Source organism: Erpetoichthys calabaricus, chromosome 17 (assembly GCF_900747795.2).
Source record: "Erpetoichthys calabaricus chromosome 17, fErpCal1.3, whole genome shotgun sequence".
In the NCBI taxonomy this organism is placed as follows: Eukaryota; Metazoa; Chordata; class Cladistia; order Polypteriformes; family Polypteridae; genus Erpetoichthys; species Erpetoichthys calabaricus.
In genome coordinates this window covers 7,913,020-8,026,809 of record NC_041410.2, presented here as the reverse complement: position 1 = coordinate 8,026,809, position 113,790 = coordinate 7,913,020, and the positions used below count along the sequence as shown (strand labels likewise).

At 43.5% G+C, this 113,790-nt stretch overlaps 4 protein-coding genes and 1 long non-coding RNA gene across 10 annotated transcripts in view; 1 reads left to right on the top strand and 4 right to left on the bottom strand.

Moving 5' to 3' along the window:
• Positions 1 to 10,849: 10,849 nt before the first annotated feature.
• LOC114667504 (ATP-dependent RNA helicase DDX39A) lies at positions 10,850 to 47,651 on the bottom strand. Its single transcript, XM_028822813.2, has 10 exons — positions 47,564 to 47,651; positions 30,127 to 30,335; positions 23,289 to 23,416; positions 21,930 to 22,206; positions 21,599 to 21,717; positions 21,191 to 21,322; positions 20,965 to 21,074; positions 20,622 to 20,766; positions 13,795 to 13,942; positions 10,850 to 11,030 (listed from the first exon to the last, which is right to left on the bottom strand). Exons 2-10 carry the CDS (start codon positions 30,332 to 30,334, stop codon positions 11,014 to 11,016), a joined length of 1,284 nt encoding a protein of 427 aa, XP_028678646.1. The 5' UTR covers position 30,335; positions 47,564 to 47,651; the 3' UTR covers positions 10,850 to 11,013.
• Positions 47,652 to 58,480: 10,829 nt separating this feature from the next.
• Positions 58,481 to 64,296, bottom strand: LOC114667586 (uncharacterized). The gene is made up of 4 exons (XM_028822946.2): positions 64,120 to 64,296; positions 63,418 to 63,487; positions 60,791 to 61,685; positions 58,481 to 58,675 (listed from the first exon to the last, which is right to left on the bottom strand). The coding sequence occupies exons 2-3, from the start codon at positions 63,478 to 63,480 to the stop codon at positions 61,044 to 61,046; spliced, it is 705 nt and encodes a 234-aa protein (XP_028678779.2). The 5' UTR covers positions 63,481 to 63,487; positions 64,120 to 64,296; the 3' UTR covers positions 58,481 to 58,675; positions 60,791 to 61,043.
• Positions 64,297 to 67,358: 3,062 nt separating this feature from the next.
• On the bottom strand, positions 67,359 to 72,982 carry LOC127526159 (uncharacterized). Of its 2 annotated transcripts, none has more exons than XR_007933782.1 (3): positions 72,620 to 72,982; positions 71,962 to 72,178; positions 67,359 to 67,489 (listed from the first exon to the last, which is right to left on the bottom strand). It is a non-coding gene; the product is annotated as an uncharacterized LOC127526159 (long non-coding RNA). The 2 variants fall into 2 exon arrangements; XR_007933783.1 differs by having other exon boundaries at positions 67,486 to 67,632; positions 72,095 to 72,178; positions 72,620 to 72,942.
• Positions 72,983 to 73,421: 439 nt separating this feature from the next.
• LOC114668209 (volume-regulated anion channel subunit LRRC8D-like) lies at positions 73,422 to 89,034 on the bottom strand. 4 transcript variants are annotated; one of them, XM_051920682.1, is made up of 6 exons: positions 88,876 to 89,034; positions 85,852 to 86,714; positions 79,894 to 80,144; positions 76,549 to 78,900; positions 75,673 to 75,753; positions 73,422 to 75,018 (listed from the first exon to the last, which is right to left on the bottom strand). In XM_051920682.1, the coding sequence occupies exons 2-4, from the start codon at positions 86,710 to 86,712 to the stop codon at positions 77,499 to 77,501; spliced, it is 2,514 nt and encodes an 837-aa protein (XP_051776642.1). In that variant the 5' UTR covers positions 86,713 to 86,714; positions 88,876 to 89,034; the 3' UTR covers positions 73,422 to 75,018; positions 75,673 to 75,753; positions 76,549 to 77,498. The 4 variants fall into 4 exon arrangements, with proteins under 4 accessions (XP_051776642.1, XP_051776644.1, XP_051776641.1 ...); XM_051920684.1 differs by having other exon boundaries at positions 73,422 to 74,746; XM_051920681.1 differs by having other exon boundaries at positions 73,422 to 75,753.
• Positions 89,035 to 112,229: 23,195 nt separating this feature from the next.
• Positions 112,230 to 113,790, top strand: part of evi5l (ecotropic viral integration site 5 like) — a 213,768-nt gene continuing 212,207 nt past the window's right edge. For both annotated transcript variants that reach the window (XM_051920679.1, XM_051920678.1), the window contains exon 1: positions 112,230 to 112,516. The gene's annotated coding sequence lies outside the window, so the exon portion shown is untranslated. The remainder of the gene's footprint in view (positions 112,517 to 113,790) is intronic.

Sequence of the window (113,790 nt, the reverse complement as noted above, 5' to 3'; positions counted from 1 at the left end):
AAATTGTGTTTCTGTCGTTGGAGTGCAGCCACTTGGAAGGAATCAGAATGATGCCAACTTTCTGAAGGGGTTTCAATTATGTTAAAGACTGTAATTGAGTGTGATCTGAAGACCCCCCTCCAAAGCTCGACACCATTTACTGTGTTTCCTACAATCTGTGCCAAGTCCACTCTTAACCAGACTTCACATGGTGAACTTCTTCTAAATTAACGGCTGGCGCCAGGACCTCCGATTTTCAGCGCAGGACTGAGAAGGGCCAGCAGCTTCTCCTCAACCTTCCTCATAAGTCACCGAGAGGAGGAACGTCCTGCGTGTGTTTGTGTGTCCCCGAGTTTGCCTTTCCTGTACTTTCCGTTTCCAGCCCATTCAACATGGAGATGACCACATTTAACAATTTGAAAGGAACTTGTTGTACAGAATTGTACCGATTTGGTTTTTCGGCCTCACTTCGTGCGAACTGTGCAACACAGCCGCAGAGACCTTAAATAACTCGGCACATCCTCATTAAAATGACATGGGTCAGCTTTCTTTAAGGCTTTTACTGGACGTACCTCGTTGTAAACTGAAATATATACAACAGAAACATACAGGTATTTACAGGGACAATAAATAATGATTTACGAAGTAATACATAGCAGACAGTAAAGCTTTAAAAGACACTTATAAGGCGAGTGATTTCCATGGTCGGATCGAGACAAAGGCAGGCGCATGGACAGAGGTCCAAATTACTGCATACCACAACTAGCCAGACCCAGGGGTTTATATACCTTAAAGATACACTTCGGATGTGACCAAAACAAAAATTATCAGGAGGACTTGAGGATGTGCAGGCCACATCAACGCACCAACACCCCTAATGAGATAGAAGGGGGTCACGACACTTTCCAAAAAAAAAAAAAAATGGGGATTGGTAGTTTTGGCGTGCGTTTAAACATTAAATTGATGTACATAGTTTGAAATTAAAAATATCCGATGCAACTCTTTGCCGTTTATGATGGACTTTTGCCTCATGAAGTAAATCCCGGCCTTTGTTGTGAACACCCTGAATTAGGGCGGCATACGCCATTCTATGCGTTCATTTTTCTGGAGCTGAATTTGCACAAAACGCTTCAGTTTTAAGACAGACGAGTTTGCAGATTCTCCAAAGTTTTTCAATGGGGGGGGCGCATTTACAATTTCAAACCTCTGCACAGTGCAAACCGTTCCAGACACCTCAATGAGCTAAATCTCTAAACATTCTTCATTGAAGAACAAGTGTGCCAGCAAAATTGGGTTCATGTGGACAGACAGACAGATGGGGCTATTGCAGTAGGTGCTGCTCACTTTAGCTGTGAGACACACCAAACGAGACCCAGCTGAGGACAATGACCAGGGTGCTTCAGGACAGAGTGGTCTTAGGAGGACAGATTGAAAGGGTTGAACCTTTTCAGGTTAAACATGAGGACCTCCCCTGATTGACGGGTTCAGAATTATGAAGAGACAGTCCAGTGGATCCAGACGATTACTTTAAAATGAGTTCAACAAGAACACGGGAACGGTGGTTAGAAATTCAAGGCCAGACTTTCCATAATTGTAATTTCAGGTTTTCCTCACATAACGATCCACAGAAACTGTTAAAAGTTACACAATACAAAAGTATTGTGGTGGAATGGTAGGAACTTAGACCTTCAGATCTCGACTTGATGTTATTTTGGAGAATTTCCTGCTGGGCTGAATGGCCTCGTTCTCATCACAACTTGTAGCAGCACCTCGTGATTTAAGAACTTCAAATCCCGGCAGACCCTACATTTGATTTGATTGGACGTCCGAGACCAGCGCAAGGGCTGCTGGGGACAAGATTGGCCAACGGGAACTTTGAAAAAGGAAGGCCGGCTAGTCAGGTGTGTTTCTCGTGTCCGAGTTCACGCATCAGTCTTGTCAGCATATTGTCACCATCCTGGATCATCGTACCTGTATGGATAAAGTGAGTGAGCAAGAAGGGAGTCCGATTTATCGTTGCGGTTCGTCGGAGGGTTCGTGCCCAAATCTCACCACATCAGGAATACCAGTAGGACTGTTTATACATCACTTGCAGAAAGCTGTTCCTGGATTGTCATATTTTTCCTCTTTCATTCCCCATCATCTGTTGCCTCTGCATTTGGTCGGAGTTATCTATGGACTTTGTCGTTAGCGTTTATCGTTAGGTACTTTTTGGAGTAGTTGAATCGTCTTATTTTGAGATCACTGATCGGTTTCAGAGAGGGAGATATTAAACAAAAACATTCAGTTTGATTATCGGTTAAACCTTTTTGCTTCCGTGTCTGTGTGTGTGAGGGGGATGAGTCGGGCCGAATCTGGGTGCATTTCTGGGGTCCCCACCGAAAAAAACAAACAAGACACTGTCCTTGCACCAGTATGAATCTTAACAGCACAACGCTCGCTGCAAAACATTTCTAAAGTCAAAATGTCTTCCATCTGTGACCGGTTTTCCCCCCAATTTCTTGGGCTCGGTAGACAGATCACCTATAGGCTGTGAACACATTTAACATGTCCGCCAAATCTACCTCGAGTCTAACAAAATAAAAGGGCAGTCAGGGTTTCAAGTTAAATCTTTATTTTTGCCTTTTCTGTCCATTTAAGAGGTGAGTTTGCATCTTGACGATCAGGTGGTTAGTGGCAGGCAACAAACATGTAGGTGATACTAAATCAAACCAAACGCCATGTCACATTACGGGACTCCAACCCCCCCCCCCCGCGAGGGATTTTCAAGTGTAGCCTTCAATTAAAACCCGCTCAGTGACAGCACCCAGCCGTGACCCTCAGTCGTGCGGCTCAACATCTCCAGCGACTCACTCCTCAAAATAGGTTTGATTTTGGTTTTACTGGTAGTGGTGGTTCTGTGCGCACGACAGAGGACCACCAATGAATAGTCATCTGGCAGGGCAGTACATAGAGTGCAGGAAAAGGAAAAAGGAAGACGGGTGGTTAGGGCTTCACAAAAAGAAGTTGGTCTCTCTCGTGGCTTGTGTCCCACAACAGAAGGTGGGTCTGGGGAAAGGGACCAGTTCAATCTATTGGACATCACAAAAGGATGCAAGAACCACTGTACTAGAAGATTGGCACACTGTTGCTAAATTTGACATGCCTAGCGATTTTCAGTTGAGTAAATTAACATGGGCTGGCAAGGAGACACAGTCAGGTCTAAGTAAGTATTTGGACAGTGACACAATTTTCATAATTTTGGCTCGGTGCGCCACCACAATGGATTTGAAAGAAAGCAAATCAAGTTGTGATTGTAATGTAGACTTTCACTTTTAAATCAAGCGGTTTAACAACAACACTATATGAGCCACTTGGGAATGGCAGCCATTTTTATATAAGGACCCCTATTTTCAGGGGCTCAAAAGTATTTAGACAAACTAACAATCATTTTCAATATTTAGTTTCCAGTCAATGACTGCCTGAAGTTTGAACCTATGACCTTCTCCAAGTGTTGGGTTTCTACCCTACTGATAGCTTTGCCAGGCCTTTACTGTTGCGGTCTTCAGGTGCTACTTGTTCGCTGGGCTTTGTCTTCAGAAAGTGAACTGCATATCCAGTTGGGTGGAGTTCAGTTTGATTGACTTAGTCATTGAAGAATAGTCCATTACTTTGCATTGTAAAGCACTTAATTTGCAGTCCCAGTATGTTTTTGGCGCATTGTCTATCTGTACTGTGAAGTGTCGTCCTATAAGTTTTGTAGCATTTGTCCGAATCTGAGCAGACAGTATGGCCGCCCTGTGCACTTCAGAATTCATCCTGCTACTTCTGTCAGCAGTCACATCATCAAACACCAGTGACCGACCCCCATTGGCAGCCATGCATGATCAGGCCAGAACATGGTCTCCAGCATGTTTCAGAGATGATGTGGTATTCATCGGATCAAGTGCAGTTTCTTCTCTTCTCCTTCCAACATTCTGGTAATACATTGATCTCAGTTTCGTTTGTCCAGAGAAAATTGTTCCAAAAACTGGACAGACTTTGAAAAATGTTTTCTGTCAAAGTCTTATGTGCCCTTTTGCTTGAGGCATATCAGTGGTTTGCATCTTGTGGTAAACCCCTCTGTCTTTACTTTCACGAAGTCTCCCCTTGATTGTAGACTTTGTCAATGATAGGTCTACCTCCTGGAGACTGGTCTTGGTTTGGTTCTTCTCCAAGGACAGAATTCTGCAGTCATCCAGCACAGTTGTCTTTTGTCATTTTCCAGGCCTTCTGTTGTCGCTGCGCTCACCAGGGTGTTCCTTCTTTTTAAGAATCTACCAAATGGTTGAGTTGACCACCTCTGGTGTTTCTGCTATCACTCTAAAGGATTTTTCTGTTTCTTCTGCCTAATGATAGGCAGTTTTTTTCAACTTGCATGGACACTCTTTGGACCTCATATTGAGAGTTCACAGTGACAGCTTTGCAAATGCAAAATTCAACATTTGGAATCAATGGCAGACTTTCTACCTGCTTCACAGTTAATGAAATAACGAGGGTCCTGCTCACACCTGGCTATGGAACAGTTTATAAGTCAAATGTCCAGATTGTTTTGAGACCCTGGATGTGGGGTTTGGGGGTGGGCTCATAAAAATGGCTGTCAGTTCTAAACGGCTCATATAATATATTTTTGGTATATATATTTTAGCTGTGTTTACCCAAAATTACCAAAGTTCTGCAGCTTCCGTCTTCTTCATGGGATTCTGGCAAAAGCTTGATGCATTGAAATGATTCCACAGACAAAATATCTTCATTTTTAAAAGCTTCAGTAAAAATTCAAAGTAAAGCAGTTCACACAAAAATAGAGGAAAAAAAACTGATATAGCAAAAAAGGTTCATGTTTAAGAAAAAGTTTGGTTTAAAATTTATGTATTTTGTTTCATTCTTTAAGTTTGATTATACAGCTGAACCATTTGTAAACATTCAGATAACTATGCTTATCCAAATATACGTTCCTGCTAGCTATGGGACCTACAACTGACTCCATTACCCCTCTGTATTACTAATTAGAGCAGGAAAGGTCTACCTCTCAACTTACAGGGGGAAAAAAGACTACACCATATTCTAATAGCTATTCTTCTATAGTAGTCAAACAAACAACAAATTATCTTTAAGCATTTAACTTTCTAAGATTGGCTCTTACAAACTCCTTGAATTAAAGCTGGAAGTTTACACTTCCATCACATAATTGCTTTATTTCAAATCTTTTGTGGCGACGTACAGAGTCAAAATTATGAAAACGGTGTCACTGTCCAAGTGCAGTTAGCAAGTCTGACAAACTTTACGATTAGAAGTTGCACATTTGGACGTCGGCTTAAGGCCAGCAGTGTTACTCAAGGGAAGGAGGCCGCCTTTCCCATCACCATCAAACATTCAAGTTGATTACAATCTGGAGATAAGAATACAAATCCAAATTAAGACTTGTAACAACTTACCATCCAAGCTGGCATGGATATATGGCACCACACCCCGGCCCGGTCTTTGAGGTTTGAAACTTTAATGAGGAGGAAAAGGCAAACTTTATTATAGGGGTGTGGAGCAGAGTTATAAATTAGAACACTTGGAAGGGCACACATCGAGAAAGACTCTCACACTCACACGTCACTTGAGAAACCGAGCTGCGATGTACCACAACACTGAATTGATGTTTTCCCCAAAGACTAAAAACACAAAGATCAGTAACTAAACTGCATTAAGATACATTACTAGGAGTGTCAAATCTTACCCCATAATCACTGGGTCTTCAGGACCCTTTTGCCAATTTTAAATATTGAGACGCCAATCCTCCAGTTTCCCTTTCAGTTCCCATACAGATTCATCCATTTACAATTTTAAAATCGATCTGGTTGTTAATACAGTCGAACCCCGAAATTTGTGGGGGTTAAGTTCCTAGAGCACCTGCGAATTGTGAAAAACCACGAATTTTGGATGTGGTCAAAAAAAAAAAAAAAAAGACTTTATAGTTTAAACCCTAAATATGCCCTAAAACACTTTAATTTCATTTCAAACTCAGCTCATTACCCTAAAAAAATAAAATAAACCTGTATACTGTACATCTCCTGCAGTGCTAGAATTTAAATACTGATGTTACTGCTATATGTACTGTAACCCATGCAAGCACTTTTTTTGGGATGCACCGTAGTTTTCTTTGGTATAAGTAGGGTAAATACAGTAATTTAATAACACAGTAAAATGTGTACTCACCAAAAATGATCGATACTGAAGATGATGAATTAGCTGTGCAGTACGATGAAGGTATGTAATGAAGACAATGACTGCACAGCAAAGCAGAGGATTTGCAGCTCCTCGGGTGGCGCCTCTTCATGCATCGTCGTATTCTGACAGGTCTTCTGGCGGGATTTCGTGCTGACTTTTCTCGATAGGTTTGAGGAACATTGATGGGAAGTTGCGGTCGTTTCTTCATGGTGGCGAGGAGGGTTTTATATGTTTGAATGGCAGCATCGATGCCATTATTAACTTCAAGAGCCCGACCCATATAGGGATCCCCATGCTTGGGTTCATTGCCAGAAAGCCTTAGAAGGTGCAGGGCGTGTGGGCAGCATCTTAGGGCTTTTAGAAGAACAAAACGAAAAACACGAGAACCCTCTGCGAAACACTTGAGATAGCTACATGCGGTAAACTTATGCGGGAATGCTGGGCTGTATCTGCCGGAGATACGTCACAAGGCAGCAGCCAATAAGCAGCAAGGAGAAATCAACACTCTCGGATTGGCTACTTTCAAACGTCCCGCCTCAGAGTACAGGGGTACAGTATTTCACCATTCCAAGCTGCGTTTTCCTCTACAGTTGCTTTGTGTTCTCTACAGTACAAAAAAAAAAAAAAAAAAAGTATACAGTATATTTTATATGGAAATTTAACTAAATTTAAATTAGTTACAAAATTAGTAAATTATATTGTTCTTAATTTAGCATTACAACGCATGAAAAGTTATATACTGCCATGAAAAAAAAGCCATAAAAAATTGTGGAGGATATTTGCAGTTTCTGCGAACAATGTTAGGTTCCAAGGAAAAATCCGCAAACGCTGAACCGCAACTTTGCAGGGGTCGACTGAATATCTGATGTTAGTATATCAATGTTAGTCTAGTAGTTTTGTTAGTATATTTTTTACTTGATTATATTTTGTTATAACTTTTGGTCTTATATAAATACATTTTACTTATATGTATGTGTGCCACATTCTTTAATCCTCTTGCATAAGTGCACCTGGTCTGCCATATGACCAGCAAAGGTAACCAGAGTGGTTTCATTGGGCAAGTCAGAGGCTACAGAATGACAAACACAGGAGGAAGCTTGTAAAGACAACCCGAGTTGGTGGCCAAAATCAAAATCCACGCAAGCACAAAGACTAAGACCACCCGTGAGCCACCTGCTAGACGACGATCAGGTTGGATGGTTTTGGCAATACTTTTGTACTCTGTCCACATCCATAACCTGCCCAAAACAGATTTGTTGGTCCCCCTCACAGCTCATGGAGAAAGTGTGATCTGCCTCCTGAAGAGTCACTGTCCCCTGTAGACCAGAATGCCTTTGCTACGTCAGTGTCAAACAAAGCAAACGTGGAAGCAGATGAAGTGTTGCTTACTCCATGAAGATCTTCTAAAATGGTTTGGACACGTTTGTTGGCACCCCTAGAAAAGATCCTATAGAAATGGACTGAAGCAATTTCTCAAAACTAGCCATTTTCTTTTATTCATATCACACACGTGTCTCCAACCTTGCAATCAGTCATTCAACTGATTTAAAAGGGGAACGTCATCAGTATGCTGTTTGAGGTCATCATGTGTCCCACACTAAACATGGACCAGATAAAGCAAAGGAGGAGAGTCTGAGGAAAATCGGACAACCATGTTAAAGGTAAAAGCTAGAAGCGCATCTCCAAAGCAGCAGTGAAGACAAATGCAAAAAGTAAATTCAAAAAAAGGTCCATGGGAATGCAACCAACCACACTGGAGACAGCTAGTTGCAAGGGGGAGAGACAGGGGGTGGGGAAGACCCCAGATTGGACAGAAGGATAGTGAGAAAAGGCAAAGAGCAGAGCTGAATTCCAAGATCAAGGTCCATCTATGTCCAATCACACCATCCATAGCTTTGTGAGTGACAGCGGGCTCAATGAAGATAACCCAGGGGGACTCTAAAAGCCAAACAGGAACTTGCAAAAATGTGTATATTGACAAGCCACAATGCTTCTGGGAGAATGTCCTTTGGACACGCAAGAGAAAACTGGAGTTTTCTGGCAAGTCACAGCAACTCTACATTCACAGGACCAAAACTTTCAAAGAAACCATACCTACCGTGCAATATGGAGGAAACTCAGTTAGGTTTTGGGGCTGCTTAACTGACTGGCATGGGGTGCCTAGAGTCTGTGCAGGGAACAATCGACATTCTGGAGTGAAGCAGCATAAAGATCCATCTCAGTCACAGATCCTCCAACAGGATAAAGGAGGCAAAACAGTTAAAAATCACTCAAGAATGGCTAAGAACAAAACTGTGGACCATTCTGAAGTGGCCTTCTGTAAGCCCTGATTTGAATCACACTGGACATCTATAGAAAGAACTGAAACAGTTTGGAGAAGACCCGCATCAAACCGGACACGGCTGGAGCAGTTGGCTCAGGCCAAGTGGGCCACCCAACCTGTGGACAAGTGCAGACATCCCATAGACCCCACCAGGAATCTCGCGTGCAGCGATTGTGTCTAAACTGTGTGTGACCCCAAGCTTAAGGGTCCCTTCATGTGTTTTTTTTGTCCATGCCTTGTGTTATGTGAAATATTCTGTTGAATCAAAGCTCTAAAACACAGGTGTCGAACTCCTGGAGGGCCGCAGTGGCTGCAGGTTTTCATTCTAACCATCATCTTCATTAATGACCAGTTTTTGCTACCAATTAACTTCTTTTGCCTTAATTTTAATTAACTTGACTTCGGTCACTTTGTTGTTTCTTTTTCCTTAAATAGCAGCCAAATAATAGAGAGACACAAAACAAGCCGCCACATGACCAGCTCACCTGTGTCCATCACACAATATCTGAAAATAAAGAAATGTCTCATTAAGGTTGATCTCTCAGGTCACCAAAACATTTTGACGGTGTTCTTAGAAAAAACAATTTTGGAAATGTCTGCTATGGCACAATGAGAGCAGCAACAAGCCATAGAATTGAATAACGAGTTTAATTAACAGTAAGAATCGGCTTCTCATTAAGAGACTGGTTGGAGTGAAATTGGTTGACATTTGAAATCCCAGTTTAGCTGGTCATCTGTTGGCTCGTTTCACATCTCATTTCTGTTTGGCTGCCATTTAATGAAGAAAGGAATCAATTCAGGAGGTCTGAATCCTTAAAAACAAGACTATTAAAATGAAGGGAAAAGGAGTTAATTACCACTGATCACTGGTTAGGAAAAGGGGTTCGAAAGAAAACCTGCAGCCAATGTGGCCCTCCAGGCCTGCTCTAAAAGCAAAATCTGACTTTTTATATATACACACACACACACACACACACACACACACACAAAATAAACACAAATGGGTGCCATTTTTTTTTTTGTCAGTTTAAAGTCATTTCAGAGACAAATGAGGGGGGTGTTATTTTTCGTGGCATACCACCAACAAATTTGTCCACACATGTAGGCCTAAGTGTGTTCCTCCCTCCTGCCTGGTTGTATGAGATTACAGAATGTAAGAGGAACGACAGCACCCGACAGTATGGTAAGGGTATGAGATTTGAGGCATTCCTTTAAAATGTCTACACAATGGAAGCAGACCACGGTCACTGTGGGATCTTACCACTACAAAAACGCAAGAGTGACACAAGTTTGTTATATTACAACATGTTAACCTGTAGATACCATTTAAATGAAGAGCAAAATCTCAAAATGTCCTCACATGAAAAAACATTTCATGGGGTGTACATACCATTTCTCATTGACACTATAGCACCAGCTAATTTTCCTATTAGAATTGCTCACCTTCTCTATGCTGCATGTTTAAATACCTTAAGTCAGAATTTGATTTAAAAGAGACCTTTGAATAAAGCCTACTATCAAACAAATTTGATTCCCTTGGTTTCTAATCAAAAAGGCCGCTCTTTCCAGGCAAGATCAAGGCAGTCACTCAGGATAAAGTGAATACTGGGGACTTCCAGCTGTCAGATGCACCTTTGATCTCCTGCTATACTGGTAAACACACACATGAAGGATGAAAACAGACCCAGAACAAACACACAAAAAGGGCCTTAAGTCACCAAAACCCCACCACTTCTTTAAAATGAGCGGCAGGATATCTGCCGTAGTTAATATGCAGAGTGTAATTTGGCACAAACTCCAGTGAAATTAAATTTACAAGAAACAAAAAAGGTATAAAAATATCTCGAAAAACAAACTTTCATCACATCTTAATGAATTCCACATTGATGTTAAAACAATATAATAAACATTTTCCCATTTGCTTGCATTCTGAGCGATGTTGGGTTTAATTTACAAGATCACAGAATTTCTGTTCTTCCCACTGTAAAGCCCTCAACTTCAGCCTTGAAAACCACATCAAGTGGCCAACTTATTTTAAAAGCTGGCTGACTCAGGCTTCTGTGCAGTTTCCACTTTGGTACCAACAGCTGTAGCACACAAGCAACGTTTATGTAAGAGTAAATCATAATGTGAAAAAAAGAAACGTACATGTCAAAAAAAAAAAAAACCACACACACCATCAAGCCTCTGCAACAAGTGGACATTTAAAAAGCATTTTTCCATTCAAGAAACCACACACTTAAAGTCACTTCATCTCCCAATAAACTGTAGTTACTCAACAAGGTTCTCCAAAAGAAAAAATCCACACAAGGATACATTTGTATAAAAGGTTTAATTCCTCAAAATTTCCACATTTGATAAACAAAAATACAAACATTTGAAAGGTGGACATTTAAAAAAAGTTTTAAAAGTTTGGGGTAGAGGGAAACAAAATCCAACAGAAGTTCATGGAGCTGGAAGGTTCAATGGTATGGCTTTCATCGACTCTGCTCAACTGTTGAGAAAAGAGGAAAGAGAAGACACATCAGTTGCCAGTCTCACTTAAATCCATTACAAAATGGTTCAAGCCAACACATCTAAAGCTTTGCAGCACCACAAATGAGAAATTTCTTTGAAGCCCTACAGGTCTTTTGGGAAAGAAAGAAATGCCAGATCCTAACTGAGCAAAAAAAGCTCATTCAAGACTGACTTCTATACTGTAACAGAACAGCGGTGATCAAGTATTTTGCCCGTCTTTAGTTGTACAGAGCAGGCCCTCAATAAAACAGTGATATAATGCATATCCTGACAGCATCAGTCCATGACAAAGCAAAGCACACTTAGGAGGCGGCATAGAGATGAATCCGTTGGATGTGGGGATTCCATAATAAAACCCCAAACAATAGTGACAGATACACACACACACACACACTCTAGAAGTTGTGACAAACCTCTCCCCTGCTTTTTGTGCAATGCATAATATACGGGCAAGTCACAGTCTGTATAACTATCATTGAGCAAAATTAAAGGCAAATCATGCAAATGTGGGAAACTAATATTTTGGAATTACAAAACAAAAAAGGTCTACTGCTTTTAATTAAAAAAAAAAAAAAAAGCCTATTGCACCATCTAGTGGTGGAGATAAATTTCTGCAGACTTGTCAGACTAACCGATGAGGAAGAACATTTCAAAATAGGTACACAAACTACCAAACATTTTAGAGAACCTAATCTTTAAGGAAATGTACTGTTTAATGTCTTAATGTTTCATGAAACCAAGGCCTATGCCTTGTAAAAAAAAAAAAAAAAAAAGGTAAATGGCAAATTAAAATAAGTGAAGGATTCATTAAGTGTACAAAACTATTCAAATTTTTGCTTCAAAATATCAACACAAGCCAAACTAGTAACCCTATTGATTCAGAATGTCAGTCCTCCTGTGCAGGTCATCAACTCAGCCTCCAGGAAAAGAACCCGAGACCATCACACTTCCTCCTTCATGTTTGACAGTTGGTGTCACACTGGGAGGGACCATCCTGTCATAAACACCCTGTGTGATGAACCAAAGATTTCAAATTTGGATTCATCGGTCCATAAGACTTTCTTCCAGTCTTCAGTAGTGCACAGCTGGTATTGTAAGACCCTATTTAATCCTTTTAATGAATGGCTTTCTTCATGCCACTCACCCTGATAAACCTGCAGAACAAAAAGACACCTCTGTACAAGCAGAGACTTGCTTTTGTTGACCTGCATTGTTAAGCTGCGCTTGAAGCCGTTATGCTGCGAGGTGCCGATCATGCAAACTGGTGACCCTCAGAAACTCGCCTTCCGATTGGCTTGTGACCGAGTCTGCCAGATCTCAACACATCAGAGGTTTATTGCAGTTTACAATTGCCTGAATTGTGTACAACAGTGTACAGTTTCTCTGAATGAAAGGCCTACATGTTCAAAGGGTAATAATGCACTGACACATTTCATTTGTTATTTGCCACTTTCTTGCCATCACCACTAGAATATTGTCCAAGTAGTACTTCAGATGCTGTGGTAAGTCTGTTACAACTCTACTTAAACCTTCAGTCTGGGTTAAACAAATCAACAGAAGTTGGGACACCTGTGCAAACGGTTTCAAATTGCTAGGCTTCATTTACTTTATTTGCTACAGAATATTTGCAAGTTGTAACCTATTACTTGTTCCCTGAAGTAGGCTCATTTGTACTATTCCAAAAATGTCTTTTTAGTTTTTGTTTACCTAAAACTTTAAAACTCTGGCAAGTTGGCTACTTACATTTTTCCCATTTTAGGTCATGCATTGAATTTCAAATGATTAAATCGGAGATGTTCTAAAACTTTGAACCAGTAGTATGTGAAATATTCTTGGGATTGAAACACACTAAAGCTACGAGTGAAGAGGAAATCAAATGGATGGTGTTAAAACGGTCTGCTTAAGTGGTGTTTTTATCATATTAACACGTTGACTGCTACAAGGCAAAGGGTAAATTTGCTCCCAACTCTAATTGTTTAATAAAGCGTTCCTTTAATATACTAATTAAATGAAGTGTTACTCAATAATCAAAAAATTCTCTTTATAAAAAGGTAAAACACACAGAACTATGTTACCGTGTAGCTGGCACTTCAAACAGAAAACTCCTCATGCAAGCCAACCCGTTAGTTATACGTCTGGGTCTAATACAGTAAGTTAGATCTAACACAAGTCATTGTAACTGAACGTCAGTGGCGAGAGGATTATTCAGATTGCTGAGGTTTTACAACTAGTACATTTTTCTCAAAAACATATCCAAAACATGGCCATTAAGACAAAAGTGAAATATTCTGTTCTGTGACACCACACTTATTTTCATTCCCCTATTTACGTTACCCACAAATATTCTTGTACATGGCACTGTAGCCCTGAAGATCGTGTCCTTGATAACTCAAAAGGTAGCATCCATCCATTAATCCTCTACTACAGGTTAACTTGTAATTAGCACTCAATGTATTAAGTTGTCCTACGTCAATATTTTAAAAACTGAAAAATGGAGCTCATTTTTTTGGTCTGTAATGAAACCTGCCACAGATCAGCAATATCACAAGGCCTCGGGAGCTCGTCTCCATTTCAAGTTTGACTAGTGGAAAGAAACCGGTCCAGCTGCTAGTAATTACTAAGGTATACTGCTTCAGGCCTCTTCAATACCATTAATAAAAGCAGCCTTCAAGTGTTCTGTTGTAGTAACCATAATACCCTGCACCAACTATGACCCCAGCTCTACTCCCCACAGCACTCACTATATGACGAGATGTCGATTTCCTCTGGGAGTTCTGCCACGTTGACCTCAAAGCGATCTTGCACATCATTCAGAATTTTGGCATCTGTCTCATCGGATACAAATGTTACAGCCAGACCTTTAGTTCCAAAACGGCCCGCTCTGGCTACCTGGAGGGGAATAAAAATTTAAAAACCATGAGACCTCTAAAATCAGAAATCAAACACCAAAAAATTAAACCATTCAACTCTGAACAGAGGTCATGCAACTTGTGAAAAATTATCTTCCCAGTTATTTTAAATACAGAGGACATTACTGCCCCCCCACCCCAAACTCCCAGTTCTCAGATTTTTGCTACAAGTAAAATTTGTTGTATTTTATAAATCTCTACCTCGACATCCAATCATCTCTTGTATCCCAGCTATGCCATACAGAATAATTCAGGTGTTTAAGTTATCCTACAAACATCAGTGCACAGGTGAGGAATCAAACACGGGATTGAGGTTAGTTCAAAACAAACCACACATTCACACGCCAACCAAGTTTAGAAAGCTGAACTTACTGTAGACATACATGCAGACTTGTCACTCAGTAGGGCCCATGTGTCAATTTTTGAGATGTATGCAATGGTAAATGAGACATCACACTCCCTTTGTTACTCTAACCACCAAACGGAGCAAACGTTAAGGTTAGCTTTTAAAATAGGGACAGGCATGGGCAGGCAAGTTATTCTGTATCTTTGGAAGTAGCTACACCTTGGGAAGGAACCAAGTAAAGGGGACATTCCCAGGTTGAATTTGGCTCCAGATGTGCCAAACGGCTTTCTTTCCACACCACAAGGCAGAATCTTTAAAATAAGGTTTTTAGTAAATCTTAGATGTAAAGAGAATACAGTAATCCCTCACCTATCGCAGGGGTTACATTCCAGAGACCCCCGCGATAGGTGAAAATCCGCGAAGTAGCGACCTATATTTATTTTATTATTTATACATATTTTAAGGCTTTATAAACCCTTCCCACACTCTTATAAACCTTTCTCACTCTCTTGTTAACCTTTCCCACTCTCTTATAAACACTTCCTATGCTCTTAAACACTTTCTACATTCTTAAACACCTCAGACTAACACTGCACACTGCACGCAGCGATCAGACGTCAATGTGTCTGCACTCGCTTTGTGAAGGGGGGCAGCTGAACTCATGCTGAGCAGAAATGGACTTTGTGCTGCTTCTGCCAAAATGCCTGCTTGTCGCTCTGCGCGAGGAGTGTGTGTGTGGGTGTGTGAGAGCTGAACTCACCTTCGCTCAAACCCCACCTCCCTGGAAGCGCAGTACGCTCCTGCCACTTCGCATTGTCAAGGGTGTGGGGAGCTGAATGAACGCTAAGGAGAAGTGAACTTTGTGCTGGCTTTGTGCTGCTTGTCGCTCTGCGTGTCAATAATTTAAAAGCCTGTACATCACCAATTTTCCTGTCTCACTGTCTTGTCTTGCGTGAAGTTAAAATGTTTTATAATAGTGAGATGTTACTCATATCCTTAGCCCGACATCCACATATCATATGTGTTAAAGTGTGTTTTATAAGTTTACATGTGTTTAAAGCATGTGGGATGGGTATTTTAAGGCTTAAACTATAAAAATATTTATATGGTCTTTCTATATCGCGGATTTTCTCCTGTTGCTGATGGGTCTGGAACATAACTTCCGCGATAGGCGGGCAATCACTTGTATTTAAAAGCCCGCAAAGTCGTGAATCCGCGAAAAGTGAACCGCGAAGTAGCGAGGGATTACTGTACTGGGCACCTAGACAAACTGTACCATAAGGGACGGATCTGCACTCATGGGGTCTAAAGAGCCACAGATTTTCACTTCAACCAGTTTCTTCATTTGTTCCCATTTATTTGCTGCTAAAGCAGTAATTGTAGTTAACTGGCTTGTTACCATTCAGAAACCTTAATAGCCAGTTTCAGTTTTAACCCCTTAACCGCCCTCTGCCGGATATATCCGGCACCGTTGTTTTATTGCTAACGCCATACTGCCGGAATTATCCGGCACATTTGCCTGTGGTTATATGAATGCCTGGCAAGTAGTATAACTGACGGTTTGGCGTGGGTATTATTACTACGTTGTATTTCGACAAGTCTGTGGTTGTTTTGGCCGGTCATGTGACGTGATTCGCATGTAACAGCTGTGAATATGGCGAAACGTAAACTGACTTCAAGTGAGGATTTGCAGGCGATTTTGGACAGTTCTGATCATGATTGTAGCAGTTCTGAAGAAGATTTTAGCGACAGTGATGAGCAGCAACGTGCGCTGCATGATACTGTGAATGAAGACGCATCGGATGATGGCGCTGAGTGGGTGTATCCCCAGCATCTCAGCTGGGCTGCTGCCCGTGGTGAACTACCTTTTCTGCATTCATTTGAGGGAACGTGTGGCTTTATTGTTGATGTAAACAATTACACTGCTGAGCAGTTTTATGAGCTGTTTGTGTCACCTGATTTGATCAGACATTTTGTTCATCAGACAAATCTGTATGCAGCACAGTTTATTGAGAAAAATCCCAATTTACCTCCACATTCCCGTGATCGTGCTTGGTTTGACACTGATGAAAACGAAATGAAAAAATTCATTGGGATTTTGATGTTGATGGGAATAATCAGAAAACCAGATATTGAGATGTACTGGTCTACAGATCCTATGTATGCAACACCTATTTTTGCAGCTGTCATGACACGTAACCGATTCTCTTTGCTGCTGAAATTCTTTCATTTGAATGACAACAGAAATGAGCCAGATAAGAAAGATCCAAACCGCGACCACTTGTTCAAGCTACGTCCTTTGATTGATCATTTATTTGAAGCATTTCAGTTGCCCTACATGCCAGGACCGTCAGTTGCAGTTGATGAGAGTTTATTGTCGTGGAAGGGCCGCTTACAGTTTCGACAGTATCTACCATTGAAAAGGGCACGGTTTGGTATCAAGATGTTTTGCTTAGCTGAGAATTCAGGTTACATTTATAGATTTCGTGTATACACTGGCAAAGAGGATCCTATGAGTAGTATTTCAGCAGTGTGGCCAGATGAATGTAAGGACTTTGGACTTTCAGAAAAACGCTGTCATGTCTGTTCAAAGAAGGGTCAGCGTAGAGACGTCAAGACCTTCTGCTCAAAGTGTCCCAGCAATCCAGGACTTTGTGCAGTTCCCTGCTTTGGCCTGTGGCACAGCAAACTCAAATACTGGGAATGAAACTATGATTGACTGAACTACTTTTGACTTTTGAATTACTTTTGATTGTTCCGTTTTTGTAGTTGACAATAAATCCAGAAGCCTGAGAAAAGGTACATTTTGTGCTTTATTATGTGTTTACCCATTTCTAGAACTTGCACAACATTTAGTGGTCAATACTGCTTGAATAAATGTAAAAAATGTAAAAAAAATGTAAAAAAGTAAAAAAACGAAAATTGTTCAGATTTCACCTGGCGTGGGGAATATTTAGGGAGTTGGCGGTTAAAGGGTTAAACAGCTGCATTTAAATTTTACTGGTCTCTGGTTTTATTATCCAGCCAGTAGTTAACAAAATGCAAAAATCACCACCAGCTCTCCAAGCTAACTTGTTTCCATTTACAATGGTGTATATGCCTCGTGAATTAATCAGTCCTTCATATTTTTTTTTAAGACTAGGGGGCTTCACCCCCTGCTCGCTTCTCTCACCAACCCCGCCCCGGCCAGGCACTTCGCTTCTCTGCCACTCGCGTATGGGATTTCACTTTCACCAAACAACAAATCTTAATTCTCGCGAATGGCGGATACGCCTCTTCGTTGGAAAGAAACACTACCTTTTCCAATGGTAACATGAATTAGACGATCTACAAGTCTCCAACTTAAAGTTTAAATCCGAACAATATATTTGATCTCTTTTTGCTGTTCTGTTATTTCACAGAGTAATAATTTCCGTTTGTTTGCGCTAATACAATATTTTTTGAGACTTTCGAATTTTAGTACTTTCATTATCTAACCTGTTCTGTATGTGTATCAAGTCAACGTTTGTCATTTCAATTATAAAACGTCGTAAAGAATTCAAAGTAGTTTATCTGTTCTGAAAAGGGAGAAAAAACAAATTGTGCACACACACTTAGAAAACTCTACAATGTAATTAAAATTAATCTTAGACAAGTAAAAACACTAAGAAGCCATATAGTTTAATACCAAGTTTCATGATCAGCAAGGACTGTCTAATTAGGAAACTGGCTGGACTGAAAACCAGCAGCCATTGCATCGCTCCAGGACCGTGAGCAAGGATTCCTGCAGTAAGGCTTTAGCTTTTTTTCCCTTTTAAATATATAAAAAACAGGTATGCTGCATTCACACAACTTGGTACAATGGTGGACTTTACAAATCCCAACTTATTCAGTCTAGGGGTAACACAAGGGGCAGGAAGCACATAAAGACAGCCAATCAACTTTCACTTTTCTTTGACAACAAGCCATAACCTCAAGTACATTACCATGGATAAAGGAAGTTGCTGTGGGAAACGGCATGCTGGTAACGTGCAGTTTAGAGTCCCACAGCTGTGGAACTCATGTAGTTTGTACCATGGGTGTGAGAAGGTAAAAGAAAAAGTTAGGTTGGGCATTAAGATTAAAATAAAAAATCTCAATGCAATACATAAGGCACATGATGGATAACTAGTTTTGCAGGAAATTTCAGTATTGAAAAAAGTGGCTTATAGGATCAAGGAGGGGAGCGGCAGCTGCTCCAGTCAAGTTTCTTAAAGCTGAGTTCATGTGTACTCAAATATAAATGAATGTATTAGAGTCTGTTAGATGTATACATACACGTACCAGGAGAGATTTGAAGAGCTCTATGATTACAAAATTCATTGTTCAAAACACAGCATTATTTCCAGAGTCTCCAGGTTGGGTTTATGGGGCAATGGAGAGATGAAAAATCAAATAGTTAAAAATGACACAGCCAGTACTGCTATTTAGGGTCCTAGGTCAAAATTGCTACTAGAGCACACTGTGTCAAGTAGTTTGGGCATTAATCAGTATGACTGTGCCCCATCATGTAATGGTGCCAATTCTAATTTTGTTCTTGCTGTGTGCTTGAAGCTTTTAAGATAATTTGCACCCATTGTGAACTAGAACTTTAATATGCTTGTCAAATGAAGGAATGCAAATGTATATATCCATCCTTATCAGAAGTTAGATGCAATGAGAACTTTAGGAACAATAAGCATCAAGGTTGGTTTACTGTGGATTAGAATTTTCATACAACTAGAAGACATCATTTCATCATGCCCCCCCCCACCACCCCAAAAAAATCTGCCAACACACACACCACTCGTTATATTTTTTTCACTAAAATGATGCAATGATGCAAAAAGCTTAAAATCTATATGGAGTCATTGTTCACATTGTGGTACTCTCGCAGTTTAAATCTGACAAAATGCAAGTGCTCCTCTGGCAACACAGACACACTTATATTCCATCACTAACTTAATTTGCAAACAATACAGTAATCCCTCCTCCATCGCGGGGGTTGCGTTCCAGAGCCACCCGCGAAGTAGGAAAATCCGCGAAGTAGAAACCATATGTTTATATGGTTATTTTTAGAATGTCATGCTTGGGTCACAGATTTGCGCAGAAACACAGGAGGTTGTAGAGAGACAGGAACGTTATTCAAACACTGCAAACAAACATTTGTCTCTTTTTCAAAAGTTTAAACTGTGCTCCATGACAAGACAGAGATGACAGTTCTGTCTCACAATTAAAAGAATGCAAACATATCTTCCTTTTCAAAGGAGTGCAAAGCAAGCAGTCAAAAAAAAAATCAATACGGCTTTTAAGTATGCGAAGCACCGCCGGTACAAAGCTGTTGAAGGCGGCAGCTCACACCCCCTCTGTCAGGAGCAGGAAGAGAGAGAGAGAGAGAGAGAGAGAGAGATAGCGAGAGACAGATAAAAAAAATCAATACGTGCCCTTTGAGCTTTTAAGTATGCGAAGCTCCGTGCAGCCTGTCCTTCAGGAAGCAGCTGCACACAGCCCCCCTGCTCACACCCCCCTACGGCAGCGCAAGAGAGAGAGAGAGAGAGAGAGAGAGAGAGAAAGTAAGCTGGATAGCTTTTCAGCCATCTGCCAATAGCGTCCCTTGTATGAAATCAACTGGGCAAACCAACTGAGGAAGCATGTACCAGAAATTAAAAGACCTATTGTCCGCAGAAACCCGCGAAGCAGCGAAAAATCCGCGATATATATTTAAATATGCTTACATATAAAATCCGCGATGGAGTGAAGCCGCGAAAGGCGAAGCGCGATATAGCGAGGGATCACTGTATTCCATTTTACAGAGTCAGGAGGGAAATAACACATTCCTACCACCTAGAGCACACTGCCTCCATTGCTACTGGAGAAAGCCATCAATAAAAGTAATACTGGTAAAGGAAGAAACCATTGTTAACTGGAGAACATTCTTCAAGTAAATGGTAAAGCTGATGCCCTACTCCAAACACTCCCCTGTACTGTGTACTTATTTACAAACATTTTACATATAAAACTACAGGGCGAGTCAAAATCGTGTTAACATTTGAATGGCGGAAACAATTTACTTACAAAATATACTTATGTGCAAAATGATTTACTGGAATGTCTCAAACCTGTTCGCCATCATGTTCAACACGTGTGCCATATGTGGCACAAACAGTCCACAAAAATTGTATAAAAGTTTATACATAGCAGTACCATCAGTGTTAACATAATTTTGACTCGCTCTGTCTTTGGTTTTCTACAGTGGTTCTTGCCCCACAAAATAAACCCCAAATGATAAATGTAGCCCAACTTTGAGATTACTCACTCTGTGCAGGTAAGTATCTGAATCTTCTGGCATGTCATAGTTAAACACTATGTTAACCCGTTCAATGTCCATTCCTCTGCCAAACAGGTTAGTTGCAACCAGGATCCGCCTCTGGAAATCCTTGAACTGCTGGTACCGTGACAGCCTGCCAGACAGACAAAGGCCCCAGTGACCATTCAGCCTCGATCAAGAAGTAACCACCACATCATGCAGACTAAAAACAGAATGATGTGGAAAAACAATTCCTTTCCTTATCCTGACAATTCTATGTGAGCCAGCATGACGACAGCTGAAATCATTTACAAGGAGTGAAAACAGCAGGTAGTGTCACACATCAGCTTACCGGTCTTCCTGAGTCATGCCTCTGTGAATTGCAATTGCTGGGAAATTCTGCTCTACCAGCAGCTGTGAAAGGGCGACACAACGCTGGACTGACTTCACAAAGATGACTACCTGGAATTACAGCAAAAACAACAGGGTGGAATGGAAGAACACTAAAATATTTCATGTAGCAACATTTAAAAAATGGCAGAAGTTAGAAGGAAAAAAAGTAAAGCTGATCAACCAACCTGATTAAATTCCAGCACATCAAGCAAATCAAACAACTTTCTGTTTTTTTCACTATCCTTTAGCTTGCAATAGTACTGCTGAAGGCCATGCAAGGTCAACTTTGTTTCATCATCAACGAAAACTTCCATGGGCTGCAAGAAAACAAAAACTTTACTTTCAACTGGGCCAGTCTACACTACCATGGAGAAGTAGTAAATGGCAAAGCCTACTGATAAAGGTCAGAATGGAAACATTATCTCCAAAACCAATATAAAACTGATGCAAGCAGTGTTACATAAAATGGTATTAAAAGAAAATATCAAACTTTAAGACTAAACAAACATTTCAGTTAAGGGCTGGTAAATACTGAAGTGAATGACAGTGGCCTGCTGAAACTCTTTCCGCATCCATCCATGCGCAATACTTACATCCTGCATAAACTTGCGACAGACGGGCCGAATGTCTTTGCTAAGTGTGGCACTGAACATCATGCATTGCTTCTCATGGGGAGTCAGCCGGAAGATGTCCTGCACATCTCTGCGCATGTCTAAAGAATCAAAATGAAAAAAGATCTCATGGAACGAACTAGAAATGCTTGTTAATACATTTAGGCAAGTTGGACTGTTTAGATTGGATTTCTTATGCAACATTTCAAGTATGAAAAATAAACAGGAGAAAACATTTCCACACACAAACTACCAAAGCAATGAAACATGGAGACTACTTTTAATAAATAAGACAGGCCGGAATAAGCCTCACCAAGTTGCTCCAGCATCTTGTCACACTCATCCAAGATAAAGTGCTTGACGTTCTTCAGGCTGAGCGTTTTATTGCGAATCAGAGCCAAGATACGGCCAGGAGTGCCCACCACAATATGAGGGCAATTCTTCTTTAGCAAATCCTCATCTTTTTTGATCGCCAGCCCTCCAAAAAATACTGCTACTTTCACAGTGGGCATATATTTGGAGAAACGCTCATATTCCTTACTAATCTGAAAAGCCAGTTCTCGCGTGTGACACATCACCAACACAGACACCTACAAAACAAAAAGTACATGTCCTATTTACCATAAACAAAGTTTACACAAATTTGTTTTCAGAAAAACTCAAAAAATTAAATACAGAAATTTAATTCAAAGTTAAATTCCTTTCACACAAATAAGCAGGTCTGATAAGTCCAACATCATTGCAATGGATTTAGTATAGACAATAAGCGGATCTTGCAGTAGCAGTGACCAGGTAAACACAAACAGTACAGGCAAGGTGTAGCTTTAATACACACACGGATGGGGTGGAGAGGTCTATTAATGGAATAGAAATGTCAACATGATGATCAGCATCCACAGCAGGCCTTACAATGGACCACTGGTGCCTTACCCAAATATAGTCGCTTCCTGCTGGCAGGATGGGCTTTGTTCTTTCAAAAGCTAATTGGATTAATCAAGTTTGTGAATGCCATGATAGTCGATTTTTAAATATATCTTAATATATTAAGGCACCACCTGAAAGTATGTTAAGTCAGCATGCAGTTTCAGAGTACTGAATTTTAGAACCAGTTCCAAATTGTGGTATGTACAGTACATGCGCAGTGAAGGTTCACCTTAAAAATGGTACCAGGCCTGAGAGTCCGATTATTGTAAAATACTAACTGGAATTAGAGGTGAACCGGATGCCATAAACACACATCTAATGACCTAAAAATGAATTTCAGAGTCTATGCTGGCCTCCAAACAATAAGCACTTCATTTTTCTGTTATGTTCATTGACCAGTCAAACTTATTTATAAAAAAAAAAAAAAAAAAAAAAAAAGTGTATTACATACTGTAAAACAATTTGTGAACAGAAGGAAACGGCATACACCACTATCTAAAAACAGAGGTAACAATCTCAGTTCATTTTATAAAATTTAAAAAGCACAAACAGGTTTTCCAGTTTAGATAGAGGCCACACAACTAACAACTATTCTGTGCAATTGCAGAAGGAACTGGCTAATAAATATAACCCCAAAGGAGCTTATTGTTTTAATTGGATCACAAGAGTTTAATGGTATTCTAAAATATAATTAAATATGCATAATGAGATTGTAATCAGTGCTAAAGCTTCACACACACACACTTACCTGACCATCAACCGGTTCAATCTGTTGCAGAGTAGCCAACACAAACACGGCAGTCTTCCCCATACCAGATTTTGCTTGGCACAAAATATCCATGCCAAGAATTGCCTGAGGAATGCACTCGTGTTGAACTAAGAAAGAAAAAAAAAAAAAAAAGGAGGCAGAAAAACAAGGTGATTTAATATGAACAGAAAGATGATAGATACAATTTAAAAAAAAAACTTTTTTTAGCGAACATTATCAAGGTAGTTAAAAAGCAAAGCCATGTTCAGAGGTGATATAACCTATAAAAATTACCCAGAATTTTCTTTACCACTTCAGTGCCAATAATGAAAACGGACATCAGAACCTTAAAAAACACAAGCTGCATAACAGCCTGTGCACACACATTCAACCTGTAGTGAGAGGGAACTATAAATCCAAAGAATAAAAGGGCAATAGGGTGAGGGGGTGCCTTGCGGGTGCTAACAAGACCCTGGGGCAGTGCCTTAATATCAAGGGTTCATCAACTAGTTTCTCAAGGGCCAGATGACCAAATGTTAAATGTTGGTAAGGCCAACCATAATTCTTGGCTCTCGGCATTCACATGTGAATGCGATGCACACCAATTATAATTCTGTGTATCACAGGGTGTTTGACATTAATATTGAATATTATTGACATTTAAAATCAATATGAATTAAAAAAAAAAAAAAAAAAAAAAAAATTCCATGGAATGCCACTTAAATGAACAATTGTCTGGACTGTCAGTCCCTTGACATATTACTTTGTAGCATTTGACATAAAAATCAAATTTGTTAAATATTTTTAATCCATATGAAGCGAGAGCAATTCGTAAACACCGATGTCGGTAGGCATCTGTGGGGTTCTAGCGAGTGCTCATTTTTATTGCATTCATATAAGAAAAGCTTGACTCACATTTATACATCTAGCCAGTGGCTCCATCCTGGGGACTGTGGTATAGCAGGTCCACAGCTCTCAGCAATGGCCAGTTTAAAATAAATAAATCACTGCACTCGTGGCTTAGTGAGGGGGTGTGGTGGTTGAATGGCTGAAGCAGTTCTCAGGGCGATTTGGGCGTTTCCCACCTAAGTGCACAGGTAAGGGACCCCCGCATCCGTGATTGTTCCTGGGGCTGCTAATTTGCTGGAGCTGCCATGCACTCTCGATGTACAGAAGCGCGAGTCGGCTAAATGAACGGAAAAAAATGAAATGAAATGAACGGAAAGAAAAAGAAAGAAAGGTTCCTGGAGAGCACAAAGCTGGGGAGAGAGAGCGCGAGCACCGGTGCAAGACAGCAAGCGAGTGCAGGCTCTCATGCAGCTGTACGGGAAGCCTGGGTGTTGGGCCGACACCCGGGAGTTGTAGTGGTCGCTCCCGCTGAGTGATCATGTAGTGGGAGTGACCAGTGAAGTAGGACGACTGGCAGCGTAAGGCCGGGAAAGCAGCAGGAGTCGGGAGGCTTGGTGGGTGAAGTCCTTGATGTGAGCGTCCTGGTCATCAAGGATACCAAGTCTCGGGCCTGGGATGAGTGTGTGACTGAACCCAGAATCGGGAGGCCTCCAGACCGGTCGAGAGGAGTGAAGGTCAGTTGCAGAGAGCACGCATCTCGCCTGCTGCAGGGCCCAAACGGGTGAAGTAGGAGAGACGCTAGGATAAAAAACACCGGGCACTGAATTGTATTTTAAAGGACTGCTTCCGTCGTTGTTTTAACCTCGTTTTTAGGGATTGTTTTTAACCTCTACTTTTCACTTCAGTCTTCAGTAAATCCAATAAAACCAGTTTTTAAGACAATGCACTGGATTAATTTGAACACCTTGGTTTTGTTGATTGTTTTAATAAAAGCACTTTTTCACCATCCCCTTGCTATGTTGCTGCCTCACTGCTTAGCTCATCGGTAGCATTACCGACGGTGACTGGTTCAAGGGCTCCCGAACAGCAGATGGGAGCATGGAGTTGAACCTGCATCGTCACAGTGACCCCCCCCCCCCCCGTGGCTGCGGGTTTTTGTTCCAACCAAATTCACAATCTGGTAATACTCAATAACACCTCATTTTATTTAATTAGATGGTCAGTTAAACTCTTATTCTGCATTCAGAGAAAAAACTAAGGTTTTTACATATATATATATATATATATATATATATATATATATATATATTTCAATTTTTTCCTAAAGCTATAAATGCTTACCTATTTTGTGGTTTTCCTATTTTCTCCTTTTCCTGTGTAGTTTGCGCCCTTCATTTAACCCTAATAGCGACAATTTACCAGCACAACAGACACTCTGGATGATGAAAGCAACGACTTCAGTGTCAGACCTGCTACACTCTACAACCAATTTTTTTTATTTTTATTTGAAAAGTCTTGCTTTCTGTGCCAGGTACCTACTGGGTATGCACAAATATAGTTTTGGTTTTACTACATCACATTAGGAACTCTGAGAAATAGACATTTATACGTTTACTGACAATAAAGTATTTAGTCACGTTTATGTTTCACATAAGCTATTAAATACAACAGAAAAGTGTTTTGCTCCCGATTTTCTTTTGTATCCAATGTCTGGTGCATCAGGTTGAAGTGTCCAACAGTAGTCAGCAAGCATTGATGGATTCCAGTTGCCCTGGTATCGTCTCTCCATCGTAGCAATGTCCTGGTGAAACCTTTCACCGTGCTCATCACTGACAGCACCAAGATTTGCGGGGAAGAAGTGTGAGTGGAGGAAATGAATCTTGAGCGACATGTTGCACTTCATTGTCTTGTATGCTTTGAGAAGCATGGCTGCCAGCTGAATGGAGTTTGGGGCTCTAACTGCCCAGAAAATTGTCGTCAATATCTTCTGAAGACTTTCCAGGCACTTTCTTCTGGCCCAACTAACAGAGCTTCAAACCACTTGTTACTCATAACATGTCTGATCTGGGGGCCAACAAAAATGGCATCTTTTGATCTTGGCGTCAGTTATTCTTGGGAACATTTGTCTTAAATAACGAAAACCTTCGCCAGTCTTGTTCAGTGCTTTCACGAAATTCTTCACGAGTCCCAATTTTATGTGATGAGGACGCAAAAATATCTTTGCCGGGTCGACAAGTGATTTGTGTATCACATTTTTCTGTCCTGGAACTAACTTTTTATGGAGTGGCCAGTTCTGTCAAGAATAGTAGTAATCCCTTCATGTGAACTGCTACATCATAGAGTGCCTTCCCACCCACATTAGCAATCTGGTCACTGCTCAACAAAATTCGGTTCATTGGATCAACATAAATAGCAGCTAACAAGATTTGATTATCCAGTAAGAGACGCTCTCTTTTCTTCATTGAAGATGCGATGCCATCAGCTATTAACCCTCCACTTTTGTTCAAAGAATCCATTCCAAGAAAAATTTACCAGGTGTTAAATAAATCTTCATATTGCAACCTCTTGGCGACAGTAAAGGGGCAAGAAAGTAGACTTTTCCAATTTTTACTTATGCCCACTGACTTTCAGTTAAAACATTTTCACTGTCCAGTTCAAGAAAGTCTTTTAGTTCAAGCAAACGCTTTACCATCAAATAAGTGCTTCCCCAGCGTGTCTGATCCAAAAACGGCTCCTTTTCCTGCACATCTTTTCAAAATGGCATCTGTTTTAGGAGCCCTGGCTGCAACAGTTTCTTGCCTCAATTTGCCAATTAAAGTAGCTGCATGACGATCTTTCAATCCATCTCTTATTGCAAATTGCAGAGTATGAACAGTACAATGCATATGTTAAATAGTAGTAAGCTTAGCTGCTTCTTCAGCAATGTTATCCAAAATTTTGTTTTTACTTTCTCCAATACTTGCAGAACTGTCTTCCTCTAATATCTGTGTCACTTTATCTACTTTATTAATTTTCTCAATTGTGATTAACATATTAGAAGCATTATCTGTCACAATACATAGAATCTGTTCCTTTTTAATTTCAAAATCTTCTAGAACAGGTGGTGTGCAAAGTTATGCTAAAGTTCAACCCTGGGTGGGAGCATGGAACCCCTGAACACACATCAGGCCACAGCACACACCTACATCATGACACTTGTTTACACTCAAATGAAACTTGTTAAACACATTATATCTGAAATAAAATGAACACTTTTTGCAATGTACCATAATCCAGATTACAATATGCGAATGTCAGGTTGTTTAATAGCTCAGCTGAACTTCACACTAGTAGTAACACCACCACACTGGGCTTTACTCTTACATCAGAGAAGTAATTAATTATGACAATTTAAATTTATTAAGAGTTGGTACATTTTTCGCTGACTCCAGGTACCCAAAATTGTCTCCGAATCCACAGCCCTGCTTGTGCGATTAGTTAACAGCAAGAGACATTACATTGGCCTTTTCAATCTCTAAAATGATTGAGAACATCACTTGCTAGTACTTCCATCTCTTCTCATTGTTGTTGTATCAGACTTTTTTTTCCCAGAATGGATGAAGTTGGGGTGCCCCTTACTTTGTCGTCTGTCACAACCTCCTCTATAGCAGCTAATAACCATTCACTGACTCTGGGATTGCGAGAGAATGCATTATTCTCCCCAACCCCCTGAGAAGATCTGCTACACGGAGGAAGGCTGATGAAGCCTTTTCTTGCTCAGAACATGATACTTTATTAATCCCCAAGGGGAAATTCACATATTATCAAAGTTCATCTGCTTTAATGGCTCATTACCAGACATTGCACTTTATGTCTATGAACATCCGAGCCTGCTGGAAAATGTGTGTCAACGTTTGAGTGCTTTGTACTTCTCAGATTGTATTCTTTCATGACAGCAACAGACTTGATGCAGAGTAGACATACTGGTTTTGTTAAAACAAGTACAAATAGATATTGTTCAGTCCAATTATTAAACTGCCTATGTTCACTGTCAACTCATCACTTTAAAATGGAGAGAGACATTTGCTAGCTGAAAAACAGGAGTAGTGGAATCTTGGCCCCCAGCAAAGCTTCGAGGCGCACACTTCAGAGGCATCTAATCCTGGTGTGACAGCAAGGGGTGAGGCAAGGAGAACAAGCCATTTTCTATTCCGGGGATATGAATTTTGTACATTGGTGCTCAAAAACAAGTTGATCTCTAGTGATAAATGCATTTTAATGAGCCAGATCAATTATTAAAAATACACACACACACACAGCACATCACCTGGTCATGGCCCACCAGTTGAAAAACCTTACTTTACAATTGAGCAAAAGTTCAAGCAAGGAAAGGCTTCCAAAGACCGTTGTGAGAATTTTAGAAAAGGGTGTGCACAATTATATAAAATAAATGAACAAATTCAGAAATAAGTGGGAATACGTCTTAGGATCAATCAGTTACCAAAATAATGAGCTTGGTGGTAGATTCCATGGCTTTAACATCAAAACCCACTGGTATACAAATAAAAGGTAAGTCAGTAAGTCTTAATAAGCAATTGTATTAAAACACACCCTGCTCTACAACACAAGACATGAAACAGTCCACTTAACAAGCAATACTCCCATCAACACGGTATAATCCCAAATCTGCAGGAGTGCAATGGCACCATAACCCATTATGAAGAATCATGGATTGCCAGATCTAAAACTCTGGCATAGAGTTCTGTCAAAGGAGTAAACGGTGGAAGGTGAGCACACCTTAAATAGGGCACTACCAGTCTCCTCCACACTGAAAGAACACCAAGCCCTTCTCTGACTTATCCTGATGGCAGACAAGATAAACAACTATAAGCAGATGGTATACAGCAGCTCACAAAGATTACCAGAATATTCAAATATAGACATTCACATAAAATGAACACCCAAAGATTTAAATCTTCATGTCAACTTTCATTGGCCTAGAGAACAATCCTCAACATGTAATGCAGATTACTCATTTTAAATTTTTTGTAACTAATTTTTTTTTTTTACCAAAAACAAAACATTGAGATAAGCCACAGTTAAAACAATCCTCATGCCATTTAAAGCAAGAAATTTACCTGAAACTGTCAGTCAGTTAAACATGGGAATTGCAAACATGCTTGGTGCCAGGGTCCGAACGTCTACTACTCCAAAGGAACGGACTCTAAATGGGACATCAGCCCATCTCCTCTCTTTTACTCACTCACAAGAACAGGTCATCTTAAAAAGATGAATGTGCATTTTATCTATTCCAAATGTACACAACATTCAAATTCCACCTGCTGAGCTCCACATGACCACTCTCACTGCTACATTGCCCAATTTCACTTCAGTTAAAGTTCATGCATTATGTTTGTGGCAACTGTGATGCTGTTTATGTAGAGCACAGCAATTTAACAGCTCTCCAAAGCAGAACCAGTAAATTCCCAGAACTGCTCCTTGGTACTCACGAGACCTTAACTTAGATGACATGTATAACCCACTAGGTGCAGAGATCTAAACAGGAATGACAGAAATAAAGGCCAAAGTGAGAATGGGATGGCATATTAACGTAGAATTTAGCTATACTGCCCCATAGCTCCGAAGTACTGCATTCAAAACCAAAGTTAGACATTCCACGTGGTGTTTGCAAATTCCCCTATCGTTTGCTTGTGCTTGGAAAGTGTGGGTACTTACCACACAGTCCAAACAAGGATGGGTTAAGCTTACTTACAACTGTAAAATTAGCTAATTAGTCATAACAAGTCGGCACACTTTGTGATGGACTTGTGCCTAATGCAAGGTTGGTTTCTGTCTTGTTCTTCACATTAAGAAGCCTATCCAAGTACCACTGTACTAGAATAAATAGGATTAAAAAAAAAAAAAATAGATGAATGAAAGGTCAGGTCTGCTTTACAGAGCTCAAGTGAAAGAAGAAAATTCTAACAAAAAAATAAAAAGTTGTTTTTACCTTCTGATGGATGCTCAAAGCCACAGTCAACTATGGCTCTGAGCAACTCTGGTTTGAGCAGGAAGTCTCTGAAGCCGGAACTATGGATGGACACATAGGAACCTTTGACATCCTTTTTACCAGCAGGCTGTACAGTCTCTGGAGCAGTCTGGGGCTCCTCGTCTTCCTCATAGTCTAGCAGCTCATTCTCAACATCATTTTCTGCCATCCTGCAGGAACCAAAAAAGTACAAAAGGTCAGGCTACCTACTTCTACAGAAAGTCATATCAACTGTGTAAAACTAGGCAAGCAGATAATCCTAACCACCAAAATCAGATGTGCTAGATGGATATAGTTAAGCACATGAAAAATAAGGAAGGTACAAACACCTTAACCAACTGCACCTACTTTACATCAGGATGTACAGTTTGATGGGTAATATGTAGACATTGAATTTGACCGAATGTGTGAATACTTTTACATAAGCACTATTCATAGTCAACCTCCTGATCTCCACAAACATTTATTCCAATGATAACAGTAACTTGGGTGAATTAGTGGTAACTACCTACCACAGCAGGATAGCAGGAAGAGAACAGAACGAGGTAAGTAACACTTTTCAAAAACTAGGTTTCAATAGTATGACGCCACCAGTGCCATACAGAAGGTCCAAAAATACATCCGGTCAGGGAGCAGCAACTCGTACAGCATGTTGCCTTACCCACCAAATGACAAAACAGCTCGGTATCCTGGTTGGCAACCCCAGTCCCACCCTCTGGAAATGAGGCTCCATCTGCTGCAGCCAGGTGTCATGTGGGCATCCCTTTGGCTTGGTCCAGCAACTCGGATCCTCAACAATGAGGATCCTGCAAACCGGATCACTCTCAGGGGAATCGCACCACATGGCCATAGTGCCGTAACTGACACTCCTTCACACTACAGGTAATGCGCCTCATTGGGGACTCTGAGCAACACAAAGTCAAACCAGTGGTACCCAAGGACTCTCCAACGAAACAGTACTGAAAGAGTCCAGTCTTCGTCTCAGGTCACCAGATAGCATCCATGTCTTGCAATCACATAGCAAGACAGGAAGCACCAGGACTCTAAAGACTTGGACCTTCGTCCTTTGGCATAGATATCGGGAGCTCCACACACCCCTTTCCAGCAACCTCATGACCAAACCCATGATCTCCCAATCCATCTAATGACTTCATAGGAAGAGTCACCAGAGGCAGGTCTCTCAGTGACATTCATGTCTCATGCTAGACTTAATCAAGTACTCCTTCATGGCACCCCCTTACACAAACAGACTGCTCATTTCATAGGGAGAAGGGCTAAGCAGCTAAAAACTCCAATTCCAACTTAATGTTGTGATGCACTTTGGAATGTTCCAGCAAGTTACATTGTTAGAACTCAGGCAGTCACATAGCAACATTTTGGGATTAGTAACAGACATCCTGCTGAAGAGTCTGAAGCAAATGCACAAATGAACATTCCTGCATTACAATGGAAAAAGGGAGGTTGGATAGAACAGTGCAGAAAGAACCAAGTTAAAAGTAACATGTTCTTATTTCTTAACTTTGTATTAGGATACATTTGTCCAATGACAGGAGACCAATCAGTCCATTAAGCTTGTTTGAACAGCTATGTTGTCACAATATCTCATGCAGATACATTTTTTTTTTTTTTAAATAAAATAAGTAGTTTGCTCATGATTTGCTAAAACACACAAAACACCACACACTCCCCGGCTTCAGTACAGAATTCAATCCCCCTACTTAAGAGCTCCGCTGGATCAATTTTCATCAGTCTTGAAGGAGTTTGAAGACCTTGATTAGGTCTTTATTGCTCTTCTCTGCACAGCTTCTAGTGTGGCTACATCCCTTTTGCAGAACTGCACAGTTAAAAAAAAACCAAACAGTACCTTGTTATGGCCTTTAGCATTACCTCCAATAAATAGGATTTGTGGTCTTCCATATTTAAGGCCAAACAATTACTACTCATGCAAGGTTGTAACCCTTTCAATTTCAAAAAAGGATGGATAATCACTAATTGTTTGCAACCCCCACCACAACTGTGGTGTTCCGGGTCACTGCCCCCCGGCCAAAGTATGCTGCCACCACCAGAAATGATGGGAAGATGGAAGTATGTGAATTTCGCCTTGGGATTAACAAAGTATCTATCTACACAGGAGTATTCTGTTAATAGTGACACATTCAAGGACTGCAGAATGCCCTGGGGTGCCTGGGTAGTCTTTTGGCATTGAAATACCACAGGTTTCATTTACTTCAACATCAAACCCAATGGAGCTTTGATTTTCGTGGCCATCTGACCATAGTTTGTACCGTATATACTCTGTTTAAGATCACCCGCAGATAAGTCTGGGCTTGATTATACCGTATAATTTCCAGTATTTTATAATGTTGGTCGTACAAGTTGAATGCGGAAAACTCACGCTATTGGTCCAAGAGATTATGATATGCTAACGCCCACCTGAGAGGGTAACCACGGAGCACACGGCCCTTTTTTTTTTACCTCTATGTATTGTGCCTACGTGACCACACAGTAATACCCGCACTATTCCGAAGCGACGATTGTACCGTTTTGTGTATCTCACACCCTCATAAACCTTTATCGTAACAACACCCCTTATCTAAGATGGAGCATTCGAGCAGAAGAAAATAGGAAGCTGGTTTTAAATTAAAAGTCATTGAAATGGAGAAAAACTGGTAACTATGCTGCTGCAACACCTTACCTACGATTGAACATTCAATCAGAAGAAAATATGAAGCTGGTTAAGTCATTGAAGTGGCAAAGGAAATTAGTAATTGTGCTGCTGCAACAAAATTCAATGTGTCTGAGAAACTGGTGCATGATTGGAGGAGGCAAGAAGATGGTAAAAAAATGTGTCGTATTTTTTGAACAGGCATATAAGTCAGGGTCTGATTTTATGATCGATTTTTTGGGTTTCAAGACCCAACTTATATGCAAGTGTATACAGTAATTAAGCTGGACATCAAGACTTCATTGATATACACCACAGTTAAGCTTTTAACTCTCTACTGGAGCTATTTTTAGCTGTTAATACTGTAAAGCACTTTGAGCTACATTCATTCATGAAAATGTGCTGATAAAGACAAGACAAAATGTGACAGTCCAGTTGGTAAAGCTGAATGCCATCTGCATACATGCGAGACAGATTAACTGTACCCGAAAAGGCAATAAAGTAAAAAGAGAAAGGTTACAAACTTCAGTATATAATGGGGGCACAATTAGCACACTTTTGAACATTAACCAAAAAGTAAGCCTTGCATGAGAAGCAGATAATAGTCTGCCAATTTTCAATACTCTATCATGGAGGTATAGTCAGAGTTGCCCACTGTGTTTAACTATCAGAAACACTGCAACATTTCATCTACTGGAATATTACAACGTCACTAGCAACACGTAAGAGCATTTCTAATTCTTTCAGGCTGTGACACAGATCTGATTTTAAGTGCACAATGTAACTTTCCAGAGCATATTTAGGCCATATTCATGTGTGATACTAGACCCCATAGAGACATATGAAGCATGTCACCTTCAAGTCTGACCACCTGACCCTCTATTGGCAGATTTAAAACACGCAAGGGATTCTTGGGGAGGCATTAACAGAAGTTGTCAGACAATCCATTCTGAAAATTGTCAAACCACTAACTTTGCATCAACGTCCTCCACATCTCACCCCACTAGTCCTTGTTCCTCTCTCTTTTGGCTGCAGGTTTCTACGGACAGATGCGTCAGTAAACACCACGCCAAAATCTGAAATGTGAAGCACTGCAGCAACCAGTGGACTGCTTGGGTTCATGGTGGTCAAAGTGATCGGTCTGAAAAACGTGCTAATAATTTTGCACGTATGTGGTATCACATTCAGGATCGAGAGCCTTACAACCTCGTTTAAAGTTATGCATCATTTGTACAATACAAAACAAATGGGTTTAGGCAAAATTCAAAATGGGGTCATTTTTGGCTGCAGTGTGAACAAAGCCATAATGTATCATTTTTATCTATCAATGATAAACATTGGGGCCTCAAGAAAATTAAAAACACCTAGTAAACTGACTAAATAGCATGTCTAATTTTATAAAACAGAGGAAATCTGATGCAATTTAAGCAATGTGTTTCCATAATATGCAAGCACAAACTAATACCAAATCGGTTACTGGACTCAAAGGTATGGCACGACAGTAAGCACTGCGGTCTGTTGAATCCAGCGCTCTGGAAATCTCATGCCTAGTGGTGGTCCAGATGGACTATGCTCCACATCTGCAAAGGCTTTCCTTCTACAGCCCAAAATTGTGCACATTATGCTGACTGGCAATTCCAATTTGGGCCCCTTGTGATTTTGAGGATGTGCATGAATGGGCCCATGATGGTCTAATGCCCTTTCCAGTGCCAACTCCAGCGGCATAAAAGGTATCAGGCATACAAAGGCACCAGCTATCTACAATACTAACCTGGATTAAGTGGGTTAGAGAATATTGGGGCCCAAAATACATTGAAGGTGCTACAAAGATACTCAACCAAGGATTAGGACCAATAGCCATGAACCACTGCATTAAGAAGATTTCCTCATGTACCCGGGCATTAAAGGGACCATCACTGCCAGGAACTTTGTAGGGACCCAATTTGTGCAATGCATGAATAATTTTCAGTGTATGAAACACATTGGGCAGTGCCATAAAGTGTACGAGTGTTCATCCCAAATGAAATTCCTCATCTTCCTTTGATCAGTAAGCTTAAGTTTTAATTAAATACACACACAAATAAATAAGGCACAAATCACAAGGGTTGGGGGGAGCATTATGTAGTTCACAGACAGACATGACATTTCACTTTGCTCCCTCTACATTAGACTGCAATTAAATTCTTTAAGTGAAAAGTCTTTCGAAGCAGAATATTCAAATGTGTTCATCTTTGAGTAAGAAGCAAAGAGTGCACCTGTCAAAGAAACAACAGCAAAACAAAAAGGATTCGCAAGTACAATGTAAATCGAACTGGTGACTAAGGCTGGAAAATACTTATGACTTTGCATGTGTGTAATTTAGCGCAGACACGTGTGAAAAACAAATTGCAATTCAGGCAGAGGGCACATGCACAATACAGATCAGAGGGTGATGGAAGCAAAATAAGAGGCACAAATCAGGCAGTGTCACAAAGAGATAATCAAGTGCACTGCACACATGCGTAGCACAGACTGGGTAGTGACTGGGATAATCCTGCAGAAAAGGTCCATTTGCTAATATGCTATGCACAGGTGGCAATGTAGAGATATCCGGTGGTATCCTCTTTAATAAAATCCCTGTGTGCGTCCAGGTGTCCGTGTGTGTGATTTCTGGTGAAGTGCGCATGCGCGGGGCACGGTGCGATGCGCGAGATTACTGTCAAGAGAAAGTTACAAGCATTTTACAGAAATACAAACCAATATTACTGCGAGGGGAAATTAAAGGTACACAATACAGTGACTCATTACTGCCACATACAAGCCAGTATTACTGTCAGAGGAGATTAAAGGCATATTACTGACGCGCACGCCTGTATTACTGCCAGAGAAAATTAAAGGTATATTACAGACGTACAAACCAGCGGATGTACAAGACAGTATTACTGTCACAGAAAAATAAACACAAAATACACGGCGGCAGCCCACAAAAAACGGTCAGCTCAGCAAGTAAACAACAAAAGAAGGCTGAAAAAGAAAAATACGACCAACAAAAAGAATGAGGTCAAAGTCCCTTGCCATTTAATATAGACTGTTCCTACTAATGTTTATGCACTACTGTTCTAGCGCCCATTATTGTAACGGGCTAAATGACTAGTTCTTAATATTGCTCTAAATCATAAGAATTTGTCAAGCTTGCATTCAATCACCACTAACAGTCTTCTTTCAGTTGCTCCCGTTAGGGTTGCCACAGTGAATCTTCTTGATCTTTCTGACCTCATCATCTTGCTCTGTTACCCCCATCACCTGCATGTCCTCTCTCACCACATCCATAAACCTTCGCTTAGGCCTTCCTCTTTTCCTCTTCCCTGGCAGCTCCATCCTTAGTAACTTTCTCCCAATATGCTCAGCATCTCTCCTCTGCACATGTCCAAACCAATGCAATCTCACCTCTCGGACTTTGTCTCCCAACCTGAGCTGACCCTCTAATGTCCTCATTTCTAATCCTATACATCCTCGTCTCACCCAGTGCAAATCTTAGCATCTTTAACTGCTACCTCCAGCTCGGTCTCCTGATTTCTGGTCAGTGCCACCATCTTCCAACCCATACAACACAGCAAGAGTGAAAGTGAAGGTGTACAGCACGGTAGGGACACCAGCCGATACCCGTCTGTCACAAATCACTCCCGACACTCTTCTCTACCCACTCCACCCTGCCTGTACTCTTTCACAATCCCCATTACTCTGTACTGTTGATCCCAAGTATTTAAACTCATCCACCTTTGCCAACTCTACTCCCAGTAAAAGATTTAAATCTCAATTACAATGTTTAATCAACAGCACCCCGCTTCCATTTTTTTGCAATACTAGGGGGCTCCGTCTCCTGCTCGCTTTGCTCACCCACCCCAGGTTTCTTTAATCCGATATACAATTTAAAGAGATTGTTATTTTCATGGCATGGGAATTGTTATATATACATTATTTTCACTTTTACTTTAAAACTTTATCAAAAATATTTGGAATTAACTTTTCTTAAAATTAAAATTCAATGCAATCTTGGCGTTTGGACTTGTATGTTGCGTTGTCACAATGTAACTGCCTGTGAGTGAATATCGTTTCTCTCTCTAATGAAACGACTTTTTCGAATGTTTGTCCACGCTCTCTTCTTCGCTTAGTCATGGACATGTCATCTAGAATGTGTAAAATTTATAAGAGCACAGGAAGTGTCTCTGCCAAAAGCATTCACATGGCGGAGGTTAGAGGACCGTGGACTTGTTTGAAAATGGTTGTTAAGTACGGCATGACTTGAAAGACTCATGTTAAAAGTCTCCGTCTTACAGGACTTCATACCTTGCCAATGTTTTTGGAATCTTAATTCTCACTCGCATCACGAATTAGACAATCTACAAGTCTCGGACTTAAGTTTAAATCCGAACAATATATTTCAATCTCTTTTTGCTGTTCCATTATTTCACCGAGTAATAATTTTCATTTGTTTTGCGCTAATGCGATCTTTACTATCCTTTGAGACTTTTGAATTTTCATACTTCCATTATCTCTAACCTGCTCTGCATGTGTACCATGTCTCGTCTTGCAGGATGTGCAAGTATCTCTCCATGATTTTTCTTTTTATAATAAAGAGATTAATGGAATCACATTAACTCTTTTAGGGCGGATGTCGACTTTTGTCGACAGGAGGGGTTGAAGGCGAATGTCGACAAAAGTCGACATCCAGGGATAAAGGGCGACAATCAGCTGTTAATGGCGACAAATCTCACTGTCACGTCACAGGCATTCCCTCTGTGCTTGGAGGAATGCTAGACTCGTTGACTCGGCAAATAAACATTGCGTGTGCGTGAGTTGCGAAATGTAAACAATGGCAAGATGGCACCGACATGTGAAAAGGCAGCGAAGCAAGTGCAGAAAAGAAAACACTTGGCAGACGTTGTTTTGCGCATTACCGCGGAGTCGGACTCTTGATTTTTCAGAATCGGACTTTATTGGCAGTGATCAGGAGATCGAGCAAGAGAGTTAGAAGCAGGCATCAGCTGATCAGACACCAGCCGATGCCGCGCGAGCGGATCTGCTGCCAGTTGAGTGCCTTCGCGCAGCCGATGCATGTACGGCAAGGTTCGCATGGGATAAATACACATACATTGATCCGTTGAGAGCCGATATGGCTACCGGAGTTTACAAGACGGCATGGCTTGCTTTTGGACACGACAGATCACCAGCTACTGTACTTCAGGCTGCTCTCTCCTGATGCTGCTTTTCAGCTACTGTCAGACGAGACAAACAGGTAGGCAGAGATTTTTTTTTGAATCGCGGGCTGCCTTTGCATCGCATTCTCGTTATTCAAAGTGGAAACCCACAACGAAAGACGAGATGAAGCGCGCTGTGGCATTACAAATAGAGATGGGACAGAACTGGTGAGATAACTTCAGGGAGCATTGGTCCAAACGTGTTTTGTCCCCGGGTGGCTTAGGTACGTGCTGCTGCAAAGTTTTATTCACTTCTGTAATAAACAGAAGCAAATCCCATGGGGTGAGCCAGGCTATAATGCCATACATAAAGTTCATAAAGTTTCAGAAGATGAAGAGGTGACAATACGGTTTTCATGCAGGCAGAAAACTTGGTGGCAGTGGCATGGCACGATGGCAAATGGGTGACTTGTCTCTCTACAGTACACACTAACAATATATGTGAGAAAATGCAGCAACAGACAATTGAAAAATAGGCATCAAAACAACACAGAGAATTCAGGCTCATACAACATGCAAGACAGTAACATTTGTCAAAAGTAAATATTGTTGATTTGATATGTTAAACAATTGTTTTGTGTTCTTTTTTTAAAAAATGTTAGTTTTTGGAAAAATATTCAGCCCTGAGAGAAAAGAAACAAAAAAAAAAATTAGCCCTAAAAGAGTTAAACAAACCACTACTTCTTTAACAGGCCATGGCATTGCTTCAACAGGAAAACAAAGTTAATACTCACCCTGCTTATCTTGTCCATTCAAATCAGAAATGTAAGCTGAATTTTAACCTAAATTTGAAAATGTTAAAACAAACATATCTGCAGCTTTAAATACTCAAGCCTCAAAATAGTGCTACAAGCAACTGCCCTAAATTCCAAGCATGCTCAGCAGCCTTTACAAATTTTGCTGAAGTCGGCTTCATTCCCGATTTGAATGATGGTTTTCATTTTGCAAAAATGCCCAATTATTTAGTCACACCTCTTTATACAAACTCACTCACTTTACACAGTTACATTTTTGAGAAGTGCAAGAAGATATCATGCTTTCACATCACTACCCAAGACCAGTTTTTTTGCAGATTAAAACTGCATCCTGAATAATTGATTAAATTAGTACAAAGGGAGAGAGAGGCAAGTGGACTATTAAGACATTATGCTAAGTTACAGATTAAGTTAACTTCCATAATTAAATTACAAAGGTAACTCAAATTATCCACACTGCGTGCAATATTAAGACAGTGCTGCCAACAGAGGTTTTACCAGTGCTTTCCATACGAGGTTCCCATCTCCCCAGCCACTGCTGTGTTACGTCAGATCATTTTTGTAACTGTGGCGCGAGAAACAATGGCTGCCCCACTAACGATTTGCACGAAAGAGCAGCAACGTGCAGCGGATTCGTTTTTTTGTGGTCCGAGGGTGTGCCAAGTGCCGATACAAGACTGCACAGTATGGAGAAAGTGTTCTGTCGTGAAGAAGTGTGCATGAATGGATAGAGAAGTTCAAGGAAGACCACACGTGTCAGCCATCAAGAAGGAGCCGGACACCCGTCCAAGAGCGATGGCATCAAGTGTGCACGTGAAACGATCCTGCTGAATAGATGAGTGACAGTAGATGATGTGGCAAATGAGCAGCCATGGCTCTGCCTATGCAATAAACCACGGCAGACTTGGGTTTCGAAACTAGTGCTACGAGAACGAAGAGGTGCAGAGTGGTGCATTTGTGACTCACAGCTCAGCCTAAAACATTGTTTAATGAAGGAATACGAAAGTTTGTCGACAGATGGACAAAGCATATTGAAAAGCAGGGAGATCGTCAAAAAATAAATGCTTTTGTCTTTTCTGAAAGTTGATTAAAATAAATTCTACAGCCAGAGTGCGGATCACTTTTGACTCACCCTTGTTTATTTAAACATTAGGATCACAGCCATCAACCCTCAAGTTTGAGCCTAAAGCTAAGCACTGCGTGTTTGGAGCTTGCATGCTTTCAGGTTGCTTGGGGGTAACTCCAATTATCCTCCTAATGTACGGGGCCATGCAGGTTAAGTAACACACCAGTACAAATTACCACCTTGAAATGTTACTCTGTTCAAGGTTGGTTTCCACTTGATGGTAACCTTAACGCCCCCAAACAGTGTTTGACATACCTCTGCTAAACAATTAGCTGGATGAAACTACTTAATGATAGTCTGTCAGAGAGATGATGGGCAGCATTGTTTATATTTGCGCTCCGTTTTTGAGTTTTCATCTTCGCGTTCACAACCTGATTGTATCACGGAGAAGAGCACTCTCAAAAGAAGGTAGTCTCGGAGCCCAGATGGAAGTGCAGAAAAATCTATTATTACACAGCAAATGTAACAGAGACTTGACCATGGTGCAAGTGCATGGGTTTTAGATCAGAGGTTCTCGGTGTCGGTCCTGGGGGCCCACTGTGGCTGCAGGTTTTTGTTCCAACCAGCTTCTATTTTTAATTGGACTCCTGGGCTAATTAAGTGAACTGTTATTTGTCAAATTCTGTGTTTTGGAAAAATGTAGAAATTAGAAAACTAAGTTTGGTATATTAAAAATGTACCAAGCAGGTATATTTTGTATTGTGTTTTCTTTTTAACAATATTTTCATCTTGATTTTCATTCTGTTTTTGCGGGAGTGTTCTAATTGTTTAATTAATTCATTATTTTCTAATTAGTGGTCCTAAGGCTGAAGTAGTTGCAGCCTTGTTGTTTGCCTGGCTGTCTGCTCCGCTGGTTGTCATTATTAGGATACAATGAAGGGAGGCAAACTGCAAGCAAAGAAAGGGCAAAATAGAATGAAACAACAAAAGGTTGTTAAGCATTTAAACCTCTAGCAAAAGCAGAAATATTCGTAATGTCTTATAAATGTAAAACATGCTGCAGTGCTTTCTTAATGAAGAAAGAGTGAAGAGGAAAAAAAAATGCTAATTAACTGAGCTCAGTGTTATCAGATGTTGTCACTGATTAGGAATCTGGTTGGAACAAAAACCTGAAGCCACAGTGGGCCCCCAGGACCGACATTGAGAACCCCTGGTTTAGATTACATCTCTGCTCCTTCTAGTTATTCACACCATTAACCAAGGTCCATCTCTTCAATGAAGCTGGTCATCTTTATTTCACTGCCGTGCCGGATTTTCCATCATTTTATCAAAACTAATTCATTTGAACACTTAAGTCAGGAAGACCCATATATGGAATACAGGCCACTCGAAATGGATGTTACCCATCTCTCAAGGTCCAAATCTTAAGCAGCTGCATTGCTAAAACAATGACCTGCTTATATCCACCCCCTACCCCTGTGCACACTCGTCCTTGACTTTCATAACATAATAAAATATTGGTGATTGAGCCAGCAAGAGAAAAAAGGAGGGCCAGGCCTCTGTATGCTAAAAAGCAAGTTTAGCTTTAAAGCCATCTTTTCATTATGCTTAGTAACAAGGTGTAGCGTGCGGCCAGGACACCTCCACGCTGCTGGGAGGACCGGGGGAGAGCAAGCAGGGCCAGAGCGTTCCCTCCCACAGGACGCTGAGCCCTTATAGGCAGTTCTTCCGCCACACCCAGAAGTGCTGCCGGAAACGAGTAATCAAGCACCTGGAGCACTTCCAGGTGCCTTATAAAAAGGAGCCAGCAGCCACTACTCAGGGAACGACGAAGCTTGACCCGAGGAGTAAAGGAAGGGATTAATTATTTGTGCATTGTGCTGTGCCTTTTACTATGTTATACTTTGGGTAGGGAATGGCGTTTCCCACAAGGAAAAAAGAAAAATAAACGTGGTGTGCCTTGAATTTGTGTCCCACGCCAGCCTGGTGGGCCACACTAGGGTTTATTAACACAAACTGTAATGCTTATTCAATACAAAAATTAAAAATAACCATATCAGCCAGTCAAGAGACTGTCCCATGATGGAGCCTTGCCGTTTTAATCATCTACCTGATTTAGCTGGCCTTCCCTTGATGTGATGTTACAAGCCAATGACTATGTCCATTCAGGGCTCACACACTTGAAGCACTGCTTCGGTGGTTTGATTTGCTGCTTACAGACAGCATGGTTGTCACCCCTAGTTAACACATCGTTGTTATATTTATGGATCCCTTATCCTTTGGTATGCATATGTGGCAATTAGTTGTCCAGCAGTGCAATAAATTACAAGTTTTGATAGGAAAAGCAAAATTACTCTATACAAGTGTGCATCATTTGTTCAATTCCAAACCGGCAACCTGAGGAAGTTTCTGCAGAATGTCCCTCAGCCCAGTATACGTGATAATTGGTTTATTACAGTAATCCCTCGCTATATCGCGCTTCGCCTTTCGCGGCTTCACTCCATCGCGGATTTTATATGTAAGCATATTTAAATATATATTGCGGATTTTTCGCTGCTTCGCGGGTTTCTGCGGACAATGGGTCTTTTAATTTCTGGTACATGCTTCCTCAGTTGGTTTGCCCAGTTGATTTCATACAAGGGACGCTATTGGCAGATGGCTGAGAAGCTACCCAGCTTACTTTTCTCTTTCTCTCTCTTGCACTGACTTTCTCTGATCCTGACGTAGGGGGATTGAGCAGGGGGGCTGTTCGCACACCTAGACAATACGGACGCTCGTCTAAAAATGCTGAAAGATTATCTTCACGTTGCTATCTTTTGTGCAGCTGCTTCCTGAAATGACATGCTGCACGGTGCTTCACATACTTAAAAGCTCAAAGGGCACGTATTGATTTTTGATTGAAAAACAAACTGTCTCTGTCTGTCTGCTCCTGACGAGGGGGTGTGAGCTGCCGCCTTCAACAGCTTTGTGCTGCGGTGCTTCGCATACTTAAAAGCCAAACAGGCCTATTGATTTGTTTGCTTTTCTCTCTCTCTCTCTCTGTGACAGTCACTGCTCCTGACACGCACTCCTTTGAAGAGGAAGATATGTTTGCATTCTTTTAATCGTGAGACGGAACTGTCATCTGTCTTGTCATGGAGCACAGTTTAAACTTTTGAAAAAGAGACAAATGTTTGTTTGCAGTGTTTGAATAAAGTTCCTGGTCTCTCTACAACCTCCTGTGTTTCTGGCGCAAATCTGTGACCCAAGCATGACAATATAAAAATTAACCATATAAACATATGGTTTCTACTTCGCGGATTTTCTTATTTCGCGGGTGGCTCTGGAACGCAACCCCCGCGATGGAGGAGGGATTACTGTAATGGCTAACTTACTATACCTGTCAAAAGACAGGTAACAGAATAAAAAATGAGCATATCTTGCCCTACATGCATCTCGGTGGCATGCGAGATTGTCTCTCCCTCTTTTCTCAAGTGGGTTTCCATAAAAGCCCTCTTCTCAAAGGGTCATTTTATTTGGAGGCAACTTTCTCACCTCCCGTTTCGGTTTTTATTATACTTGGCATCTCTGAAGGCGACTCTTACAGCATGCCCTCATATACACACCTTTCATTGCGTCACCAAATCCAAACTGACCAATCAGATCAAAAGAGGGACTGGACACAGAGACCTTAGTATTTTTATTATTGTGTAGTAGATGGGTGCGATTCGTCAATCTTTGTTTAGCTGTCAGCTTGGCAGCACAGTGGCTAAGTAGTTAATGAAGTTTAGTCACACATCTGCAGAGACTTAAGGACAATCCCAGGACTTGACACCATGCCAAGAGATTATACAAAGTTAAGGGATCTGGCCCACAGCTCTTAGTGATCCAGTACTTAAAGGTAGAAAATGGTGGCTAAAAATCATAAGAACGTTAATGTAACAAAAGTCTATTGGCACCAATAATAAATGGATGGCTAACATCAGGCAGAATAATAGAGTAAATGGGAAGAAAGTAAGATTACACACAGAAAAAAATTTGCGTTAACCCTCGGGAGCATGCACATTTGTTTCTTTAAAGACTTTTTTTGCCTTAAATTTAAGAATGATCCCCTTTTTTTTGGGAAAGCATGTGCAAATATTAACATACTTCAGCAAAACCATGCAAATAATCTTCAGCCACCTGTCATTAATCACTTCAAGTTTTCTAAATAGCTCTAAAATTACATTTGTAAACTGCAATGCATACTTTCACTTAAAACTACGAAAGCAAGTTTCACCTATAATTTTCAGAAACAGCATCAATCAAAGGTGTGACCAACATTAACTGTCAGAAAACGGAGATCCATAACACGAGTTTTCAGTTAGCTGCGAGTTCATGCGCATTTCTTTCTCTCCAAGGACTCTCAAAAGGCTTGCAGTAAGATGGACAACAAACTCTAAACTGGCCCCATAAGAGCATATGCCGACAGTTACAAACTGGCACCCCATCCAGGGTGGGTTCCTGCCTTGTGCCCAATGCTACCAGAATGAACCAGATTAGACAAAATATAATGAAAACAACAGAAATATGTAGTTCCAAGATGCGTAAGGCAGTGGCAATCTTAAAATACCTGTAGCGACAATGATCCCGGAGGGAAATCCATTTTCTGCACTTTACTTACACTAACAGCTATAAGCAGAGTACAGTCAGTGAGCAGCATTCAGGGAACAATTAAGAGCTCTAAAGATATTCCCTCTATATGCCTTTTCTAGAAAAGCAGCCATCGAAAAAATAAATAAAGTGGCATTCTTAAATATTTTTATTTTTGAAAACCTATATGAATGTCTTAAGGTTCATTTTTAAAACAAGACAAGTGTAATTCGGGTGTGGGTGTGAAAAATGTCAAGATTTTCAATTTTTATGCCACATCATCCATCCCTACAAGTAATTCAGGTACCATAACTCCTCTATCAATCAGCATTATGCACAGCAGGGTCTCTGGAGCCTTACTGAGGAAGCGTATAGCAAAAGACAAGAAAAATCCCTCCACAGTGTACCAATCCATCACAGGACGAACAAACATGGGCAAATTTAGCATTGCCAAGCCACCTAATCTACGGAAGACCATTCTTTCCAAAATGAACCACAATCCAGCGTGTTAACTACATTACAATGCAACACATATGCAAGGGTTGCATTTCATTTCGGCACGGTTTAGTAATGTCAGTTATTTAAAAAAAAAAAAAAAAAATTTATCAATTTGCTTCTCACTGGAGCACTGGACTTTTGTGCCAGTTAAAAATGCAATACAGAAGCAGACTACATTTTAATTCACGTCTATTGATCACAAGTCAAAGAAAAACAAATGCATTTTACTAAAAAAAGGTTACTCTGTGGTATTGTACTGGATTTGTCTTTGAAATAACATCATCAAAACTGGATGTAATCAAATGCTCAACCCAGTACCTAAAAATTGATACTCTTCCATGCTGAAATAAAAGGGAGGAAAATAAATAAAAATCTGGTCATCACGTGGAGTATATATAAAAAAAAAACAAAAAAAAAACAAGCGCTACCAAAGCTTTGCCATACTAAAATATTTCACTGTATTCAGTACTTGGTTAAATCTGAACCTACACCTCCAATTTAAATGCACTGCTTAATTATAAAAAGAAAATCTCTTTACACAACTTATTCAGTGAAATCTAAAATATACTTTTCACGGTTTCATTCATCAGTCCACAGCAACAGGGATTGTGCTTGCCACCAGAACGCCAATGTCTAGAAGTGGAAAGCCTCTCTCTCATCTTAACTGTTGCCATGCAGTCTACGAACATTAAAGTAAAATGTGGAATTGTTTCATGTTGCATTTTAATCTGGCACGAAAATTGCTTTCTGTAGAGAAAAGCAATTGATCAATCGGTTGATGTACTTTTAATACAAGTGGCGCAATAAAATCTTACCAAAATAAAATGCACTACTTGCATATGAATATCATGTGAATGTGGTTAATACAGTGGATCACATTTAAATTTGGTCACGAATAATCTTCCATACCAGTAGTTTCAGCTCTGGACTTCGCCACCCCATCTGAATAGCAATTAGTGTCAAAACCGATTGGCACCGCTGAGGGGTTTCTCACAAGTTGTACCTGGATACCCTTTTTTTTTTTTGAATCAAGAGTGCCAGGTGGGCGACTCTCAGAGATCAGAGGCTTAAACCCCAATGACGTCACCGACTCATATTTACCTGCAAGTCTTGACTGTGGGAGGAAACCCACCAGTACACAAAAGGAAAAATTGTTTTAGTGTTGGATTCATTTTAAATACAAATATGCATTATTCAATCTTGACTTTTTATATAAAAGTAAATCAAAGGAAAAAATACTGACGGAGTTAAAGCATTCAGTTACTGCAGCTCATCCAAGAGGATCATACCACGAATTTCACGCCGTTTAAAAGTTAACTTCAATAAAACACTGAAGCGTTCTTTTTGAAATGTTACCATGCAACACCCATTAACGGCACCAGCAAGAGGGGAGTATTTTTCTTTTTACGGTGCTGACGAGCCGGTCTTGATTAAACCACTTCCACGTCTCCATGGCGCACGTGGATTACACACTGAAGTTGCCCGAGGGCGAGGCGCGCACACACCGGCCACTTTGTTTTGGACGAAAGTCGCCATTTTCAAAATGGCTCCGCTTCCAATCCAGTACTTTTTGCGCGATCGTCAGTCAGTACGACTAAGGGATCGTTTGGTACACCGCTTGAGGCGTTCGCTTAATAAACGTGGCACTCTTTTATGTCTTAGTATTAAAATGAAATCACTACCGGGCAGGATGGGCCAACGGACAACAGAACTGCATCCGGGTCAGAAGGCGCAATTCCAACCCACTCCCCTCTACCCCCCCGCCTCCATCGGACGGCGAGCGTCAAGAGAGCGGCAGGCGACGGCGGGGCCGTCTCGGCGCGGTCTAAACAAAAGGCCGTGGGAAGGTTTGTAGAGCTCGAGGACGACGCCACGAGGAGGACGGATTAGAACGGCCCGTGTTTTTTTTTTTCCCCAAAGCAATTCGACTGTTTCAAACTCCCACTCCTGTGCGAAATGTCAGAATTAAAACAATACCACTTGTTTTTTGCGCATTTCTTTAAAAAAAGGGTCTACAAGTCTTGTCGTGACTAAACCGCAGTAGGCCGCTCCGCAGATGTACGACAGACTGCTTTGTTTCAAGGCGCACTTCGTGTATGCATGCGATAACCAAAGATGTGAGCGTTCACCCGGGGACCGGGGATACTAAAAATCGAGTGTAAATAATAACGTTTAAGAGATAAAAACTCGGAAATGAAGTCAACTTACCGATAAAAAATATGAAATAACGGAAGCGACAACGCACCGGTGATGTATTACTGAATACAGCAGACTTATTTTGTAGTGACACATCAAACTCTAGAGTTATTTCTCTTGAAAACATAAATCGACACTTAATTGAAACATGTCTAACCAGTTTTTTTTTATAAAACCAAAAGCAACAGAATCTGTTTTGATCACTCAAAACACGACTTTTATAACACTAAAAACTTCATATAATGGAAAAAATATTACTTGTCAAAATCACGTCGATAACGACGTATAAAAGTATTACCTTAATTTTTAATAAACCAAATTATCAAACCCAAATAAACAAAAAAAAAATCAAAGACAACCATTCCCTCACCTTACAAGTGACTTCCTCCGGCTCAGAGACTTTTCTCTGCTGAAGTTCACATGGTACCTGGCTTTTTTTTTTTTATAAACCCTTCCGGTACCGCCCATTTTTTCCGGCTACGATCACTTTTTATTGGTCAAATGCTAAAACACAGGAAAACCCTGTTTTAATTTTTAATTGGTTGAAATTTTTATCAATCACGAAAAGCCTTCACTCCTATTGGTTGTTGTTCTAGTCAGTTATTGTAATTCCACCCTTTTCGATAAAGTACACATTTATTTGAGAATTCGTCGTGTTTTTAGCCACCGTTTGTCTTTCTGATAAAACGTAATCGCTTCGAAAAAGAAGGATCAACAGAACGCTTTTCTGTACACATATTCTTGAGTACTTTATGTATCGTTTCTGGTGCTGTACTAGTACGTGGAAGCTGAATTAGACACATACATTTATTGTGAATTAATTTGTAGTTATGTTTCATTACTGTTCGAAAAATGCTCAATGTGTCGCGTCTTACGAACCGGTGAACATAAATATTACATTTTTCTAACCTTTTTTTAGAGCAGAATGCCGAAACATGTAATCTGAGAAGCATAACATGGATTTTGTTTTATAACGAGAATAACGTACGTCCGGAAAAGGTACAGTATGTGATGTTTGCATTGAGACCGAATATGAAAAAGTAGACAGAGAATCAGAAAGGACTAAGCTTTGGCATTTAGAGAAGGCATTTGACTGAGAGAGGAAAGAACTGGAGAAGTACGTAAGGCAGCGTCTCCCAACATTGGAGTCGCCAGTTATATGATTGGAGTCACGAGAAAAATATATTTAAAAAATGACATTACAGATTACATCTTGCCTAATGAAGCGGCTTGAGTTGCCTCGAAAGCTTGCATATTGTAATCTTTTTTAGTTCGCCAATTTAAGGTGTCATTTTATTTGATTTATCACTACAAAAAAAAAATGAAAAAGACATTAAAGAATGTATTGAATAGAAACGAATGTCAAGATTTCAAACAGCTGGGGTCGCGAAAAAGCTCGAATGGGGACACGAACCAAAAAAAAAGCTTGGGAACCTCTGATGTAAGGATTTGTATGAGGGGCTGTAGGAATAATAAATAGGTAGGTTTGACGTTAAGGTTGGGTTACATCAACGATCATCATTAAGTCCACGTCTTTTCATTCTAGCTATGGCTGTTATTCACAGGGGAGTCATAGATCAAGCAAGCCCCATGGGTCATGTTATTTGTAGATGGCATTGTTCAGCGTGGCACCACTAAGAATGGAAAAGAACCGGGCACCAGCTCCCCCGTAACCTTGTTCAGGTACAAGCAGGGTAGAAAGACAGATGGATCACGGGTGGATGGAAACTGGAACAGTAAAGAAGAACTATGAAAAACAGACACTTTGAGATTTGTAGGAAAAAAAGACAGAATATCTAAGATGTAAGAGGTGAGAACAAGATAGAGAAGATAACCTCCAGGGAGAAAGGCTTAAAAAGGTGGAAAAGTTCAAATATCTTGGATCAACCATAACAGAGGATGGAGAGCTAGATCAAGAAATAACCCATAGATGCAATCAGGTTGGAAAAAAATGGAGGAGTGTTATTATGACTGAAAGAATCAGACCAGCACCGTTGTATGGATTAGTTAAAAAGGTTCATGAAAGGAAACTGGATGTGGCGATGGATGTGTGGAAAAACGTAAAGCTTGATAAGATCTGGAATGAGAGAATCAGAGGGGCAGTTCACGTTAGGGAAATCTCAAAGGAAGGAAGGTTGAAGTGGTAGGGGCATTTGATGTGAAGAGTGACAAACAATGAATCGTGGATATGGAGAAGAAGGGGACCACCAAGGAGAAAGTGGATGGCCTGTGTGATGGGGGATCTACAGGACCGTCTTAACAGCATCATAGGCCCCCCGGGCAAAGGAGAGCACCCATGGGGGGGGGGGGGGGCTGTTTTGATAGCAAAACAGAAACATACATAAGCATCAGAAAAAAACATGGGCCTCTATGCTTCTGGTGCCCCCGGGCAACTGCCCAGCGTGCCCATGTGTTAAGACAGCGCTGGGCATCCAAGGGAGAAAGGGGGTATCGGGAAAGGATGTGTACCACAGGTGAGAGTGCAGGAGGGGGGTCCAATATGGCCACCCCACATGAAAGTGGGAAAAGCTTTAGAAGGAGAAGAACGAGGATAACGAAAGTGTCAGAGGCACACGAGGCTCTAATGCCATTCCTATGCATACAATGACATGCTCAATTAGAGAATATCAACCACAATGTCCAAATAAAAAGAAAGTCAAATCGCTTTGAATTTGAATTGCTTTTGCCAGGGCTAAAAGTGGCACCAAGAAGTCAGTAATGCCAGTCTTACCCTGTGTTAGCCCAAGGCAGTCTTATGGGTTTCCTTCTGAGGATGCCAGTTTCTGTGTAAGTCACGGATCCCAGATGATTCCATTATGGGTCCCTCTCTGTCCAAAATGATGTTCAGAGGCTGCCAGTATGAATGTTTAACTCACTCTGACCCTTCCCTTAAAGAGTGGTCCCCCCTTTCTCCTATGCTGCTGTCCAGCCACCTCTCCATTGGCATTCCCTTGCCAGGCTGGTACTGTATATACTTCCAGCATTTACAAAGCAGTACTGTGCCATCTGGACTGCAAAGTTTTGTTTCCAGAGCTGTGCTGCTCCAGTTTATTGCTTACACGCCGGTGTTGCTGTCTCTCAGCTTCAGGATTCTGGGTTCCCAAAGGACCCCAATGATTCTCTGGGGTGGGGGGTTTCTGTATGTTCTGCCCATATCTGTGCAGGTTTAGCTCGGGCACATCTCTCGTCTGCCAAAGACATGAGAGCCAGCTGGTGATTTGGAGTGGTACGTCAATTCGGGGAGAAGGAAATGAATCTTGAGGGTGGTCTTTGGGTAAGAACTAAAGGGCTGCGTCCCTCTTCATTAATGTCTACATTACATAGGCCCCCAGGTACTGCGGCCATCTTGAGGGACATCCCAATGCAGAGGGTTCATCACACGGCATCTGTGGAGGGACCCGAGGTGGGATTTATTCCGAGGTGCCTATTCGGTGTTCACCGCTCTGGAGAAGGGATGTTACTGTACGTTTATAGCGTGGCGCACGCAGCGCCAGTCCCAGTGAAGATCACACCAGGTAATTGAATCTTCTGGGAGAGGAGACAGCATTTAGAGGTGTAAACATTTGCCTGCTTACAGAGTTGTTATTGTTGTTAGCGTCTTGGCTATTTTAGTATATCGAATTTAAAAATACTCTTCACGTTTTATAAGCTAATTTTTGTGCTGTGCTGTGGCACCCAATGACACCCCCGTTTCCCCTTTTCATGACTTTATTTCACCTTCCGTTCGTTCTGTAAAGTGTCTCAGTATGCAGGGATGAAGGGGCTTGGAGTAAGAAGAAATGGTGGGTTACAGCCAAGAAGAAATAGAAAAGAGGGGGAATAAACTGGAATCGGAAAATACGAGACACTTAATGCCGCTGCTGCTGTCTTAGACCCCTCTGAGTCCTGGGTTCAACCCCTGGCCCAACTCTCTGTGTCCATGTGGAGTTTCTCCATTTCCAGCTACCACCCACCCAGTGACCCCTTCACTTTCTGCACACTTTATTGTGTTGCAGATTTAATTTTCAATGGAGATAAATGTGCCATCTGTACCCATCAATCTACCCTCGACAGCCCATAATGACAAAAAAGAAAATAAATAAAAACGGAAATCTCTCATTCCTACAAGTATTCAGACCCTTAATTCAGGACTCTTTGTAGAAGCCTCTTTGGCAGCAAATCCAGCCTCGAGACTCTACAAGCTTTGCGCACCTGATTTTTGGCCGTTTCATTCCAGTCTTCCTGGTAGATCTTTCTTTTGGATTGGATAGGGAGCATCGGTAAACCACCATCTTCAGGTCTCTCCATGGATGTTCTACGAGGTGTGAACACTAGAGGGCACTGTCACTCCTCTAACCCAATGGGCAGACACTGATAACACGAGTTAAAAGCACCAAAAATTTGTGTATTTGTTTAAAATTCTTCACAGTGCTCTCCAGTCACCACAGTCACTGGCAATAAAGCACCACAAATGTCTCCTTTTCTTTTCCTCTTTCTTTCTCCGCACCTCCCAGCAAGCGTTGCCCACCTCCTCCCGAAACTCTGGAACCCTGGCTGGGTTCGCGGTGGCCATTTATATACTGTCCAACCCGGAAGTGCTTCGGCTCTTCTGCCCACATGGCCTGCCAGCACTTCCGGGTCAGGTAGATAATGTACGTCTCCCGGTTCATCCACAGCAGCCCCTGATGGCACCCACAGAACCCAACAGGGCTGAGATACAGAACCCCAAGTCCCATGATGCCCTGTAGGAATCCAGGGCACCACTGTAAAATTTGTATATTTGAAGGGGGGTCCCAAATATACTGCTCAACAAAATTAAAGGAATACTTTTTAATCCGAGTATAGCATCAAGTCAATGACACTTGTGGGCTATTGATCTGGTCAGTGAAGTAGCAGAGGGGCTTGTTCATCAGTTTCAGCTGCTTTGGCGCACTAGAGGGGCAACACTGAGACGACCCCTAAAACAGGAATGAATGGTTTAACAAGTGGAGGGAGGCCACTGACATTTTTCCCTCCTCATCTGTTTTGTCACTCGTGTTGCATTTGGGTATGCTCAGTGTCACTACTGGTGGCATGAGGCCATACCTGGACCCTACAGGGATGGCACAGCAATACCACATGCCATTGCCAGAAAGTTTGCTGTGTCTCCCAGCACAGTCTCAAGGCATGGAGGAGATTCCACGAGATTGGCAGTCCCTCTATGAGAGCTGGACAGGGGGCCCCTCGTAGAAGGTCCTTATCTCATCAGTAGGACCCACCGATATCTGCTGCTTTGAGCAACGAGGAACAGGATGAGCACTGGCAGGGCCTACAAAATGACCTCCAGCAGGCACGCCGGCCACTGGTGTGAATGTCTCTGAGCACACAATCTGAAACAGACTTCATGAGGGTGGCCTGAGGGCCCGACATCTTCTAGTGGGCACCGTGGAGCTCGATTGGCATTTGCCGTAGAATACCAGAATTGGCAGGTCCACCACTGGCGGGCGCCCTGTGCTTTTCACAGATGAGAGAGCAGGTTCACCCTGAGCACATGTGACAGACATGAAAGAGTCTGAAGAAGCCGTAGAGAATGTTCTGCTGCCTGTAACTTTGTTCTGCATGACCAGTTTGGTGGGGGGGGGGGGGGGGGGGGGGGGGGGGGGGGGGGGTCAGTGATGGTCTAGGGAGGCATATCCATGGGGGGGACGCACAGACCTCTACAGGCTAGACAACAGTAGGCACATTGACTGGCATTAAGTATTGGGATGAAATCCTTGGACCCATTGTCGGAGCCTATGCTGGTTCCTCCTGGTGCACGACAATGCCCGGCCTCATGTGTCTGCGAGAGGATGAAGGAATTGATACCATTGACTGAACCCATGCTCACTCCCCTGACCTCAATCCAATAGAACACCTCTGGGTGGGACATTATGTTTCGGTCCATCCGACGCCTCAGCCTGTCCAGGAGCTCAGTGACGCCCTGGTCCAGATCTGGGAGGAGATCCCCCAGGACATCCATCCATCATTTCATTAGGAGCATTGGGGGGGGTGGGGGGGAGGGTGGGCATACAAAATACTGAGTACCATTTGGAGTTGCTGCAATAACATTTCAGCCAATTGGACTCACCCACCTGCCTGCCTGCCTGCCTGCCACTATATCATTTGTTCCCTTTGTCTTTAACTTCAGCCCACTCTCTGTCGGTTGATCATTTTCATTTCCATCCTTTCGTTCCTAACACATCACCATACAGTGCATCTGGAAAGTATTCACAGCACATCACTTTTTCCACATTTTGTTATCTTACAGCCTTATTCCAAAATGGATTAAATTCATTTTTTTCCTCAGAATTCTACACACAACACCCCATAATGACAACGTGAAAAAAGTTTACTTGAGGTTTTTGCAAATTTATTAAAAATAAAAAAACGGACAAAGCACATGTCCATAAGTATTCACAGCCTTTGCCATGAAGCTCAGAATTGAGCTCAGGTTCATCCTGTTTCCCCTGATCATCCTTGAGATGTTTCTGCAGCTTCATTGGAGTCCACCTGTGGTAAATTCAGTCGACTGGACCTGATTTGGAAAGGCACACACCTGTCTATAGAAGGTCCCACAGTTGACAGTTCATGTCAGAGCACAAACCAAGCATGAAGTCAAAGGAATCGTCTGTAGACCTCCAAGACAGGATTGTCTCGAGGCACAAATCTGGGGAAGGTTACAGAAACATTTCTGCTGCTTTGAAGGTCCCAATGAGCACAGTGGCCTCCATCATCCGTAAGTGGAAGAAAGTTCAAAACCACCAGGATTCTCCCTAGAGCTGGCCGGCCATCTAAACTGAGCGATCAGGGGAGAAGGGCCTTAGTCAGGGAGGTGACCAAGAACCCGATGGTCACTCTGTCAGAGCTCCAGAGGGTCCTCTGTGGAGAGAGGAGAACCTTCCAGAAGGACAACCATCTCTGCAGCAATCCACCAATCAGGCCTGTATGGTTAGAGTGGCCAGACGGAAGCCACTCCTTAGTAAAAGGTACATGGCAGCCCACCTGGAGTTTGCCAAAAGGCACCTGAAGGACTCTCAGACCATGAGAAAGAAAATTCTCTGGTCTGATGAGACAAAGATTGAACTCTTTGGTGTGAATGCCAGGCGTCACATTTGGGGCAAACCAGGCACCGCTCATCACCAGGCCAATACCATCCCTACAGTGAAGCATGGTGGTGGCAGCATCATGCTGTGGGGATGGGAGACTAGTCAGGATAAAGGGAAAGATGACTGCAGCAATGTACAGAGACATCCAGGATGAAAACCTGCTCCAGAGCGCTCTTGACATCAGACTGGGGCGACGGTTCATCTTTCAGCAGGACAACGACCCTAAGCACACAGCCAAGATATCAAAGGAGTGGCTTCAGGACAACTCTGTGAATGTCCTTGAGTGGCCCAGCCACAGCCCAGACTTGAATCCGATTGAACATCTCTGGAGAGATCTTAAAATGGCTGTGCATCCAACCTGATGGAGCTTGAGAGGTGCTGCAAAGAGGAATGGGCGAAACTGGCCAAGGATAGGTGTGCCAAGCTTGTGGCATCATATTCAACAAGACTTGAGGCTGGAATTGCTGCCAAAGGTGCATCGACAAAGTATTGAGCAAAGGCTGTGAATACTTATGGACATGGGATCTCTCAGTTTTTTTATTTTTAATAAATTTGCAAAAACCTCAAGTAAATTTTTTTCACGTTGTCATTATGGGGTGTTGTGTGTAGAATTCTGAGGGAAAAAATGAATTTCATCCATTTTGGAATAAGGCTGTAAGATAACAAAATGTGGAGAAAGTGATGCGCTGGGAATACTTTCCGGATGCACTGTATGTCCATAGCAGTAGAGACAGCCAGCATGAGATCTGATGTGGTTTCAGTGTACTTTTGGCAGTATAGTGTACTATCGAGAATAACACCTAAGCTCTTAACCTGGGATGAAGAAGTAATTGGAGCCTTATCAATAGTCAATGAAATCTGATCACATTTGTCGAAAACACATTCAGCTCCTACCAGAAGAACCTCTTGTTTTATCCATCCATTATCCAATCCCACTATATCCTAACACAGGGTCACGGGGGTCTGCTGGAGCAAAGGCAGGAACAAATCCCTGGCAGGGTGCCAGCCCACTGCAGGGCGCACACACCAAGCACAATTTAGGAGCGCCAATGCACCTAACCTGCATGTCTTTGGATTGTGGGAGGAAACTCACACAGACACGGGGAGAACATGCAAACTCCACACAGGGAGGACCCGAACCCAGGTCTTCTTACTGCGAGGCAGCAGCGCTACCCCACTGCGCCACCGTGCCACCCTTCTCAGGCAGTAGTAAAACCCAAATACACGCACAGGCTCGGAGAATTTGCAGTGGTGCTGTGAAATCCTCTCCAATAACGGCAGTTTTTAGTAGAAATGGGGGGGAGATACAGTAATATTTACGTAGAATTTAACTGGCAGTGGTCTACCGGACTAATGTGAGGGGGCACAAAGACAGACATCTAGTAATAGCAACACTAGACGTCTGTTGGGAACACTGCAGCAATAAGATATTCAGCTTTGGATGGCTGGGGAAACAAATGGGTAAGAAATCTCGGATGTGTAAATACGAGCTCGCTCCCAGTGTGCCTTTATCGGCGATCCACCCTGGGTTTTTCGCATTTGCCGAATGTGGATATGAGTACCCAGGAGGAAACGAAAAGAAAAACGAAATGTGCTTCAGTTCTAAGTTGTAAGTCAGTATGTACAAAGGCGGTATTCTTGGATGTGCACATAATTTTTACAGATGGGTCCATAGATCCAGTGACTGGTGATGCAGTGGTGTCAGTATACGCTCTCTTGTTTCAAATGAACAAAAATCAGTAGAGGTCTCCCCTCGACTTTCTCATATACTCAGATATGGGGATGAAAATTTGAGGAGTAAACCGCAAGACAAGGATTAGATTTTCATATTATGTACATTAAAGAACCATCAACAACAAATCAAATCATATTAATATTGAACAATTATTATAAAGGGCGGCACGGTGGCGCAGTGGGTAGCGCATGCGGGTTAGGCGCATAGGCGATTCTAAATTGTCCCTAGTGTGTGTGGGTGTGTGTGCCCTGTGGTGGGCTGGCGCCCTGCCCGAGGTTTGTTTCCTGCCTTGCGCCCTGTGTTGGCTGGGATTGGCTCCAGCAGACCCCCGTGACCCTGTAGTTAGGATATAGCGGGTTGGATAATGGATGGATGGATGGGAATTATTATAAAAGTAAAGTTGAATAAATCGGACTCTGCAGGTGCATGAATAAAAAAGTATCACTTCCAGTTAGTGGAAATTGATAGAAATCGACGTCTTGTACCTAATACTTGTAGGCAAAATGTGGTTGACCGAAGTGAAAGCGTACTCAAGTTATCGTGTTCACACACACACAGACATAATTTCAAAAATGGTCTTTTCTGACTCAGGGATGTCTAAAACATCGAGATTCATCAAAATCTCTGAATGATTCCAATACTTTCCCTACACTTTGTATACGAGAAAGTAACAAGGAAAAGACTGACAAATCATGCATTAGTTATGGACCACCAGGGGGTGCACAGCTCCCCAAACACCCGACACCACAGACACCAGGACACAAGTTCAGCACAACACACGCTTATTCAGCTGTGGGAAACGCTTTTGCCTCGTTTCCCACCTATACAGCACAGTACCGCAAGCCGTCCAATCACAGTTCACTGCACGCAGCAGTTTCGGTCTCTTCTTTGCCTCCACTCCTCTTCCAACAAGCTTTGTCTTCCTTCCTCCTGGAGAAGTGGTGGCTGTCTCCTTTTATAGGGTACCCAGAAGTGCTCCAGGTGTGCGGGTGATCTCCTTCCGGCAGCACTTCCGGGTGTAGGCGCAAGGGCTGTGCAGGCTCTGCAGCACCTCCTAGTGGCACCCGCAGAACCCAACAGGGCTGTAAGCAAACTGCAGATCCCAGCATGCCCTGTGGGGGCTACCCAGGGGTAGTGGGGGTTGCCCTCTATTCTCCTGGAGGAAATAAAGCACTGATGACACTCTCTCCCCCAGCCCATCCATTATACAGGCGTCTCTAGGAAAAGAAAATCCAAGCACATCACCCCAGTTCTGATGTCACTACACTGGTTACCGGTGCCATTAAGAATTGACTTTAAAATCCTGCTGATGGTTTACAAAGGCTTCAATCATCTGCTCCATCTTATATCTCAGAATGCCGGTCACCTTACCCTCCAAATCGTAACCTTAGGTCTTCAAATGAGGGTCTGCTTAGAATTCCAAGAGCAAAACTTAAAAAAAGTGGTGAGGCGGACGGCCTTCTGCTGTTATGCACCTAAAATCTGAAATAGCTGACTGATCGAAATTTGTCAGGCTAATACGGTGGAGCACCTCAAAAAAACCGCTAAAAACACATTATTTTAATATGGCCTTCTCACAGCTTCATTTTAGTGTAACCCTGATATTCTATATACGCATTTGTTATTTTCATATCTATTATATAGTGCCTTTCCTATCTATCAGTTATATAGTGCCTTTCACATCTATCTATCTATCTATCTATCATATAGTGCCTTTCACATCTATCTATCTATCTATCTATCTGTTATATAGTGCCTTTCATATCTATCTATCTATCTATCTATCAGATAGATAGATATGAAAGGCACTATATAACAATCTATCTATCTATCTATCTATCTATCTATCTATCTATCTATCGTGCCTTTCATATCTATCTATCTATTATATAGTGCCTTTCATATCTATCTATTATATAGTGCCTTTCCTATCTATCTCAGTTATATAGCACCTTTCACATCTTATCTATCTATCTATCTGTTATATAGTGCCTTTCATATCTATCTATCTATCTATCTATCTATCTATCTATCTATCTATCTATCTATCATGCCTTTCACATCTATCTATCTATCTATCTATCTATCTATCTATCTATCATATAGTGCCTTTCACATCTATCTATCTATCTATCTATCTATCTATCTATCAGTTATATAGTGCCTTTCATATCTATCTATCTATCTATCTATCTATCTATCTATCTATCTATCTGTTATATAGTGCCTTTCATATCTATCTATCTATCTATCTATCATGCCTTTCACATCTATCTATCTATCTATCGTGCCTTTCATATCTATCTATCTATCTATTATATAGAGCCTTTCATATCTATCTATTATATAGTGCCTTTCCTATCTATCTCAGTTATATAGCACCTTTCATATCTATCTATCTATTTTTGCACAGAAGGCCTCCACAAAGAAATTCTGATACAACTTGAGATAGGAATCCATTTTTTATTTACAAACACAATCATATATTCAAACAAGCATTGAATATTTAAAGTATGGGGAGCAAAGGCTGAATGTGCATCTTCCTCTTTGTTTTGTCCAGATATGTGGAGTGCAACATGGTGGCCGTTGTTTACTGCGGAGAAGAATCAGCAGGGCTTCCAGAGTCAATGTGTATTCACTGCAGCTTGGGGGGGGGGGGGGGTAGAAAAGAAAAAAAAAAAAAACCACACACACAATTACACGTTGGCTCTCTGAGGTAGAAGTGCCGATCACTTGACACAGACACGCGTTCCAAGGTACCCACCACAGACCGGCTGTAATTGCACCCCTGAGGACATTTATTCTAGTTGGGCTCATTCAGTCCCCGGCGAGCCATTAGTTTCTATCAGGAAACTCCCATGGTGGCCGACTGCTTTTTCAGAGCAAAACAAGCCACCCAAATAGACAAATGTGACATTGCTTATAAATAGGTGTGGCAGCATTTAGAAGTCATACACAGGCAAGGCTGCTTGTTCAGTCCCCACCACTGCGTCCCTCTGTGTCACTTCACCTGGTAGGGCAGACCTTACAGGGATATGTAAGTGACACCATGATCTATCTACATTTAATATAGCGTCTTTCATATCCATCATATAGTGTCTTTCATATCTATCTGTCTATATGTAATATAGTGCCTTTCATAACTGTTAGTGTCTTTCATATCTTTTCATCTATCTAATATAGTGCCTTTCCTATCTATCTGTATATAATATAGTGTCTTTCATATCTTTCCATCTATCTATCTATCTGTTATATAGTGCCTTTCCTATCTATTATATTGTGTCTTCCATATCTTTCCATCTATCATCTATCTATTATATAGTGCCTTTCCTATCTATCTTTTTATCTGTATATAATGTTTTTCATATCTATTATATAGTGCCTTTCATATGTATCTATCTGTTATATATTGCCTTTCATATCATATTGTGTCTTTCAAATCTTTCCATCTATCTATCTATTATATAGTGCCTTTCCTATCTGTCTATGTTATATGGCTCCTTTCATCAATCTATTTCATAGCACCTTTCCTATCTATCTAATTATCTATATTACCATTCCTATCTCAATATCTATATATCTGTTATATATTGCCTTATCTATCTATATGTAATATAGTGTCTTTCATATCTATTATATAGTGCCTTTCATATATATCTATCTGTTATATATTGCCTTATCTATCTATATGTTATATAGTGTCTTTCATATCTATCATATAGTGCCTTTCCCAGATATCTATCTGTTATATACTGCCTTTCATATCTATCTTTATGTAATATAGTGTCTTTCATATCTATTATATAGTGCCTTTCCTATCTGTCTATCTATGTTATATAGCTCCTTTCATCAATCTATTTCATAGCACCTTTCCTATCTATCTAACTATCTATATTACCATTCCTATCTCTATATCTATATATCTATCTGTTTTATAGTGCATTTCATAGCTCTCTGTCTATATAGTGTCTTTATATGAAAGCATCAGCTAAATTCACATTCTTTTTCCCAATATGCTTTAACAACATTTTAAGGCTGAGGGGGGGCTGCAGCTAATGCCATCTTAATTAGTACAGGGGGATCCCAGCCGTGTCAATGGACACAATTGTCACAATTGCTCTAATGTTCAATTTGGGCCCAAGACTGGCGGTAATCCTGGACAAGAGTGCCTATCATTTATGGCGCACTTTAATCCGCACCTCTAATTAATTTTGTGGCCTGCCTCTTACAAAATAGTTGACTATTTGCAGCACACACATCTTTAGGATGTGGGAGGAAAAGCAGGTCACCTAAAATGGAGAAATATGTGAGCTTTGCGGCCGCCACACTAACCTCTAAAGTGGCAGCTAAAGGAAGGAACGCGCTGGAAACGCAATGTTTCTGCGAGTGATGTTGCCCTCTAGTGGCCGTGAAGCTGAACTGTGAACACCATTCCTGATCCTGAACGACCAGCTTAGCTCCGCAGATTAATGGGTGTGGGAAGCTGCAGGGGGCAGCATGTCCCACTTACCGTGACATAGGAGTGGGGCTGATGAAGACCACTCCTGATAGAACATCTCAAGACTTGGCTTCCTAAACTAATGGAAGCAGGGAGCAGGTGAGCATCACTTCTTGGGCGCATGTCCCAAGGTAACTCAGCTCCATAGTGACACACAGTATGTGGCTGGTGAGCCTCACTCCTCATGTTCTGCTTGATTTGGCACAATAAGGAAAATATTAAGTTGGTGACCATGACACGTAGCTTCATTTTTTAAATTACCTGTATCCATCCCTTTGGCTGATTCCTCATCGTCGACAGTTTCCTCCACAGTCAGCATCTGAGGGACCGGATACTGGTGGCTCTTCACTCCAGAAGGATTAAAAGGGAAGAAAGCCGGGAAAGAAGGTGGAATTGGAGGAAATAACTGGGCTGCAGGTGACAGTACAGAAGAATCAACCGCCTTGCCATAAGGACCAGAAGACACTGGGGGTGGCAGCTGGAACTGGGTGATGGAGGTGGTGTGAAGTAACTCTCAGGCTCGGGGGGATTTACACCAGGAAATGGAGGAGTCCCAGAAGGAGGGGGGCATCGGATAAGGCAGAAAAGGACGACCCCTTCTGATGTATGGGAAGAAACGTCGAGTTCTTAACCCTGGTGAAGGAAAGACTTCCTCCCTGTACATAAAGTATGAGTTAGGAATCCGGGGCATAGGAAAGAAGGGATGGGGCATGCGAGCAGGGTACGGGACATATGGAGCGCTGGCAGCATGAGAAGAGTAGAAGCCATTTGAGGCACATGGTGGAAATCCGTTGATAAAAGGGGGGATTTGTGCTGGTGGTGGTGGTGGTGGTGGTGGTGGTGGGAGCGGTGGTAGTGGTGGAAGAATCTGAAAGGGAGAAAACATGGAGGTGCCAGCAAAGCCTGGGACTGGCGGGGAAGGGAGATGAGCTGTGGGTTCAGGGAGTGGATGGACAGGAAGTTTGGGTTCCACTTGGTTGAAGGAGGTGGCAGGAGGGGGGAAAAAGGAGAAAGTCGGACGCGGAGGTTGGGCGGGCATGCCTGGCACCTCCACCTTGCCCCCCATGACCGGCTTAGTCACAGTCTCTTCCTTTGGCATTTCTGTGGCCACTTCCAGTACTTCTGATGACCTTTCGGCTACAAGAGGTAATATGACCTGCCGAAGAAACACACGGGGTTGTCACTTTCAAGTTCAATGAATGGTCTTTAAACACATTAGATACAGGTAGGGAGGAGCTCAGGGTGAATGGTGTTTAAATAAATTAGATACAGGTAGGGAGGAGCTCAGGAAGAATGGTGTTTAAATAAATTAGATACAGGTAGGGGAGGAGCTCAGGGTGAATGATGTTTAAATAGATTAGATACAGGTAGGGAGGAGCTCAGGAAGAATGGTGTTTAAATAAATTAGATACAGGTAGGGAGGAGCTCAGGGTGAATGATGTTTAAATAGATTAGATACAGGTAGGGAGGAGCTCAGGGTGAATGGTGTTTAAATAAATTAGATACAGGTAGGGAGGAGCTCAGGAAGAATGGTGTTTAAATAAATTAGATACAGGTAGGGAGGAGCTCAGGGTGAATGATGTTTAAATAGATTAGATACAGGTAGGGAGGAGCTCAGGAAGAATGGTGTTTAAATAAATTAGATACAGGTAGGGAGGAGCTCAGGGTGAATGATGTTTAAATAGATTAGATACAGGTAGGGAGGAGCTCAGGGAGAATGGTGTTTAAAAAGATTAGATACAGGTAGGGAGGAGCTCAGGGAGAATTATGTTTAAAAAGATTAGATACAGGTAGGGAAGAGCTCAGGGTGAATGATCTTTAAATAGATTAAATACAGGTAGGGAAGAGCTCAGGGAGAATGGTGTTTAAATAGATTAGATACAGGTAGGGAGGAGCTCAGGGTGAATGGTGTTTAAATAAATTAGATACAGGTAGGGAGGAGCTCAGGAAGAATGGTGTTTAAATAAATTAGATACAGGTAGGGAGGAGCTCAGGAAGAATGGTGTTTAAATAAATTAGATACAGGTAGGGAGGAGCTCAGGGTGAATGATGTTTAAATAGATTAGATACAGGTAGGGAGGAGCTCAGGGTGAATGGTGTTTAAATAGATTAGATACAGGTAGGGAGGAGCTCAGGGTGAATGATCTTTAAATAGATTAGATACAGGTAGGGAAGAGCTCAGGGTGAATGATCTTTAAATAGATTAGATACAGGTAGGGAGGAGCACAGGGTGAATGGTGTTTAAATAAATTAGATACAGGTAGGGAGGAGCTCAGGGTGAATGATCTTTAAATAGATTAGATACAGGTAGGGAAGAGCTCAGGGTGAATGATCTTTAAATAGATTAGATACAGGTAGGGAGGAGCTCAGGGAGAATTATGTTTAAATAAATTAGATACAGGTAGGGAGGAGCTCAGGGTGAATGATCTTTAAATAGATTAGACACAGGTAGGGAGGAGCTCAGGGTGAATGGTGTTTAAATAAATTAGATACAGGTAGGGAGGAGCTCAGGAAGAATGGTGTTTAAATAAATTAGATACAGGTAGGGAGGAGCTCAGGGTGAATGTTATTTAAATAGTTTAAATGTTGAGAGGGAAGAGCATGGAGTGAATGATTTTAAATTGATTAGTTGCAGGTAGGTAGAAGCAGAGGGTGAATGATCTTTAAAGAGAGTAGATCTTTCCTGACCACAGTTTTACAGCTCATCTTAAGGATGGCACCATCTTTACATCACAATGTCCCCATCCCTAGACAGATTTTTTAGCAGTGGAAAAGCATCTGCAAAGTGCCATCAGGATAAGTGCTCTCTAGTCACGAAAACATCAATGAGTGACCATCACTGACCATCAGGTGACAGAGGACAGCAGGTGTTCACAGAAGTTACTCACCGAGGCTGATTTCGCCGTGGACAGGAGACACAGGAAAGTGAGGGCTGCCGCCATCCTCTTCATGGTTAAACTGTAGGACAACAACCACATACACGACTTAGAAAAGGCGACAAATGACATCAACTAGTAACAGTAAATCATATTCCGTTAAATAAAAAGGTGGTGGGGCCGATCCAAGTAACAACAGGACAGTAAACTTGATGTGTATCAGAGGTAAATTAATATGAGGGAGATTTTAAGGAGGGGATCCAGCAGAGCACGTCAAGTGAGCTGTCAGCTTGGCCTCGAACGGAGAGCTCGAGTTTCACTAACGTCCTGCAATTCACCAGCCTCGCAGCTGGGGAGGGTCGGACAGTTCGTGGACGGCATTGGGAGGGTTTCTTGTTCACCGTTTTGTGCTCAGTCGGAGGTTAATTATGTAGCGTGTGATCATTAATTATCGCCATCGGGGGGATTCGGGTGGGCTTTGGCGTGCAGCTTAAAGCCTCTTTTATACTCGCCGCGTGCAATCGGCGCGCAACGCGATGAGCGATCGAAACGCACTTCTGCTTATTGCGGCCAGTTAGGTCACACACAAACAGACTTGCGCGCGCGCGTGCGCGTGACCACACAGACACTTACAAGAGCGGCTTGTTCCTAAAAAGTTAACACTGACACAAGTGAGGGGAGCTGGTGCAGCAGACCCTATGAGGTTGAACTTACATTCTCCGTAAGATCGTCCCGTATCCTCGAGCGGCTCAAGTGTGCGCTCCACCTCAACAGAGTTAACCTGACGTGACGATGGCTGTCAGAAGGTCTTCTCACTCTCTCCGGTCCTCTCCGCTAGCACAACTGAGCCTGCCAAGTCTGCAACGTCTTCATTTAAGCAGCGTCGGGCGAGCAGATACCGACACGCACGCATTCCTCTACAGTGAGGTCGCTGCCGTGCCCTGGCAGGACCACTCTGCCCGACTTTGCCCAGGTGGTTAGCAGGATTGGCTTGACTCTCGACACCAGAGTGAGGTTTTGATTCCGCGAGATTGCTAGACCGCACGAGAAGCAATCCATCCATTACCGTGGCCATTTAATTAGGCACACGGAGCTTCCACGGAGATTCGCTTCAGGGCACTCGCTGACTCATCCGAAGCGGCTCTTTGATCCCAAAGGTGCCATTCAGGTTAAAATCTGTACATCACAGGAGCGCCTCACGAGGACAATGGATAGTGGTGTAGCCGGCTGCCAAACATCTTGTACAGGGCAGCATGGAAGCAGGTGTGTTCTTCATAGTTGCTCAAGGAGCTGGAGCCTGTGCCAACAGCAATGGGTGCAAAGCTCTAAACCTAACCGTGAATGGAACACCCAGTAGGTCACAGGCCACCCTCTTGGACACAGCCAGTCATTGGGCCAAGTCAGAGTCACGTGTTCACTGAACAGATCTCGTTTAGGGTCTTAACACGCACTCAGCGGCCACTTTATTAGGTACAGCTGTTCCACTGCTCTTTAACGCAAATATCTAATCAGCCAATCACAGGGCAGCACCTCAATGTATTTCAGCTTATGGACCTTGTCGAGATGACCTGCTGAAGTTCAAACCGAGCATCAGAATGACGAAGAAGAGAGGGGACTGGAGTGACTTTGAATGTGGTGTGGTTGTTGGTGCCAGATGGGCTGGTCAGAGTATTTCACAAACTGCTGATCTACTGGGATTTTCATGCACAACCATCTCTAGGGCTTACAGAGAGTGGTCCGAAAAAGGGAAAATATCCAGTGGGTGGCAGTTCTCTGTTGATGCCAGAGGTCAGAGGAGAATGGCCAGACTGGTCTGAGCTGATAGAAAGACAACACTCATTACAACTGAGGTGTGCAGAAGGGCATCTCTGAACACACAACACGTTTAAACGTGAAGCAGGTGGGCTACCACCACACCGGGGGCCAGTCCTGTCAGCTAAGAACAGGAAACTGAGGCTACAATTCACACGGACTCACCAAAATCGGACAACAGAAGACTGGTCTGATGAGTCTCGATTTCTGCTGTTACATTCAGATGGCAGAGTCAACAACATAAAAGCAGGGATCCACCCTGCCCTGTATCAATGGTTCAGGCTGGTGCTGGTGATCTAATGACGTGGGGGGGACATTTTTTTGGCACACTTTGGGCCCGTTAGTACCAACTGAGCGTCGTTTAAATGCCACAACCTACTTGAGAATTATTGCTGACTGTGTCCATCCTATTATGACCGCAGTGTCCCCATCTTCTGATGGCTACTTCCAGTAGGATAACACGCCATGTCACAAAGCTCCGATCATCTCCAACTGGTTTCTTAAATATGACAAGGAGTTCAGTGGACTCAAATGGCCTCCAAAGTCACAGGATCTCAATCCAGTCGAGCACCTCTGGGATGTGGTGGAATGGGACAAATCTGCAGCCACTGCATGATGCTATCATGTCATCTGCTATCACCTTAGTGAATCTACGTCATGAAGAATTACAGCAGTTCTGAAGGCAAAAGGGGGTCCAACCCGGTTAACTAGCAAAGTGTACCTAATAAAGTGGCCGGTGAGTGTATGGTAACATGTATGTATTGCTGTTGCCCCTTTAAACCCAACAGACAGACGCACAGGACACAGGTTAAAAGCACCAAGAAGATATTTAATTATTTTTCTTCTAGGAATAGTGCCTTCAAGCACCCCAGCCACAATAAACAGGCCATTCAGCAAACACAATTCTCAATAATAACCACAATTCTCTCCTCCACACCTCCCAGTAAGCTCTGTCCCCTACCTCCCAACTCCAGCTCACTTGCTGGGTCTCCAGCAGTCCTTTATGTAGTCCTTGACCCAGAAGTGCTTCTGTCCTTCCATCCCCATGACTTTGGAGCACTTCCAGGCTATGCAGACAGTAAAAACTCCCAGGTCCCCCTGCAGCGTCTCCTGGCGGCACCCACCGTACCCAGCAGGGCTGTGAAGCCGAACTCCAGATCCCATGGTGCCCTGCTGGAATCCGGGGCACTGCTATGCTGCAGGGAAGTTGCCATCTAGCATCTTAGGGGAGGCATTGTCCCAAAGTAGCTGCCTTCCCCTATCCTTCCATTCTTTGGGCGTCCCGGCCGGGTTGAGCTGCCGACCGTCCATCACAGTTTCTATAACAGCCTATAGCAGCTTCAGAAAGTCTTCAGACACTTCACCTTTTATATATTTTGTTATGTTGCCGCAGTGTGCTAAAATCAACCATTTTTTTCCCACACATCAATACCCCAGAACAATAAGGCATAAACAGGAGTCACGCATGCGCATCTGAGGACCACCTTGTCAGCTCTGAACAAGCATGCAGTACCACCCTAAGGTGACAGGAGGTGCTGTCGTTAACTGTCTTGTCTCCTCCTTCTGCACTTTAGAGAAGACCGCCCAGAAGACCAATACACCACGCCCCCATCACTCCCACAAGCCCCACCCCTTCTAGGCTGAAGCATATAAAAGAGCCCGCCCCAGGAAGAAGGCGTCTCACTTGCAACTCGAACTCTCAGCAGGGCGGAGCTCCCGGTTCAGTGAGGAGGAAAGGAGTCGTCACTTATGCGCCTGATTTATCCTCCAAGGCCATCGTGCACCGGTTTATTTTCTTGCCTTTAATTTAGAATGAATCGAGACCCATTTAAACGGGGCGGCCTGGCTGGCACTCCAAACTATTTAAAGACCCTGCAAGTCACTCTCTTCCATGCAGGATTGTAGAAATTTTTACAAATGTATTAAAAATAATAAAAAAAACAACTTTTCAAGATGGAGGTTGACTGTGTGGGATGCTTGTTGCCAGATGATGAGAGGATCTTAGTTGGCATTGGCTTTAAAGCTCAGGTGGCACCTCTGCAAGTTAATCTCTTTTGGGAGAGAAAGGACAGGGGGTCTGCGTGGCTTCAGTTCCACAAACGGCCCTCATTATTTAGGTGAAGGTTCTGGTCACAGTACTAGAGTTCAATTAATGGACTATACATCAGGTGGGTAGATATCAGTGAGTAGAAGAAGCCTCACTGATGGGCACCTTGAGGCACATTTCTAAGGTCATAATCTTCCTTCCAGGTGGCACCTAACACTCAACCCTCTCAGGTGCCCGGTCTGTAGTTCTGGGTGTCCAGTATATTTATAGGGCGTCCTGTTTTGCCAGTGTGTGCCCTTCTGCACTGGCATGAAATTGTGCCAACATCTACTTCTCTCACTTAGGAACATGCTGAACTCTACCCTTACCTTGTACCACCCTTTGTGGACTGCCCGCTCACTGAAGTGCAGATATTCTTTCATTTTTAAGAGACCCTTGCCCCAGTGTGGACCATCAAACAAGCACTGCAGAACCAAAGCGTTTTTCCTTTAAACCCGCTGGACCTTCATAAATCGTCTGCTGAATGTTTGACTGCCATTAAGAGTTGGATGGCTGCAGTTAAATTCACAGAGACATATGAATTTCATTTTTCATTACAACAGATGGCACATTATACGTTTTTGTAGTAATAAAATGCATTGCATTTTTCATTCCAACAGATGGTGCATTAGACACTTGTGTTGTAATAAAATGCATTGCATTTTTCCTTTCAACAGATGGCGCATTACACACTTGTGTAGTAATAAAATGCATTGCATTTTTCATTCCAACAGATGGCGCATTACACACTTGTATAATAATAAAATGCATTGCATTTTTCCTTCCAACTGATGGCGCATTACACACTCGTGTAGTAATAAAATGCATTGCATTTTTCATTCCAACAGATGCCGCATTACACACTTGTATAGTAATAAAATGCATTACATTTTTCCTTCCAACAGATGGCGCATTACACACTCGTGTAGTAATAAAATGCATTGCGTATTTCATTCCAACAGAGCACACATCACATACATTAACACTGCTTTTGTGATTCTCATACCAAATGGCATATAACAGAGAGATATGCATAGCATTTGTCATTCCAACAGATGGTGTATTACACACTCGTGTAGTAATAAAATGCATTGCGTATTTCATTCCAACAGAGCACACACCACATACATTAACACTGCTTTTGTGATTCTCATACCAAATGGCATATAACAGAGAGATATGTATAGCATTTGTCATTCCAACAGATGGTGTATAACAGACATTTGTAGTGATAAAATGTATTGTATTTGCCATTCCAACAGATGGCACATCACAAATATTAATCCTGCGTTCATGAATCCCATACCAAATGCCATATAACAGAGACGTATACTTTGTATTTGTCATTCTAATAGATGTCACATCAGAAACATGACTGCGGCTTTAACAAATTCCACACCAAATGGCCTATAATAGAGAGACACACATCGCATGGTGCACTGCAAACATTAACTCTGAGGTCTACGTTGATTATTTAGATTTCACCCATTTTAAATGGGTAGCACAACTAGTTGGGTTTATATACAGTATGTATTTATTTATTGTGTATGTGAAGAACTTTGAGACTGTATGTTTATGAAAGGTGCTATATAACTAAAGTTTACTTATTTGTGTTACAGTGGTGGCTTTGGAATGAGAGCTCCAGGGCAGATATTCTCACACCTGACTTTTTCAGGACTGTCCCCGTGCCACTCAGCTGGGCACGCTGTCACGTGGTGATTCAAATTAGGCAAGCCTAAGAGCAGAAGCTCCCCATTGGCACCTCATTTCCAAGTGTTCTCCATGGAGATAAGGCTGTAAATCCCACTTGTGGCAGGAACTCTTGGGTTCATGAAGGATTCCCATGACCTTTACGACAGGGTGAGCTCCATATTCTCAGTTGCCATGCTCGGCTGGGCTCCTCTGAGTGATGCGAGGTGGTAAATCACAGCTTGTGTGAGAGCCGCTCACAATCAAAACACAGCAATTAGAGTCATGCAGGAGCAGAGGAGCGGGTGACACAGCCAAACAAGTATGCGATAGAGTAGCTGCCAGGACAATGTGGTCTCACTCGCCACATTTACATTGATATTTATAAGGAATTCATGGATATGGAAATTCATGTGGCCAGAGGCACTCTCTGTGCTTATTTGTGCCGCACCTGGCTCTGTGGGTCAGCCTTCCTGTAAACGTCAAGAGCAGAACAGTATACCACTGATGCCAACTCTAAAACCGCCACTGTCTGCACCCTCAGGTCAAGGTGTAGTTAGTGTATCTAAATATCTGAAATAGCAAAGACTTAGAAAACCTCACTCAACGGAGGCCAAAATCTGTGTGAGTGATCACCTGGCTCTATGGCGCCCCCTAGGTCTGTCTGCCTTTGGCTCTCCATCTACAGCCAAGTGTGCCCGTGGCCTCGCCCTCTTTTCTGGGTTTCGTTCTTCAACAGCTGATTCTCCTCTTCTTGTTGTGCCAATGCTGACCTCGCTGAGCATTTGCCCACCACCCACCAACATTGGCATTGTTTGTCGCTCCATCACCTGAACTTGACGTCTGCAGGATTTTCTTAGAAGGTTATTTTCACTTCTCAAAAAAAAAAAAAAATACACTACTTTGCCAAGTAACAATTGTTGTATTTTCCTGCAAATGTATTGTGTTGTTTTGAAAAGGTATTGCCTACATGTCACCGGTATAATTGTACACATGTGTATGGACCCGCAGCACGGTGGCACAGTGGGTAGCACTGCTGCCTCACAGTAAGGAGACCTGGGTTCGCTTCCCGGGTCCTCCCTGCTTGGAGTTTGCATGTTCTCGCCGTGTTGGTGTTCAAAGACATGCAGGTTAGGTGCATTGGGCGCTATATAAATGTAATGAATTATTATTATTATTGGCGATCCTACATTGTCCCTAGTGTGTGCTTGGTGTGTGTGTGGGCCCTGCAGTGGGCTGGCGCCCTGCCCGGGGTTCATTTTCTGCCTTGCGCCCTGTGTTGGCTGGGATTGGCTCCAGCAGACCCCTGTGTTAGGATATATCAGGTTGGATAATGGATGGATGGATATATGGACCCCCCCCCCCACTCCCTTACCCTTGATAACTGAAGGACAGGACCCCCAGAATCTGTGCCAGGACCCCCAGATGTTACAGTGGCTACACAGGGGCTGGTGTCCTAACAGCCACTGAGTGACACCCAGGGATGGACTTGGGAGCCTAGAAGGACAGCACAGTAGGTGGCTGCCTGCAATGGGCACAGTGCCCCCCCACTGTACACTGGGTGGCAGCATCCTGTCTGGCAAGCCCCATTTTGGATGATGCAGGGCAACATGGGAGTTGTAGTCCCATGGATCTGCCCTGTTAGGGCCTCCAGGGGGAGCTGTTGAGTTGTGACGATACAAGAGCTGGTGTGGTGCCTCCCGGAGGCGACTGATTAAACGTTGGAAGTCCTCACAGGTTCGGAGTTAAAAGAAAGCCCTGTGCTCGGACAACGTAAGGAGCCAAGGGAGTGACGGATGGCATTAATCGGGCTGTACGGAGTTGTGTGAGCACTGCAGGAATGAAGCCTGTAAAAGATACAAAAGTGTAAAAGTGCTGGACTTGAACCCGTGACTCTATGTACTGCAGTTGTGTCTGAGGTTTGGAGCGCTGGTGCACCCCCTAGTGGCCACACTGTAAATAGGCTGGAAAAAAAATTCTAGATATTGTACATATAATAAAAAGAAAACTATTTGAACATGAAAGACAGACAACAGATATTTCATAAGCTATATCATTTTTTATTGTAATTAAATTGTAAAATACAAAATATAAATTAGTATTTGGCTATAAAAAAAAAAAATAGATGTGCGATAACCAGAGAAGAACGTAGCTTAGGTAAACCATCTTAGGCAGGTGTGGCACCCGGGTGGGTTGCGGGCATGCACTGGCAGCAGCTCTCGAAGAAGAGAATTCAGGCAGGGCTTCCAAGGGGGTGACACACCGCCGTGTGACCCTCAGCAAGTCACTTCACCTGCTTGGGGGACAACTGGAAAACCAAAATGGATGTGAAATGTGAAATAAAAGCATCAGGTAAATGAGTCAGTAAAGTGGACGGGCAGAGGGAGGAGTGAAGAGGGGTCACGCCTGGCACTCCAGAGTCACGTCTAAGGCTTTGACCCGCTTGCTTAAGTGCCTGGTTTATGCTCCAAGGCCACCCGGCACTGCTTTACTTTCTTACCTTTTATTTAGGACGAATCAAGACCCAATTAAACGGGGGACCCCAAACTATTTTAGGACCCCGCAAGTCACTGCTCTTCCATGCAGGACTCTAGAAATGTTTACAAATGTATTAAAAATCCTAAAAGAAAAAAAAAACTTTTCGAGATGGAGGTTGGCTGTGTTGCCAGATGATTAGAGGATCTTAGTTGGCATGGGCATTAAAACACAGGTGGCACCTCTGCAAGTTCATCTCTAAAGGTTTTGCCATTTGGGAGAGAAAGGATGGGGGGGGGCTGTGTGGTTTCACTTCCATGAAAGGCCCCCCCCCCGTTATGTAGGTGGTCACATAGGGTGGTACTAGAGTTCAATTAATGAACTATACATTAGATGGGCAGATATCAGTGGGTAGAAGCAGCTTCACTGATGGGCACCTTGAGGCACCTTTCTAAGGTCGTAATCTTCCTTTCTGGTGGCACCTGACACTCAACCCTCAGGTGCCCAGGCTGTAGTTCAGAGTACCCGGTATATTTATAGGGCTTGCTGCCTTGCCAGTGTGTGCCCTTCTGCACTGGCATGAAACTTGCTTCTCTCACTTGGGAACATGCTGAACTCTACCCTTACCCTGTACCACCCTTTGTGGACTGCCCGCTCACTGAAGTGCAGATATTCCTTCATTTTTAAGAGACCCTTGGGCCCAGCGTGGACCTTCAAACAAGCACTGCAGGACAGGGGGTCTTAGTGGTTTCAAATCCACAACAGCCCCCCCACCCCACCGCCCGTTATGTAGGTGAAAGTTCTGGTCACAGAGGGCAGCACTAGAGCTCAGTTAATGGGCAGAAGAAGCTTCACTGATGGGCACCTCGAGACATAAAATCTGGCAATGCAATTCTAAGGTCGTAATCTTCCTTTCAGGTGGCACCTAACACTCAACCCTCAGGTGCCCGGACTGTAGTTCAGGGTACCCAGTATATTTATAGGGCTTGCATGTGCCCTTCTGCACTGGCATGAAACTGGGCCAGCATTTGCTTCTCTCACTTGGGAACATGCTGAACTCTACCCTTACCCTGTACCACCCTTTGTGGACTGCCCGCTCACTGAAGTGCAGATATTCTTTCATTTTTAATTGACCCTTGCCCCAGTGTGGACCTTTAAACAAGCACTGCAGGACCAAAGCGTTTTTTTCCTTTAAACCCGCTGGACCTTCAGAAATCGTCTGCTGAATGTCTGACTGCCGTTAAGAGCTGGATGGCTGTAGCTGAATGAGGATAAGACTGAGGTGCCGCGTGTTGCTCCCGGTATCTCCGTATTTAGGATTAAGCAGAGGCTTGGAACCTTTTCTTCTCATGCCCACCCTTGTATCCCCCGGACTCGACTAAAGACTCGCGGTGCTCGGGCGGTCAGGGTGGAGGCTCCAAGCGTCAGTCATTGTCCAACCCGCTATATCCTAACACAGGGTCACGGGGGGTCTGCTGGAGCCAATCCCAGCCAACACAGGGTGCAAGGCAGGAGTAAACTCCCGGGCAGGGCGCCAGCCCACCGCAGGACACACACACACACACACCAAGCACACACTCGGGACAATTTAGGATCATGTTTTCCTTTAAACCTGCTGGACCGTCATAAATCGTCTGCCAAATGTCTGACTGGCATTAAGCATCAAATGGATGGGCAGAGGGGTGAGTGAAGACGGATCACACCCGACATTCCAAATTAATTTTCAAGTCTCTGATCCGCTTGCCTCATTTAGTGTGAGCGTCACACACCTCCAAGCCGTACGAGAATGCAATTCACAAAACAGTGGAATAAACACGGAGCGCAGCTAAAAAAGAAACACATCAGCAGACTTCATCCTATAAGGAGCCGAGATCAGAAATCTCAGAGATATTAGGAAGAGACGTCACGTCAGGGCAGCCTTTAGGTCGGCTTATAATGCGTAATGAAAGTCGTCTTTTTTCCCGTGGGAATTTGATTTATTTTTAAAGTTACGAGAATGCCTTCGGCCCCCTAGGACAGGGTGCTGTGGGAACTCCATTGTAAATTGCCGAGGCGGTCACTTCGGGCTGGGATGCAAATGGAAAAAGAAACAACTGGCATCCACTCCAAGATAGCAATGCAAATATTCCCTAAATCCCAGGCGGCACCGGCAAAATGAAGGCAACAATGAAAGAATGTCAAGCCAGTAGGAGAGCCTAAGGACACTTGGTGGCCAAAATGTGCAAAATCAAATGGCATCGATGCCAGGTGGCAGATTTTCTCATCCAGAGTCACCATACACATCAAACGAAGGGACGCGATGGACAGTTCAAACCGGACAGATCTCCGTGGCAAAGGCTGGTCCTGAATTGTCACAGATGGTCGGGTCCATTTTCAGAACTGCAAACTGGACACAAGGCAGAAAAGGACACCCTGGGCGAGATGCCAGTCCACCTGAGGAGAGAGAGAGAGAGAGGTTCTTACTGCAATCTGCTTCCAGAGTCACAACCTGAACGCCTCCACAAGATCCGATGTCCGGCCGGCTACCAAATTTAAGGTGCGGTGTTATCAAGTCTCCGAAGTCTCGGTTGGAGCTAACAGGACTTTGTTGTCACGACGGGTTTGTCTCCTTAAGACTGGACAGTTTAGCCAGCAGCAACCTTTCCAAGTGTGGGATTTGGATTCGGTGGGATAACCCTGGGTGGCAATGAACTGGAATTTGTCATCAGGGATTGTTTGCCAATAGAAGGTCCGACTGCCAGCCAGCTCTCGCCATATTTAAAGTGCATCTATCCAAGCATGGGATTTGGATTCAGTGGGAAATATCCAGGTAGGAATTACATGACATTTGATGTGACATCTTGTTTCTTACCATGAGAGCAGAGTTTAAGCCTGCTGAAGTATTTATAGTGCAATTTAACAAGAGTGGGATTGACATTCAGTAGGATGAATCTGGAATTAACTGAACTTTGTCATCACAGATTCTACGCCTCCATTAAAATCGAATTCTGGACAGCTACAAAATTTATATAAAAATTGTTTGTAAAAATTTAATGCAAATCCAAGTGCATGATTTCAATTCAGTAGGATAAATCTGGAATGAACTGAACTTTGTCATCATAGACTCTGCGCCTACATAAAAATCGAATTCCGGACAGCTACAAAATTTAAAGTAAAATCCAAGTGCAGGATTTCATTTCAGTAGGATAAATCCCAATTGGAATTAACTGGATTTTGTCATCGTGGCTTCTTTGCCTCCATAAATTCCAATTTCCAGCCAGCTACATAATTTACAATGACCTTTTCCATGCATAGGATTTGGAATCAGTAGGATAAATCCCAGTTGGAATTAACTGGATTTTGTCAGCATGGATTGTTTGCCTCCATAAAATTCGACTTCTTGCCAACTACAAAATTTAAAGTAAAATTGAATGTAAAAATTGAATGTAAATACAAGCGTAGGATTTGGATTCAGTAGGATAATTCAGGGTTGGATTTACTAGATTTTGTCATCATGGCTTCTTGGCCTCCATACATTCCATCTTCCAGCCAGCTACAGAATTTACAGTGAACTTTTTCCAAGCGTAGGATTTACATTCAGTAGGATAAATATGGAATTAACTGAACTTTGTCATCAGATTCTTTGCCTTCATAAAATCTGACTTCTTGCCAACTACAAAATTTAAAGTAAAACTGAATGTAAAAATTTAATGTAAATCCAAGTGTAGGATTTGGATTCAGTAGGATAAATCCCAGTTGGAATTAACTGGATTTTGTCATCGTGGCTTCTTTGCCTCCATAAATTCCATCTTCCTGCCAGCTACAGAATTTACAGTGAACTTTTCCAAGTGTGGGATTTGGAATCAGTAGGATAAATCCCAGTTGGAATTAACTGGAATTGGTTATCAAGGCTTGCTTGCTTCCACAAAACCTGACTTCTACCAGTTACAACGTCTGCAGTAAACATTTCCAAGCACAGGATTTACATTCAGTAGGACAAATCTGGAATTAACTGAACTTTGTCATTAGATTCTTTTCCTCAATAAAAATCGATTTCCAGACAGCTACAAAATTCAAATTAAAATTGTTTGTAGAAAATTTAAATCCAAGTGTAGTATTTCAATTCAGTAGGATAAATCCCAGTTGGAATTAACTGGATTTTGTCATCGTGGCTTCTTTGCCTCCATAAATTCCAATTTCCAGCCAGCTACAAAATGTAAAATGACCTTTTCCAAGCATAGGATTTGGAATCAGTAGGATAAATCCCAGTAGGAATTAACTGGATTTTGTCAGCATGGATTGTTTGCCTCCATAAAATCCGACTTCTTGCCAACTACAAAATTTAAGGTAAAATTGAATGTAAATCCAAGTGTAGGATTTGGATTCAGTAGGATAATTCGGGGTTGGATTTACTAGATTTTGTCATCATGGCTTCTTGGCCTCCATACATTCCATCTTCCAACCAGCTACAGAATTTACAGTGAACTTTTCCAAGCGTAGGATTTGGAATCAGTAGGATAAATCCCAGTTGGAATTAAGTGGAAATTGGTTATCAAGGCTTGCTTGCTTCCATAAAACCTGACTTCTACAAGTTACAACATCTGCAGTAAACATTTCTAAGCATAGGATTTACATTCAGTAGGATAAATCTGGAATTAACTGAACTTGGTCATCATAGATTCTTTGCTTCCATAAAAATCGGCTTCTAGACAGCTACAAAATTTAAAGTAAAATTGTTTGTAAAAAATTTAATGTAAATCAAAGTGTAGGATTTGGATTCAGTAGGATAAATCCCAGTTGGAATTAACTGGGTTTTATCATCATGGCTTCTTTGCCTCCATAAATTTCAATTTCCAGCCAGCTACAAAATTTACAATGAACTTTTCCAAGCATAGATTTTAGATTCAGTAGGATAAATCTGGAATTAACTGAACTTGGTTATCATAGATTCTTTGCCTCCATAAAAATTGGCTTCCGGACACAGCTACAAAATTAAAAGTAAAATTGTTTGTAGAAAATGTAAATCCAAGTGTAGGAGATGGATTCACTTGGATAAATCCCGGTTGGAACTAACTGGATTTTGTCAACCATGGATTCTTCACCTCCATAAAATCCGACTTCTTACCAGCTACAAAATTTAAAGTAAAATTGAATGTAAAACCAAATGTAAGATTTCAATTCAGTAGGATAATTCAGGGTTGGATTTACTGGATTTTGTCATCATGGCTTCTTGGCCTCCATAAATTTCAACTTTCAGCAAGCTACAAAATTTACAGGGATGCTTTTCCAAGCATAAGATTTGGATTCAGTTAGAATTAAGGCCGGAATTACTCGGAGTTTGTCGTCACGATTTCTTTCTCTCCATAAGCTCCGACTACCGACCAGACCCCAAAATGTTCAGTGTACGTTTCCAAGAGTGGCATTTAGATTTATTGGGATGAATTCATTTTGGAATTAACTGGAATTTGGTGCAACAACGTGTTTGTCTCCACAAGATCCGATTTCCAGCCTGCTGCTCAATTTACAGTGAGCCTTTCCAAGCACAGGATTTGGATTCAGTGGGATAAATCCGTGTTGAAATTAACTGGACTTTGTTATCACGACTTTTTTGTGTCCGTAAGACTGGATTTCCTGCTAGATGCAAAATTTACAGTGCACTCTTCCAAGAGTGGGAAATGGATTTATTAGAATAAATCCACTTTGGAATGATCTCAGATTTGATGTGACAACTTGTTTATCTCCCCAAGATCCAAGTTCCACCCTGTTGTAATATTTGACAGCATAGAGTTTACATTCAGTAGGATAAATCAGAGCGGGACGTTGTTGACTCAGCTCGTTTGTCTCCATAAGATGAGACCACCAGCCATCCAGCTGCAACACTTCCAGTGCAGCTTTCCATACATTTGGATTTGGATTCGGTGGGATGAATCTCATTTTCTTATAAACTTGGAATTTGTGGTCCACTATTACTGGGATGGACTCGGCTACTGAAGACCACAATCTAAAGCTACAAGGAGGGCTTCCAAGTCTAGAGGTCCCAACACTTTTCGACTCACACCGGGGATGAATAGTCTGTCTCCAGGAAATTCTCCCGGACATCGGAGGGCAGGGTGTTGAAGAGCTCATCCTCCACGAGGAAGCCGGCTTTCTTCAGCATGATGCAGCCAGCCAGCTCCACGGGCAGGGACTCTAGACTGTTCCCTTGCAGGTCCAGGTAGGTGATCTGAAGGAGCAGGCCAACGTCAGGTGGGATGGCGGTCAGACAGTTGTCCGCTAGGCTGAGGGTCTTCAGCTTGGAGCAGTGCTGGAATAACTCGGGAGGCACCGCCTCCAGTTTGTTGTTGCTGATGGAGAAGTAATTGAGCATGTCCAGCTCTCCCACTTCCTTGGGCAGGCCGACGATGAGGTTGCTCCCGAGGTCCAGGTGTCTCAGCTTCTTGAGAGTGAACAGAGCCACAGGGACGCTGGTCAGGCAGTTGTGGGAGAGAGTGAGGTACTCGAGATTTCGGACCAGAGCGATGGCCAGAGGCACCGAGATGATGCTGTTGTGCCAGAGCTTGAGGCAGGTCAGCCGCCGGAGGTGCTGCAGACTGACAATCTCCTCGATGGTGCAGATGGCGTTCCCCTTGAGGTCCAGCTTCTGAAGGTTGGACAGGCTGAAAATGGCGTGAGGAATGCGCTCCAGCTGGCAGTGCAGCAGCTCCAGCTCCGTCAAGTTGCCCGCTTTCTTCAGGTTGCTGAGAACGAGCAGTTTGGCGCCATCGTTCTGGATGGACAGTCCCGTCAGATGGCTGGCCACCTCCACCAGCCCCGATGGCACCTTGGTAATGTTGCTCTTCAGATGAAGGACCTTTAAGTGCTTCAGCTCTCTCAGAGAGTCCAGGGCAATCACCTTGTTGTTTTCCGAATTCAAATTCCCAGACAGGTAAAGCTGCTCCAGACCCCGTAGAGAGTAGATCCACGAAGGAATCTCGTCGATGTCGGTGAACTTCACGTGAAGGACCTTGAGGTGATCTCGCAAAAAGCTGAAGGCAATGGGCTCCACTTTGGCCGGACAGTGGTACAGGTAGATTTCACGCAAGGAGGACATCTGGGAGATTTTGGCGGGCAGCTTGGCTTCGGGGATCAGTTCCAACTTGAGCACCTCCAGGTCGGTCATTTCAAAGATGGCCTTGGGGATGCCGGACAGCATGAAGAGCTGCAGCTCCAGCTTTCCCTGCACGTTGCGGCACACGTGCTGCCGCAGCTTGTCGAAGCTCCACTCATGGTTGAGGTTCTCCTCCAGAAGCTTGTTCTCGCTGACCTCCGACAGGAAGACGGCAAACCGTTTGGAGTAGAGCTGATCGTACTGGTCCACCATGTGAAGGAGGAACGCAAAGTCGTTCTTGACGTCGGGAACGTCGCTGAAGCCGCTCTCCTCCCGCAGCTTCTCAAAGGAGTACTCCTTCAGGGACCTGCCAAGGGGAGAAGAAAGAAAAACAAAATGGAGTGAGGACCTCAAATGTGAAAACCTGGCTGGGCGGCAAAGGCTGCAAGTCAAGTGTTCCGAACTCGCTTGACGTTCACAGACAGAACCTGATTAAAGGATCCGAGTCATGCTAGATGGATGGTGGGGGGCAGCACCTTGGATTTACTGTCCCACCAGTTCAGAAGAAGCGTGGATGGAAAGAGTACTTGGAGAGGCTGATGAATGAAGAGAATCCATCCATCCATCCATTTTCCAACCCGCTGAATCCGAACACAGGGTCACGGGGGTCTGCTGGAGCCAATCCCAGCCAACACGGGGCACAAGGCAGGAACCAATCCTGGGCAGGGTGCCAACCCACCACAGTGAATGAAGAGAATGAGAAAGAGAAAGAAGGGTGGATGATGTGGAGAGAGAGAGAATCGAGAAGTGCAGCGGATTAGCAAGGAGGAAGTCAGGACATCGATGAAGAGGATGAAGAACAGGAAGGCCGTTGGTCCAGATGACACACCTGTGAAGATGTTTCAGAGAGATAGCAGATTGTTTAATGGAATCTTGGAAAATGAGGATAGCTGAGGAGTGGAGAAGAAGTGGACTGTGTGGCAATGCCCTGGCCGGGACGCCCTTGTGATGGAAGGACCTGGGGAAGAGGGCATATTCAGGGCAATACCTCCTCCAGCTATCCTGGTAATGCCCCCTGGAGGAGCTGACTGGGGGTAAAAAAGGGGCATCTGAGCCTCTTTGCTTAGACTGCTGGTCCTTGCAACCCGCACTGAGCCAGCAGCATAAAATGGATGGATGGATGTAAAGAGTGTAAGCTGCAGAAAGACCACTTAATACAAGCGTTTGAAGAACGTTCAGCTAAACATCTAAAATAAACAGAAACAAAGGAAGCAACCCATACAAACACAACACAAATATCCAACAATCGTACCTACTAGATGTTCACACAGCATCCCCCGGCAGAGGTCAGAGGCCGTACCTGCGGAAGATCCAGAAGAGAGTGTAGATGCCGGTGAGTCCATAGAGACAGACCAGAGCCATGTAGGTGATGAGGAGCTTGCGCAGCATGAAGGCCATGTTGTGTGTGCAGAAGAACTCGCTGTAGCCCGTCAGGTTGCGGATGTGGGGGCGACAGACGTGCTCAAAGGTGATGGACTTCACAAAGGTGGACATGTAGCCCAGGATGAGGAGGAACTTCAGCACCTTGAATAGCGTCTGGCCCACGTAGATCTGAGGGTCGGGGAAGGAGAGCAGAACATCAGGCTGAGAACCAGCACAGGGGTCCATGTGGCATAAATAATGTGTGTAATTACTAAAACACCCTATTGTGATCACATTACACCCGTTATTCAGCAGCTTCATTGGCTGCCAATAAAGTTTAGGGTCAACTACAAAATGTTAGTCCTTACATATAAGGCCATTCATAATCTTGCCCCCACATATCTCTCACAGCTCCTACAAGTCATCAAACCCTCTCGTATGCTCAGATCCTCTTCTTCCATCAACTTAAATAATCCACCAGCACGTCTAGTTACGATGGGATATCGAGCATTTAGCAGATCGGCACCTTCCTTATGGAACTCTTTACCTGCTTATCTTAGGAATATGACGACCTTTCACCAATTTCAGGCTAATCTTAAAACTTATCTGTTCAAATTGTTTATTCACTGTAACTGTTATTGGTGTTTTATCTGATGTTTTATTTGGATTTTAAATTTTCTAGTCATTGAATGTTGATTTTTTACCTGATTGTACAGTGACCTTGAGTTTTTTGAAAGGCGCTTCAAATAAAATGTATTATTATTATTATTATTATTATTCTAACAGTTGGTACAATATAAAAAAAAAAAAAAACAAGCACAGAAAGAGCAGCTTTTATCGTGTTAATGCTGCGGTCAGGTGACCCTCACTTTGGGCCATCGATCACAGAGCAGCAGGTTCAGGTCCTACCATTGACTTCCTGTGTGACCCCGAGTGGACCAATCAACCTGCAGGAGCTCACGTGGATTGTTGGAACAGCGAACCTCGCCGAGTCAGGTGGAGGACTTTGCCTCTCGTCTGCAACTAAATATCAGCATTGAATTGGGGCAGGGACGTGCCGAGAAACGTAAAAAAACTAATAATGGTAACATAACAGAAATGTGTCCACTGCCATTTTGATAGTCAAAATCACTGAGTTGGCACAGAGGAGAAACGCGAGGTGCGGCAGCGACGAGTCTCACCTCACCTCGGACCGCGCTCTCCTCACACGCTGGGGTGATGCCTGCAATTGGCGCGTGCCTGTTACTGTCTCTCTGTACAGTCATATGAAAAACTTTTGGGGAACCCCCCCACCCCTTCACCCTGCATAATAATTGACTCAACTTTAATCAATAAAGATAACAGTGGTGATAACAGCAGTGGCGGCACGGTGGTGCAGTGGGTAGCGCTGCTGCCTCGCAGTTGGGACACCTGGGGACCTGGGTTCGCTTCCCGGGTCCTCCCTGCGTGGAGTTTGCATGTTCTCCCCGTGTCTGCGTGGGTTTCCTCCGGGCGTTCTGGTTTCCTCCCACAGTCCAAAGACATGCAGGTTAGGTGGATTGGCGATTCTAAATTGGCCCTAGTGTGTGCTTGGTGTGTGGGTGTGTTTGTGTGTGTCCTGCGGTGGGTTGGCACCCTGACCAGGATTGTTTCCTGCCTTGTGCCCTGTGTTGGCTGGGATTGGCTCCAGCAGACCCCCGTGACCCTGTGTTCAGATTCAGCGGGTTGGAAAATGGATGGATGGATGGATGGAAAACAGCAGTGCCACAGGTTTGCAGCATGGAAGCTCAACTTTGCAGGGGCCCATGGCCACCACCAGAGGGCGCCTGCAAAATTGCAGAGGCCTTGGTTGCAGCACTTCTGACACCCCATAGGAAGGAAGTCCCCCATGAAAAGGTGCCAGCCGCCACCACTCCAGGAGCCGGAGTCGGGAGGAGGTGGACAGAGCTTGCTGGAGGAGGAGTGGAGGTGAAGAGAGAGAAGAAGAAGAAAGAAGAAAAGAGCGTTTGTGCTGTACAGGTGGGAAACGGGGAAAAAGTAGAAAAAATAATAAAACGTGTGTGCTGAACTCGTGTCTCTGTTGGGTTTGGGCAGGCCACAATATATTATATACAGTATATAATATATATATCCATATTACTAACTGAGAATGGTAAACCGGATGGCATGGACGCAGGTACACGGCGATGGGACCATGAGACGTACTCCCAGGCGCGTACAGCTCAACTAACGGAAATAGCAAATAAAACAACCGCCATATTGTGAGTGGCACTACTGCGGAGTGAAGTAAGGAATAATGTGCTGCTTGGGATTGTACAAACCGCTGAACGCTTTACACCAAATTCAAACACAATACAGCTCAACGATACACACACGAGCCCACCTGGATAAGATCAATGAACGCAGGTGCCTACAACAAGCGTCAGAAACCGCGGAAGCAAAGCAGGCATGGGTTAAGACACTACGGAGTCCACAAAGGTCCTCAAAGATAATACGGAATATATAAGAGCACACCGATCAACCTACAACGCGCGTCTGAAATGCTGCAAACCAGGCAGGCACGGCTCCAAAAAGAAAGAGCTCGACTGACCGAGATACAAAGTGAAACGGGAAACACTACGGAGTCCGCAGTGGTCCACAATGCACTGCATAATAGTACAGACGGAGCTCGGTATTAACAGTGGGGGGCCCCAGAGTGACACGGGCGAACGCTCCATATTAAACGTACGTCATCCTCACACGTCCAAACTATACAGCATAGGTGAATCACATTACTGTGATGCATTATTGACAGTGCAACCACAGACATCGCTCCGTATTAACAGTAAGTGCAATTATTCATATTACTAACGGTACACAATGGAGAACTACTGGAGTCACGATCACGTCTCCAAAAACATACAGCTCCACTAACGGAGCTGCAGAAACAAGCCTGCATAGACACATACAATGAACATGGACGCCTACAACGCGCGTCTCACACCGCAGAAGTAGGACGGCTGCACAGCGGGCACGGGTTCAAAACGCCGGGGGTAGGCGAGCGAAGGAAGCAGGGGGCGGAGCTCCCTTGTATATATACTAGCCAACCCGCGGCGTAGCATACGCCGCATAATTATTTATTGTTTACAGTTGTCCAAATGGGGGGGGGGGGGTTTGAGGATACGACTGTAGGTGAATGAAAAGATGGAACTCTGGAGAGGGCAACATACAATTGTCCGTGACTGACAATTGGAGGACCGCCGTCGCACACGCTCATTCAGCGATTCACATCCGCGACAAACATGATTTTTCTTAGATGGTCCTGCCGCATCCACCCTCGCACTCGAAGCATACACACTGCCTGGTCATGTGCCCGCTCGCAAGAGCAACTGACAGAGACCCGTCCACCAACTGTAAGACCATGGGATACCCCTCGCAAACTGTTTTACACGCTGCATACAGCGATTCACATCCGCGACAAACAGGCCTCTTCTTACGTGGTCCTGCCGTGTCCACCCTCGTTCTCGAAGCATACACACCGCCTGGTCATGTGCCCGCTCGCAAGAGCAACCCATGGAGACCCGCCCACCAACTCTAAGACCATGGCGTGTAAAACAGTTTGCAATGGTGGACGCGGTCGTGCGTCGTAACCGAAAAGAATAAAGAAAAGTCCACGTGGCTCAGAGGTGCATGTGGACTGTAGCAGAGACGAACGCGAATGACGCCGTGTTTTGTGAGGTGCTGCGTCCGAGTTGGTGGCCGTGGCTCCGTCCTGCGTGCTTCATGGGTGTCTTGCTTGCGCTGGCGGCTGCTTAGTGAATTATATATATAGATACACAGTGGAACCTCGGTTTGCGAGCAGAATTCGTTCCGGAAACATGCTTGTAATCCAAAGCACTCGTATATCAAAGCAAATTTCCCCATAAGAAATAATGGAAACTCCGATGATTCGTTTCACAACCCACAAATATTTACATAAAAATGACGAACGCAAAATAACTAACGGAGTCCCTGCTATCTGTTGGCTCACTGGAATCTTTCTCCTTTTTTTGCGACTTCTCCAATGACAGTCGCTTTTGCCTGAAGAGTCACAACACTTGGACACAAAATAAAAAAGTGCTTCACGCACTGTAAGGTTTCTAAACTCTTTTGGGATTCCGGAAACCCAACCACCCCCCAACTGGACAACACACAAGCGCCTTCAGCACCTTTCCTCTTTATTCACGTGTGTCTGAACCTTTTGTCAATGGCGGTCCCTTTCTCAAGCGCATACCCATAATGCCTGCTTCTCAGACCCCATTACTAGTGTTGAGGCGCCTTTCTCACCTCTTTTCCAGTTTCATAATTTCCATCCTTGAAGGCGACGTGCGTCTCAAAATCACACTTCCTAAAGGCAAACTGACCAATCACAACAAAGCCAAACTGACCAATCACACCAAAGGCAAACTGACCAGTCACAAGAAAGGGAAACTGACCAGTCACAAGAAAGGGAAACTGACCAATCACAACAAAGCCAAACTGACCAATCACACCAAAGGCAAACTGACCAGTCACAAGAAAGGCAAACTGACCAGTCACAAGAAAGGGAAACTGACCAGTCACAAGAAAGGGAAACTGACCGGTCACAACAAAGCCAAACTGACCAATCACACCAAAGGCAAACTGACCAGTCACACCAAAGGCAAACTGACCAATCACACCAAAGGCAAACTGACCAGTCACAAGAAAGGGAAACTGACCAGTCACAAGAAAGGGAAACTGACCAGTCACAACAAAGCCAAACTGACCAATCACAATAAAGCCAAACTGACCAATCACACCAAAGGCAAACTGACCAGTCACAACAAAGCCAAACTGACCAATCACACCAAAGGCAAACTGACCAGTCATGCCAAAGGCAAACTGACCAGTCACAACAAAGGCAAACTGTCCAATCACACCAAAGCCAAACTGACCAATCACAACAAAGCCAAACTGACCAATCACGCCAAAGGCAAACTGACCAGTCATGCCAAAGGCAAACTGACCAGTCACAACAAAGGCAAACTGTCCAATCACACCAAAGCCAAACTGACCAATCACAACAAAGCCAAACTGACCAATCACACCAAAGGCAAACTGACCAATTACAACAAAGCCAAACTGACCAATCACACCAAAGGCAAACTGTCCAATCACAGCAAAGCCAAACTGACCAATCACAACAAAGCCAAACTGACCAATTACAACAAAGCCAAACTGTCCACTCACAACAAAGCCAAACTGACCAGTCACAACAAAGCCAAACTGTCCAATCACACCAAAGGCAAACTGTCCAGTCACAAGAAAGCCAAACTCACCAATTATGCCAAAGCCAAACTGACCAATTACAACAAAGCCAAACTGACCAATCACAACAAAGCCAAACTGTCCAATCACACCAAAGGCAAACTGTCCAGTCACAACAAAGCCAAACTCACCAATTACACCAAAGCCAAACTGACCAGTTACAACAAAGGCATTTTGGAATAAGGCTGTAACATAACAAAATGTGGAAAAAGTGATGCGCTGTGAATCCTTTCCAGATGCACTGTATATAGCGCCTTTCTATGGTGTCCCTTCACAAATCCAGGGCTATCATAAACTGGTTAATCTTTCCATCTGGGGAATGGGTGGGATTGAGGTCTCACAGCGGCAGGCGTCTGCACTGCAGTCCGTGATCTTAAGCAGTAGACCACCAACCTCTAGACAGTTGATCGTGGATGGTATTGGCTGCGTATTTGTGTTGTCTATAATATCACTAAACATTCTTTCATTTTTGTCCAAAAGGGGCACTTGGGCCACATCATCCCCACCAGGAAACCACAAGAGGAGACGTGACATGCAACTCCCGCTCCCCAATCACCAAAAAGCTCAAGAGGAACCACGACTGGCCAACAGGACCCCCGGCTCCACTCACCTTGTAGACCAGATCTCCATCCTCCGTGTGCATGCGAAACTTGCGCACCTTCTCAAAAAGCGCCTTGGCCTGCTCCCCGTCCTTCTTGTCCAGGATCGTCATAGAAGGTGGTCCCGAAGTCACGGGGTTGTCCACTGGAGAAGGAGGAGCAGCAGCAGCAGCAGCACAACTCATTCTGGCTAGCTGTGGCATGCTGGCCCTGGCCCATAGCGGTGTACCCGCTCCCAAATCTTTACTCAGTCTCCCATATCCTTGCTCGAAGACATTGGCCCCTCGACTCTTGGATGGCGTGCTGGAGAACATGAGCCTCTCCATGGCGGCGCAGGTTTCCGATTCCTCGCACGCCGTTTCGGAGAGAGCCTTGGAAGTCCAGGGTGACTCGAAGCACTTCCCCAGGATGGAGATGAAGTGCTCGATCTTGGAGGACGTCTTGGGGTACTTGAACCAGAAGTTGCTGCTGACCATCAAGAGGATGGAGTGGATGAGAATGACGTAAGCGGAGTAGCGCGAGTACCAGGGGATGGCCTTCTGGTAGCACACATGGCTGATGTAGATGTACTGCTGGTAGTCGAGGTTCGTCGGGCGCCCACCTTGGGCTGGCGCTTGGGTGGGGGCCGCCTTTGGGGCGACAGATGTCTTGGTTTGAGGACCAGGGGTTGGAGTGCTGGCATTAGTTGGGGTGTCATAGTCCTGGGGAAGGCAGACGACCTGGTCCTTGGAGATCATCAAGGTCCCGGCGAAAATGGAAACCATGAGCATGACGAAGACTAGATACTCCATAAAGACATCCCACCATGGCTTCAGGATCTTAAAGGTGGTCTGAGTCTCACTGAGGGAGGAAAGCTCACTGAGGGCAAACATGTCTGGAACAAAGAAGACACAAGAAGCGTGTCAGTGTCCACGGGTGTAGAATATCTGGCATTCCTAATGGAAAGGTGCCATATTGGCCTTGGGTAACCCCAACCATATCATGTAACCTGGAAATGTCCCAGAAACAATAAAACAATCACGCGATTACTGAATGCTTGTTAATAGGCGTAGAATGCTGCTCTTACCGGAAAGGCGCTATACATCCATCCATCCATTTTCCAACCTGCTAAATCTGAACACAGGGTCACAGGGGTCTACTGGAGCCAATCCCAGCCAACACAGGGCACAAGGCAGGAACCAATCTTGGGCAGGGTGCCAGCTCACCGCAGGGAAAGGCGCTATATAAAGTGAATTTGCTTTTATGTCCCCAAGTGAGTCATGTAACCTGACGATGCTTCAATTAAAAAAACAAATAAGCAAATGCACTAAACTTGTTTATGGCAGTAAGATGGTCATCTTAACGGAAAGGCGCCATACAAAGTGACATTTGTGTATCCTTGCATTACCGTAATTGAATCATGAGGCCTGCAGTCACTCCAATTACAAAAATCACAAACAGTTGTACCATACTTGTTTATGGCAGCAATTGAAGCATTTTTAGGTTCCATGAGTCACTTGGGGTCATACAAGGAAATAAAAGCAAATTATTACACAAGTGTGTAATGCACCATCTGTTGGAATGAAAAATGCAATGCAAAATTTTGTCATCTTAATGGAAAGGTGCTATATAACGTGGCATTTTTATATCCTGGTATGACCACCATTGAATCAAGTAGCCTGCCGTTGCTCCAGTTTACAAAGACACATACATAATTGTACCAAACTTGTTACTAGCAGTGAGATGGCTTTCCTATTTGACAGGCGCTATATAAAATGACATTCTATTGTCCCCTGCATAACCGTAATTGAAGCTTGTAGCCTGCAGCCGCTCCAATTTACAAAAACACATAAGCACTTTGACTAGACATGCTAATGGCTTTTGGACAGGAAAGGCGCAATATAACCATCTCGTTTGTGTGTCCTCGTGTGACCCCCACTGTGATGCGCTTCAGCAGGCGGCTCGCGCCACTCGTAGAAACACATCAACCAGTGTGGTTGTTTGTAATCCACAGAGGATGAAAGCATCACTTTCAGTAAGTCAACAGAGTAAACACATCTCGTAAGCCTGTGGCCGTGTCCGGGTTTTAATGGAGATGCTTGTCAGATGACTCACCTCATGGCTGCTTGATCTCCTGTTAATCGCCATGCTCAGCTACCCTCAAACAGCAAGCAGCTGACTTTTTCTAAGACGCTTAGATGCCGTGATTTATGGACAGACTACATGGAGCTTGCATGTTCTCCTAGAGTTCCATGGAATGACACATGCCACCGGGATCACATTGTTTTCCTCCCATTCTGGTGTTCATGAACTGAAGCGCCTGACCTGAATCTGCAGGATTTTATGCATTGAGCTGCTGGCACATGATTGGCTGATTAGATCAGTGCATAGATAATACGATAATAAAACCGAATTGCACGGACATCTTTGAGATGCAAGAGGACGCTTATACCGAGACCGGGTGGACATTTAAACCCCCACCTAGACGGCGGCTGGACTCGGATTTGAACGCACATCTCAGGTGTTGTGAGGTCGCGGTGCTCACATTTACGCCACCCCACGAGACTCGAAATCACCGCATGACGACAAAGGGACACCGTAATGGAATAAAGTGCGACAAAAAGTTCAGCTAGAGAATCTCGCGTAAGTTACAGATTAGGCAATGAAAAAATAAATAAATAAAAATAGAATTGAGGAAGACTGGCCTGCTGCTTTACACTACTTCGCGCTGTAACGGACCCCGCGGGCAAACTGAATCGCCAGTCAAGTCGGCACGAAGTTCTCGGCCCAAAAACTTGGATCGCGAAAACTCCCCCCAAAAAAAGGCGTCGCAATCACGGAAATCGCCGACACGCCACTGAGCAAAGGTCCACACCCGGAGGGGGAAGGGGGCGGGGGGCTCTAAAGTACAATTGCAGCGTCACCATCACAAGCTACGCTACTTAAGAAAAGGGAAAAATAATAAAAGGAGGCTCATCTGCCCGCCTCTGCCTGGAGGTGTTCGCGCGAAGAGGAGCGCTGACGCGCGCCCCCGACCCTTATTAGACGAGCCGTACCGCTTGTGGCTCCACCGGGACCTCCGTTACTTCACGTGCCCAGCTGCCCGCAGAGCAGATCCCACTTCTTCATCGTCACGTCCAGGTGCACTCCGTCCGAACGACCGCACGTCTTGTCCACTCCAAGTTCAACTCCTCCGGCTAATCAAGCCGGAAAAGTGCGCCCCCTCGCGGTCTATTTGTCGCTTCTCTGTGCAGTTGGCTCCGAGCCCGAGCTCCTCCTTTCCTTCGCTTCCCTCTTCGTTGTTTTGTTTAAACTTGTCTCGAGTCCCCCTGTATCTGTAACACTGTCTTTAAAAATATTATTATTATTATTATCAGCGCATTAACCCTTCGTCTAATACAACCAACAGACCCCCATGGTCCTCGAGATGCCTGCGCCGAGAAGGACCTGCAGCCACCCCGGCGACGACCTCGCTGCTCGTTTTATGTATTTATTTATTTGTTTGTTTGTTTGTTCACTTATTGATTTTCTTATCTGCCTTTGACGGTCGCGTTAGTGAAGTCGAGACGGGATGCTGGAGCCCCGCACGTCGACGAGGCTGACGGGCGTTACTTATTCGCTTCTAGGCAGCTTTACTCACACAACTTACGAAAACTGTCAACATTAACAAAAAGACAAATTTATCTTCTTCCTCTTCTTGTTTCGGCTGCTCCCGTTAGGGGTCGCCACAGCGGATCGTCTTTATCCATATCTTGCTGTCCTCTGTATCTTGCTCAGTTACACCGACGCCTTACATGTCCCCTCTCCCCATATTCATAAACCTCAAAAAATACACACTTATCTGCTGCAACTGATCCATTAAGTTGAAAAATACAAAGTCTGAATTAGCATAAGCAGTTCTAATTTGGGATGTTCCTAAGAAACGTCATAAATTTATTTCATGAGGTAGAAGTGCATAATAAACAAGAATAGCTGTGTCACATACTTGAGATATTAACTTGTGTGCTTCAGTTTAAATGTTTAAAGTCTAAAGATCCTTGATTGTAACAAAAATGTGTCATTTTTTTCACCATCTGATGGAGGTCCATAGAGGGCCACATCCCTAGTAAAGGCTCAGAAATTCAAACCTAATACAAGGATAAGTGTCTGCGTGTCTGTCCGTTTGCATTGTCTCTGTCATTCCAACACATGGTGCATCAAAAACATTTGTAGTCATTGAGCAGTGGTTCCTAAACTTTTCTCTTGCAACCCAAGGCTTTCCATAAACTGTTCGCAACCCTTTCTCATTCAGTAGTATTATAATTCACTCCTCAGAGTGAACCAAGTTCAGGCGTCCCCTACAGTTTAAGTAACACTGATAGATAGATAGATAGATAGATAGATAGATAGATAGATAGATAGATAGATAGATAGATAGATAGATAGATAGATAGATAGATAGATACTTTATTAATCCCAAGGAGAAATTCACTTACTCCAGCAGCACCTTACTGATACAAAAAAACAATATTAAATTAAAGATTGATAATAATGCAGGTAAAAACAGACAATAACTTTGTATAATGTATAAAATAAATATAAATATAAATATAAAATAGAGCATTGCATTTGTCATTCCAACAGATGGTGCATTGCCAACACTGACACTGCTTTTATAAACCCCATACCCAATTGTATGTAATATGCATTGCATTTTTCATTCCAACAAATGCCACATTACATATTTTGTAGTAATAAAATAGATAGATAGATAGATAGATAGATAGATAGATAGATAGATAGATAGATAGATAGATAGATAGATAGATAGATAGATAGATAGATAGATAGATAGATACTTTATTAATCCCAAGGGGAACTTCACATACTCCAGCAGCAGCATACTGATAATAACAATATTAAATTAAAGAATGATAACAATGCAGGTATACAGACAGACAATAACTTTGTATAATGTTAACGTTTACCCCCCCGGGTGGAATTAAAGAGTCACATAGTTTGGGGGAGGAACGATCTCCTCAGTCTGTCAGTGGAGCAGGACGGTGACAGCAGTCTGTCTCTGAAGCTGCTCCTCTGTCTGGAGATGATCCTGTTCAGTGGATGCAGTGGATTCTCCATGATTGACAGGAGTCTGCTCAGCGCCCGTCACTCCGCCACAGATGTCAGACTGTCCAGCTCCGTGCCTACAATAGAGCCTGCCTTCCTCACCAGTTTGTCCAGGTGTGAGGCGTCCTTCTTCTTAATGCTGCCTCCCCAGCACACCACCGCGTAGAAGAGGGCGCTCGCCACAACCATCTGATAGAACATCTGCAGCATTTAATTGCAGATGTTGAAGGACGCCAGCCTTCTAAGGAAGTATAGTCGGCTCTGTCCTCTCTTGCACAGCGCATCAGTATTGGCAGTCCAGTCCAGTTTATCATCCAGCTGCACTCCCAGGTATTTATAGGTCTGCACCCTCTGCACACAGTCACCTCTGATGATCACAGGGTCAAGGAGGGGTCTGGTCCTCCTAAAATCCACCACCAGCTCCTTGGTTTTGCTGGTGTTCAGGTGTAGGTGGTTTGAGTCGCACCATTTAACAAAGTCCTTGATGAGGTTCCTATACTCCTCCTCCTGCCCACTCCTGATGCAGCCCACGATAGCAGTGTCATCAGCGAACTTTTGAACTCTGGCTCAGTTTCCCTCATTGGGCATCTTCGCTGCACTGTGAAAGAAGACAAGACCATGACCATCAGTGCTCCTCTCCTCCCGGGGTGGTACTCCATACCTCAGGTGAGCCCTGAAGGCAACAGCAGGTACAAATGAGTTGACGCCTCTTGCAGTTTCAAAATGTTGTGACAAAGACAGATGCTGTTGTTAAGATGCCATTGAGTTTAGCCTGGGCAATGCCAACTGGCAGCTATTCCAGACTGGGGTCATCCTGGGTTTGACATGCGATTCTTCACACACCTGGACTTGGAGGTGCTCTAGCAGGTTGGATGGAGACCATCAGTGGTCCGCTGTTCTCAGGTCTCTCCAGAGACGTTCGATTGGGTTCAAGGCTGCTCTCTGGCATCATGGACTAGGAGTCCCAAAGCACACAATCTAAAAAAATGTTTCCCAAATTGTCCACTAGAGGGGAAGATCATGGTCAGACTGTGGCTAGTAATAAGGGCAAACACAGTGTCTTTAAAAATATGAAAGATTTATTCTTCGCCAAAATGGCTTGTAAGAACAAGAGGAGCACAAAAGACAAAAAGGAGTTGCCTGTGACACCAAAAGGAAATCCAAAGCCAACACTCATCCAAGACTGAGTGACCAAGTAGTGTGGTGGACAGCAGGACTTTAGGGACCTGCAAAACTCCACTTGAAGTTATTTTAGAAGAATGAAGTGGACAGGACTGGTGAGCTTTGTTGGTCTGTATGGCCTCTTCTCGTCCCGATTGTCCTAAGGTTCTAAAAACAGAGCAGAAAGTCCACCAATCAGAGATCCAATAAGTTCACAAGAAACACAAGTTAACTCTCACCAACTTCACAATGAACTACCAGGAACGGTGGGACGTCTTCCAGATTTGTAGGTGGATCCTGGCAGTGATTGACAGGTGGGCCCGCCTCTTAGGGGAACACCCACAAAACACATGGAGCATAACACAGGCGGCTTATGTAGATACACAAAACCATCATGGAGAAAAGAGACGTAAGACATGAATCAGAACACCAGCCAGGGCACCAGGACATTCCCTGAGTCGTCCCTGTGTTGTCTTTGTTGCCCACTGTTGGAAAACAACAAGCAGTGTGTGCAGCTTCTCATGCCAAATAAGATGCCAGTCAGAGTCCGCAGCCTGCTGAGAATTCAGCTGTGACTTTTAATTAACCCGCCGTCTAACCGCCTAATTCCTTGAGGACCGCCAGCTCGCTCTTAATTAAAAAGCCAATTCCTGAACTTACTGAGGCTTATCTGGTTAATTAGTGGGGTTGTCTCAGTTGTCCATCTGCCACCTTGCAAGGATGCTTAGCTTAGTTTTAACCTGCAGGAGCTGACCTGCTTATCTGTTATCTGTACTGGGAGTCCCAAAGCACGTGTGTCTGAAAACGCAGTTCCAAAAATACTCACTAGAGGGGGAAATCCGGTCAAAAAACCCTGGCTAGAGATAAAACAGGCCCAGGATGAAACTTTATAAAATAACATCTTTAAAAAACAATGAAGCTCAAAACAATGCAAGGAAGGAAACTGTGTCTGTAGGGGGCATTGTAACACCCCAACCCCCCCCCCCAACACAATTTCACCACACAAGTCCCGGGTTCAACGGTTTACTATAAGATGATCCCTTGACAAAAGGCTTCTTAATAGTAGTGAACACAACACAATTCCCTTTTCCCTTCTTCTTCTTCTTCTTCTTCTTCTTCTTCTTCTTCTTCTTCTTCTTCTTCTTCTTCTTCTTCTCTCTCTTCTCCTCAACACTTTGCAAGCAGTCTCGTCCACCCCCTCTGGACTCTGACCCCCAGGTGAAGCGGAGCAGCGTCTTTTAAGGTGGACTAGTTCCGGTGCTGTCACATTGTAGTCCAGAAGCCCTTCCAGGTCAGGCAGACCCTCCCTGTGAAAGCCTCCAGCAGCTCCCCCTAGTGGCACCCAAGAACCCCAACAGGGCCGTCCGCCAAAACTACAACTCCCATGCAGCCCTGCGGGTGTCCAAACGGGATGCATGCCAAAGGGATGCTGGGTAAGTAGTCTCCCGCTGTCCATCCATTATAATGGCTTCCCAACCCGGAAAGGCACAACTCAACAATCTGGTTAGGATGTTCGTTTTCCTACATCCTTCCATTACAAGGGCTTCCCTGCCAGGTAAGGAACCAGCCATCCTGGCCGGGATGCCAGCTAACCCATGTTGCCCATCACAAAAGCAAAGGTAAAAACAGAGCATGAAGTCAAAGCCTGAAAATCACAATAAAAATAGAAAATCGCAGTAACGCACTGGTGCTCAACTGCCAGGCACTGTGGGGATTCCTTGCCCTGAGGGCGGTCTCTAGTGGTGATGGGCAGGTGGTCCCGCCTCTTGGGGAACCACCCACAAGAACACAAGGCACATAACAAAGGCAACTGATAGACAAAGAAACCGATCAAATACATAAGTAATCGCAGATTTTTAACATAATTCACAATATTAACATAAACAAAACAATCAAATGGGAACAAAGAATATATAAAACAAAGATGTGAACCCAACTCTGGCTAAACTATAACACTCTCTGCATTCTTTTTCATTTTTATTTTCTTAATTTTACTTAACAAGTGTAAGATTTGTCACGTACACCTGCCTAGGAGACAACTTCAGGGCTTGTTGACTTGTAATTCCACCTCAAGCCAGAGGTTGGCGCTGCCTTGTAACGTTTCTCCTATTGTGCCGTCCGCAGAAATGGCGACCAAGATTTTGAGGGCGTGTGATGTCACTTCCGGCCATGGGGCTGCTGGACCCGCCCCTTCCACTTTATCTCCTTCATAGCTGGCAGCCGGGTTTCAATAAAGTGCTGAATTAAGGGTCTGAATACTTCTAAGAAGGAAAGATTTCAATTTTTGATTTTTATTAAATTTGCTGACATGTTCATACTTTGTCATTTTGAGTTATTGAGTGCAAAAATGGCAAATGTATCCATTTTAAAATGTAATCGACAGCACAGCAATGTGCACAGAAAGTGAAGGGGGGGTTGAATATCATGTATTGTATGAATCCACTGGAGTCTGAGACCCCTAGTTTTACTACTTCTTCTTGGAAAGCACTTTAATTGGGCAAAGATCTTATCGGCACATTTATTCCCAGATTAATGACTGGCGTCTGTCCAGGCAGTGCTTTCCATGAGGCAGGAAACAGCCCGGGGTGGTAATTTAGAGACCCCTATTAACCTAAGGTACTCGCTTATTCTGGGTGTGTGTGTGTGGTTTGGGGGTATCTGTTTATGGTAGGGAAGGCACGGAGAAAACTACAAGTCCACACGCGACATGACAGTAAAATCGTCGGGCAGCAGTGCTTAGCGGAGAAAATGAAGCAACGGCCTCGTGAATTTCTTCCATTGTCCACTAGATGGCAGCAGTGCAGTGCGCTTTTCCGACATTTGCCGAGCTGCCCGTTCTCTGGTTCGTACAACTGAAAACACTTATCGCTTTAAATGTCGCACAGGCCACCAGCAGAGCTCAAAGTCACGATATTGTGATGGCCGGAATTGCCCAACAGGGCCTTTCCTGTTACCACCTTTATTACCGGTTGGGGTTGGAGTCTAAAAATTCCTGCACTAATACAATAAACCCTTTAAAATAAAGACACGCTTTTTATTATTGAGAACTGGTTTGCCATATACGGTGGATTCACATAGGCTTCAGACCCCCCCATTATTGTGTTGCAGGTTTTAAATGAATATCTACTATTCAATAACCCATAACGACGGAATGAGAACCTGTTTTGAGAAAAGTTTTCCTAATTTCCTCAAAGTCAAACACTGAAATCTCCCATTCTTAGAAGTATTCCGACTCTCTGCTGTGACACTACGAGTTGTGCTCAGCTCCATCCTGTTTGCTTTAGTTCCATCCTTGAGTTGTGTCCAGAACTTGATTGGAGTCCACCTGTAGCCAACTGAACTGACTGGACGTCATTTAAAAAATCACATGCCCCCTGTGCATAGAGGGTCTCACAATTCACACTGCGTATCGGGCCAAAAACCAAGACATAAAGTCCACAAAACTCTCTGTAGACTTCTGTGATCAAACTGTGTTGAGGGACAGATCATGGGATTCATGTGATTTTTTTTTCCCCATGGGATTAATGAAGTTTATCCAATCTAATCTAATCTAGGACAGTGGGATAAGACCATTTGTAAAGCTTAGAATGTTCTCAGGAGCTCAGTGGCCTTAAGAATTTTGAAATGGAAGATGTTTGGAACCACCAGGACTTGTCTTAGCGTTGGCCATCCAGCCAAACTCAGTAAACAGAAAAGAATGACCTTGGGCCGGGAGGGGACCAAGAAACCAATTGTCACTCTGACAGAGCCTCAGACGTCCTCTTCTGAGAATTAGAACCTTTGAACAATCAGGATGAGAAGAGGCCATTCAGCCCAGTATGGATTCTTTTCCCATTTTGTGTCCTACTTGGTCACTTACTCCATGTGTCTATGGTTTGCTGTGTGAAGAAAAATTTTGTAATGTTTGTGTGAAATTTCCCCTTCACAAGTGTCCAGCTGTGTCCTCGTGTTCTCAATGAACTCATTTTAAAGTCACCGTCTCGATCCACTGGACTGATTCCCTTCATAATGTTAAACACATCACTCAGGTCTCCTCTTAACCTCCTTTAAGGGCTCAGCTCTTTTAATATTCATAAATAATTCATCCCCTGTAGCCCTAAATCAGCCTCGCTGCTCTTCTCTGGACCTTCTCTTGTGCTGTTATGTCCTTTTTGTAGCCTGGAGACCAAAATTCCACCCAGGACTCCAGATGAAGCCTCACCAGTGTGTTATAAAGCATTAATATGACTTGTAGTCCACACATCAGGTCTCCATTTCATCTCCTTTTGCTTAACCTGAGAAAATTCAGATCTTCTAATCTTTCCTCACAACTCATCAGACCTCCCATTGTGTATTCTGACCTCACATTCTGATTTCCTACGTGTCGTACTTTACATTTACTGACATTCAGTTTCATCCCCTGTAGCCCTGAATCAGCCTCATTGCTCTTCTCTGGACCTTTTCTAGTGCTGCTTTGTCATTTTTGTAGCATGGAGACCAAAGCTGTACACAGGACTCCAGATGAGGCCTCACCATGTGTTATAAAGCCTGAGCAGAACCTCCTGTGACTTGTACTCCACACATCAAGGCGCTATATAACCTGACATTCTGTTAGCCTTCTTAATGACCTCTGCACACCATCTGAACGTTGAGTGTTGAGTCCACTACAACTCCTAGGTCCTTCTCATAGGGCGGACTCTCAATTTTCAGTCCTCCCATTGTGTATTCAGACCTAGGAAGATGAGACCTCACCAGTGTGTTATAAAACTTACATTGCACTTGTACTCCACACATCAGGTCTCCTCTTCATCTCCTTTTGCTTAATCTGAGAAGGTTCAGTTCTTCTGATCTTTCCTCATAACTCACCCCATGTCGCCCTGAATCAGTCTCATTGCTCTTCTCTTGACCCCCTTTAGTGCTGTTATGTCCTTTTTGTAGCCTGGAGACCAAAATTGCACTCAGGACTCCAGATGAGGCCTCACCAGTGTGTTATAAAGCATTAATATGACTTGTAGTCCACACATCAGGTCTCCATTTCATCTCCTTTTCCTTAACCTGAGAAAGTTCAGATCTTCTAATCTTTCCTCACAACTCATCAGACCTCCCATTGTGTATTCAGACCTCACCTTTTTTCTTCCTGCGTGTCGTACTTTACATTTACTGATATTCAATTTCTTCCCCTGTAGCCCTGAATCAGCCTCGTTGCTCTTCTCAGGACCTTCTCTTGTGCTGTTATGTCCTTTTTGTAGACCAAACCTGCACACAGGACTCCAGATGAGGCCTCACCAGTGTGTTATAAAGACTTGAGTAGAATGTCCTGTCACGTACTCCACACATCAAGGCGCTATATAACCTGACATTCTGTTATCCTTCTTAATGGCCTCTCCACACTGTCAGGAAGTTGATAGCTTAGAGTCCACTATGAGTCCTAAATCCTTCTCATAAGGTGGACTCTCAATTTTCACAACCTAACATTCTGACGTCCTGCGTGTCGTACTTTACATTTACTGACATTCAATTTCTTCCCCTGTAGCCCTGAATCAGCCTCGTTGCTCTTCTCAGGACTTTCTCCTGTGCTGTTATGTCCTTTTTGTAGCCTGGAGACCCAAAGTGCACCCAGGACACCAGATGAGGCCTCACCAGTGTGTTATAAAGCATTAATAGGACTTGTAGTCCTCACGTCAAGGCGCTATATAACCTGACCATCTCAGCAGCACTCCATCAATCAGACACTCATGGCCAGACAGAAGCCCCTCTTGAGTACAAGGCACATGGCGGCCCACTAGGAGTTTGTCAAATGGCATTTAAAGGATTCTGACAGCAGGAGGGCTGTTTCTGTCCTATTTGGTGCCCCAGGCAAGAAAATCTGCCCCCTACCCCACTCTCACACCACCATACACAGACACCCACACAACATGCTAGTAGCACAAGTCAATCACTTATTTAATAAAAAGTAAATACATGTAAATAGAATAATAAACTACTAAGAATAAAACAATCAATGTGTCCCTGTGTAATGTCCCCCTGGAGTGTGTGCATTGTTTAGAAGTCTCTGGTGGTGCAGTGGCCATGGTGTCCCTGCTGCAGTGCCAGTGCCCCTGCCTCCAAGACCCCCTCACTCTCAGTCTCACCTTGGCACCCCCCGACCTGAGGAACAAGCCAAGTGGACTGCGGAGATGACAGGAGGAAGAGGCCTGGATGCACTCGGTCACTCACTGGAGTCTGCTGTCACTCACCCTACCGCGGCGTGCTGGAAGAGGATTTGGGGGGGACTGGGTGTCCGTCTGGCAGACCACTTGTCACGTGGGAAGTCCAGGGGGTGAGTTCTGACTGCTGGTCCTGGCAAGCGGTAAACCGCCAAAGTTCAGGCGGCTCACAGGTAGCGAGGAGGCCGCGCGTCGCACAAGATGCCTGCCCAACTCTTATTGCGCTGTGCATTGTGCAGACAGAGCAGATGCTGCTGAGGGGCACAACATAAACATCTCTTTGTGCTCTGGTCCGGTCCGGACAAATTTTTCTAAACAAAATAATGATAGGAATCTCTACTGAGGGGCGGCACGGTGGCGCAGTGGGTAGCGCTGCAGAGAGAGAGGAGATTTCTTACCCATTTGTTTCCCAGCCATCCAAAGCTGAATATCTTATTGCTGCGGTGTTCCCAACAGCCCTCTAGTGTTGCTATTACTGGATGTCTGTCTTTGTGCCCCCTCACATTAGTCTGGTAGACCACTGCCAGTTGACTTCTACGTAAATACAATGGTATCTCCCCCCATTTCTACTAAAAACTGCCGTTATTGGAGAGGATTTCACAGCAGCACTGCAAATTCTCCGAGCCTGTGCTTGGATTTGGGTTTTACTACTGCCTGTGAAGGGTGGCACGGTGGCGCAGTGTTAGCCTCGCAGTAAGGAGATCTGGGTTCGCTTCCCGGGTGCTCCCTGCATGGAGTTTGCATGTTCTCCCCGTGTCCGCATGGGTTTCCTCCCACAGTTCAAAGACATGCAGGTTAGGTGCATTGGTGATTCTAAATTGTCCCTAGTGTGTGCTTGGTGTGTGTGTGTGTGCCCTGCGGTGGACTTGTGCCCTGCCCGGGGTTTGTTTCCTGCCTTGCACCCTGTGTTGGCTGGGATTGGCTCCAGCAGACCCCCATGACCCTGTAGTTAGAATATAGTGGGTTGGATAATTGGTTGGATCTCTACTGAGGGCTGCAGTAATGAGCTTGACCACTAGAGGGCACCCCAGACCCTTGCCTGGACAGCCTATGCCCATAAACAGACCTGCTTTGGGCAGAACTCCAAGCACTCTGTCTGGAGAACACCAGGATCTGCTCATCACCTGTTTAATGCCAACCCAGACGTAAAGCACAGAGGTGGTGGAATCTTCAGGGTATGGGATGTGCAAGGACAGGGATCTGGGGCATGGAGTAATGCAGCCAAATCCAGTGCGGTCCTCGAAGAGAACCTGCTCCAGAATATACAAGACCTCTACCTGGGGTGATGGTTGACCTCTAAGCCCGACAATGGCCTGAAGCATACAGTCAAGTCAACGCTGCAGTGGCTTTGGGACACATCACCGATCGCTCCTGAGTGGCTCACTCTTAAACCCCAGAGACCATCTGTGGAGAGACCCCAAAAATGGCGGTTAACAGACACCTCCTCTCCAATCTAAAGGAGTTTGGGCCTAATTCCACTCTTCCCAGCAGATCCCTTCAAGCTCCGATAGATTGGATCGGAAGCATCTGTAAACCCCCCTGGGACAGGGGACAAGAAGCAGGAACAGCTGATCTCAAGAGGAAGGTTACAGAGTTACAATCAGTCAGGCTGGTGCTATTAAAAAGAAAAATCCTTTATCGAGACTTAATTTCTTCATTTCATATTTTATTATTTTTTTTTATATTGGAATGGCATTAAAAGACAAGTAACTTAATGTGACCTGAGTTGAGCCAAAAAAAGTGACATCTTTATAAGAGCTGGTAGGCCTCCCGATGGCACAAAATGCCAATCGGAGCAGAAAAGCGGCCATTTAGGAATTGAGGGAATTCATCCAACCCGCTTGCACCTCGGAGATCGCCCCTGCTGTCTGTTGGCTACCTGTCATCCATAAAAAGTCTCCTGCACCGCCCTATTTGTCTTCTGTCTGGTCGATGACACTTTATTGTCTTTTCAAGATCCCACTGGCAGGATTCTTGGAAGTGTTCCGTCTGGCCATTGATCGGCAGCCATTGGTCCACCGCCTGGCCCCGCCCACCTGTCTGACTGGCACTTCCGTTCTCCACGCTGCCTCCTGCTGTCTGTCTGGCTCAGGCTCTGCACTATTGGATTAAGGGGATTCAGTAACTGCAGGGGTGCATTGGTTCAGCTAGGAGGAATTAACTTTGTCTCACTTGTGTATTGACAGAAGCAGTTATGAAGTAAACATCAAAATCTGGTTTGGTTTCTTTCTTTATTTAGTTTAATTTCCATCCGGTCCTTCTCTTAATCCGCCTTTTCTATTATGAGGCTCTGAAGGAGCAGGCCGCCCAGATCCTGCCATCTGCCTGTCTGCCTCTTTGGCTGTCTTTTCAGCGTCCTGTCCCTAGGGGGTGTACTGACACTGCTGGTCACTCTGCGTTCCTTTGTAACCCATCCATCCATCCATTTTCCAACCCGCTGAATCTGAACACAGGGTCACGGGGGTCTTCTGGAGCCAATCCCAGCCAACACAGGGCACAAGGCAGGAACCAATCCCGGGCAGGGTGCCAACCCACCGCAGGACACACACAAACACACCCACACACCAAGCACACACTAGGGCCAATTTAGAATCGCCAATCCACCTAACCTGCATGTCTTTGGACTGTGGGAGGAAACCGGAGCGCCCGGAGGAAACCCACGCAGACACGGGGAGAACATGCAAACTCCACGCAGGGAGGACCCGGGAAGCGAACCCAGGTCCCCAGGTCTCCTAACTGCGAGGCAGCAGCGCTACCCACTGCGCCACCGTGCTGCCCTCCTTTGTAACTCTTTGCTTTATTCGGTTTATTCAGTGCCTTCAACACCATCGAGCCATCCCTGTTTAGGGGTCAGCTCAGAGATAAGCAAGGAGATGGGCTTGTGGCACCCTGGATGATGGACGATCAGTTGGACAGACCGCAGTTTGTGAGACTCAAGGACTGTATGAGGAACACTGGAGGAACAGGCCTGTCACCTCTGCTGGTCACCCTGCAATACCTGTAATACCAGGCAATGTCACTAATGGGGTGCATGGACAAGGGGGCTGAGACAGAAAAGGGCAGTCGGGTGGAGTACTTTGAGAATTATCTGCCACTCGTGTTTGGAAAAACTGGTGGTGGACTTTCACTGCACCAAAGAGCCCCCCATTCAGGGGGTGCAGGGCCGTCCCATTCCACCACAAACTGACTTTAGTCATTAACCATAAGCCCACTCCATTTGAGTCACCGACGGTCACCATGTTGAAGCGGCACTAACTTGGAAAATGTGACCTGATTGATGTCAGTTGGCCCCTCATGGCATTAGAACTGGCACAGGTTTGTGGATCAGCTGCCCATAACTGACTACGCGTGTCATAGAGGATTTCAAATTTTTTCTTTGTAATGTGGTGCCATTTGGAGGTCATTCCTAGGATGTCTGCCTCACCGTTGACAAATGCTTGGAGTTTTTTTATTGGAGCAGCTGGTGACTTTTAGCAAGAAGCAAGTGGCGACCGCCAGCCCGGTGCCCGCTTTTCCTCCAGCTGGTCATCTGGTACCTGCGCCTGGACCGGGAGGAGTCGGCGAGCTGCTGTTCCTGTCAATCACACTTTGCCAAAGGAGCCGGCTAATCAGCTCTCGTGCCAGTTTCCATGACGACCTCAGAAGTGGATGCTCCAGTTGCCAAGGGAATTTACAGAAGGCACGCTGGAAAACTTGTGACTGGCATAATCGATGGCACTGCGAAGGGGAGAGGCAGGCTGGTTTTATTGGATTGAGTCCTCAGTTAAAGTGCTTGAGAAGAAGTCCAAATGTGGAACACCGGCCTGAAAATGAAGAGCTCTTTATGACTGCGCTTTAATCGCTTCATTTCTTTTATGCCAAAGTAAATCTATAAAGCAGTTTAAAAATTATAAAGCAATAAAAAAAGAAAGTCCAAAGAAAGAAGAAGCGGGCTGTGTGAAGATGATGGCCTGGAAGGCAATGCAGTCCCCTAAGCTCAGCACAAGTCCATCCATCCATCCAGATGTCCATCTACACATCCTTACTGTATATTTAGATATCTGGTTATCCAAGTATCCCCCCCAAATGATCTATCAACCCACCTATCCATTCATTAGTCATCCGTCCATTCGTTCACATTGCTGTCCATCCACCCTTCAGACCCCTGGATCCCTCAGACTTCCCCATTCATTCATCCCTCAGGCCACTCATCCGTATGTATCCATCCATTCATCCAGATGTCCATCCATCCACTCATCTGTGCAGTCATCCATTCATTGATAAAACCCTCAGACTATCAATCCATCCACCCATCCACCTATTCATGTATCTATTAGTCCATTTATCCCAAGGCTATCTTTCCTTCCGACCATTCATTTACTCCTCCAGCAATCCATCCACCTCCTCCCCTCATTTCTCCACCTGTCCATCCATTCCTTTATCTGTACAGAAACCCATTCATCGATGTGACCCTCAGGCTATTCATCCATCCATCTACTCATTTATCTGAGTCCATGTATTCCACAGACTGTCCGTCCATCCATTCAGTCACCCACTGCTGCAGCCATCAATTCATATATTCATTCATTCAGATATCCATCCATCCCTCCATCAACCCATCCAACCATTCATGTATCATTTCATCCAGATGTCCATTCATCTATTCATCTGTACAGTCATTCATTCATTGATGTAACCTTCAAACTGTTAGTCCATCCATTTGCTCATTTATCTATGAGTCCATGGATTCTCCAGGCCATCCATCCATCCATACATCCATTTCTCCAACCCCATCAACTCCATGTATTCATTCATCCAGATGTCCACCCATCCATCTACCTATTTGTGTATCAACTCATCCACCCACTCCTCTGTACAGTAATCCATTATTGATGTAACCCTCAGACTGTTAATCCATCCATTTGCTCATTTATTTATGAGTCCATTCATTCTTTCAGGCATCCATCTATTCGTTCATCCACATGTCCATCCATCCCTTTATCTTGTCATACACGTGTGCATGGGAGGCAGCTAAAGGGCCTGAATGAGAGTAATTCCACACCAGACCAGGGGGGTGGCAGAGTGTACTGACTCTTTATCTAATTTCTCTGCAGAGCAGCTATGGGAAATTCCTCCTGGTCCTGATGACATCACTTCCGCTCCCGGCCCTGATGACACCACTTCCAGTTCTGGTCTCCTTGATGATGTTACTTCCTCTACTTGCCTTTAAAACTGCCATTTTGACCATCTCAAATCAGTTCTGTTGTGGACTCTAATCTGTAATACATTTATTTGGCCAATTTTGCAGCCAGGAAACCAATATACGGGTGGCTTCCCCAAACCTTTTTGTGTTTCTTTGTCAAGTTTATGACAATCTGTACCATAACTCATTCATCAATGTATCTCTCAGATACCTCAAATTCGTCCATCCATCCATTCATTTAATTATAAGTCCCTGTATTCTCCACATTATCCATCCATCCATCCATCCATCCATCCATTCAACCAGCAACCTCTCCAACTATTCACGTATCAGTTCATCCAGGTGTCCATCCATTCATTCATTTGTATAGTAATCAATTTATTGATGCAACCCACGTACTATTAATCCATCCATTTGCTTATTTATCTATAAGTCAATGTATTCTCCAGACCTTCCATCCATCCATCCATCCATCCATCCATCCATCCATCCATCCATCTGTGCAATAATCCATTTATTGATGTAATCCACTGATTATTTGTCCATCCATTTGTTCATGTATTAATGAGTGTGTGTGTATTATCCAGCCTATCCATCCAATCATTCAGTCAATCTTTGCTCCATCCATCAGTCCATGTATTCATTCACTCAGGTATTCATCCATCCCTCCAGCAACCCATCCAACCCCAGTTCATCCAAACGTCCATTCAATGATTCTGTACAGTGTGATGGACGGCAGGCGTTTCAGCCTGGCCAGGACGTCCCCCAACAGAGAAAAGAAAGAAAAGCAGCCTTTTCAGTGCACTACATCCCCCAGGATGCTAGATGGCAGCTCCGCTGAATGGAAATGGTTCCCCGGATTCCCTCAGGGCGACTTGGGACATGGAGTCTGTTTCTTCAGCCCTGTTGGATGCTGTGGGTGCCACCAGGGGGAGCTCATCAAGAACCTGGGGACTATTCCTATTACACTAACCTGGAAGTACTTCAGAGTCACGAGGACGGAGGCCCACAGTACTTCAAGGACACTTGAGAAAGATGATGTGGCGTTTGACCCAGAGAAGGAACACTTCATGGGGTCATGGACTATTTAAGGACTGTAGGAAACCCAGCAGATGGAGCCGGAGTTGGGTGGTAGAGGAACGGGGCTGCTGGGAGTGGAGGATTGTATTATTGATTATTATTGTATTATTATTGGAAGAATTGTGGAGTGTGCTGTGCTTTGTGCACTTTATTGAAGGAATGTCATTAAAGAATATTCTTGGTGCTTTTAACGTGTGTCCTAGACGTCTGTCTGGTGGGTTCAATGGGGCAACGGCGCCTCTAGTGTCCACAACAGTAATCAATCCATTGATGTAACCTTCATACTATTAATTCTTTCATTTATTCATTTATCTATGAATCCATGTATTCTCCAGACTATATGTCCATCTATTCTTTCATCTGTTGCTCCAGCCATCAATTCATGTATTCATTCATCTAGAAGTCCACCCATCTGTTCATCTATAAAGTTCTCCATTCATTGAAGTAACACTCAGACTATCAGTCCATTCATCCATCTGTGCATTTATCTATTAGTTCATTTACTCCAAGACTATCCTTCCTTACATTAATTAATTAATTAATTCATTCATTCATTCATTCATTCATTCATTCATTCATTCATTCTTCAAGTAATCTATCCATCCACCATTTCATCTGTACAGTGGCCCTCAGATTTTTCTCCATTCATCTGCTCATTTAGCTATGAATCCATGGATACTCCAGACTGTCTGTTCCTCTGTTCATGAATCCATTCTTTCAGCCATCCATCCATCCATGCATCTGTCCATCCAATTATCTATCACTCCATATACACTGCATTGAGTTTGGAGCCTGGCTGCTGTGATTTCTTTACCACAAAGAACCACAAAAACATTTTTCTGGTTTGTGAATTTGCTTCTTCTATCTCTTGATTTGATTTTTGGATACCTTGTTAGCTGACAGTGGCCTTGTATTTGTTCCTCTTCTGTTAAATTCAAATACATTCCATCATTTATGAAGGTCCTTTGTTTGGACTTGTCCATCAGGCCAGACGTTTGATGGCTCCTCTCCCTTGAAGAGCATTTTTGTATATTTTAGGACCTTTAAAGATTTTTTAACTCTTAAAGCCTGTTCCCCACTCTTTAGGCCTGTGGATACCAAAGCTCATCAATGGAGTTTAGAGTCTGTTTGGTTGGATTTCCTCACTGCAATGATAAGCACAATTTCTTTAATTTTGTGGATTTTCTTCTTCTCTTACTGGATTTGAGTTTGGGTAACAGAGCCAGACTTTTTAGCTATCGGTCACCTTGTTAGGTGAACCCTTTTTGCCTTTTGTTTGGGCCTGTTTTTGTTAAATTCAAATAAATTCCTTCACTTATAAAGATTCATTGTATGGACTTGTCCCTCAAGCCAGACACTTGACAGATCATCTCCTTTGAGGGTCATGTTAAAGTCTCTTCTCTGATTTTTGGCCTGTGGAGGCCAAATCCTACCTGTTGAGTTTGTAGTCAGGCTGTTCTGATATCCCTACCACAATGAACCACAAAAAAACAAAATCAAACAGAATTAGATCTGTGAATTTTCTTGTTCTATCTCTGGATTTGATTTTTAGATAACTTGTTAGCTGACAGTTACCTTGTTTTTGTTCCTCTTCTGTTAAATTGAAATACACTCCTTCATTTATGAAGGTCCTTTGTTTGGACATTTCTATCAAGCCAGACCGTTGATGGCTCCTCTCCCTGGAAGAGCATTTTTGTACATTTTGGGACACTTAAGGTTTTTTGAACTCTTAAACCCTGTTCCCCATTCTTTAGGCCTGTGGATGCCGAGGCCCATCAGTGAAGTTTGGAGTCAGACTCTTTGGATTTCCTCACATCAATAACAAGCACAATTTTTCTGGTTTGTGAATTTTCTTCTTCTATGTCTTGATTTGATTTTTGGATAATTTGTTAGCTGGCATTTACCTTGTTTTTGCTCCTCTTCTGTTAAATTGAAATACATTCCTTCATTTATGAAAGTCCTTTGTTTGGATGTTTCTGTCAAGCCAGGCGGTTGATGGCTCCTCTCCCTGGAAGAGCGTTTTTGTATATTTTGGATCATTTACAGTTTTTTGAACTCTTAAAGCCTATTCCTCACTCTTTAGGCCTGTGGATGCCGAGGCCCATCAGTGGAGTTTGGAGTCAGACTCTTTGGAGTCCCTCACCACAATGACAAACACATTTTTTTTCAGGTTTGTGGATTTTCTGATTCTATCACTGGATTTGATTTTTGGGTAACAGAGTCAGACTTTTTAGCAATCGGTTGCCTTGTTAGACAAACCATTTTGCCTCTTGTTGGAGCCTCTTAATGTTAAATTCAAATAAATTAATTCCTTTATAAATACTCGTTGTATGGACTTGTCACTCAATCCAGACTTTTGATAGCGCCTCTCCCTTAAGCGTCATGTTTGTATGTGCAGGACATTTAAAGTATTTTGAACTTTTAAAGTCTGTACTCCAGTTTTGGGCCTCTGTAGGCCGAAGCCTGCCTTGTGGAGTTTAGATTCAGGGTGTTGTGATATCCAAGACACAATGAACCACAAAATAAAAAATGTATAGCTTGTGAATTTTCTGCTTCTGTCTCTGGATTTGATTTTTGGATAATAGATTAGGACTTGTTAGCTGTTGGTTGCCTTGTTTTTGTTCCTCTTCTGTTAAATTCAAATACATTCCTTCATTTATGAAGGTCCTTTGTTTGGACGTTTCTATCAAGCCAGACATTTGATGGCTCCTCTACCTTGAAGAGCATTTTTGTTTTTTTTATGACCTTTAAAGTTTTTTGAACTCTGAAAGCCTGTTCCCCACTCTTTAGGCCTGCGGATGCCGAGGCGCATCAGTGAAGTTTGGAGTCAGACTCTTTGGATTCCCTCACCACAATGACAAACACATTTTTTTCATGTTTGTGGATTTTCTGCTTCTATTACTGGAGCTGAGCTTTGAATAACAGAGTCAGACTTTTTGGCTATCTTTGCTTTGTTAGGCAAACCCCCTTTGCCTCTTGTTTGTGCATCTTGTGTGTTAAATTCAAATACATTCCTTCATTTATAAAGATTTGTTGAATGGACTTGTCGCTCAAGCCAAACATTTGGCAGTTCCTCTCCCTTGAGGGTCACATTTGTATATCAGGGAAATTTAAAATATTTTGAACGTTTATAAGCCTGTTCTCCAGTTTTAGGCCTGTGTAGGCCGAAGCCTACCTGTTGAGTTTATAATCAGGCTGTTGTGATATCCTTGACACCATAAACCACAAAAAAAAAATTATAGGTTGGGAATTTCCTGCTTCTGTCTCTGGATTTGATTTTTGGATAACAGATTAGGACTTGTTAACTGTTGGTTGAATTGTTTTTGTGCCTCTTTTTGTTAAATTCAAATAAATTCCTTCATTTATAATGATTCTTTATATGGACTTGTCGCTCAAACCAGATGTTTGACAGTTCCTCTCCTTTGAAGGTCATGTTTTTATGTGTTGGACATTTAAAGTATTTTGAACTTTTAAAGTGTATTCTCTACGATTTGTGGCCTGTGGAGGCCAAAGCCTGCCAGTGGAGTTTAAATTTAGGGTGTTGTGTGATTCCTTGCCACAAAGGACCACAAAAAAAAATGTATTGTTTGTGGATTTTCTGCTTCTGTCACTGGATTTGATTTTTGGATAACAGAGTCTGACTTTTTAGATAGCAGTCGCCTTGTTAGGCGAACCATTTTGCTTCTTGTTGGTGCCTCTTTTTGTTAAATTCAAATAAATTGCTTAATTTATAAAGATTCATTGTATGGACTTATCTCTCAAGCCAGACGTTTGACAGTTCCTCTCCCTCGAGGGTCATGTTTGGATATTTGGGACATTTAAAATATTTTGAACGTTTATAAGCCTGTTCTCCAGTTTTGGGCCTGTGTAGGCCGAAGCCTGCCTGTGGAGTTTGACTCTGAGTGTTATGATTTTCTTGCCACAATGGACCACAAAAATTTGGAGTAGGCCAAAAACTCTGGTCCACTGTTGGAATGGCCCACGCCCCATTGCCTTTGGGAATCCAATCAAATCCATATTTTGCCTCCTCCGGGGTCCCACAGAGAAATTCTTTTCTTGATATTGTGAAAGATCAGCCCGACTACAGACAGACACAGGACACCCAATGTCCAAAAGCACACACATTTATTTTTTACAGTCATCTGCACAACACACAGTGCCCAGACCAGCAACAATATTGCTCACAGTCCTCTCTTTCTTTTCCTTAATCTTCTTTCCTCTCTATTCTACTGCCACCTTCACTCCTTGCTCGCAAGCTCTGTCCTCTGCATCCCGATTCCGGCTCCTTGAATGCAGTGAGTCGGCCCCTTTTATAATGTGCTCCAGGGGCACCCCGAAGATTTTCCTGCAGCACTTCCTGGTGTGGCAGGAGTGCTACATGGGTACCCGGAAGCACTCCAGGTGGGCCCAGATTCTGGTGTGACGAAAGAACATGCATCCAGTGTTCTGGGATGGTCCAGGCACCCCCTGGCGATGGCCACGGCCCCCAACAGGGTTGAGTCTCCAAGCTCTAGTCCCATGGCCCCTATGTAAACCAGGGAGGCTGCCATCTCGTGATCCGGGGAAGGCATTGTCTCTCACCCGGACCTTCCCTCCTCCAGGCGGGACAGAACCCCAGTCGTCCATCACAATATGCATGCTACTCTTATGCCAGCGCAATGTTTCTTTCATTGCTTTACCGACGACACACACAGATCTATTTCCAGACCTCTCCAAAAAGGACATCTAGGATTATCACAGCCCACCAAATGCTCAGATGATATCCAGTTCTAGATGAGGATAAACTGTACAACTGAACAGCAGCAAAACAGAAGCCATTAGTGTGGGTACTCCATGCCAAATAAAACAAAAAAAATCTGGTTGCCCTCGTGTTACTGTAAATGCCCAGATGGCTCCACTGTCTTCTTCAGTTACAAACCTTCACTTCCACATCCATATTGCCTCTGTCTAGGACACCTTTCTATCACCCCCAGGAAATTTATTCAAAATTAGATCATCCCTGTCACTACCAGGTGCTGGTCCATGCCTTTACACTTCCTACAAACTGGCCTCCCAGCTGGGTAATTTTCCTCTGTCTAATCCTGCTGGGATGCCAGTGTACTCACTTCTCAGATGGCATCTTATGCTGTAATTTTTGTATAGGGAGGGAACCTCCTGACACTTTTCATGCCTATTTACCACCTGGACCTCCCTGCCAGGCCTGGGAAAGGGAGTCCATGACGTCCCTGCCTGCCATCCATTACAAACACTAGAACCTTTCTTAAAAAAATTAATTTTTTCCGACACATTTTGTACAATTTCACAACATCAGCCATGGATTGTATGTTTCTGGAGCTCTGTCTACTGTTCCCCAGAGTCAGAACACAATGGGTTAATTTCATCTCATGGTCATTCCCGGTAGACGCGACTTAAAATGGAGACGTGCACAGGCCTGACGTGTCAATCCACCTGTTTGGCGGGCCTTCAGTGTGGCTTTTTTGTGGTGAACAGCTGATCACATTCCAGGGATTTCTTGCCACAGCTGAAATTCCCCCGGTCTCAGATTACTAAATCAGCAGCCATACCTGCTAAGTAGAAACACAAGACCCACGTGGTCCACACAATGGCCTGCCTAACATCTCGGCTGAGTTGTAAATGATAGGTTGAAATGAAATCTGAGAAGAAGAAAAGCATGGCAGGGTAAGGTCATGACGGGGAAGGAAGTCGGCATCCATTGTGCCAAGCGCTCGCTCTTAACGGGCGTCAGTATGAAATATCGAAAAACAGGAAAGCCAAAGGACACAGCGCTAGCACTCGGGCCATCTTGTGGATTGTACGTCTCAGTGACGTCTGAGGTGACACCACCATCCCGAGCAGATTGCAACTTTTTCTCGGGGATTTCCTAGGTGGTGCCAGACTATAATCTCATCATTGTGTCTGGGGGTCTTCTTGAACAGGGAGTGTGGTTTAGTGCTTTATTGGCACACCATAAAAAGTAGACTGGTGCCTGGTCCAGGGAGTATTCCTGCCTGGCGCTTGATGACCGCTGAGGTGGGCTCCAGCTTCCCAGGACCCCTGCCTTGAATAAGTGGGTTAAGAAAGTGGATGGGATGGATGAGAGGTGTTATATAAAATAAATATTCAACAAGTAGAGACATTTACTCTATGACTAGTGTGGCCTAGTAGCTAAACTTCAAATCAAAAGGTTGAATGAAACCCCTGGGTGTGACCCTGAGTAGTTCTCTTTATCTGCCAGTACTTAACAGTGGAGAAATATGGAAATAATGGTGATCTTATTTATAGAAACATCATAATGTATGTAGTCCAGTTCTGGATCACAGGGAGCCACAGCCCATCCCAACAGCACTAGGCTGAAGGCAGGAGACAAGACTGGACAGGCCCACATGGGACCAGGCAGGTGGGAGAAACACCAGAGTCATGTGGAGCAAAGCCCACAAAGCCACAGGGAGATCATGCAGCCTTCACATGGGTTAGTGGATGTGGGATTGGAACTCAACATGCTGGATCTGTGAAGAAGCTCTAGACTGTCCCACCATGCCACCCGTGTTTGTTTTGTTCTCACCACCAATGTCATTGAGTGACTTTATGCCCATCACATTTTTTTATTCATTTTATTATAGTTTACGTTATTTTATACAATATTTGATTTTACAATTTTTTTTATTAATTTTTACAATTACGAAAATAACTTTGACCAGAATTTTTATGTATTGATTAAATTTTACATTGTACACACACAATAAAGTCATAACCATTGTTTGTGTGAAGTTTGCATACCCACCTGGAGGCTATGTGGGTCTTGTATTTGGTACTCTGGTTTTCCTCACACACCCCAAAGATATTTTACGATAATCTGCAACTCTAAATTGAAAAGAACTTGCTTTGATTGTTGTGTCTAATGCTGGCAGGAGGGCTCCAGCCCCAAGACCCAAACAGATCTGATAACAGAAAGACCAATTTTCTATTGAGCCAGTGTGTGTCTTCCTTCTAGGTAGCTATGCCTTTTCACATCTTGTCAGATTAGGTTATATTTCCTATGCCACATTTCATGCATGGATGAATTCTTCACCTAATTTGGCATCACTCATATAAAAATAACTTATATATATAGGATCACTCCTGCGACAGTAAATCAAATAGAAAGACATTGCTTTAATTTCAAAACGGACACCTCTTCAAGGGGACGCACTATTACGTTATATCTATCGATCTACACACACACATATATATAAGCTCCCCATAACTCGACAGCATGCTAAAATGCTTTTTATTTAAAATGAAAAAAAAAACAGTTTCCTGTTCCATTGCTGATCATTTTTATAAGAAGAAGTCATCGGCCATTGTCATTTATTTATTACAATGACCTCTCGGCAGAATGAAAATCTTCTCTCATTGGCTACAGATCAAGCCATATCCTTCGCGGTGACTTGCCGCAAAATAAACGCCACTCAAATAAGATCGTGCTCGTTGATTGGCGGCCTAACCGCAAAGGGCGGAATCAAAACATTCACTCGAAACTTCGAAACGCCCTTCGCTCGCTCGTCCCGCTCTTCGTCCTTCAATTGGGTCATAAATAATGTCAATAACAAGAAGTAGCATTTCTATTGAAAAGAGCGGCTGTCACTCAAACTGGGGTAGGGCTATCATTTTCTCTCAATCTAAAGTTAAAGGAGGAGTCTGAAAGCTTCTGGCGTACTGTGACTGGCTGGAAGGCTGGGGGTGGGCGGTGCACCCGGGTCTCCTGGAGGAAGCTCGCGCATACTGACAGCTGACGGGAGTGTGTGATTTTTTTCTGTCTAGCGGAGTGACAATTAGCAAGGAGAACCGTTTTACTTCTTCGAATTCTTCAATACACCAGCAGAACGTTAGTGCGAATCCTTTTCTTGACGTCGGCCATGTCATCTACTGGTTGAAGGAGACTGCGGGAGTGTTTCTAGGGAACTGTCAAGTGTTTGCAGCCATGGTGCCGGAGTCCCGGTGCAGGTGGGTCGCCGCTTGGATTCTCTCTCTTTTTTCTCCTCCTCATCTTTCATTGTATTTGTGATTTGTGATGTCTCGTCGCCGACTTTTTGCTTGTGGGGCCGCCGTGCCGTTACAAAGCGGCGAGGCGCATGCAGGTGTTGAACCATGTTGCTGCAGCTCGACAAAAATACAAAGGGTGGGAAAAAAAGGGAGACTCGTTTGAGAATTAGCATCACCCCCTCCCAGCGTCTCTCGGCATAGCAGCACATCTGCAAAGCAGAGCGAGACGGAGGTGGGGGCGCGGGAAGGAAGAAAAGAAAGAAGGACGGAAGGAAGGAAGAGAAAAGCCGCGACGGACGAACGGGCTCGTGTTCACGCGTGGACTCGGGGCCAGGCGTTTGACAAAGTGGGCGTGTACAGGGTGGGAGAAGGTTCAAAACGCACAGTAGTGAAGCAAGAGAAGAAGTCACTGATGTATAAAAAAAAAAAAAAAGAATGTCCAAAAATATATATTATGTCATGCACTCGATTTTCAATACGTGTATATTGCTAAGTTTCCAAGTGATACCTAACTAGGTGGAAGGGCAGATAATGGAGAATTAGCCAGATTGTTGCAGAGGGACTTGCAGATGAACTGCAATGTGATTGGAAAGTATTACACGGAAAAATATTAGCTTTGAATGCGCAAAACTTCAACTTATGAGAAGAACCTTGGGAGTCATTATGCTCTCCTCATCCAGACAGAGTACAGAAGCCTAATAGATATTAAGTTATATAGCGCCCCCGAGGTGTGGGGTACAACTCATGGGAGGTTACACTTAAATCACATAACACACTAGTGAGGTCTCACCTGGAGTTTTGTACTGTACACAGTTTTGGTCTCCATATTACAAAAAAAAAAAAGACACAGCAGTGCTAGAGAAAGTCCAGTAAAGAGCGACCGGTGGGGTCTGAGCTACGAGGAGAGGAGCTGAACCATCGTTTTAGGCAAACAAGGGGGGACCTGATTGAAGTGTTTAAAATGATGAAAATGCAGAGTTGGATCCCAGCTGTTACTTTCAAATACATTTGGCATCAAGAACACGGGGACCCAATCCTAAGGTTGCAGATTGTGCACAAATGTTAGAGCGCTTCTCTTCATGCAAAGAACCACAGACGTATGGAAGATGTGGCCAGGTTGTGTGGTGGAGAGGAACACTTCAGGGACCTTGTGGTTATTTTGGACAAAACGGTCAGCCAGAATGGCCTGTTCTTGTCATAATTGTTTTAATGTGTAGTCATGACTTGGATATTTC

What these genes read in the sequence shown, in the direction of transcription:
- LOC114668209 (XM_051920681.1), bottom strand. Translation starts at nt 86,712, where the DNA reads ATGTTTGCCCTCAGTGAGCTTTCCTCCCTCAGTGAGACTCAGACCACC. An exon ending in ATGGAGATCTGGTCTACAAG is followed by an intron (nt 80,145 to 85,851) that starts GTGAGTGGAGCC and finishes CCCGACCCTCAG; the next exon opens with ATCTACGTGGGCCAGACGCT. An exon ending in CTCTTCTGGATCTTCCGCAG is followed by an intron (nt 78,901 to 79,893) that starts GTACGGCCTCTG and finishes TCCCCTTGGCAG; the next exon opens with GTCCCTGAAGGAGTACTCCT.
- LOC114667586 (XM_028822946.2), bottom strand. Translation starts at nt 63,480, where the DNA reads ATGAAGAGGATGGCGGCAGCCCTCACTTTCCTGTGTCTCCTGTCCACG. An exon ending in CCACGGCGAAATCAGCCTCG is followed by an intron (nt 61,686 to 63,417) that starts GTGAGTAACTTC and finishes TTTCTTCGGCAG; the next exon opens with GTCATATTACCTCTTGTAGC.
- LOC114667504 (XM_028822813.2), bottom strand. Translation starts at nt 30,334, where the DNA reads ATGGCAGAAAATGATGTTGAGAATGAGCTGCTAGACTATGAGGAAGAC. An exon ending in ATGTGCTGGAATTTAATCAG is followed by an intron (nt 21,075 to 21,190) that starts GTTGGTTGATCA and finishes CTGTAATTCCAG; the next exon opens with GTAGTCATCTTTGTGAAGTC. An exon ending in CAGATACTTACCTGCACAGA is followed by an intron (nt 13,943 to 20,621) that starts GTGAGTAATCTC and finishes ATTCCCCTCCAG; the next exon opens with GTAGCCAGAGCGGGCCGTTT.